Consider the following 144,179-nt stretch of genomic DNA (forward strand, 5'->3'; position numbering starts at 1 on the left):
TGTTTGAGGAGGCTGTGCTTCTGGAGGGTGGGACTTTATGACGTTTGTCCCCTGCTGGCACCAGACTTGCACCCAGCTCCACTCTTCAGATAGGGCAATGCTTGTTATCAAATTAGGTGATTCTAACAGGAGTTTTAAGGGTGCATCGTGTAGTTGGCAGGATCGTGTTTCTTTGCAACACGATGATGCATTTCAACTTGAATTGCATCATTGTATTTCAGTGTTTGGCAAACAGTGCAACCAAGTGTGTCAAATGTTCTTTGAGAAAGATAACTGTTCTTTAAGAGGCCATGTAAATCTGGCTACGTGGGTGTGTCAGTGTTGAGCTGTGAATGTACAATTCTAGGAAATCTTCCTGCACACTTCATAGATTATGCAATTTTATTACAGAAATAATAAGTCCGAGAGGAGAATAGACTTTATTCAGAATGTTAATTAAATTGATGAGGTACAGTTAAATAATGAGGGCAATCGAGATGGAAAAAATGAACACAGCGTATGACCAATTCCTGAGAGTTCATTAAAAACTGTGGAAACAATGAATCATAGAATGATACAGCACTTGGCCACATGCACTTGGCCACATGCAGGTCTATTTGCATTTTGTAGTTTGGAGCTATAGATAGCGATGGTAGAGGCTCCAAGTTTTTCCCATCACATGGCTGACCAGGTATCTCTCCGCTCTTACTGCCTGTTCTCAGCGGGTGTTGGGAGGTTTTGCAGGTTGATGCTCAACATGTTTGATTATGTTATGAATCTACTTTCCTTAGAGGTACCAGAAGGTGAGGACAAAGAGGATGCACCTGCGGAGGTCTCAGCATCACGGGACATCTAGGTCCCGGACAACCAGAAGACAGTCACCAAGGTCTTCTCAGTCAGTGAGGCATCGCACACAGCGACCTGGTCCACCTCAGTCAGTGCAGCATCGCTCACAGCGGCCTGATCCACCTCAGTCAGTGCAGCATCGCTCACAGCGGCCTGGTCCATCTCAGTCAGTGCAGCATCGCACACAGCAGCCTGGTCCACCTCAGTCAGTGCAGCATCGCTCACAGCGGCCTGGTCCATCTCAGTCAGTACAGCATCGCACACAGCGGCCTAGTCAATCTCAGTCAGTGCAGCATCGCACACAGCGGCCTGGTCCACCTCAGTCAGTACAGCATCGCACACAGTGGCCTGGTCCACCTCAGTCAGTACAGCATCGCACACAGCGGCCTAGTCAATCTCAGTCAGTACAACATCGCACACAGCGGCCTGGTCCACCCCAGTCAGTGAGACATCGCTTACAGCGGCCTGGTCCACCTCAGTCAGTGAGACATCGCTCACAGTGGCTTGGTCCCCCTCAGTCAGTACAGCATCGCACACAGCGGCCTAGTCAATCTCAGTCAGTGCAGCATCGCACACAGCGGCCTAGTCAATCTCAGTCAGTGCAGCATCGCACACAGCGGCCTAGTCAATCTCAGTCAGTACAACATCGCACACAGCGGCCTGGTCCACCCCAGTCAGTGAGACATCGCTTACAGCGGCCTGGTCCACCTCAGTCAGTGAGACATCGCTCACAGTGGCTTGGTCCACCTCAGTCAGTACAGCATCGCACACAGCGGCCTAGTCCACCTCAGTCAGTACAGCATCGCACACAGCGGCCTGGTCCACCTCAGTCAGTACAGCATCGCACACAACGGCCTAGTCAATCTCAGTCAGTGCAGCATCGCTCACAGCGGCCTGGTCCACCTCAGTCAGTACAGCATCGCACACAGCGGCCTGGTCCACCTCAGTCAGTACAGCATCGCACACAGCGGCCTAGTCCACCTCAGTCAGTACAGCATCGCACACAGCGGCCTGGTTCACCTCAGTCAGTGAGGCATCGAACAGAGTGGCCTGGTCCACCTCAGTCAGTGCAGCATCGCACACAGCGGCCTGCGCCACCTCAGTCAGTGAGGCATCGAACAGAGCGGCCTGGTCCACCTCAGTCAGTGCAGCATCGCACACAGCGGCCTGGTCCACCTCAGTCAGTGAGGCATCGAACATAGCGGCCTGGTCCATCTCAGTCAGTGCAGCATCGCACACAGCAGCCTGGTCCACCTCAGTCAGTGAGGCATCGAACAGAGCGGCCTGGTCCATCTCAGTCAGTGAGACATCGCACACAGCGGCCTGGTCCATCTCAGTCAGTGCAGCATCGCTCACAGCGGCCTGGTCCACCTCAGTCAGTGAGACATCGCACACAGCGGCCTGGTCCATCTCAGTCAGTGAGACATCGCACACAGCGGCCTGGTCCATCTCAGTCAGTGCAGCATCGCTCACAGCGGCCTGGTCCACCTCAGTCAGTGAGACATCGCACACAGCGGCCTGGTCCATCTCAGTCAGTGAGACATCGCACACAGCTGCACTGATCCAGACAATTGGAGAGTATTCCATCACATTCCTGACTTGTCGATGGTTGGCACGCTTTGGGAAGTCAGGAGATGAGATACTCACTGCAGAATTCCAAGTATCTCATCTGCTTTTGTAGCCACAGTATTTATATAACTGGTCTTGTTCAGATTCTTGTCAATGGTAATGAAAATGGAATGAAATGAAAATCGCTTATTGTCACTAGTAGGCTTCAAGTGAAGTTACTGTGAAAAGCCCCTAGTCGCCACATTCCGGCACCTGTTCGGGGAGGCTGGTAATCCCCAGGATGTTGATATTGGGAGATTCAGTGATGGTAATGCCATTGAATGCCAAGGGACAATGGTTAGATTCTCTCTTGCTGGATATGGCCAATGCCTGGCACTTGTGTGGTGCATATGTTAGTCCCCTTTATCAACCCAAACCTCAATATTGTCCAGGTCTTGAGGCACACGTACATGGACCACTTCAGTATTTGAGGAGTCGTGAATAGAGCTGAACATTCTACAATCATCAGTGACCATCCCCTCTCTGAACTCATGATGGGAGGACGGTAATTGGTAAAGCAGCTGAAGATGATTGGGCCGAGGATACTGCCTTGAGGAACTCCTGCGGCAATGTGCCAGGACTGAGATGATTGACCTCCAACAACCATAACATTCGCCCTTTGTGCCAGGTACGACTCCAACCAGTGGAGAGTTTTCTCCCGATTCCCATTGACTCCAGTTTTGAGAGGGTTCCTTGATGCTGCCCTCAGTCAAATGCTGCCTTGATGTCAAGGGCAGTCACTCTCATCTCATCCCTTGAGGGTGCTTTAACCACAGTCTGCTCTTGCTCTCAACATGCCTGGATATTCCCTTGATCAGCCTTGGTCTCCCCTTGGTCACCCTCAACTTTCCCTCAATCACCCTCAATTTTACCTTGATCACCCGTGATCTTCCCTCGGTCACCCTCTACCTTCCCACGATACGTCTCAGCCCCCTCTCGCTTTTGCCCGTAAACCTTACAAGTACTAACATGCCAGCTCCAATTCACAGCTAATCAAGTGAGTACAAATACAGCCCAGGGACATCGTAGCTACCTGACAAATTAATTATCTGACTCATATTCCATGCAAGACTCGTGTTGACTTGATTTCAGCGATGAGTGAAAATGATGAGCATCATGGTGCTGATTGCCATTATTGTTACACAGCCTGTATTATGTCATATCCATTTCATTTCAAGATGTAATGATGCACGATCACAGTCGTCGTCAGGAACATTAAACGTATATATTAACAAAACTAGACAGAGACCAGCAGCCCCCAGGCTGCCTAAGAACAGTTCACCGGCTGCCCCATTCTCTACATATCTTCTACATGTCTTCCCAATGCCTTCTTCCCATAGAGGACTCCATCCCCTTGGGTAATTACTCACTCTTGGTCCCGATTGGTCCCGCAAGCCAGGTGTCCCTCTTCTGCTGTGTTGCCCTTAAAGTTACAATCACTGTAACCCTCCCCTTTTAACTCCATTTTACAATCTTCAATAAATTGGGCAGCACGGTAGCATTGTGGTTAGCACAGTTGCTTCACAGCTCCAGGGTCCCAGGTTCGATTCCTGGCTTGGGTCACTGTCTGTGCGGAATCTGCACGTTCTCCCCATGTCTGCGTGGGTTTCCTCCGGGTGCTCCGGTTTCCACCCACAGTCAAAAGATGCGCGGGTTAGGTGGATTGGCCATGCTAAATTGCCCTTAGTGTCCAAAAAGGTTAAGCGGAGTTACTGGGATAGGGTGGAAGTGTGGGCTTGGGTAGGGTGCTCTTTCCAAGGGTCGGTGCAGACCCGATTGGCCGAAAGGCCTCCTTCTGCACTGTAAATTCTATGATATCAATGATGATAAGTTACTCAGTCCTAAATTCTAATGAAACAAGTTGGACAATAATAAATCAAGTCTTTGAGTTGTTTTTTGTTTCTTGTAGAGCCTAATTCAGTTGTCTGATATGTTTAAACATTACCAGGAACTGCAATAACGGGTACCTCTTCTGTCTCCATGGAAGCAAGTAGTAATGTTTATAGCAGGTTGATACTCGGGTACAAAAACAGAAAATGCTGAAAAATTTCAGTGGGTCTAACAGCATCTGTGTGGAGAGAGAACAGAGTTAATGTTTCGAGTTTGGGTAACTCTTCGTCAGACTTGGTACCCTAGCTCTGTTATCATAGATCATATCATAGAATTTACAGTGCTGAAGGAGGCCATTCGGCCCATCGGGTCTGCACCGGCTCTTGGAAAGAGCACCCTACCCAAACCCACACCTCCACCCTATCCCCATTACCCAGTTACCCCACCAAACATTAAGGGCAATTTTGGACACTAAGGACAATTTAGCACGGCCAATCCACCTAACCTGCACATCTTTGGACTGTGGGAGGAAACCGGAGCACCCGGAGGAAACCCACGCACACATGGGGAGAACGTGCAGACTCCGCACAGACAGTGACCCAAGCCGGGAATCGAACCTGGGACCCTGGAGCTGTGAAGCAATTGTGCTAACCACAATGCTACCGTGTGTAGCGCACAATGACTTACGAGAGACGAATAGAGATGAAGTCGATGAAGCTTTATTAAGCGTGACTTGTTCCCCGCAGTTCAGCAACAGACTGGAGCTGCGGGGAGAACTCCTGGTTCTTATACTCCGCCTTCAGGGCGGAGCTAGAGATCAACAGCCAACCAGGACCCGGGATCTGTCAGCCAATGGCATCACGGCTTCACAGTCCCACATGACCCCTAATGCATACTACCACATTCACCCCTTGTTAAAAATGAACCCGGCGGGGTGGTGCTTCGCATGGTGGTAGGGGTTTACAAGGCTGGTCCTGGGAGGAAAATTTTTTTTTGCATGTCATTACAGTGCCCTACACTGGGTTATGTACAGGGTTTGTGAACTATTTACAATATTCGTAAGAAGAAAAAAAAACATTCTCGTTAAAGTCCACAACATTCTTGTGTTACACCGATGCCACGAGTCGAGCGGGCGGTCTGGTCTTCCTTGTCGATCGCCTCAGCCCCGGTGGTGGTGCAGGTGCTTGTTCCAGCGTTGTCGTCTCCGGGAGCTTTACGGTGTCTGCTTCTGCTTCACTCCTGGTCGGACATGGGAGGAGGACCGATCCTCCCGGGAAGGGGGCGGTCGCGGGGTGCGCCGGTGGCAGGGAGGGGGTGATTGGTGTCAGGGGGGTGTGCGTGTTGCCGGCGGGCGCCAGGTCTCGCAGGGAGACCGTGTCCTGTCGGCCGTCGGGGTACGCCACGTAGGCGTACTGCGGGTTCGCGTGGAGGAGGTGAACCCTCTCGACCAACGGGTCCGACTTGTGCGCCCGCACATGTTTCCGGAGCAAGATGGGTCCTGGGGCCGCCAGCCAGGTCGGCAGCGACGTTCCAGAGGAGGACTTCCTGGGGAAGACAAGGGGGCGCTCATGAGGCGTTTGATTAGTGGTAGTACACAGCAGCGACCGGATGTAGTGGAGAGCGTCCGGGAGGACCTCCTGCCACCCTGAAACTGGGAGATCCCTGGACCGTAGGGCCAGTAGGACGGTCTTCCAGACCGTGCCGTTCTCCCTCTCTACTTACCCGTTTCCCCGGGGGTTGTAGCTGGTCGTCCTGCTCGAGGCTATACCCTTGCTGAGCAGGAACTGGCGCAGCTCGTCACTCATGAAGGAGGACCCCCTGTCGCTATGGATATATGCGGGGCAACCGAACAGTGTGAATATGGTGTTAAGGGCTTTAATAACTGTGGCCGCTGTCATGTCGGGGCAGGGGATGGCGAAAGGGAAACGAGAGTATTCGTCCACCACGTTCAGGAAGTATGTGTTGCGGTCGGTGGAGGGGAGGGGCTCTTTGAAATCCAGACTGAGGCGTTCAAAGGGACGGGAAGCCTTGATCAGGTGCGCTCTATCCGGCCTGAAAAAGTGCGGTTTGCACTCTGCGCAGATGTGGCAGTTCCTGGTGACTGTACGGACCTCCTCCACGGAGTAGGGGAGGTTGCGGGACTTTATAAAATGGTAGAACCGAGTGACCCCCGGGTGGCAGAGGTCCTCGTGGAGGGTTTGGAGACGGTTTATTTGTGCGTTGGCACATGTGCCGCGGGATAGGGCATCGGACGGCTCGTTCAGCTTACCGGGACGGTACAAGATCTCGTAGTTGAAGGTGGAGAGCTCGATCCTCCACCTTAAGATCTTGTCATTTTTAATTTTGCCCCGCTGTGCGTTATCGAACATGAAAGCTACCGACCGTTGGTCAGTGAGGAGAGTGAATCTCCTGCCGGCCAGGTAATGCCTCCAATGTCGCACAGCTTCCACTATGGCTTGGGCTTCCTTTTCCACTGAGGAGTGGCGGATTTCTGAGGCGTGGAGGGTTCGGGAGAAAAAGGCCACGGGTCTGCCCGCTTGGTTAAGGGTGGCCGCTAGAGCTACATCGGAGGCGTCGCTCTCGACCTGGAAGGGGAGGGACTCGTCGACGGCGCACATCGTGTCCTTTGCGATATCCACTTTGATGCGGCTGAAGGCCTGGCGAGCCTCTGTCGACAGGGGGAAGGTAGTGGTCTGTATTAGGGGGCGGGCCTTGTCTGCGTACTGGGGGACCCACTGGGCGTAATATGAAAAGAACCCCAGGCAGCGTTTCAGGGCTTTGGAGCAGTGGGGGACGGGAAATTCCATGAGGGGGCGCATGCGTTCGGGGTCGGGGCCTATTATCCCATTGCGCACTACATATCCCAAGATGGCTAGCCGATTTGTGCCAAACACGCACTTGTCCTCGTTGTATGTAAGGTTCAAGGCTTTAGCGGTCTGGAGGAATTTTTGGAGGTTGGTGTCGTGGTCCTGCTGATCATGGCCGCAGATGGTTACGTTGTCGAGATACGGGAACGTGGCCTGCAACCCGTGTTGATCAACCATTCGGTCCATCTCCCGTTGGAAGACCGAGACCCCGTTTGTGACGTCAAATGGGACCCTTAGGAAGTGGTATAGTCGCCCGTCTGCCTCGAAGGCTGTGTACTTGCGGTCACTTGGGCGGATGGGGAGCTGGTGGTAGGCGGACTTGAGGTCCACGGTGGAGAAGACCTTATATTGGGCAATCCAATTGACCATGTCGGATATGCGGGGGAGAGGGTACGCATCTAGCTGTGTGTACCTGTTGATGGTCTGGCTATAGTCTATGACCATCCTTTGCTTCTCCCCTGTCTTTACTACTATCACCTGTGCTCTCCAGGGACTATTGCTGGCCTGGATTATGCCTTCCTTCAGCAACCGCTAGACTTCGGACCGAATAAATGTCCGGTCCTGGGCGCTGTACCGTCTGCTCCTAGTGGCGACGGGTTTGCAATCCGGGGTGAGGTTTGCAAACAAGGATGGGGGTTCAACTTTGAGGGTTGCGAGGCTGCAGATAGTGAGTGGGGATATTGGGCCGCCGAATTGGAATGTTAGGCTCTGCAGGTTGCACTGGAAGTCTAATCCCAGTAATGTGGGCGCGCAGAGTTGGGGAAGGACGTAGAGCCTGTAGTTTTTAAACTCCCTCCCTTGCACCGTTAGGGTCACTGTGCAGAACCCTTTGATCTGTACAGAGTGGGATTCTGCAGCTAGGGAAATCTTTTGCGTACTGGGACGGATGGTCAAAAAACAGCGTCTTACCGTGTCGGGGTGGATGAAGCTTTCTGTGCTCCTGGAGTCGATCAGGCATGGTGTCTCGTGTCCGTTGATCAGCACCGTTGTTGTCGTCGTCTGGAGCGTCCGGGGCCGTGCTTGGTCCAGCGTCACCGAGGCCAGACGTGGTCGCAGTGTCTCAGCGTCTTCTTCGAACCCCGTGGAGCCGTCGATGCTGGGGTCCATTGTTGTCGTCCAAGATGGCGGCGGGGGTGAACAAAATGGCCACCCCCATGCATCGCACAAGGCTGGGGGGTCCCAAGATGGCGGCGGGGGTGGACAAAATGGCCACCCCCATGCATCGCACATGGCTGGGGGGTCACAAGATGGCGGCGCCCATCCTCCCCTCGTGGTGGCTGGGACCCAAAATGGCAGCGCCTGCGGGTCGCACATGGGGCGCTGGGGGGGTTGGGGAGCGTTTGGGATGCGCTGGACTCTTTCTTCTCCGGGGACAGCGGCGACCCCCCGGGACCGGCACACAGCCGCGAAATGGCCCTTTTTGCCGCAGCTCTTGCAAATCGCTGCGCGGGCCGGGCAGCGCTGCCGGGGGTGTTTCGCCTGGCCGCAGAAATAGCAGCGGGCCCCCCCAGGATGATCTGGCGCTTTAATCGCGCAAGCCTGTGAGGGGGGGGTTTGTCGCGACGGGGTCCACGGAGCCCAAGAGGCTGCCGCGCGGTCGGGGCCGTACGCGTGGGCGTTTTGCGCGGCCACATCTAGGGAAGCTGCAAGGGCCCGTGCCTCTGAGAGTCCTAGCGACTCTTTTTCTAACAGTCTTTGGCGGATTTGGGGAGAGTTCATACCTGCCACAAATGCATCGCAAATTAACATGTCCGTGTGTTCAGCCGTGTTTACCAGCGGGCAGCTGCAGGCCCGTCCCAAAATTAGCAGCACGGCGTAGAGTTCGTCTAGCGATTCTCCGGGACTTTGCCGTCTCGTTGCGAGTTGGTAGCGTGCGTAGACCTGGTTCACTGGGCGAACGTAGACGCTCTTTAGTGCTGCGAACGCCGTCGGGAAATCCTCTGCGTCTTCTATGAGAGGGAAAATTTCCAGGCTTACCCTCGAATGCAGGACCTGCAGTTTCTGGTCTTCTGTGATCCGGCCGGGGGCCGTTCGGAGGCAGCCTTCGAAACAAGTCTGCCAGTGTTTAAAAATTGCTGCTGAGTTCACTGCGTGGGGGCTGATCCTCAGGCATTCCGGGACGATCCTGAGCTCCATAGTCCTTTAAGCACGCTTAATAAATTGTAGCGCACAATGACTTACGAGAGGCGAATAGAGATGAAGTCGATGAGGCTTTATTAAGCGTGACTTGTTCCCCGCAGTTCAGCAACAGACTGGAGCTGCGGGGAGAACTCCTGGTTCTTATACTCCGCCTTCAGGGCGGAGATCAACAGCCAACCAGGACCCGGGATCTGTCAGCCAATGGCATCACGGCTTCACAGTCCCACATGACCCCTAATGCATACTACCACACCGTGCTACCGTTCACTCTCCACAGATGCTGTCAGGCCCGCTTAGATTTTCCAGCATTTTCCATTTTTGTTTCACATTCCAGCAGCCACAGTCATTTGCTTTCATCCAGATACTCAGGTACTCCAGTGCATACTGGTTTAAAAATATTTCTTGATGACAACACTGACTGCTGGAAAGTCTCTTTGCTCCTACTGTGATCCACAAGCTTACGAACGATCCATCCCTCCATTTCTACTGGGTATGACAGGAATCCGGTCTCAGAGACCACTTTAGAGTGGTTTCACAGGTCGGCGCAAGATCGAGGGCCGAAGGGCCTGTACTGTGCTGTAATGTTCTATGTTTTATATTCTATAATTCCCGGAATCTAACTTGATCCACTACCGATATTTCATTTTATGACACCAATTCATATTATAATAATCTTTATTATTAGTGTCACAAGTCGGCTTACATTAACACTGCAATGAAGTTACTGTGACAATCCCCTAGTCGCCACACTACTGTTTGGGTTCACAGAGGGAGAATTCGGAATGTCCAATTCACCTAACAAGCATGGGCGGGATTCTCCGTTAGCCGATGCTGAAATCGAGAAATGTGATTTGGCGAAGAGTATCTTCCGATGCCAAAATTGTAGCAGGCGCCGATTGACGCAAAATTGCAATTCTCCGTCACCTCGAAAATGGCGTCGATGCTTTTCACTCCGCGCATACAGTAGGCACTGTTTACATATCATTAGCAGGCCCGACCCGGTACTCTCCAGGGCCTCCGCGATTCTCCGCCTCCAATGGGCAGAGTTCCCGATGGCGTGGTTCACTTGCGCTTTTAAAAATCGTGTAGCCGGTGTAGCGGCTGCTGAGGGAGAGAGAGAGGGTATGGAAAATGTCCAACATCGCCATAGTTTGCTGACAGTTGTGCCGTTGGCTTGGGGGTCTTCTGCTAGGGCCAGGGGGAATAATGTTTGGTGGCCAGGAGGTGGGCGATGGGGTCAGGATGGACGGGCACAGAACACCATTGCCGCAGTTGGCAAGGCAGCTATGCAGCTGCGCACACCGCTATCTGCTTGCTTTGAACCTGGTGCTACGGGTGTCCCCCCAGGGCACCCCCCGGGTGCCCCCTGGCCTCAGATGACCTATCAGCTGTATGGGCGTGCTCCAGCACAACCAGTGCCACCTTGTTGGTTGAAATAAGTGTGTGTGTGGAGAGTGTAATGTGTATGTGTGACTGCAGCTTGCTCTGCTGAGCAACTTACATTATAATACATGCAGGCACATGTCACCACAATACAACACAGTCTTATGTCTTGACAGTTCTTTCATAATTTCAGTCTGTCTGTGTGAAGGAATGATCGTAGTACTCAGTTTCTCATACTTAGGTCATGCATTTCAATTCAGCATCTTTTTCATCGACCATTTTATCATATTGGGTCTTGTGCTTTTAATTAGTGTGACCATTTCAGCAAACTTGGGCAGGATTCTCCCATCTGAAGGCAGAGTGTTGATGCCGTCGTAAAAAACTGAAGAGTTTAACGACGGCGTCACCGGACCGCTAAGTGTAGCGATCCTCTGCCCTACAGGAGGCCAGCACAGCACTGGAGCCACCCACGCTACTCCAGCTGCCGACACCGGCGTCAAATGGGCGCCGTGGGTCAGCGCATGCATGCTGCGACCGGCGCGAATGCATGCATGCGCGGTAGCTTCCTTCTCCGCTCTGCCCCGACGCAACATGGCGTAGGGCTACAGAGGCCGGCACGGAGCAAAAGAGCGGCCCCCACCACGCGAGGCCAGCCCGCGATCGCTAGGCCACGATCGCGGGCCAGGCCACGGTGGAGGCCCCCTCCCCCCGGGGTCGGACCCCCCCCCCCAACAGGCCGCCCCCGACAGGATGGACGCCGAGGTCCCGTCGGGTAAGACCAGATGTGAACGTCGCTGGCGGGACTCGGGCTTTTTACGGCGGCCACTCGGCCAATCCTGGGCAGAGAATCGCTGGGCGCGGCTCCCGACCGGTGCCCCGCTGATGCCAATGACCTCCTTCGAGCTCTTATTCTCCTGATTCAATTCTTCACTGGATTTGCTCTTATTTACTAGTTGCTTTTTCATGGAGTTCAGCTTATTCTCCATAATCTCATTACCTTCTCTTCCTTCTTAATTTCATTCTGTAATTGTTTTCCAAGTTTACTGCCAGTCATTTCATCTTGTAGTTTTAATATCTTCCAAAGAGCTTTTTTTTTGCTGATTCCTCGTCATGATCAATAGTTCACAAAGTGAATCTTCATTTGCACTTGTCATAACTTCAGCTAAACCCTTTTTGGCTTCTGTATTGGCCAGGTCTGTCTCTACTGAAGTATTGTCTTGTTTCCATTCTGCAATTCTCTCGTTGCTCTTCACTTGGTCTTTTGTTGCCCTCCTTCTGAGGTCTATTGTCATTGCCCTTCCTTTTGGGGTATTTCAGTGTCCTCCTTCTAGGGTCTTTCTGTGCCCTCCTTCAGGGGGCTTTCACTGCCCGCTTTCCAGGGTCTTTTGTTGCCTCTTCCTTGAGGTCTTCAATGCTTAGGAAGTTTTTGGGGAGTTGCCCTATATTTGGGGTCTTTTCAAATTTTCCTGTCCATTACCCTCTGCTTCTTCTTGTGGTTGCTGCATTAAATGTATTGTCGCTTTAAACGCATTGCCACTTTAAATGTATGATGCGATCATCAATTCACTGAGAGACACGTTGAGAAGTAAACCGTGGTTTTAATCAGCTTACAACTGAGCCTGCCTGTGACCGGTACAACAATGAATGCGGCCCTGCAGGTCAGCTGCCTTTATACTTCCTGTAAGGGGTGGAGCCATGGGCGAGCCCGTACATGCCCCGACATATCCCCCTGTGGGTGAAGCCGTACAACGGCCCATAGGTGGAGCCCACAGGGTTAAACACATAACGTAACACGATACAGCAGTAACATGATGTCACAGTGCACTGGTGAATTAACAGTAGTTCCATTCACCACAATGTATTGCCGCTTTAAATGTATAACCGCGCTCAGAACACCTTTTTATTTTAAAAACGGTTAGCAGCTGCTGCTTCTCTGTGCTTTTCCCGCGTTTTGACATTTTGGCGGGAATCCTGGCTCTTCCTTTTTGAATGTTACTTAACTTTTAAAACTTCTCTTCTACAGATAGAAATTCCAGCGAACACCCCTCCCCCGTTTGAAGACTAAAGTTTCCCTCTGCTTTTAGATGTGCACGTTTTTGTCGATTTCATCAGACACCTGTTTTCAAAACTGTTTTATTTCCCTTTTGAACAGATGGAGATGTTCTTTAAAAACTTTGGAAGATGGCTGCCTGCAGTCTATCAGGACAGGGACCACTACCTGGACCCAGGGTATCTCAGCCCCTTCACTTTCCTGCGCTTCTGGGGCAGGTCCTGCCTTGGAGCATTTACCCCCTCTTCACCCAAAACATGGCTCTGTGTTCTCTTTGCTTTCTCTGGTCAAAAAAGCTCTGCAGTCTTTTGTTTTTTAAGTTCCATTTTTCCTTCAACACAAAATCACAGCTCTGGCTTCTGAGGGTCACGCTCTCTTCATTTTCATCCTCTGCACGTTTCTAAACTCTTGACTGTACCGACCAATCCAGGCTCGCTCCGCATCCATCCCTCAGGGTCCGGCAACATCTCACGGTGCTGGGGACCGGGTTCGATCCTGGCCCTGGGTCACTGTCCGTGTGGAGTTTGCACGATAATAATTATCTTTATTAGTGTCGTAAGAAGTCTGACAACACCAGATTAACCACTGTTGTATTGTATATACCGCATGCAAAGGATATTATGGTAAGGCCCCTGTACTACAGATACGGGGGTAGATCCCTGCCTGCTGGCTCCGCCCAGTAGGCGGAGTATATATGTGTGTGCTCACCGAGCTGCAGCCATTTCGGCAGCAGCTGCGGGAGGCTACACATCTCTGCGTAATAAAGTCTCAATTACACTCTACTCTCGTCTCGTCATAATTGATAGTGCATCAATTTATTACGCAGCGATTTTACAACGATGGATCTCCGCATCAAGCCTGATCGCCTGCAGCTGCACCCTCAAGGAGACAATGCCAAGTCGGCCTTCGCACATTGGCTAGCGTGCTTTGAAGCATACATCGGATCTGCGACAGAACCACCCTCAGAGGCATCCTTTACATGCGGCTGAGCTCCGATATCTTTCCCCTCATCCGGGACGCGCCAACCTACACTGAGGCCATGAAGGAGAACTACACTCAGCAGACTAACAAAATCTACGCCAGCATGTTCGTTACAGGCATAGAGTCGGCCTACATCCGCCAGCACCTCTTAGAAGGGGCTACCCTCGACCTCGACACAGTCTCCATCAGGCACCTGGCACCAGCTGGGTTCCCCCCCCCTGCCCTGGTGCCACCCTCCCTCCCCCCCAGTGCACCCGACCACAGGCCCCGCTCCAGGACGATCCGCCCTCCCCTTGGTCCTACCCGGGGATGAAGATGAGGTCGACACGCCCCAGGAGTCACCGACGGCAAAATTGCCACCAGAACTGCGGCGCTCGCAGCGACGGATCAAGGCGCCCGATCGTCTGAATTTGTAAACTTTTCCTTTAAATGTTAAACACCTGAATATAAATAGTTCTCCGCCTAGACAGTGACCCAAACAGGGAATCGAACCTGGATCCTTGGCGCGGTGAAGCAAGAGTACTAACCACTGTGCGACTGTGCCGCTAAGCAATCTTCCCGTTCAGCGTGGGTCTCACCCCCACAACTCAAAGATGTGCAGAGTAGGTGAATCAACCACGCTAAATTGCCCCTCAATTGGAAATAATTTTTTAAAAAACACGTCACTGGGTCCACTCATCCAAAGACAAGCACTCGGGTGAGAATCGATTTCCTTCAGACTTCGATCAAAACTCATATATGTTGGGCCAGGCAGTATTCTCATAATCCATTTAATCCTCGTCGCCAGTGTAATGATGCACACTCACAGACTTCATCAGAAACATGAAGGATATTTATTAACAAGTAACAACTGTATAGAGACCTGCAGTCCCCCCCCCCCCCCCCCCCCCGGCCCATCTGCCCTCAGCCCCTCCATGGCTTCTGCCACAGCGACGACTCCACCCCCTGGGGTGATTGCCCACTCTCAGTCCTAATTGGTCCCTCAAGCCAGGTGACACTCTTCTGCTGTGTTGCCCTTAAAGAGACAATCACCACACCAGCGTCTTTACATGTGAACATTAATCTCTGAAGCTTCTTGAAGATTTCTCGGAGGATCTGATTGCTTCTCGGGGCACACTGTCACACAATTGAATACCAGGCACCATGCAAATACTGGCAATTTGTTGGGACCTATGAGGGAGATGTTTGATGAGTCATAGTTTACAGCTGAGCCCAGCAGGCACTGATGGCAGGGACAGTTCATGAGAGTTTGCAACATGAGGCGCCCGAGATCCATTCAGCTAAACACAGATGCTAAACTCCAACAGCAATCAATGAAAGGGAGAACCATTGATTGGGGGGACGACGGCTGGTGGGGGTGGGGGGGGGGGGGGGGAACAGCTGGGGGCGGGGGTGGGGGGGGGCGGATGTGGAATGTAGCAACAATGCTGTGATGTGCCACGTAGACAGTGCGCAATAGCAGAGAAAATAGTGGAGTCCAGTTCAACCATTTGGAGATTGGTTACATTATTGATTCTGGAATGTATGCCATAGAGAAATTAGCCTCCTCTGCGCAACTTCAGTTATAGCTATTGAATTAGCAGGCCACGACAACAGCCATACAGGGATTGGATGCTTGCATGCTGACCAATTTACTCAGAATGACTCATACATTAGTTCTGGCCTTACAAGCCTTTACTGAGCTGCATCAGGCTGTTCCCCACAGCGAGGTCGGAATGATGGACTGCTTATCTAAGAGAGGGTGTTAGGACACCCTGGGCTAGTCAGCAGTCAATTCCGACCTCACTTGACCCAGAGTTGCAACACAATTGATAAATAATTTTTATAAAATACCCGAAGTCTCTGGTCTCTGGCTGCCCTATAATTACAGGGACCAGGGGCGTCATTCTCCGACCCCCCGCCGGGTCGGAGAATGGCCGTTGGCCGCCGCGAATCCCGCCCCCGCCCCCGCCGAAGTCTCCGGTACCGGAGATTGGGCGGGGGCGGGAATCGGGCCGCACCGGTTGGCGGGACCCCCCGTTCAATTCTCCGGCCCGGATGGGCCCAAGTTCCGCCCAGGAATTGCCTGTCCCACCGATGTAAATCAAACCTGGTATTTACCGGCGGGACCAGGCGCGTGGGCGGGCTCTGGGGTCCTGGGGGAGGGCACGGGGCGATCTGACCCCGGGGTGTGCCCCCACGGTGGCCTGGCCCGCGATCGGGGCCCACCGATCCACGGGCGGGCCTGTGCCGTGGGGGCACTCTTTCCCTTCCGCCTCCGCTACGGCCTCCACCATGGCGGAGGCGGAAGAGACTCTCCCCACTGCGCATGCGCCGGGAAACTGACAGCGGCCGCTGACGCTCCCGCGCATGCGCCGCATTTCCGCGCCAGCTGGCGGGGCAACAAACGCCATTTCCGCCAGCTGGCGGGGCGGAAATCCCTCCGGCGTCGGCCTAGCCCCTCAATGTTGGGGCTAGGCCGCCAAAGATCCGGAGCATTCCGCACCTTTGGGCCGGCGCGATGCCCGTCTGATTGGCGCCGTCTTTGGCGCCAGTCGGCGGACATCCCGCCGTTGGGGAAGAATTTCGCCCCTGGTCTGTTAATTTAAACACCATTATTTTTTATTACTAACAATAACTATAATTAGCTATGCAGCAAATACAACTGGTTAACTGTTGTCTAATTCCTAACATACCTTCTTTAACTCCCCCCCCACCCTCTACATACACACAAGAAAGACAAACACAGAGGGGAAAGAGAGGTGTAAAATAATGATGAAGTTAAAAGGATAAAAGTCTTTGTTTCAGATGGACATCTTCCAGTACAGCTTTCTTCAATCTAGACCAGGCATTGTCAAACTCGGGGGCGCGACCCGCGGGTGGGTCGCGGGCGGGTGTCGGGAGGGTCGCGGAGCCGTCCGTCGCGGCACCCCCGATTGCGCAAATCTGCACGCAACAGCCGCAGCAGCCGGCTGTCAAGAACGCCGGCTGCAAGCGGCCTCAAAAATGTCTGCGAACATGTAAAAAAACTATGCGCATGCACGCTGATGATCGGTGCGCATGCGCAGTGCGGCCACTTTTTTTTAAACGGTCGCAGCTTTTTGTTTTACAAGTTCGGGGGGGGGGGGTTTATTCAGTTATTTTATTCATTTAATTTTTTTTTTCATTTATTTTACTAATTTTTCTTTTTTTTACAAGTTCGGGTGGAATTTATTTGATAAAATTTTACAGGAAAAAAATGCAGAACTTTGGACAATTGGACTCTACATACTTTCCGACACCGGAAGTCTTCACCTTCATCCAGGTACCATTGGAGGAGCGTGTATGAGGGCCAAAGGGACCCAAAACCATTTCCTTCATTTTTGTCAGCAGCAAACAAGGTAAGAGAAAATGGTGGGTCGCGCAGGTCGGTCGGCGCGGGTCCCAAAGGTTGTCCGGTTGGTAAAAATGGGTCCCTGGAAAAAAAGTTTGAAGAACACTGATCTAGACTTTCAGTTGAAGGTTTTTGTTTTCAGTCTGTTATAACCTGCCTGCTTACCACTGGCTGGGGACTAATGGCAATCCCACAATCCTTAGGAAGTATGAGCTTCCCCAATGAGGGGGGGCGGAGAAATCATAAGCAGAGTCCCTGCATAAATAGAGCTGGCCAGTATGGAACCAGCTAGAGAGGAGTGAGCAGCAAGGGAGTTGCCGCCGCGCCGCCGCTGCCACCGCTGCTGTTGCATATATATATGTTATTGTAAATAAATGTTATTTCTTTCTATCCTTCAACTCGTGCTGGATTCTTCGTGGCACTCACAAAACTGGCGACGAGGGTTAAAGTGGATAGCTATCTACGCTGCTGAAGCCACCTCCCTGGATCCTTGTTGGATACAGGTTGGAAGTTGTTTTTTTGTTACACCATGCGTCTGTATGGACGTTTGGATGCTTTTGATGCTGCGCTGGAAAGTACGCACAACACATGTGTTACTAATTTCGGGCAAACAACGTCACCGAAAACGAGCGGCAAGTGGTCATTTTGCTCACCGCCTGCGGCCCGCATATGTTTGGGGTGCTTAGGAGCCTTACGTACCCAGCTGCGCCGGACACCAAGGCATTTGATGAACTTGTGAACTTAGTGGGGCAGCATTTTAACCCAACCTCGTCCACGTTCGTCCAGCGTTATCGGTTTAATACCGCTGAGAGGACCCCAGGAGACTCCCTTGCAGAGTTTCTATACAGGCTACGCAGGATTGCAGAGAACTGTGACTATGGTGAGACCTTGTCAGAAATGTTACGCGATCGTTTGGTTTGCGGTATTAACAATGCGGCCACCCAGAGAAAGTTGTTAGCTGAGCCAACATTGACTTTTCAACAGGCCATTCAAATAGTATTGTCCCGAGAGAGCGCAGAACGGGGAGTACGGGAGCTACAAGGAATGGAAGTGCACGCCTTGGGGTAAAACCCCTTCCGTCCAAAAGCGTCTCCCCGCACCCCTGCGGTACCTTGGACAGGGTGGCGTCCGGACCGACGCCAGTGGCTGCCGGGCGTTCCTCCCCGAAGGGAGCCTTCTCCAGAACCAATGGATGTGGAGCCATGTCAGTGTTGGACTTGAGGGCGCGACCCTGTCGCGGACGCCGGTCCTGGGGGCGCCAGAGGTGCCGTCGTTCCGACAGAAACTGGGACCTGCCTAGGAGCCGTACCTTCCATTTGGTTGAACCTGCGGCGACTACTCCCGAGGACGTGGAGACGGAGGACGACTGCCTGCAGCTGCATTGTGTGGCAGCTCCCCGTGTGGCCCCCATTTGGGTGACAGTATGGGTCAATGGTCAACTGCTTGAGATGGAGTTGGACACTGGCGCAGCGGTCTCCGTGATCACCCAGAGGACATTCAACCGCATCAAGCAGGGTATACAGACCCTTACATTAACCGACACACAGGCCAGGCTGGCCACCTACACTGGGGAACCATTGGACATTGCAGGAACTACGATGACCCCTGTTGTTTATGGAGGCCAGGAGGGGCGTTTCCCACGGGCCCAGCCTGTTGGGTCGGGACTGGTTGCGCCATTTGCGGCTGCAATGGCAGCACATCCTCCAAACAGGTTCTGGAGGGTTGACAGAGGTGCTAGGACGATACCCAGATGTATTCCAGCCCCATTTGGGGAAAATAAAAGGAGCCTTGGCCCATATCCAAGTTGAACCAGGAGCCATGCCGCGCTATTTCCGGGCGCGCCCGGTGCCTTGCGCCTTGCTCGAGAAGCTAGAAGGGGAGCTCACTCATTTGGAGTTCTTGGGTATCATCAGGCCCGTCCGTTTCGCTGACTGGGCAGCACCAATTGTAATGAAGCCAGATGCCACAGTTCGCTTGTGCGGCGACTATAAACTTACAGTGAATACGGCTTCCCGGCTCGACCGATATCCAATGCCTCGCATAGAGGATCTCTACGCAAAGCTTGCAGGCGAACTCTCGTTCACAAAATTAGATATGAGTCACGCCGACCTACAGTTGGAGCTGGGCCCAGCCTCTCGGCCATACGTAACTATTAATACACACCGAGGCCTGTACGAATATACACGGTTGCCCTTTGGGGTATCCTCTGCCTGCGCTATTTTTCAACGCGTCATGGAGGGCATCTTGAGAGGTTTACCGCTTGTCGCTGTCTACTTGGACGATGTTTTGATTACAAGGACGTCGGAACATGAACATTTGGAAAATTTGGAGGCTGTCCTTAGACGCTTTTCAGAGGCTGGAGTCCATTTACGTCGTACAAAGCGCGTCTTTCAAGCGAAGGAAGTAGTATCGGGTGGACTGCAAAGGTTTGCACCCCGTCGCAGAGAAGGTGCCTGGAATTCAACAGGCCCCCGCCCCGACTGACACTTCGCATCTTCATTATTTTCTCGGCCCCGTAAACTATTACGGGAAGTTCCTCCCCAATCTGGCAACTACGCTGGCCCCGTTGCACCTTCTGCTAAAGAAGAATCACACCTGGGTTTGAGGTCAGCCACAAGAAACCGCTTTCCGGCGGGTAAAACAACAATTGTCGTCGTCTGGGTTACTAACCCACTATGATCCTGGAAAACCTTTGCTTATCACGTGTGATGCATCCCCCTATGGTATTGGGGCCGTCCTGTCCCACAAGATGGAGAACGGGGCCGAGCGGCCGATAGCTTTCGCCTCCCGCACATTGACTACAGCGGAAAAAAAGTACGCGCAGATCGAGAAGGAGGGCCTGGCAGTGGTCTTTGCGGTGAAACGCTTCCACCAGTACGTGTATGGCCGCCACTTCACTATCGGACTGACCATAAGCCTCTGCTGGGACTTTTCCGAGAGGATAAGCCAATACCGCCCATTGCTTCCGCACGGATCCAGCGCTGGGCTTTGTTGCTCGCTACCTACGGGTCTTCTCTGGAGCACAAACCAGGAACCCAGATAGCAAATGCCGACGCACTGAGCCGATTGCCTTTATCGACCGGCCCCATGTCGACCCCCACGACCGGTGAGGTGGTTGCAACCCTAAATTTTATGGATTCCTTGCCTGTCACGGCATCACAGATCAGTGAGTGGACCCAGATAGAGCCAGTCCTGTCAAAGTTTCGGCACCCAGTCCTGTATGGTGGGCAGCATAGACAGCTCCAAAGCGAGTTGCGGGCATTTTCCTCCAAGCTGTCAGAATTTAGCGTGGAAGACGGTATCCTGTTGTGGGGGACGTGTGTGATTGTCCTGGGAAAAGGCCAGGAGCTGATACTAACAGACTTGCACAATGGGCATCCAGGCGTGACCAAAATGAAAATGTTGGCCCTGAGTTATGTCTGGTGGCCAGGCCTCGATACCGACATTGAGAAGGTGGCCCAAAACTGCTCCATTTGCCAGGAGCATCAGAAGCTTCCACCGGCCATGCCCCTACATCACTGGAAATGGCCAGAGCGGCCTTGGGCACGCTTGCATGCGGATTTCACCGGCCCTTTTCAAGGATCCATGTTCCTGCCATTAATCGATGCCCAGTCTAAATGGTTCGAAGTGCATAAGATGATAGGCACAATGTCCTGCGCAACAATCGAGAAGATGCTTTTGTCTTTCAGTACGCATGGCCTCCCCGAGATGCCGGTCACGGACAATGGCACTACGTTCACAAGTGAGGACTTTGCGAGGTTTATGAAGATGAACGGCATACGCCATATCCGCACCGCTCCATACCACCCAGCTTCCAATCGGTTGGCGGAGCGCGTAGTGCTGACATTCAAACGGGGCTTAAAGAAGCAGTCTTCCGGATCAATGGACACGAGACTGGCTCGCTTTTTGTTTTCATACAGGACCACTCCACATGCGGTGACAGGGGTAGCTCCCGTGGAACTCCTAATGGGCCGGAGACTTCGCACCCGCCTTAGCATGGTTTCCCCGGACATTGCCGCAAAGGTATGCCACACTCAAGAACGGCAGGGACATGGTTTTTCTTGGCATTGGCCGATTCGGCAGTTTGCGCCTGGTGTCCCAGTATTCGTTCAAAATTTTGCTGGTGGTGCCCAGTGGGTCGCTGGTATTATCTTTTGCCGAACGGGCCCTATCTCTTACCAGGTGCAAGCCCAGGTTCATCTCCAGCGCAAGCATGTAGACCATGCTTCGTCCAGAAGACCATCTCTTCCAAAGATTCCCCGCCCCCCAGAGCTCATTTCTACAGCCACAGAGACCAGACACAGTGGGGAGTATTCCTCACAATCTTCCTCTGGTGCCACACTCAAAGCCTGCGCTGGTCGTTGCAGAACCGCGTGGAGATAGAGACATCGAGATGCCGGAGGCAGCAGACTCCGACTCCGAGATGGAGACACAGGACGCCTCAGAGGGGGAGTCCTCGGGCCCATGGGCCGTGGATGTACAACTGTTACGCCGTTCATCGAGGAAGTGCCGTTCTCCGTCTCGTTACACACCACCCGATCCAAATGGTGTCCGGCCTGCGGCAAAACGAGTCTGACACCCTCCTTCGTCAGGGTCTTCGGTGGATTCCTTGGACTTTGGGGGGGAGGGATGTTATAACCTGCCTGCTTACCACTGGCTGGGGACTGATGGCAATCCCACAATCCTTAGGAAGTATGAGCTTCCCCAATGAGAGGGGCAGAGAAATCATTAGCAGATTCTCTGCATAAATAGAGTTGGCCAGTTTGGAACCAGTTAGAGGGGAGTGAGCAGCAAGGGAGTTGCTGCTGCTGCTGCTGTTGTGTGTGTATATATATATATATGTATGTTATTGAAAATAAATGTGATTTATTTCTATCCTTCAACTCGTGCTGGATTCTTCGTGGCCCTCACAAAACAGTCTGTAATGGTTTTCACTGTAGATTCACTCAGATATCAAAAACCTCTCTGCAGGTTTGCAAAAACAGCAGATAGGTGGTATTTCTGGAGAGAGAGAGACACACTCACAGCAGCTCCTCTCAGCATTCAGGACCTGACTGTTACTTCCTCGATCCTCTGAAAACCATCCCACTCAGGTAGGACCTAATCACTGGTATCGGCAGCCAGAATACAGCCTTTGGCCAATTCATTGACCACCAGCTAGCCAATCGAACTAAATCCCTCCGACCTCACGGATGCCAGAAATTTTGAGTTCCTCACTTCCTCTGCTCAGCGTAAAGGTATATGTCCATTAAATATCCATGGATCGAAGTGATGACGACAAAGTAAAAGAAATGAGAAATAAGGGAATCAGCAGGAAGGGCCCGTACAAGGATAATAGCGGAACAGCGCATGGGAGTGAGTTCACTCAAATTGATCCCAAGATGTAATTTTTCATTGCCAAAAACTAAGATTTGGCTCTGGTAGGATATTAAAAACCAGAAATCTGAAACATGACCCTCACCCACTGACTTCTAGTTTTAACAAATGCAAGACAAGGGACCAGCAACCAATCTGCACACAGAAGATTGGTTTGCCATTTAAATATCTTAATAAAGTTGAGTATCTTCATTTTAGCTGGAGGTCTCATGGCACAGTGGCAGCATCCCTAGCTCTAGACCAGAGGCCCTGGGTTCGAGTCCAGTGCCAGGACATGCTTGTCACAGAAGGAGCGTTCATAAGGCGGCCAATGGGCTGATCGTCAGCATAGGAACCCATCCTCCACATCCCCCACTATTCCCCAAAGGGAAAAATTGTGTGGGTGTGAAGATACGCTCAAAAACAATTTAGTTATGGTTGGCCAGGTTTCCCACGTCTTGTGAAATCCAGCCGGGGAAGAAGGCTTAAAGGGTTGCACACTATGTGAACCAGGAATAGGAAGAGTATTTCCTCTTGCCCGAACAAGCTAGTATACATTCCCACCACACCCACTTACCTGCAATCTATCTGGTCCATCGTATTCTGTTGAACATCCTGGTTACCATCTACTCCACACCCCTTCCAGCTGCGTTCTACTTCCCTCCTGTCACCCCTGACTATTAACTCAAACCCCAGCTACGATCTTCCTGTCTGCAATCAAATTCCTGCTGCCAGGCAATCAGGTCTCCATTCTCCAGCGTCTTGATCGACTGGACTCCTTGCTCATGATCAGATGATCCACCCAACCATCACCGAGATCTCCCAGCCACCGCACGGCGTTCCTGCTCTCAGCTCGGCTGCTGGCCCTTGTGCTTTCCCTCTTGCCCAGCATCCAGCCAGCCTGTCAATCAGGCTGCATTCCCATTGCCTCAGCTGTCTGATAACACCTCACCGTTTCACTTGCGAAAACATGAACTGATGGGAACAACTGGCTGATGTGTGGTTGGGACGGTACAGTGCTGGATTTAATTCTGGAGATTGAAGCAGGACAAGTGGTTGATGAGTTGGTGGGAGAGCATTTGGTGATCACAAAATTGTACATTTAAAAAAAATATAATCTTTATTGTCACAAGTAGGCTTACATTAACAATGCAATGAAGTTACTGTGAAAAGCCCCGAGACACCACATTCCGGCGCCTGTTCGGATACACTGAGCGAGAATTCAGAATGTCCAAATTACCTAACAGCACGTCTTTTGGGAGGGAACCGCAGCACCCGGAGGAAACCTGAGCAAACACGGGGAGGACATGCAGACTCCGCGCAGACAGTGACCGAGCCAGAATCGAACCTGTGACCCTGGAGCTAGGAAGCCACAGTGCTAACCACTATGCTATTGGGCTGCCCTAGGCACTTTGTTAGGAACAAAGAAATAGATAAGATGTAAAAAAAGGTTTGGGATTGGGGGAGAGCAGAATTTAGTAAAATAAGGCAGGATCTGGCCAAGGTAGACTGGAAAGAATTACTTGTGGGGAAATGTGGTGGTAAAATGTGTTGTGGTGGTTGGTAAAAGTAGGGAAAATCCCAAGATACCCTACAAGTATATCAAGGGGAAGAGGATAACCACGGAAAGAGTAGGACCCATTAGGGGCCAAGGGGGAAATCTTTGGGTGGAGCCAGAGAAAATTGGTGGGTGTTGAATGAATACTTCACTCACGAGAATGAGGAGGTAGATATGGAACTCAGGGAGAGAGACTGTGAGGTTCTTGAACAAATTGTAATGGGGAGTGACAAGGTATTGGAGGTGTTGGCAGGTTTAAAAGTGGACAAATTTCCAGGTCTGATTGAATTAAGTCCCAGGATGCTGTGGGAGGTGAGGGAGGAGATGGCAGGAGTTCTGACCCAAATTTTTAATTCCTCTCTGGCTAGGGGGGAGGTGTCAGAGAACAACTAATGTGGTCCCACTATTAGAGAGATAAGTGAAGGAACTACAGACCAGTGAGTCTCATGTCAGTGGTAGGGAAACTATTGGAGAAAATTCTGAAAGAGAGAATCTATCTCCACTTGGAGAGGCAAGGATCAACCAGGAATAGTGGGGGGGATTCTCTGATTCTCTGATCCTGAGGCTAAGTGTTGACACCGTTGAAAGCACCGTCGCGTTTCCCGACGGCATCAACATGGCCTCAGGAGCGGCAATTCTGACCCCTACAGGGGGCCAGCATGGCACTGGAGCAACCCACGCCACTCCAGCTGCCGATCCCGGCATCAGATAGACGCCGCGGGTCCGCGCATGCGCAGTGTCTCCCTTCTCCGCGCTGGCCCGACGCAACATGGCGTAGGACTACAGGGGCCGGTGCGGAACAAAGGAGGCCCCCAGCCTGAGAGGCCGGCCTGCCGATCGGTGGCCCCCCGACCCAGTGTCGGCCTCCCCCTCCCCCCCCACTGGCCGCCCCCGGATCCTTCCACGGCCAGGTCCCGCCGGGTAAGACCAGGTTAGAACGGCACTGGTGGGACTCGGGTTTTTTGGTACGGCCGCTCGGCCCATCCCAGGCAGAGAATCGCCGAGGGGGGGGGGCCGTAGAGCGGCCCCCGACCGGCACCGTGCCGACCACGCCGGCGCCAATGGCACCGATTCTCCGCTCTCAGGAGAATCGTGTCCCGGTGTCGGGCCAGCGTGGCGCGATCCACGCCGGTCATGGCGATTCTCCAGCCCGGCCCTGGGGTGGGAGAATCCCGCCCCCTCTCCCTGGCTTTGTCAGAGGGAGTTCATGTCCAAAAAATTTGATTGACATTTTTGAGCATGTGACCCGGTGTGTAGATGAGGGTAGTGCAGGTGATGTAGTTTACATGGAGTTCAGCAAAGCCTTTGACAAGATCCCACATGGAGATTTATCAAGAAAACAAATGCACATGGGATACAGGGTAACTTGATAAGGTGGATTCAAAATTGGCTTAGCTGTATGAGACGAAGGGTGATGACAGACTGGAAGCTTGTGTCCAGTGGTGTACTACAGGGATCTTTCTGGGTCCCCTATTGTTTGTCATTTATAGAAACGACATAGATGACTATGTAGGGGGTAGGATCAATAAGTTTGCTGATGACACAAAAATTGGCCGGGTGGTTAACAGTGAAGTTGAGGATCTTGAGTTACAGGAAGATACAGATGTGATGGTCAAATGGGCGGATAAGTGGCATATAGAATTTAACCCTGAAAAGTATGAGGTGATACACGTTGGAAGGAGTAATTTAACGAGGAAGTATTCGATGAATGGCCTGACACTGGGAAGTTCCGAGGAACAAAGGGACCTTGGCGTGTTTGTCTATTGATCTCTGAAGGCAGAAGGGCAGGTTAATGGGTTGGGGGAAAAAGGCATATGGGACACCTCCCTTTATCAATCGAGGCACAGATGACAAAAGCAAGGAAGTCATGTTGGAGTTGTACAGAAGTTTGGTGAGGCCACAGCTGGAGTACTGTGTGAAATTCTGGTCGCCACACTATAGGAAGGATGTGATTGCACTGGAGGGGGTGCAGAGGCGATTCACCAGGATGATGCCTGGGATGGAATATTGAAGTTATGAAAAGAGGTTGGATAGGCTTGGGTTGTTTTCGCTGGAGCAGAGAAGACTGAGGGGCAACCTGATTGAGGTCTACAAAATTATGAGGAGCATGGACAGGGTGGATAGGGAGCAGCTGTTTCCTTTAGTTGAAGGGTCAATTACGAGGGCACACAAGTTCAAGGTGAGGGGCAGGAGGTTTAGAGGGGATTTGAAAAAAAGCTTTTTTACCCAGAGGGTGGTGAGGGTCTGGAATGCACGGCCTGGGAGGGTGGTCGAGGTGGTGCCTCACATCCTTTAAAAAGTACCTGGATGAGCACCTGGCACATCATAACATTCAAGACTATGGCCAAGTGCTGGAAAATAGGATTATAACATAGAACATACAGTGCAGAAGGAGGCCATTCAGCCCATCGAGTCTGCACCAACCCACCTAAGCCCTCACTTCCACCCTATCCCCGTAACCCAATAACCCCTCCTAACCGTTTTGGTCATTAAGGGCAATTTATCAATGGCCAATCCACCTAACCTGCACGTCTTTGGACTGTGGGAGGAAACCGGAGCACCGGGAGGGAAACCCACGCAGACACTGGGAGAACGTGCAGACTCCGCACAGACATTGACCCACCCGGGAATCGAACCTGGGATCCTGGCGCTGTGAAGCCACAGTGCTATCCACTTGTGCTACCGTGCTGCCCACAGTAGCATTATGTAGACAGGTCAGGTGTCTTTCAAGCATTGGTGCAGACTCAATGGGCTGAAGGGCCTCTTCTGCACTGTTTTATTCTGTGATACTGAAGGGAGGTGCCTGTCACAGATGTTGTCTATCAAATGAGAGGGTAAACTAAGGCCCTAATTGTTCGCCCAGGTTGAGTAAAAAGGTCCCATGGCACTATTTCAAAGGAGAACAGAGAGATCTTCCCATTATCTGAGCTAATCAAGATCCTCAACCTAAAGAAACAAATTGTTCGGTCATTATGGCATTGCTATGGGATCTTGCTGTGTGCAAATTGGCTGCCAAGTTTGTTGACATTCCAACACTCGAAATGACAAAGCTTCAAAAAATACTGAATGGGTTGTAAAGCATCTTTGCCATACTGATGTTGTAAAAGGTTCAAGGTGAGTACAACTTCACCCTGTCTCCTTTCTAGGAATGTTGTAATGGGGAGAGAGAGTCAAAGGAGGCTGGAATTCTGAAGAGGAAAAATAATTGGCTATCAGTAGGAAAATGTTGGGAAAAACAATTCAAACAGAATAGAGCAAACCAAGTGAGTAACTAAATGATTGACTAGTCCCAGAAGTCTGTATCACAAACTGTGCTCGACTATGGACCAACGTCTCGCAAAGTGAGAATTTATTTGATGAATGTGCTTGTGAACTCAACCACAATGACCATTGGCTGGCTAGTTTAAAATGTTAATTTAGAAATGTTACTTTCTTATGAGCAAAGGTTAATCTTTTGTTTTATGCAAAACATTTTATGGCTTGATTACAGTACAAACAGTAGGGAAAACCCTTGATACACAAATATGATCAGAGTCCAGTTCTTTAGCATTGTGGGAGGTACGTCACTATTATTATTATTCTCATTCGCGATTGGCTCACCTTGATTCACCATGATTTAAAATGTGATCCTTTTTGTGAATTGTAAGGAAGTTGTTAAATCTTTGTCTATTTCGTGTTTCTCTTTTCAATCCCTGCAACATGTCAGTTTTGTTTTAAACTGCAGATCGTGGTCAATTTGGTCAAACTGAAAACACCCCGGTCAAATGTACCGGCTGGACCTTCCCTTTATGCTCTGTGGCACAGTTTGTGATGTCCGTTTGATGGACTTGGCAAGTAGCCAAACAGTGCACCTGAAATTTGAGACATTTGAGACATTTCCTATTCTGGCTTGCGATTGGTTTAGCCATTCAGAACCTTCTGGAGGAAAGGCAGGTCATTTGAAGTGTTCCATTTTGTCCTCAGTCCTGTGAAAGATCCAGGCTTTAAGCAGCAGTAAAACACTCTTTCTCAACTCTCTCTGCCTGGTGATTTAAGAGGCTTCCAGCTAGGCCTGTGGAAGTCACCCTTGTTTAAAAGACGGCAGACAGCAGCCTGACCTGTGAAAGGAACTATTGGTTTCAAAGGCTGCGAACAGTTTCTCCCACTAGGTCTGTGACAGTTTAATCCTCTGTCTGAATCGCTGGGGAAAGCCCAACCTGAGAACTCTCTTCTCAAAAAAGCCAGAATCTCTGCACAGAGACCAGACAAGCAGTTGAAAGGCAGAGTGAATGTAGAATCTGTTGTAAAAAAAGGAGCATTCTACAGCCTGCAGGTTCTGGTTGAAGACACCATTCTAAGATCACTGGCTACAAAGACCATGACCCCAGCAGCAAAGAACCATCTCATACCTCTTAATCCCTGTTCTTTTTGAACCTTCCCCCCCCCCCACTCCATCGTGTGTCTGTCCTGTGCGTGTCTGGGTGGTAGGTGGGTCGGGGTTTTGGGAATAGATTAGCAGACCATTGTTCCATCCTTACCATTATATATTCATTTTTTTCCTTGTTATAGATAGACAGTTTAAAAAAATGTTTTACTTATATATCTGGTGCCAGTAACTCATTGGAGCAGTCAAGTGTTACAAATCTCAGGAAAATACACAAATGATTGGTTAATTCACTTGTGTTGGGTCTCCGGGGTCTGTGAAACTGGAATCTGACCGCGCACTCGCCCAGGGTGTCATAACAGAATGGACAGAGACAACAAATGTGATAGCATGTCACATGGGTGATAGCATGTCATGTGATTTGTGGATGGACTGCCAATTCTCCCGTGAGTTATCAGGCCTCCCAAATCCTCATCCAACTTTCCCAAAATTCCATGGACCAATTCCTCCAATCGTGTTTCTGTGAAATCTTGGCACTGAAATATCCCTCAACAAAGTTACAAATGGCGTCCCATGTCAATGTGACAAAGGAAACTACCCCTCCTCAACCTTCCTGATCTAGCAAAGCCTTAGACATGGTTTAACCGCTCCATCCTCCTCCAGCTTTTTCCTGCCATCATCCAGCTTTCACTTGGTTCCATTCTTCTATTCAGTGATAGCCAGAGAATCACCCACAATGGCTTCCCATTTTGCTCCTGCACAGTTACCTTTGGTGTTCCCTAAGGATCTATTCATGGACTCCACCTTTATTTATCTACATGCTGCTCCCCTCCCAGTGACATCATCCAAAAGTGCAGCATAATTTTCCACACAAAAGCTAATGACACCCAGCTATACCCCTCGACCCCTCCACTATCTTCAAATTGTCAGTCTGCTTGTCTGATATTCAGTAGCAGATTAGTGGAAATTTTCTCAACCCAGCCTGAGCCATTGTGGGCTCTGGCTCAGCTTTCCTTTGAATCAAAGGTTGTAGGAACAAGTTCCACTCCAGTACAAAAATCAGGGCTGATTTTCCAATGCCGTACTGAATGAGTGCTGTATTGCCACTCCCATGAGACATTAAAGTAAGGCCCTGTTTACCCTCCCAGATAGGCGTAAAATATGATGTGGCGCTAGTTTTGTTGTCTCTAGGATTGACAATTACAACAGATGCCTAGCTGGCTAACCATGTTAGAACTTCTGTATAATTGGGCTCATCCAAAACTCGGCTGCCCAATGTCCTAACTTACGTCAAATTGAATTTACCTTTCACCTCGGCAGTACATTAGCGCTTAGTTAAGCAAAATCTCAAGTAAGTTAAGTAAATTCTCATCCTTATTGTTACAATCCCAGTTGATGTTATGACTGGGCAGGAAGATCTCAGAATGGAACCCTGGATCAAAAGACTTATTTTAATAAGACATGGAAGAACAGAATTACAAAACCGCTAATTAGTTTTAACAAATAGAAAAAAACATTCATTAAACATGAAAAGTTGGATTATTATACAATACTGGTTTATGTCCCTTATCTTAACAAATACTGACAGATTTAAAGATTAACATGGATTACAAAATGCATCTAAAACTACAATGGTCTCATTAACACATAAAGTCCCTTTTAAGCACACAAGATGACTATGGTCAAATACACAAACACCGCCCTGAGGAGGCGGTAGAATAGTGGTATTGTCACTGGACAAGTAATCCAGATACCCAGGGTAATGCTCTGGGGTCCCAAGTTCGAGTCCCCCATGACAGATGGTGAAATTAAATTCAATAAAAAAAATCTGCAATTAAAAAAATGTCTAATGATGACCATGAAACCATTGCCGATTGTTGTAAAAACCTATCTATCCTTCAGGGAAGGAAATCTGGCGTCCTTACCTGGTCTGGCCTACTTGTGATTACAGATCCCTCTTAACTGTCCCCACTGAAATGGCCAAGAATACAACTCAGTTCAAGGGCAATTAGGGATGGGTAACAAATACCGGCCCAGCCAGCGACACGCAGAACGAATTTTAAAAATATATATCCTCATACTGATACTATTTTGGTTTATATTCTCACACTGATACAGTGCTGATTTCTATTCAAACACTTATGCAGCACTGGTGAATATTCACACACTGATACGGTATTGGTGTATATCCTCACACTGATACGGTGCTGGTGCATATCCCCATACTGATACAGTACTGGTGTAGAACCCACACTGATACAGTACTGGTGTATAACCCACACAGCTACGATGCTGATGTATAACCCACATTGATACAGTACTGGTGTATAACCCACACAGCTCCGGTGCTGGTGTATAACCCACATTGATACAGTACTGGTGTATAACCCACACTGATACAGCACTGTTGTATATTCTCCCACTGATACAGTGAGCCTGGTTTAGCTCAATGGGCTAATATGCTCACACTGATACAGTACTGGTGTATATTCTCACACTGATACAGTACTGGTGTATATCTTTACACTGATATAGTACTGGTGTATATTCTCACACTGATACAGTACTGGTGTATTTCCTCACATTGATACAGTACTGGTGTATATTCTCACACTGATACAGTACTGGTGTATTTCCTCACATTGATAAAGTATTGGTGTATATTCTCACACTGATACAGTACTGGTGTATTTTTTCACACTGATACAGTACTGGTGTATTAACTCACATTGATACAGTACTGGTGTATATCCTCACATTGATACAGTACTGGTGTATAACCCACACTGATACAGTACTGGTGTATAACCCACACTGATACAGTACTGGTGTATAACCCACACTGATATAGTACTGGTGTATAACCCACATTGATACAGCACTGGTGTATAACCCACACTGATACAGTACTGGTGTATAACCCACACTGATACAGTACTGGTGTATAACACACACTGATACAGTACTGGTGTATAACACACACTGATACAGTACTGGTGTATATCCTCACATTGATACAGTACTGGTGTATAACCCACACTGATACAGTACTGGTGTATAACCCACATTGATACAGCACTGGTGTATAACCCACACTGATACAGTACTGGTGTATAACCCACACTGATACAGTACTGGTGTATAACACACACTGATACAGTACTGGTGTATAACACACACTGATACAGTACTGGTGTATATCCTCACACTGATGCGGTGCTGGTGTATATCCTCACATTGATACGGTGCTGGTGTATATCCTCACACTGATACAGTACTGGTGTATATCCTCACATTGATACAGTACTGGTGTATAACCCACACTGATACAGTACTGGTGTATAACCCACATTGATACAGCACTGGTGTATAACCCACGCTGATACAGTACTGGTGTATAACCCACACTGATACAGTACTGGTGTATAACACACACTGATACAGTACTGGTGTATAACACACACTGATACAGTACTGGTGTATATCCTCACACTGATGCGGTGCTGGTGTATATCCTCACATTGATACGGTGCTGGTGTATATCCTCACATTGATACAGTACTGGTGTATATCCTCACATTGATACAGTACTGGTGTATAACCCAAACTGATACAGTACTGGTGTATAACCCACACTGATACAGCACTGGTGTATAACCCACACTGATACAGTACTGGTGTATAACACACACTGATACAGTACTGGTGTATAACACACACTGATACAGTACTGGTGTATATCCTCACACTGATGCGGTGCTGGTGTATATCCTCACATTGATACGGTGCTGGTGTATATCCTCACACTGATACAGTACTGGTGTATATACTCACATTGATACAGTACTGGTGTATGTCCTCACATTGATACAGTATTGGTGTATATGCTCACACTGATACAGTACTGGTGTATATCCTCACACTGATACAGTACTGGTGTATATCCTCACACTGATACAGTACTGGCATTTACCCTCACACTGATACAGTACTGGTGTATATCCTCACATTGATACGGTACTGGCGTATATGCTCAGATTGATACGGTGCTGGTGTATATCCTCACATTGATACAATACTGGTGTATATCCTCACACTGATACGGTGCTGGTGTATATCCTCACACTGATACAGTACTGATGTATATCCTCACATTGATACAGGACTGGTGTATGTCCTCACATTGATACAGTATTGGTGTATATCCTCACACTGATACAGTACTGGTGTATAACCCACACTGATACAGTACTGGTGTATAATCCTCACATTGATACAGTACTGGTGTATATCCTCACATTGTTACAGTACTGGCGTATATGCTCACATTGATACGGTGCTGGTGTATATCCTCACACTGATACGGTGCTGGTGTATATGCTCACACTGATACAGTATTCGTGTATATGCACACACTGATACAGTGCTGGTGTATTTCGTCACATTGATGCTGTACTGGTGTATATCCTCACATTGATACAGTACTGGTGTATTTCCTCACATTGATACAGTACTGGTGTATAACCCACACTGATACAGTACTGGTGTATAACCCACACTGATACAGTACTGGTGTATTTCCTCACATTGATGCTGTATTGGTGTATATCCTCACATTGATACAGTACTGGTGTATTTCCTCACATTGATACAGTACTGGTGTATAACCCACACTGATACAGTACTGGTGTATAACCCACACTGATACAGCACTGTTGTATATTCTCCCACTGATACAATGAGCCTGGTTTAGCTCAGTGGGCTAATATGCTCACACTGATACAGTACTGGTGTATATCCTCACTCTGATACAGTACTGGTGTATATCCTCACACTGATACAGTACTGGTGTATAACCCACACTGATACAGCACTGTTGTATATTCTCCCACTGATACAATGAGCCTGGTTTAGCTCAGTGGGCTAATATGCTCACACTGATACAGGACTGGTGTATATCCTCACTCTGATACGGTGCTGGTGTATATCCTCACACTGATACAGTACTGGTGTATATCCTCACACTGATACAGTACTGGTGCATATGCTCACACTGATACAGTGCTGGTGTATATCCTCACACAGATACGGTGCTGGTGTATGTCCTCACACTGATACAGTTCTGGTGTATATCGTCACACTGATGCAGTACTGGTGTATATGCTCACACTGATACAGTACTGGTGTATATCCTCACACTGATACAGTACTGGTGTATATCCTCACCCTGATACAGTACTGGTGTATATCCTCACACTGATACAGTACTGGTGTATATGCTCACACTGATACGGTGCTGGCGTACGTCCTCACATTGATACGGTGCTGGTGTATATCCTCACACTGGTACGGTGCTGGTGTATATGCTAACATTGATACGGTGCTGGTGTACATCCACACACTGATACAGTACTGGTGCATATGCTCACACTGATACAGTGTTGGTGTATATCCTCACACAGATACGGTGCTGGTGTATATCCTCACACTGATACAGTACTGGTGTATATCCTCACACTGATACAGTACTGGTGTATATGCTCACACTGATACAGTACTGGTGTATATCCTCACACTGATACAGTACTGGTGTATATCCTCACCCTGATACAGTACTGGTGTATATCCTCACACTGATACAGTACTGGTGTATATCCTCACGCTGATACAGTGCTGGTGTATATGCTCACACTGATACAGTACTGGTGTATATCCTCACCCTGATACAGTACTGGTGTATATCCTCACACTGATACAGTGCTGGTGTATATCCTCACACTGATACGGTGCTGGTGTATATGCTCACACTGATACGGTGCTGGCGTACGTCCTCACATTGATACGGTGCTGGTGTGTATCCTCACACTGGTACGGTGCTGGTGTATATGCTAACATTGATACGGTGCTGGTGTACATCCTCACACTGATACAGTACTCGTGTATATGCACACACTGATACAGTGCTGGTTTATTTCCTCACATTGATACAGTACTGGTGTATTATCTCACACTGATACGGTGCTGGTCTATATGCTCACACAGATACAATACTGGTGTATATCCTCACACTGATACAGTAATGGTGTATATTCTCACATTGATACGGTACAGGTGTATATCCTCACATTGATACAGTGCTGGCGTATATCCTCAAACTGATACAGTGCTGGTGTATATCCTCACATTGATACAGTACTGGTGTCGATCCTCACACTGATACTGTACTGGTGTATATCTTCACATTGATACAGTGCTGGTGTATTTACTCACATTCATACAGTACTCGTGTATATCCCCACATTGATACAGTGCTGGTGTATATCCTCACATTGATACAGTACTGGTGTACATGCTCACACTGATACAGTACTGGTGTATATCCTCACATTGATAGGGTGCTGGTGCATATGCTCACACGGATACAGTGCTGGTGTATATCCTCACATTGATACAGTGCTGGTGTATATGCTCACATTGATACAGTACTGGTGTATTCCCTCACGTTGATACGGTACTGGTGTATATTCTTACATTGATACAGTACGGGTGTATATCCTCACATTGATACAGCAGTGGTGTATATCCTCACACTGATACAGTGCTGGTGTATATCCTCACACTGATACAGTACTGGTGTCGATCCTCACACTGATACAGTACTGGTGTACATCTTCACACTGATACTGTACTGGTGTATATCCTCACACTGATACATTACTGGTGTGTATCCTCACACTGATACAGTACTGGTGTATATCCTCACACTGATACAGTGCTGGTGTATATGCTCACACTGATACAGTTTGGGTGTATATCCTCACACTGATACAGTACAGGTGTATATCCTCACACTGATACAGTACAGGTGTATATCCTCACACTGATACAGTACTGGTGTCGATCCTCAGACTGATACAGTACTAGTGTATATTCTCACATTGATACGGTACTGGTGTATATTCTCACATTGATACAGTAGTGGTGTATATCTTCACACTGATACAGTGCTGGTGTATATCCTCACACTGATACAGTGCTGGTGTATATCCTCACACTGATACAGTACTGGTGTATATCCTCACACTGATACAGTGCTGGTGTATATCCTCACACTGATACAGTGCTGGTGTATATCCTCACACTGATACAGTGCTGGTGTATATCCTCACACTGATACAGTACTGGTGTAAATCCTCACATTGATACAGTGCTGGTGTATATCCTCACACTGATACAATACAGGTGTATATCCTCACACTGATACAATGCTGGTGTATATCCTCACACTGATACAGTACAGGTGTATATCCTCACACTGATACAGTACAGGTGTATATCCTCACACTGATACAGTACAGGTGTATATCCTCACACTGATACAATGCTGGTGTATATCCTCACACTGATACAATGCTGATGTATATCCTCACACTGATACAGTGCTGGTGTATATCCTCACACTGATACAGTACTGGTGTATATCCTCACACTGATACAGTGCTGGTGTATATCCTCACACTGATACAGTACTGGTGTATATCCTCACACTGATACAGTACTGGTGTATATCCTCACACTGATACAGTACTGGTGTATATGCTCACACTGATACAGCACTGGTGTATATCCTCACATTGATACAGTTTGGGTGTATATGCTCACACTGATACAGTATTGGTGTATATCCTCACACTGATACAGTACTGGTGTATGTCCTCACACTGATACAGTACTAGTGTATATTCTCACATTGATACGGTACTGGTGTATATTCTCACATTGATACAGTAGTGGTGCATATCCTCACACTGATACAGTGCTGGTGTATATCCTCACACTGATACAGTGCTGGTGTATATCCTCACACTGATACAGTACTGGTGTATATCCTCACACTGATACAGTGCTGGTGTATATCCTCACACTGATACAGTACTGGTGTATATCCTCACACTGATACAGTACTGGTGTATATCCTCACACTGATACAGTACTGGTGTATATGCTCACACTGATACAGCACTGGTGTATATCCTCACATTGATACAGTTTGGGTGTATATGCTCACACTGATACAGTATTGGTGTATATCCTCACACTGATACAGTACTGGTGTATGTCCTCACACTGATACAGTACTAGTGTATATTCTCACATTGATACGGTACTGGTGTATATTCTCACATTGATACAGTAGTGGTGCATATCCTCACACTGATACAGTGCTGGTGTATATCCTCACACTGATACAGTGCTGGTGTATATCCTCACACTGATACAGTACTGGTGTATATCCTCACACTGATACAGTGCTGGTGTATATCCTCACACTGATACAGTGCTGGTGTATATCCTCACACTGATACAGTGCTGGTGTATATCCTCACACTGATACAGTACAGGTGTATATCCTCACATTGATACAGTGCTTGTGTATATCCTCACACTGATACAGTACAGGTGTATATCCTCACACTGATACAATGCTGGTGTATATCCTCACACTGATACAGTACAGGTGTATATCCTCACACTGATACAGTACAGGTGCATATCCTCACACTGATACAGTACAGGTGTATATCCTCACACTGATACAATGCTGGTGTATATCCTCACACCGATACAATGCTGGTGTAATTCCTCATACTGATACAGTGCTGGTGTATATCCTCACACTGATACAGTACTGGCGTATATCCTCACACTGATACAGTGCTGGTGTATATCCTCACACTGATACAGTACTGGTGTATATCCTCACACTGATACAGTACTGGTGTATATCCTCACACTGATACAGTACTGGTGTATATGCTCACACTGATACAGCACTGGTGTATATCCTCACATTGATACAGTTTGGGTGTATATGCTCACACTGATACAGTACTGGTGTATATCCTCACACTGATACAGTACTGGTGTATATCCTCACACTGATACAGTACTGGTGTATATGCTCACACTGATACAGCACTGGTGTATATCCTCACATTGATACAGTTTGGGTGTATATGCTCACACTGATACAGTACTGGTGCATATCCTCACATTGATGCAGTGCTCGTGTACATCCTCACATTGATACAGTACTGGTGTATATCCTCACACTGATACAATGCTGGTGTATATCCTCACACTGATACAGTACTGGTGGATATCCTCACACTGATACAGTACTGGTGTATATCCTCACACTGATACAGTACTGGTGTATATGCTCACACTGATACAGCACTGGTGTATATCCTCACATTGATACAGTTTGGGTGTATATGCTCACACTGATACAGTACTGGTGCATATCCTCACATTGATGCAGTGCTCGTGTACATCCTCACATTGATACAGTACTGGTCTATATACTTGCACAGATACAGTACCTCTGTTCATTCTCACACTGAGGCAATACAATAAGCTCATATAAATTGTATGCCCTCATCATCTAATTAGTCCGCCCTCAAACTGTTGCAATGAAATATGTTCTTCCTGTGTTATTTCCAAGTTACCTATCCTGAAGACCTGCTTGTTCTTTAGATGAATAATTACTGACATGCTACAGAAGTTTTGAATATTAGTACACTATTGAATGAAATGAGTTCTAATGTCTCCTTACCTCATCATCATAGAGTCACAGAATTGCTACAGCACAGAAGAGGCCAATCGGCCCATCTTGTCCGTGCTGGCTCTCTGAATGAGTAATGTAACGAGTGCCATTCCGCCACTTTCTCCCCATATCCTTGCACATTCTTCCTTTTCATATAACAATCTATTTCCATCCTGAATTTCCTGATTGACCCTGCCTCATTCACACTCCCAGGCAGTGTACTCCAGAGCTTAATCATTCGTTGCCTGAATAATTTCCCCCTCATGCCTCCATTGCTTGTTTTGCTAATTGCTCTTAAATCTGTTCCCTCTGTTTCTCAATCCTCCCACCAGTGGAATCACTTTCTCCCGATCTCCTCTGACCACCGACTAGTCATGATTTTGACCTCCTTTATCAGCTCTCCTCTCAGCCTTCTTTTCTCCATGACAGACAGTCCCAGCTTGTCCAATCTACTCATGTAACTGACGTTTCTCATCCCTGAAACCATTCTCATGAATCTTTACTGCATTCTTTCTAATTTCACATCATTCCTATGTGATGGCACCCAGAACTGAACATAATACTCCAATTGAGGCTGAACCAGTGAACCAGTGTATTGTACAAGTGTAACATAACTTCCTTGCACTTGTCCTCTATGCCCCTATTTAAAAAGCCTCACAGACTGTGTCTTTTATGTCCTGCCAATGACAATGACTTAGGTACATATACACCCAGTTCCCTCTACTCCTGAATCCCCTTTAGATTTCTTTATATTGTCTCTCTGTGTTCTTCCTACCAAAATGAATCAATTCAAACTTCTCTGAATTGAATTTCATCTGCTGCTTTGTCCACCCATCCACCAATTTGTCTCTGTCCTTTTAAAATTCTGCACTACCATCCTCAGCGTTCACAATGCTTCCAGGTTTTGTATTATTGGCACATTTTGGTATTGTGCCCTGTACACCAAGGTCTAATTATTAATATATATCAAGAAAAGCAAGTATCCTAACATCTACTCTGCTACAAACATCCGTAAAGCCTGAAAAAAACATTAATTAACCAATATTCTGTGTTTACTGTCACTCAGCCAACTTTGTATCCATGTTGCTAATGTCCCTTTTATTCCATGAGCTATAACTTGGCACACAATTCTGTTGTGCAGCACCATATAGGAACATAGGAACAAAGGTAATGGGAGCAAGAGTGAGCCACTCGGCCCCTCAAGCCTGCTCTGCTGTTCAACTAGATCATGACTGACCTCCTACCTCAATGCCATTTCCTGCACAATCCCCATATCCATTGATGCCTTTAATATCTGAAAATCTGACTATCTCTGTCTTGAACATAATGAGCCTCCACAATCTTCTGAGGTAAAGAATTCCAAAGAGTCACCACCCTCTGAGTGAAGAAATTCCTCCCCATCTCAGTCCTAAATGGCCTGCCCATTATTCTAAGAATGTGTCCCCTAGTTCTTGAGCCCCCGACTAGGGGAAACATCCGGTCAAGTCCTGCAAGAGTTTTGTGTGTTTGAATTAGATTACCTCTCATTCTCCTAAACTATAGGGAATACAGACCCAATCTCCTCAATCTTTCCTCATAGGACAGTCCCTCTATCGTAAGCATATTTTTCCTTAGATAAAGCAACCAAAACTGTAAACAGGTATAGTCTAACCAAGGCTCTAAGCAGTAAGACCTCTTTACTCCTGTACTGAAATCCTCTTGAAAGAAAGGCCAACGTACAATCTGCCTTCCTAATTGCTTGCTGCACATACATGTTAGCTTTCAGTCAGTCACAAACAGCACCTGGATCCTTTTCCATGCAAAACACAGCAACACCATTACCTTCATCAACCCTCTCTGTTACCTGCTCAAAAAACGCCAACAAGTTAGTTAAACACGGTTTTCCATTAGCAAATCCATGCTGGCTTTCCTTAATTAACCCGCATTTTCGCACGCGACAATCAATTTTGTTCCGAATTATTGTTTCTAGAAACATCCCCACCACCAAGGTTAACTACTGGCCTGTAGTTACTGGGTTTATCTTTACAACCTCTTTTGTGTAAGTGTGTAACTCCTCCAATTTTCCAGTACTCTAGTAGCATCCCTGCATCCAAGGAAGACTGGGAAATTATGGCCAGTGCCCCGACAATTCGCACTCTCATTTCTCTCAGTATCCTTGGATACTTCTCATCTGGTCCTGGTTCCTTATCAACTTTGAGTACAAACAGCCTATCTAATAGCTCTTCCTATCAATGGTAAATCCTTCAGGTGACTGAATTACCTCCTCTTTCACCATGGCCTAGGCAGCATCATCTTCCTTGGTAAAGACAGATGCAAAGTATTCATTTAATAGCTCAGCCATGTCCCCTGCCTCCATGCGTAAATCCCCTTTTTGATTCCAAATCAAACCCACTCCTTTTACCATCCTTTTACCGTTTATATGCCTATAGAAGACATTGCCCAAAATTTTCTGGCAATTGCCACTGGCAGGATCTTCCAGTCCCGCTGACAGCAACCCCCTGCCGTGGGTTCCCCGGCGGCAAAGAGTGCGAATGATGAGAAAACCCAATGACAGCTGTTATGGGCGAGGCGTTTTCAGAACCCCAAAATGTATCATGGAGTTCAACCAACCTCCCCCTTTAATGCATTTGTTGCTTTTCCGAGCACGCGGCTTTTTCCCTCGGTGTGGGATTACAATTATGGACACGTGGGTTTTTAAACACAAAACACTGTTTACTCCATGAACTCAACTTAACGTCTTAAATAAACATTGGATCTCTTAACACCCCTTACTTCAAAGATAACTCAGAAAATATTGCAACAGTAAATAATTCCTTAAAATGTTCCTTCAAAATTCCAAGAGACTCAACACCTTTAAACAGTATCACATCAGGTTAAAGGATATATATATTTTCTGTAGAATGGCAGAGATATATTAGCTTGGTCGATTTCAGCCCCAGCACCTTGTTTTCTTTCCTGCAGCTCTCTGGAAACACACAGACACAAACACTGCTTTTAAACTGAAACTAAATCTAAACTGCAAAACTCAACTGCAAAATGGCTGACCTGACCTCAGCCTCACCCACTCTCTGACATCACTGTTTTCTTAACGGTACATTGCTTAAACATCAATGTCTTAAAAGTACTCTCACATGACACAGCAGCAGTTCCTGCCTCTAGCCATTGGTGCGTCGCTTCCGCCAGCACAAAACATCATGTTGGGGAAGTGGGGGAAGGTGGTGAAGGGGGGAATTCTCACTTTTAGGATTCCCTTTCATGTTAGCTGCCAGTCTCTTTACATACTCCATCTTTGCTCCTCATATTTGTGTGCTCCCTTTCCCTCTGAACATTCTATATTCAACCTTGGTTGTATTATCCGTCTGACATGTGTCAAAAGTTTTTTTCCTATCATCCTTTGTTTTGAATACTAGAATATTTACGTTCTTCCAATTCTCAGGTACAACTCCTATCTTTATGACACTGTTAGAAATTGCCCTGTATTAACCATTGCCCATTTTCTCTTCAGTGAAAAACACCTTGCTGAATCTCCCCTGGTCCAGATTCCCTACCGACATGCTTTATACTTCATAATTAAGCATACTTTAATAACCTTTAACTGTGATGGACTCTTTAAAATAAATGCTCCTTATTGTTCTTTTCAAAAAATGCACCGGTGACCATTTGCTATTTTGGAGTATTTGCATAATTTAGAACAGACTTATTTGCCAGCCCAAAGAACAATGATGTATTCTGTTGAATGTAATTCCTGTTTGGCAAGATACACTCTTAACTTGACCTCAGTCAACTGCTCGGCAAAGAAAGAATGAGAAACCTGGCAGAGTAGACAAATGAATCGCATTCAAAAAAAGGTGACTTTGTGTAAAAAGAAAACATCAGTGGGTGGATGAGATAAGAGGTTCTGAAACTATTTGATGGGTTCTGGGAGATTGGAAGAAACACGTATCAGATTCACTGTAATATATCAATGATTGGTGTGCCTGTGGCTACAACGTCGTTGATTTTGTAAGAGTGGAAAAATGGGTCCTATACTTGCAAAGGCTGGAAATGATGGAAATCCTTGACTTCAACCCAGGAATGGGAGTGGAGGGGAGGGGAGGGGAGGAACTCACAGTGAAAGGTGCTTCTGTCCGAGCTTCAACCTCATTTAAATTCTGGAGGGGAGCAAAGACGGGACTTCTGTTTGCGGGAACTTGCTGTGTACTAATTTGCTGCTGTCATTGGCCGCTTTACAACAACAACTCATTAGTGTGAAGCACTTTGGGAAATGCCGGTTTCTGAGGCCCATAAAATGTAGGTTTATTTGCAGGAATGTATGCATTCTGTTAATTCAGTGCACTTCTTCTTCAACAAAGCACAGGTCACCTCAGCGGTCTGGCAACATATTCACATGTACAAGAGATGTATCGGCTCATAGTTAGCTCGTGCCTGCTTTAAAGTTGTGTTATAGTCGCCACACAGTAAAGATGTTCCAAAACAGAAACAGCTTTCCATTGTGCAGCAGCCGCATTTCCAGTGCTACAGACGGTGTTAGGGTCCAAGGGCAGCACAGTAGCACAGTGGTTGGCACTGTTGCTTCACAGCCCCAGAGTCTGAGGTTCGATTCCCGGCTTGGGTCACTGTCTGTGCGGAGTCTACACGTTCTCCCCGTGTCTCCGTGGGTTTCCTCCGGGTGCTCCGGTTTCCTCCCACAAGTCCCGAACGATGCGCTGTTTGGTAATTTGGACATTCTGAATTCTCCCTCCGTGTACCTGAACAGGTCGCGGAATGTGGTGACTGGGGCTTTTCACAGTAACTTCATTGCAGTGATAATGTAAGCCTACTTGTGACAAGATTATTATTATTATAAGTGGCATCTCTGCTTTGCACATACACTGAGCGCTGAAAGGCTGGGGTCAGGACTTGGAAGGGCAAAGTATCTGAGGGGAAAAATGAAAAGAGCATGACACCAGGAGCGAGGAATCTAGAAGGGACAAAGGGAAAAGAAGAAAACATCGGGAATAGAAAAATGGTAGTAGTAATGATGGGCTCGGATCCAGAGCAGCAACCAAATACACATGCATGGACACAGGAAAAACACGGCATGGTTACAGGATATGATTACAACATATATATTCTGGTAGCAAAAGGGCAATATGAACATGGAAGTTATATCACGATCGCCCCATAGATGTGCAAAGCTTAGTGAGCAGCCCAATACACCCAACAAACCAAATGGACAGACAAGTGGAAAATGAAGAACGGAGTTCATTTCATAGAATCATAGAATTTACAGTGCTGAAGGAGGCCATTTGGCCCATAAAGCCTGCACCGGCCTTTGGAAAGAATTCCCTACTTAAGCCAATACCTCCACCCCCATCCCCGTAGCCCAGTAACCCCACCTATCCGTTTTTGTGGACAGTAAGGGCAATTTAGCATGACCAATCCACCTAACCTGCACATCTTTGGACTGTGGGAGGAAACCAGAGCACCAGGAGGAACGAGGAGAACGAGCAGACTCCACAAGACAGTGACCCAAGCCGGGTATCGAACCTGGGACCCTGCAGCTGTGAAGCAACAGTGCTAACCACTGTGCTACCCTGCCGCCCTATTACCCTCTGGGTAAGGCTGCTGAATTTTTTATTAGATTTATTAGTGACTGTCTTTAATTTATGGCTTGCTTCTGTCAAGCATGTTATAAGAATATAAGGAATGCTGTTTTGTTGTTTCCCACATTATTGAGTACTCCCGAAATTTGTTATGACTCCTTCGGGCCCTGAAAACTGTATTTAAATGTTTGTGCATCCATACACATATGAGAGTATATCTGTGTGTATCTATGTACAGACGTACATGTTTGTACATGTTTGTATATGTTTGTATGTTGATGATTGTGTGTAATGGTGAGTATGTTTGTTCGCCTCTAGGTAGCGTCACACCTTCCAAGAGGCCAGCTCCTACCTTCTTGTTCCCCGTTGAATGACAGTAACACCGGTGATAATTATGGAAGAAAATAAAGAATACAATGGCTTATTGGAAACAGCGAGAAGGTTTCATATCCTTTCAGTTGCCTCTTTTAGTTAATTAAACAGAAAGGGCATCAAAGTCACTCAGTTGCGAGTGAGGCTGTTAGTGCTAGGCAATAAAAACTAAATTTGAACCCTTGGAGTGATGAGATGGCAAACACAGGTGATTTGGCCAACTGCTCTCTGCCCACTTTTATGCTCCACATGAGCCTTCCCCACACCGCACTTCATCTCACCTTTCATATCCTCCAATTCCTTTCTCCCTCATGTGTTTATCCAGCTTTCCCTTAAACACATCAATACTATTTGTCTCAACTACTCCTTGTGGTAGCAAGTTCCACATTCAAATAATAATCATAATAATAATTATCTTTATTAGTGTCACAAGTAGGCTTATATTAACACTGCAATGAAGTTACTGTGAAAATCCGCTAAGTGCCACATTGCGGCGCCTGTTCAGTTACACAGAAGGAGAATTCAGGATGTCCAATTCACCTAACAGCACACCTTTAGGGACTTGTGGGAGGAAATCGGAGCGCCCAGAGGAAACCCACGCAGACACAGGGAGAATGGGCAGACTCCACACAGACAGTAACCCAAACCGGGAATCAAACCTGGGACCCAGGTGTTGTGAAGCAATAGTGCTAACCACTGTGCTAGCTTGCCGCCCTATTACTTTCTGGATAAGGTTGCTAATTTTTTTATTGGATTTATAAGTGACTGTCGTTCACTTTTGACTTCTAGTTTTGTAGTATATGGGTCTGGCATTCAAAGGGTTAACACGGGACTGAGTCGGACCGCCCACACAGTGATATAAGAGAATGCATGACCTGCACCTCGGGGTCAGTCTAGTGCTGGTGTTGGACAGAGTCGTGTGTACAAACAAGCACGGAGATAGCTCCTAGTTTGAATCTTTTACTGTATACATGTATATAGTCCTTGGAGTTAATACATACAGTTAACCTAAAAAGGCCTACCGAACAGTTTCCAACACCCTACAATAGTTTTGGGCCCCCTCAACCTCTCTACGTCCAACCACTCAAGCCTTTTCACAGTTTTAAAGGTCCCATCCCACAGCCTCCTCTTTTCTTTAAAAACCTGGGGAGTGATTCTCTGTCGGCTGACGGCAGTATCGGGAAACGCGATTGGGCGGAGAATCGGTTTTGACACCGAAATCGGCAGTTTCACGGCAAATCTCAATTCTCCAGTGCCTCGACAGTGGCGTCAATGTGTTCCACTCCACACGTACAATAAACGCTGTTGCCATAGCCTTAGCGGGCCTGATCCGGTATTCTCCGGGGCCTCCGCGATGCTCCGCCTCCACCGGGACACATTCCTGACGGGCGCGGTTCACTTGTGCTTTTAGAAATCGTGAAACAGGCTGCTGAGGGGGAGGGGGGGTACAGAAAGTGTCCAACATCGCTATAGTTTGCTGACAGTCGTACCGCTGGCGGGGGGCTTCTACCAGGGCTGGGGGGAGTAGCGGAGTGTGGCCAGGAGGTGGGCTGTGGGGTCGGGGTGGATTGGCTCAGAACACCATTGCCGCAGCCTGCAAGCCAGCCATGCAGCTGCGCACGGTGCTGACCGTCCACTGTGAACTGAGGGCCACAGGTCAAATCGGTGCCCCCTCAGACCAACCTCCTAGCCCTATGGCCACAGCCAACCCATCAGGAGGATTGCCGCACTCCAGTACAACGAATGCCATCTTGTTGGCTGAGATGAGGGTGTGTGAGGAGTGAAATGCGTATGTGCGGCTGCAGCTTGACAGCCTCCTGAGTATCATTCACGGACCCAGCAAATCTGGCATTGGTTCTCATTGGAATCGATTGTGTTCCACGTGGCGCTGGTGCTAACCCCTCAACAGTAGCAGAATCGGTCCAGGTGTGGTGCCAGCTTTGCTGTCATGGTAGTCCATGAATCTTGCACGGGCATCAACACTTTGTCTCAGGAACAGAAAATCCTGCCGCTGGTTCTAGTACCATTCTCGTCAATCTTAACACATCCAATGCCTTGACAATATGTTGAGGCAATTGAAAAGCAAACAGACAGAATGCAGTGATATTTACCAGGAATTTACAAGCTTGTGGAGACTGTGTCAGACCTTTGTGATGCAGGAATTAGAGCTCATTTGGACTAATGAGGTGATCTTACTATAAATAACAAATGCAGGCACTGGAGAGAGAGAAAGAACATGGCAACACAATGGCCCCAAACATCAACAGACAATACAAGATTGGAAAGTTTTAAACCCACCAAACAGAGAGTGAAAAGTTAAGGCATGATTTAACTGAGGTACACAAACTACTAAATGGCACAGACCAATAAACGCAGAATATTACTTCAAATCAAGTCAGATACACATTTTTCATGATTTAAATCCACTCTGCCATTGGCAAGTGCGTGTCCTTGGATGAAAGAAAGAAGGAATGAGGTTCGATCCCTTTTCTGAACAGAAACTAACCAGGGCATATAAACCTGTCTGGTAGATGTGTATCTCCATGACTCAATTCCCAACTATTACAATTTGGCAGCAGTTCTTTTTTAATTCTGGCTACGTGATCCATGGTGATTGGGTGCTGACGCCTGATGTTGTCAGCAAGCTGCTAATTGTAGAAACTGCCAATCTTATTGCGCTGATTCATAACTTACTGCAAGTTAAGTTAGCAAACCAGTTTTTTTGTTTGTCTTTGCCCCAATGCTCCCTTAATTCACTAACTTGTCTGATATCACTACAATAATTTCAAATGCAGATAGGGGTAGGCAGTGGCAATACCATAGTGGTATTATAGAACATAGAACATTACAGCACAGTACAGGCCCTTCGGCCCTCGATGTTGCGCCGACCTGTGAAACCACTCTAAAGCCCATCTACACTATTCCCTTATCGTCCATATGTCTATCCAATGACCATTTGAATGCCCTTAGTGTTGGCGAGTCCACTACTGTTGCAGGCAGGGCATTCCACGCCCTTACTACTCTCGGAGTACAAAGAACAAAGAACAAAGAAATGTACAGCACAGGAACAGGCCCTTCGGCCCTCCAAGCCCGTGCCGACCATGCTGCCCGACTAAACTACAATCTTCTACACTTCCTGGGTCCGTATCCCTCTATTCCCATCCTATTCATGTATTTGTCAAGATGCCCCTTAAATGTCACTATCGTCCCTGCTTCCACCACCTCCTCCGGTAGCGAGTTCCAGGCACCCACTACCCTCTGCGTAAAAAACTTGCCTCGTACATCTACTCTAAACCTTGCCCCTCTCACCTTAAACCTATGCCCCCTAGTAATTGACCCCTCTACCCTGGGGAAAAGCCTCTGACTATCCACTCTGTCTATGCCCCTCATAATTTTGTATACCTCTATCAGGTCTTCCCTCAACCTCCTTTGTTCCAGTGAGAACAAACCGAGTTTATTCAACCTCTCCTCATAGCTAATGCCCTCCATACCAGGCAACATTCTGGTAAATCTCTTCTGCACCCTCTCTAAAGCCTCCACATCCTTCTGGTAGTGTGGCGACCAGAATTGAACACTATACTCCAAGTGTGGCCTAACTAAGGTTCTATACAGCTGCAACATGACTTGCCAATTCTTATACTCAATGCCCGGCCAATGAAGGCAAGCATGCCGTATGCCTTCTTGACTACCTTCTCCACCTGTGTTGCCCCTTTCAATGACCTGTGGACCTGTACTCCTAGATCTCTTTGACTTTCAATACTCTTGAGGGTTCTACCATTCACTGTATATTCCCTACCTGCATTAGACCTTCCAAAATGCATTACCTCACATTTGTCCGGATTAAACTCCATCTGCCATCTCTCCGCCCAAGTCTCCAAACAATCTAAATCCTGCTGTATCCTCCGACAGTCCTCATCGCTATCCGCAATTCCACCAACCTTTGTGTCGTCTGCAAACTTACTAATCAGACCAGTTACATTTTCCTCCAAATCATTTATATATACTACAAAGAGCAAAGGTCCCAGCACTGATCCCTGTGGAACACCACTGGTCACAGCCCTCCAATGAGAAAAGCATCCTTCCATTGCTACTCTCTGCCTTCTATGGCCTAGCCAGTTCTGTATCCACCTTGCCAGCTCACCCCTGATCCCGTGTGACTTCACCTTTTGTACTAGTCTACCATGAGGGACCTTGTCAAAGGCCTTACTGAAGTCCATATAGACAACATCCACTGCCCTACCTGCATCAACCATCTTAGTGACCTCCTCGAAAAACTCTATCAAGTTAGTGAGACACGACCTCCCCTTCACAAAACTGTGCTGCCTCTCACTAATACGTCCATTTGTTTCCAAATGGGAGTAGATCCTGTCTCGAAGTATACTCTCCAGTAATTTCCCTACCACTGAAGTAAGGCTCACCGGCCTGTAGTTCTCGGGATTATCCTTGCTACCCTTCTTAAACAGAGGAACAACATTGGCTATTCTCCAGTAAAGAACCTACCTCTGACATCTGTCCTATATCTATCTCCCCTCAATTTAAAGCTATGTCCCCTCGTGCTAGGCATCACCATCCGAGGAAAAAGGCTCTCACTGTCCACCCTATCCAATCCTCTGATAATCTTGTATGCCTCAATTAAGTCACCTCTTAACCTTCTTCTCTCTAACGAAAACAGCCTCAAGTCTCTCAGCCTTTCCTCATAAGATCTTCCCTCCATATCAGGCAACATTCTGGTAAATCTCCTCTGCACCTTTTCCAATGCTTCCACATCCTTCCTATAATGCGGCGACCAGAATTGCACGTAATACTCCAAATGCGGCCGCACCAGAGTTTTGTACAGCTGCAACATGACCTCATGGCTCCGAAACTCAATCCCTCTACCAATAAAAGCTAACACACCGTACGCCTTCTTAACAACCCTCTCAACCTGGGTGGCAACTACCGAGATGTCACTGAACTAGTTATCCAGAGACCCTGGGTAATGCTCTGGGGGCCTGGGTTTGAATCCCACACTGAGAGATGGTGAAATTTGAGTTCAATAAAAAACAATCTGGAATTCGAAGTCTAAAAGTGACCATCAAACTATTGTTGATTATCATAAAACACCATCTGGTTCACCAATGTCCTTCAGGGAAGGAACTCTGCTGACCTTACCTTATCTGGCCTACATGTGACTCCAGACGCACAGCAATGTGGTTGACTTTTAATTGCCCTCAGGGATGGGCAATAAATGCCGGCACCCCATGAACGAATAAAAACAAAGTGCCAATTACATGGTACAGGATATAGTTTTGAAAAGATTAGTTTGTCAGTTGGGACTCAGTCGATGGAAGTCTGCGGAACAAGGATCTTCAAGTCCTGCTTCAGGACCTCTGCACAGTATTCCAGGCTGACACCCCAGTGCAGCACTGAGAGGGTACCGCGCTGTCAGAGGTGCTGCCTTTTGGATGAAAACCCTGTCTGCCCCCTGAAGTGTACGAATGAGATTCCATGTGTCACTATTTTAAAGAGGAGGAGGGGAGTTATTCCTGGTGTTCACCATTATTTGGGCAGCACGGTAGCACAGTGGCTAGCACTGTTGCTTCACAGCTCCAGGGTCCCAGGTTCGATTCCTGGCTTGGGTCACTGTCTGTGTGGAGTCTGCACATTCTCCCCCTGTCTGCGTGGGTTTTCTCCGGGTGCTCCGGTTTCCTCCCACAAGTCCCAAAAGACGTGTTTGTCAGGTGAATTGGACTTTCTGAATTCTCCTTCTGTATACTGTGAAGGATTTAGGTTATTGCGGACCTGATAATACTTTATTAATAACCTTTATTAATAACCCACCAAAAGAGGGAAACCTGTTTTCCTGCCAAGACTCAGAATAGATCTCACGAAGGGAGAATGCTTTTCTGGGTCTCAGGCAGTTAAACAGGATCTCAGTTACTTTTTATGGGAAAAGTTCAGATGCGTCACTCATAACTAAATCTTTACCTCTATCATCGTGGGTCCTAGCCATTTAAGGCTTCCTAAATGAGTGTCTAGGAGTTTAGACTTTGAGATTAATTTTTACACAGTATAATTTTAATCAAAGTATTTTTATTGTAAAAAATACTCCCAATAGATACATACAGAATTGCAGAGTTAAAAATATAAATGGATTAACAGTCTTTAGTTATCTGTTAATAATATAAAATCGTTAACAGTCCTATGTTATCAGCTAACACACTAACTTCTCTCAATAGAATGAGATATCTGAAACATGGAAAATCCTAAAGTATCTCCTATCAATTTCTTAATACATTTCTAAGAAGTTAAACAAAATCACACTTACAACACCTGAGGTTTTGTCTGACGAGACAAGCTTTTAAGAACAGAACTGACTCTCACCCTGAAGGGGGGTCAGAAGAAATGTGTTGTAACTTTCTACTAAGGTGCCTTCTCTTTATATACATAAAATTCCCTTATCGGTCAAGGACGGCTTCTGTCATCCTGTCACTTATTGTTGGTTAATTACCTAGAGCCAAATGGCGAATTGGATGTTTTATCATTAATACATCTTTTAATGATCAAAGTGTCTGTGTAAATGTCAGGTGTCTTAAGATATATTGGCCAAGGGGACTCGTATAGAGGCCTGTCTTTTTTCAGTGTTGTCATGTTCTTTAGATACCAAAACAGACACTTTTTGTGAGGGTGTTATTCTAAGTGTCAAGAGTTAGGAAAAGAGTTGTGTATCTATTTATCTGGAGAATTCCCTGTCCTTATGTTTTGAATACTTATAGGTGCAGGGAGTGATCCATAAAGAATTTATGGTCTGTCAAAGAAAAGCCTTTATTATCTTGTATTTGTTTGTATTAACGAGCCTTTGAAGCCAGCTCTGAGTTTCTCCCATCAGGTGGTAACCTCTACTTGACCTATAGCTGAAGTGGTTTTATTCCACATTGAATTAAAATGCTGTTTGTATTAATGCCTTATTTTAAACCGAATTCTGCGGCGAACGTGATATTCATCACAGTACCCAAACAGATCCCGGAATGTGGCGACTAGGGGATTTTCACAGTAATTTCATTGCAGTGTAAGCCTACATGTGACAATAAAGATCATTATTATTTTTTAAAGTCGCAAAATCAGATTGGCTGGTCACCATCACATTGCTGCTTGAGGTGGTTAGCAATGTGCAGATTAGCTTCCATGTCACTCACAGTGACTGTACTTCAACAATGCTTCATTACCTGTTAGGTTAGATACCTGCAAATCATGAAAAATGGGAGAGAAATGCAAACCTTTCTCTTTGAAAAAAATTGGCTTTCCTTCCTCGAGAGCGGTGACTCACACATTGTTCCAAAGTGGCACAGCCCAGGAACACCAATCCAGTGCTGATTCTTCATATCTGAATTTAAACAAGTGTCAATGTGATTCAGTCAACAAGACTCTCATCGTTCAGTAACTGATGTATTGGGTACTCTGACACACAGATGAACCAACACGGTTGGAATGGTACAACGCAGTTTTATTTCATTGAACTATAAACATAGTAAACTCTGGTATTCAGCACATGGTGAACCTCTGAGTGGCTGACATTGAGGTCTGTGCCCTGAGCTCTCTCCTGCTCGAGTGCCCAGGAAGTGTTGTGTTCCCTGCTTTGTACTGTGTATGCTCTTGTCCGTGATTGGCTGTCGTGTTGTGTGTGTTGATTGGTCCGTTGATCTGTCCATCATTATGTGTGTATGTATGTGCTGTGATGTTCACCTGAATATCATGACAGTAACCCAGATTGTGAATTCACATGTTCAACACTGATAAAGCTGTTAAAAAGGTTCTCGCGGGGACTTCTGGTGACGATGTGCTGAGCAGTAGCACGTCAGGTAGCTCTACTCTTGTGGATCCGTAAAATAGCCACTTTTTAGTGAAAACTCACCAGAAAACTCGGTAATTCATTCCCCAAACCTTAGTAAGACGGGGGAAGAAAGAAAGTGGAAAAATGGCTGGAAAAAGGCAGTCCAGGGGACGAACAGAGACCAGGGGCGACATTCTCCGGAAACGGTGCGATGTCCGCCGACTGGCGCCCAAAACGGCGCAAATCAGACGGGCATCGCGCCGCCCCAAAGGTGCGGAATGCTCCGCATCTTTGGGGGCCGAGCCCCAACCTTGAGGGGCTAGGTCAGCGCCGGTAGAATTCCCGCCCCGCCAACCGGCGGGAAAAGCCTTTGGTGCCACGCCAGCTGGCGCGGAAATGACATCTCCGGGCGGCGCATGCGTGGGAGCGTTAGCGGCCGCTGACGGCATTCCCGCGCATGCGCATTGGAGGGAGTCTCTTCTGCCTCTGCCATGGTGGAGACCGTGGCGGAGGCGGAAGGGAAAGAGTGCCCCCACGGCACAGGCCCGCCCGCGGATCGGTGGGCCCCGATCGTGGGCCAGGCCACCGTGGGGGCACCCCCCATGGCCAGATCGCCCCGCGCACCCCACAGGACCCCGGAGCCCACCCACGCCGCCTTGTCCCGCCGGTAAGGTAGGTGGTTTAATCTACGCCGGCGGGACAGGCATTTTAGCGGCGGGACTTCGGCCCATCCGCGTCGGAGAATCGAGCGGGGGGGCCCGCCAACCGGCGCGCCGTGATTCCCGCCCCCGCCGAATATCCGGTGCCGGAGACTTCGGCAACTGGCGGGGGCGGGATTCATGCCAGCCCCCGGCGATTCTTCGTCCCGGCGGGGGGTCGGAGAATCTCGCCCCAGGAGTGGAAGGCGTCAGGAACTGAGACAGTCGGACAAGCCACCAGCGCACGAAGCGGTGGAGCGCAGGTTTCGCCGGAGCGAGAAGGGCAGAGTAGCCATGTAACAAACCCCTCCTGCACTGAGGGGTGGGGAGAGATGGAAGGCATCATTCCCGGAGGCACTGAGGGAGCACCAGCTGGAGATAAAAGCGGACATTCAGGCCGCAGTGAAAGATGCGGTGGCTGCAGCTCTGGCACAAATACATCTCACCCTGAGCAGAGCGGAAAAGAGACTGGTAGCTGTAGCACCGTCAATATGACGCGAGGCAGGTTGAGGTAATGTCAATTGAAGGCTTTATTAAGCAGAACTTTATCCCCAGCAGCGTGATTACAGAATGCAGCTGCTGAGGGAAATGGAGGGAAAAACTGGGTTCTTATACCGGCATTTCTGGGTGGAGTCCAGTAGGTGGCAGATCCTATCAGGACCTGGCATCCCTCCACCAATAGCCTGTCGACACGTGGTGTACCGTATTACCCCTAATACATACCACCACGGTAGCCCAAGAGCCAACCATCAAGACTTGGAGAAAGCCGCAACCAACCAGAGTGATCAGATCGTGGCACTGGAGAAAGAGATGGTGAGGCTGGTCGCGAAGCAGGGCACCTGAGGCGTAAAGTCGAGGAACAGGAGAACCGCTCAAGGAGGCAAAACCTGCGGATCATGGGCCTAATGGAGGGAATCGAGGGCAGGGACCCCACGAACTACGTGACCCAGATACTGGGCAACCTGGTGGGAAGGGTGACTTTCCCCAATCCACCAGAAATAGACAGTGCACATCGGTCGCTGCGTCCGAAACCCAAAGCCGGGGAACAACAGAAGAAGTATCTATTTCTCCCGCCACCCACCCCCCCGAATCACATCCGGAGCAACAAGCAGCAAGCCACTACCTGAGAGACCGCATCGCGCGGGAGAATGTGGCCTCATTCGAAAGACCGAGAGCAGCGGAAAAGGGAAGACGGAGTGGCAAGCGAGAGGAGTGCAGGGTAAGATGGGGAAAGAACGGGCAGGAACTACAGGGAGCGGGCGAGGGAAAAACAAGATAGTAACATCCAGCAGGTGGTCACTACACAAGCGGGAAAGCAATGCCGGGAGCATGTAGCAGATAAAAGCCGCGGCACATACCTGACAGGGTGGGGGAGACAAGCAACGGCGACTGGGGAACAAAGGAGAAGAGCTGGGGGAAAGGGGACAGAGGGGGGAGAGCACGGGAAGGGGGGAGGGGGGAAAGGAGGTGCTGGGGAGGGAGGGAGACATATGGAAAGAGAGAAAAACGAGCAGAACGAAAGCGGCAATATGGCTACAAAGGACTGCAACCAGGTGCCCGGAGCAAGAAAGTACTGCAAGCAACCACCTAGTAGGGTCTCTGGGTGAAAGGAAATCCCAGAGTACAGGAGCCTACCTACGTGGTAGACGCACAGTTGGCGGCCATGTTGACTGCTCCGTGGACAAAGTGAAACCCTGGAGCGTAGGGACCCCACTGCATGGGAAGACCAGTGACAGCGGCCATCTTGGATGGCCCCCCAACAAAGGGAAACCCCAGAGTGCAGGGCCGCGTCTGTCATAATATACACACAGGTATATGATGGTGCACAGACAGGCAGTGATTGACGCACAGGATGACCAGTGAACACACAGAACACAGCAGCCAATCACCAGACAGGATACGACCAGTATAAAGCCAGAGGGCACTAGTTTTCCCGCTCTCTTGTGATCCAGCCTCTGAGACAGTCAGAGCCCGTGAGCAGCAACTAGAACATACACCATGTGGGAGTCAGATAGTCTGGTCAGGTTAGCCTCAGGTCTCCAGTCAAGTCAGCATAGTGTCAACCCACAGTTAAAGTATGTATGATAGTTAAGAGTTTAATAAAATCGAGTTGCATTTCTTCAAGTGTTGGAAGCCTGTCTCTCTCACTGCTGCAGCAAACGCAGTCCTCGCAGGCCCGGCAAACCCAACACATCATGGTACCAGTGAGTCATGCTCGAGTTTGACGGACCTACCTTGAGATAGTCTGCCTTTGACCAGCGATCAGCCATCCGGTAACATGGACAGCGTCCGCCCTCCCCCGCAGCTCCGCATCGCCGGCAACCTCGGTGTTAACTGGAAGATTTTCAAGCAGAAGTTCCAGCTGTATCTTGACGCCACCGACCTCGAAACCGCATCGGATGCCAGATCGCTCTCGTCCTCTCTACAGCCGGGGACCACGCTATCCACATCTTCAACTCCCTCACCTTTGCTGAAGGTGAGGACAAGACTAAGTTTAAAACAGTCCTGCTGAAGTTCGACAGCCACTGTGACATTGAAGTCAACGAGAGCTTTGAATGCTATGTGTTCCAACAGAGGCTGCACGGTAAGGATGAACCTTTCCAGTCCTTCTCAACCCATCTCCGTATCCACGCGCAATCCTGCAACTACGGCTCCACTTCCGACTCCATGATCCGCGACCAGATCGTTTTCGGAGTCCACTCCGATCCCCTTCGCCAGCAGCTCCTTAAAGTTAAGCAGCTCACCCTTACCATCGCCATCGAAACCTGTGTCCTCCACGAGCATGCCAACAACCGGTACTCCTATATCAAGGCGGCAGAGATGGCGCGGCAAGGCCCCCATGATGCGGAGCGGGTGCAGGCCGTAAAACAGCTCCAGGGGCAGAGTCTGGATGAGGGCTGCCATTTTGCGCGCTTTTCCCGGGCTCCTGCGCATGCGCGCCACGACCAAGGGGACAGCGAGGCCGATGACCGAACTGCGCAGGTGCGCACATCATTCGACCGCACCGTGCATGCGCAGTGGCGCACGGAGCGTCCTGACGTGGGCGCCATGACGTGCAACAACTGTGGCTCCGCCCATTTAAAGCGGCAATGTCCCGCAAAATCTCGACAATGTCTCCAGTGTGGCAAGCTTCGCCACTACGCAGCCCTGTGCAGATCTGCTCAACTGCCCAATACACAGCGGTCCCAGTCGCAGTGCAGGAACGTCCGGTCAGTACAGCAACCCATTGCAGACTCCAACTCTGACATGGTACCAGATTCCGACACCGAGGGCCTCACATCCCCATTCCGGGTGGGCATCATCACCAAGCATACGATGCCTTCAGCGAAGAAGGTGAAACAACTCCCAATGATGAGCATTGATCCGGACGACGAGTGGTGTGCCATCCTTACGGTCAACAAGGCTCGCATACGCTTCAGGCTGGACACCGGCGCTTCAGCGAACCTCATTTCAAAGTCTGACCTTGACACCATCCGCGTCAAGCCAAGCATTCTTCAACCAGCCTGCCAGCTCCTCGACTACAATGGCAATGCCATTGCTGCCAGTGGCTCATGCCAGCTTGCGGTATCCCATCGTTTTTCAGAAGGAACCCTGCGTTTTGAAATTGTAGGAACCAACAGAGCTTCCTTGCTCGGTGCTCGGGCCTGCAAAATTCTGAATCTTGTGCAGCGGGTTCACACCATGTCGTCCGCAGAGGCAATGGCCCCGCCAGATGTCAACTTCCAAGCCCAATTAGATGATATCATAGCACAATACCACAGCGTCTTCGAAGGTATGGGTACACTACCTTACCGATACAAGATATTGCTGAAGCCGAATGCCACACCCGTGGTTCATGCACCGCGTCGGGTGCCGGCACCCCTTAAGGACCGCCTCAAGCAGCAGCTGCAAGACCTCCAGGACCAGGGCGTCATTTCTAAGGTCACTGAACCCACGGACTGGGTTAGTTCCATGGTCTGTGTCAAAAAACCGTCAGGGGAACTTCGCATTTGCATCGACCTCAAAGATTTGAACCGTAACATCATGAGGGAACACTACCCTATACCTAAACGAGAAGAGTTCACCAGCGAAATGGCTCACGCCAAGCTTTTCACGAAGCTGGATGCCACCAAGGGGTTTTGGCAAATACAGCTCGACGCGTCCAGTCGAAAGTTGTGTACATTTAACACCCCATTCGGTCGCTACTGTTACAACCGGATGCCCTTTGGCATCATCTCCGCCTCGGAAATGTTCCACCGAATAATGGAGCAAATGACGAAGGGCATCGAGGGGGTGCGAGTGTACGTCGATGACATTATTATCTGGTCCACAACTCCTCAGGAGCTCATCGATCGCCTCACGCGAGTGTTCCACAGGATCCATGAGCATGGCCTCCGACTCAATAGAGCCAAATGCTCGTTCGGTCAACCAGAACTCGTCGCCCGCCACAGAGACAGAATTATAGACTGAATGTTGCATTACCTTGTGATCCGTTTACACATCTGTACAGATTGTTTTTTCTTAATTTGTTATCTGCCCTCTATCTGCACTAGACACCTTCCCATGTGAATATGTTAACGTACTTTGTATATAGTCAGGCTATACTCACACACACTCACTATTCATTGACCTACACACATTTTTAATAAGTTAAAAAAAAAGGGGGGAGATGTCATAATATACACACAGGTATATGATGGTGCACAGACAGGCAGTGATTGACATGCAGGATGACCAATGAACACACAGAACACAGCAGCCAATCACCAGGCAGGACATGACCACTATAAAGCCAGAGGACACAATGTTTTCCCGCTCTCTGGGGATCCAGCCTCTGAGACAGTCAGAGCCCATGAGCAGCAACTAGAACATGCACCATGTGGTAGTCAGATAGTCTGGTCAGGTTAGCCTCAGGTCTCCAGTCAAGTCAGCATAGTGTCAACCCACAGTTAAAGTATGTATGATAGTTAAGAGTATAATAAAATCGAGTTGCATTTCTTCAAGTGTTGGAAGCCTGTCTCTTTCACTGCTGCAGTAAACGCAGTCCTCGCAGACCCGGCATACCCAACACATCAGTGTCCACCAGTATGGTTAATCCCACAACAGCAGGGGGGACAAAAAACTCCCACCAGGATAGCTACCTGGAACATCAGGGGACTTAACAGCCCAGTGAAAAGATCCAGAGTCTTCACCCACCTAAGAAACATGAAAACCGACATAGTCTTCCTCCAAGAGACACACCTGAGAGAGCAGGACGGACTGTGGGTAAGAAAGGGCTGGATGGGACAGACCTACCATTCCTGCCACGGGTTGAGGGCCAGAGGGGTGGCAATACTAATCAATAATAGGACAATGTTTGATGAAGATGGTTATTGACCCAGGGGGACGCTACGCCATTGTCAACGGTGCCCTTGGCGGGGCTCCGCTAGTACTAGTTAACGTGTACGCTCCCAACTGGGACGACGGGAAATACATTAAAAAGACCATGGCGGAAATCCCCGACATAGCGACACACCGACTGATCATGGTGGAAGGCTTTAACTGTGTACAGGACCCACGGACAGACAGGTTGAACCCCAAAACAGGGAAGACCTTGAACATGGCGAAAGAACTCAGTCGTTTTATGGAGCAGATGGGGGCGGTGGACCCATGGAGGTTCACCCGCCCAGGGGAGAAAGAGTTCTCCTTCTTCTCCCTAGTTCACAATGTATACTCGAGGAGTGACTTCTTTGTGGTGGGAAAATCGGTGCTTCCAGGGCTGGTCAAAGCGGAATACTCCACAATCGTAATCTCCGACCATGCTCCACATTACATGGATGTGAGATTGGAGTCTGGCAGTGCCCAACGCCCCACATGGAGGTTGGACACTGCACTGCTGGTCGACAAGGTCTTCAGCAAGAGAGTTTCACAGGCCATAGCTTGAATATACAAAAAACAATCAAAACGGGGAGGTCTCACCCTCCACGTTCTGGGAGGCGCTAAAGGCCGTGATTAGATGGGAAATTATCGCCTTTAAAGCACAAAGAGACAGGGAGGAAAGGATGGCTAGGCAGTAGTTGGTTGATTCCATACTGGAGGTAGACCGTAAATACTCTGAGGCCCCGACTGTAGAGCACCTGACGGAGAGGGAAATGCTACAAATTGACTGTGACCTGCCCTCCACGAGGAAAGCGGTACGCCAACTCCGCCAGGCACGGGGACCCATGGAGACAAACCCAGCTGCCTGCTGGCACACCATCTGAGAAAACAGGCAGCCACTAGAGAGATCACGCAAATTAGACAGAGCAGAGACACATTAGAAACAGACCCAGACAAGGGCAACAAAACCTCTGAGGACTTTTACAGAGGACTGAACACCTCAGAGCTCCCACCAGGAGACTTGGGGATGAAACGGTTCCTTGATGGACTGGACATGTCAGTCGTAGGGGAAGACAAGAAATGGGGCCTGGAAGCACTGGTAGAACTGGGAGAGATCATGGAGAGTATTAGCTCCATGCAGGCGGGAAAGGCGCCGGGACCAGACGGGTTCCCGGCGGACTTCTACAAACAATTTGCGACAGCACTGGCCCGCACCTGCGGGAGATGTTCACAGGCTTGCTGGCTAGGGGCACACTGCCACCCACGCTAGCCCAGGCCTCAATCTCGCTGATACCTAAGAAAGACAAAGACCCAACGGAGTGCGGGTCGTACAGACCCATCTCACTACTAAACATAGACGCCAAAATGGTGGCCAAGATCATAGCTAAAAGGCTGGAGAACTGCGAACCAGAGGTGGTCGCAGAGGATCAAACGGGCTTTGTCAAAGGTAGACAGCTAACATCAAACATCAGGCGCCTGCTGAATGTGATACTGACCCCTTCCGGGGAGAGAACACCTGAGGTGATCAACTCCCTGGATGCAGAAAAGGCCTTCGACAGACTATCGACAGATAGAGGTACTAGAGAGATTTGGGCTCGGAATAGGATTCACCTCTTGGGTGAAGCTCCTGTACAACGCTTCCATGGCGAGCATTCGGATGAACAACACCAGCTCCCAGTACTTCCAACTGCACAGGGGTACCAGGCAGGGATGCCCGTTGTCCCCACTGCTGTTCGCCCTAGCGATCGAACCACTAGCGATCGCATTCAGAACAGCAAAGAAATGGAGGGGGATCCAAAGGGGAGGCAGAAAGCACAGAGTCTAGGTCTATGCGGTGGCCTGTTCCTCTACATCCCGGACCCACAAAGCAGCATAGAGGGTGTGGTGGTATGTATTAGGGGTCATGTGGGACTGTGAAGCCTTGATGCTATTGGCTGACAGATTCCGGGTCCTGGGTTGCTGCCGACTCCTGGCTCCGCCCTGAAGGCGGAGTATAAGAACCCGAGCTTCTCCCCGCCGCTTCATTCTGTTGCTGAGCTGCTGGGGACAAGTCTCGCTTAATAAAGCCTGAATCGACTTCATCACTTTTCGTCTCTCTCGTAAGTCATTGTGCGCTACAGAGGGAATGATCGCACTCCTGAAAGAGTTTGGTGCTTTCTCGGGCTACAAACTCAACTTGAGCAAAAGCGAGATGTTCCCGGTGAACGCACAAGGGGGAGGGGCAGCACTGGTGGGACTGCCTTTTAAACAAGCCCAACACAAATTCCGCAACCTGGGGATCCAAATCGCTCATCCCTAGACGGGGGGTCACAATGGAACCTGACCAGTCTGACAGAGGAAGTAAAGAAGGACCTGCAGAGATGGGACACACTCCCACTCTCCCTCGCAGGGAGAGTGCAGACAATCAAAATGAACGTGCTGACAAGGTACCTCTTCCTACTTAGATCCATCGCGATCTATATCCCCAAGGCCTTTTTCAATTCATTGGACAAATTAATCATGGCGTTTGTATGGGGGGAGGGGAGAATGCTAGGATCCCAAAGGAGATCTGACAGAAAACAAGGCCCGGGGGTGGGGCGAGCCCTCCCAAACATACCGTACTACCACTGGGCAGAGACAGCAGAAAGAGTGATGGGATGGAGAAAGGAGGCAGAAGCCGAGTGGGTGCTCGCGGAGGAGGTCTCCTGCCGGGGGACCTCGCTCCGGAACCTCACCACAGCGGCATTCCGATCCCCACCAAAAAACACTCCAGCAGCCCAGTGGTTGTAGCCACTCCAGACCTGGAACCAACTACGGCAACAATTCGACCAGACCAAAATGTCCGACAAGCCCCCATCTGCTACAACCATAGGTTAACCCCAGCGCTCACTGACACCACCTTTAAAAGGTGGAGACAGGACGGGGGGGTCAATGACAGTCAGGGACCTATACACTGACAGTAGGATCACAACACTGGACGAACTGACGGAGAGATTCCAGCTAGCAAAAGGCAACAAATACAGGTACCTGCAGCTTAATCCTTCCTACGGACGGAGACAAGGATGTACCCGCGACCACCGCAACGGACGCTACTAGAAGAACTACTGGACGCAGGCATTCTAGGCAGAGGGAACTGTAGTGACATGTACGAACGACTGATAGAGAGGGCCCACACTGTACTGGACGCAACGAGGAGGAAATGGGAGGAAGACTTGGGGTTCGAAATAGGGTGGGGACTCTGGAGCGAAGCACTACATAGGGTCAACTCCACCTCCACGTATGCAAGACTCAACCTAACGCAACTAAACATGGTACATAGGGTCCACTTAATAAGAACCCGAATGAGTAGGTTCTTCCTGTGGAGGACAGATGTGAATGGTGCCAAGGAGGCCCGGCCAGCCATGCGCACATGTTCTGGTCTTGCACCAGTCCTGTTGGGTTCTGGACAGCCTTCTTGGAGGCAATGTCCAAAGTGATGGGGATGAGGGTGGAGCCATGCCCGAAAGTGGCGGTCTTCGGCGTATCAGACCAGCCAGATCTATTCACGGGGAGGAGGACTGATGCCCTTGCCTTTGTCTCCCTCATTGCCTGCCGTTGAATCCAACATGAGTTGTTATTCCTTACTGACTGACCCGTCCGTCCCACTGACCACATGTTCATCCTGGGTGGCACCCTTTCCAGCCTCCCAGGAGAACACCTCAGAGGAGAGCTCCGAGGAAGTCAGGGTCAAGTCGTCACAGCTGTCATCCCCACCCTCCACCAGCACAGATACACGCACCTCAGTGGTCAGGCTTCTGTGGCACAATCTGGTAAGCATCACACAGCTGCTGATGCACATTAGGTGGAGGCAGGAACCCCCAGGCAAGACAGTAGTTGGAGGTCTGATAGATCCTAGGACCCAGCTGGGTCCCAGCCTGATGCTGAGTCTGTGGAAGAAGAATACCTGGAGCCGATGGAGACATTAGGGTGCGGTCATGCCACTCAGAGGGAGATCTCAGTGACACTCCAGCAGGTCCATAGCCGATTGGAGGAGTCCCAGAGGCAACGGGGACAAGAGATGGCGTGGGCAATGCATGGCACCTTGGACAACACTGCTAGGGTGCAACCTCATTGGAGAGCTTGGTGAACGACGTTGGCACCATTAGTGACGGCGTCCAAGGCGTCGCGCAGTCAGTGAGGCCACAGCTGACGGTCTCAACAGAATGTCCGCCTCACTGGGGGATGTCATCCAGCTTGATGAGGTTCTGCGGGACATGTCCTGCTCTCAGATGGGAATGGCCGAGGCGCTGTGGAGCTTGTCCCAGTCACAGGTGGACATGGCTGAGGCACTTCAAAGCATGTCCCGATCACTGAGGAGCATCGCTGAGCGCATCAACACAATGGTGCAGACCATGGGGAGTCGCCAGGGCTGGCAGAGTCAGTTGATGCAGGGGCAGCCAGGGATTGACCCAGCTGCCCCTCCATCTTAAGGTGAACCCTATGGTCCTATGGGCACCAACCGATAGGAGGGGGCACTGGGTACCAACCCGGACCAATCACATGGCGTGGCGAAGGTAGTCACCTGCTCCCCCGGATACCACCCTCTGATGAGGCCGCTTCTCGAAATCAGCACACGGGACAGGGCGGCGTGGATGTTCCACTGACACGTGAGCCGGGTCCCTCCGGTCTCAGGGCATTCAGAGGACGCCCGCCAGTGTCATTAAAGGCCACAGGACATGGTAAGCAGCTGGCTGTCTCCACCTCAGATGTGCATCCTGGGGACACACCTAGACATAGCAGTAGAGCTAGGAAGGCAAAGCACATCGAGGATCACTGAGGGCACCAGGGCAGTGGAAGTGGGTGGTGGGGGTAGACGAGGGGTGACGGGGTGGCAGCCGGAGGGGTCAGCATCACCAAGAGAGTGGGGAATTGTTATACACAAAAAACACCCTCGTGCACGACCAATATGACACTCCTGTCACTATCTTCTGAAATTCGGGCTGACCTCAGAATCCTTGGCCCCTCTCTCCAGGCATCCCCCATCCCCCTCCCCATGGCACTCACCCACCCTCCAGCCGTGCACATATCCCCAAAGCTGTATCCCATCCCCTGAGATGTTGGCGGCTGTGTGTGTGGTGTTGCCTCCTGCAGTGTCCAGGCACAGTATCCATGCATCAAGGTGTGATTGGGACGCTAGGCAATGACTCGCACATGCTACATGGCCCTCCCACCACGGGAATCCACTTGTGTTATGTGAAGTGTTCACTTAACCATGATTGCCAATTCCCTATTAGCAAAAGCCTTCAGCCACATGGCCAGAGGCCTCGGCAGATGATGGGGGTTAGGGTGGTCGGTCGGGCAGACAGACAGGGGCAAGGGTTGCCCCCGGAACTGGTACACATGATCCAGGGGTTGGCATGGTGGTGCCGCATGCAGTTGCCCCCCCCCCCCCCCCCCCCCCCAGCGCCCACCCTAACCCTCCCATGGTGGCCCACCCATGCGGAGGGCCTCCACACCCAGCCGAGGGCCCCTCCACCTTCCCCCTGAGCACTTGGGTGGCAAGCCCAGCGCTCCCAGGCTCTTTACCTGTGAGCAAAGATAGCTACTCACCACCTCAGCTCCTCACAGAAGCCCTTGTGTCAGGTTCACGTTTTTCAAAAGGAGTCCTAATCGGCACCAGCACTTTCTGGGGAGGCTGCTGATTGACGGGAGGCCATTGGATATTGGGTGGCTCTCGTTGGTTGTACGGAAATAGGGCTTAAGTGGTGATAATTGGCTTCTCGCCACACTATGGCGAGATCCCGATTTTGCCTGCCGAACTGGCCGGTTGCATCGTAAGCTGTTTGGTGCCTGGAGCTGTTTTTGTTTCCGGCCTCTCCCACTGTTCTCCGGCCTTGTTTCGCTTGAGGGGTGGGCAGGGTGAAGTGGGCATTGACGTTGGCGAAGCTGGTGGGACGGCAGTGGGGCCTTGACTGCCTGTGAAGCCAGGCTTGCCGGCATGTTTAGTTCCCGCCCTTCTCAGTGCCGGTGTAAAACCCGCTCCCCTCCAAAATTTTCCAAGTGTGGGTGGGTTGCGATCTGGACATGCCAAAGCACCCAACGGGAATTGCACCTCATTTTCTGGAGAATGCACTTAAAAATCTTTGGGAGATATCTGCCCATTAATTTTGTTTCTCACCGCAGATGTTGCCATATCCTGCTGAATATTTCTATTTTTGTTTTATAATAAATTTAAGATCACTGTTCCATTATTGCTGGGTATCCTGTTTCACTGAAATGCTCAGAAGTCCCCCAAAGCAGCATGGTTTTTCAGGATGTCCTATTTTAACCCTCTACGTGCCATAGAACAATAACCCACTGTGGATGAAAACTCAGTTTTCTTTCTCAGTTCACACAGCTTGAACATTATGGCCAAATGTTTCGGCCACACCCTCTCCGGAGACCGGAAATTCCCACCAAAGGTCAACGGACCTTTCAGTGCTCCATCAAATTTTCCGTCCCACCCGGGACGATTTCTGTGATGGGCAGAACCGGAAAATGTGAGTCTGTCCCCTTGCGCAAGTTGTCAAAGGTGTGCCTGCGACCAAAATAATACGCTCAGGAGAAAGGAGAGGAGAAATTTCACGAGAGGAAGAATGGGTTTGAAAGTTACAGAGAAAGATACAGTGATTGCTAATTCACTATTTGGCATCACACCGGTTCCAGTTCAGTGGCACCAGGAGTACATCATTGTGGAAATCAGCCAGTTAGCACTGAATAACAAGATTGTAATCTGAAATTGCCATTTTAGAATTAATGATTAACCACATTCATGGGCAGAGAGCGATTTTGCAGCATTTTATCTTGAAAGCCGTCTCAATTCATTTTCAGCTCTGTCAAAAGGATAATAGGTTATGGAAGGTTCATCGTGATACAAAATGGGCTTAAACTATCAAACGAATGCTCCATGATTTGTAATTTGAGCTCTCTCATTGATTGTGTTTACAGTCACTCAAAGTTATTACTTTTCTACCCAAAGAACCAAAGCTTGTAAAGAATGCAGTGAACAGTAGAGCACACCCGAGTGTTAAATATCCAACTTTTACCATAAAACGGCTGCTGAATATTAAATAGGATCACATTACATCATCTGCCATATAAATGAACATTAATGGCTTTACGTCTCTGCTGTTGTAGGGGTTAAGGATGGTGGTGTTGTGGTAATGTTACTAGACTGGTAATGAAAAGTCTAGCCTCATGCTCAGGGGGCATGGGTTCAAATCCTGCCACTGCAGCTGGTGGCCTTTGAATTCATTAATAAATCTGGAATTTGATGATCATAACAATAAAAACCCACCTGGTTTATGGAGGAAAGGAAATCTTACCATCCTTACCTTAAAAAAAGAATAGTTTTAAAAAAGTGTTTGTTAGTTACATCTTGAAACTCTTCACCATGGTAACGGCAGTTCAACAAGCTAAGACAGCTGCCTGACCAAAACGGCTCAAAGACCCTTTTAGTTTCATGTTATACCATCAATTCACTGCGAGACAGTGAAAACGAGTGAACATAAGGCTTTATTATCCAGGAACTCGCTTGCCAGGGTCTGCAGTACAAATGAGTGCCACCCACAGGTGGCCGGTCTATATATCGCCCCGGGGAGGGCGGAGCCAGAGGCGGAGCCCACCAGGGTTCCAGTTCAGTACCTGGAAATAGACCGTATTATCATTTCCGGGTCATAGGTCACAGCACTATACAGACAGTTCATACTTAGGTGAATACATTCACCACATTCACCCCCTGTTAAAAAAATCAAGCCCAGCGGGGGTGACGTGGGGTCATCAAATATTCAATCTGTCTGGAGGCCGGATCATTCTTTTAGACCTCCTCAGCTCTGGTGATGCGACGGGCATGGTTGTTGCAGATGGTGACTCCGGGGGCGTGTTGTCTGGAGCTTCAGTCCGGCGTGTCGGAGACGGTTGAGGGGTCGGGGTAGGCTGGGGGGGTGGAGGGTGGCGGCAGTGCAGGCGCGGGACAATACAGTAGACCCAGGGGGCCGTAAGGGGCGCCGGGGGTGGTGGGGGGGGGCCGTAAGGGGCGCCGGGGGTGGCGGGGGGGGGCGCGTTGGCAGGGGAACCAGCTGCCGCCAGGTCCCGTAGGGAGACCGTATCTTGTCGTCCGTCCTGCTGCGCGACGTAGGCGTACTGGGGGTTGGCGTGCAGCAGCTGGACCCTCTCGACCAGGGGGTCGGTCTTATGGCTCCTCGTATGCTTCCGGAGGACAGGTCCCGGAGTTGTCAGCCAGGATGGAAGCGAGACCCCGGAGATGGACTTCCTGGGGAAGACAAACAAACGGTCATGAGGGGTCTCGTTCGTGGCTGTGCAGAGGAGCGATCTAATGGAGTGGAGGGCGACCTCCTGCCAGCGGGGGATCGTGAGACTTCTATACCGGACGGCAAGAAGGACGGCCTTCCGTACCGTCGCGTTCTCCCTCTCCACCTGCCCGTTTCCCTGCGGGTTATAGCTCGTAGTCCTGCTCGAGGCGATGCAGGTACTGATGCAGCTCATCGCTCATAAACGATGTGCCCCTGTCGCTGTGGACGTACGCAGGGAAACCGAACAGTGTGATGGTGCCTTTATCACAGTGGCTGAGGTCATGTTGGGGCAGGAGACAGCGAAGGGGAAGTGGGAGTACTCATCAACGACGGTTAGGAAGTATATATTATGGTTGGTGAAGGGGAGGGGCCCTTTGAAGTCAATACTGAGGCGCTCAAAGAGACGGGAGGCCTTTACCAGGTGGACCTTGTCTGGCCGGTAGAAGTGCGTTTGCACTCCGCGCATACTTGGCAGTCCCTGGTCATGGCCTTGACCTCCTCGGTGGAGTACAGCAGATTGCGGGCCTTAATAAAGTGGGTAAGCCGGGTGACAGAGGTCACCGTGGATAGCCCGAAGTCGGTCATCTTGCGCTCTGGCGCATTTGCCGCAGGACAGGGCATCTGGGGGGTCATTGAGCTTCCCAGGACGATACTTGATATCGTAATTGTAGGTGGCGAGTTCGATCCTCCACCTCAAGATTTTGTCATTTTTAATTTTGCCCCGTTGTGCGTTGTCAAACATAAAGGCGACCGACCGCTGGTCGGTGACGAGGATGAACCTCCTACCGGCTAGGTAGTGCCTCCAGTGCCGCACGGCTTCCACTACGGCTTGAGCTTCCTTCTCGACCGAGGAGTATCGGATTTCGGAAGCATGGATGGTTCTAGAGAAGAATGCTACTGGCCTGCCCGCCTGGTTGAGTGTGGCGGCCAGGGCGACGTCTGACGCATCGCTCTCTACCTGGAAGGGGACAGACCCGTCCACCGCGTGAATTGCGGCCTTCGTGATATCGGCCTTGATGCGGCTGAAGACCAAGCGGGCCTCAGCCGTCAGGGGGAATATAGTGGTTTTAATAAGTGGGCAGGCTTTGTCCGCATAGTTGGGGACCCACTGGGCATAGTAGCAGAATAGCACCAGGCATCGTTTGAGGGCCTTGAGGCTGTGGGAGGAGGAAGTTCGGCGAGGGGGCGTATACGGTTGGGCTCGGGCCCTAGGTCTCCGTTCTCCATGACGTAGCCGAGGATGGCTAGTCGGGTAGTGTGGAAAACGCACTTCTCTTTGTTATACATGAGGTTGAGGGATTGGGCGGCCTGGAGGAACCTCTGAAGGTTGGCGTCATGGTCCTGCTGATCGTGGCCACAGATGGTAACATTGTCCAAGTATAGGTATGTAGCCCGCAAACCGTACTGGTCCATCATTCGGTCCATCGTTCTCTGAAAGACCGAGACCCCGTTAGTGACGCCGAAAGGGACCCTGAGGAAGTGGAAGAGACGGCTGGCTCTTCAAAGGCAGTGTAGTGGCGCTCTCCCAGGCGGATCGGGAGGTGGCGGTAGGCCGACTTCAGATTGACCGTTGAGAACACCCGGTACTGTGCGATCAGGCTGACCATCACCGCAATGCGGGGGAGGGGGTACGCATCTAGTTGCGTGAACCGGTTAATAGTCTGGCTGTAGTCTACAACCATCCGATTCTTTTCCCCGGTCCGGACGACCACCACTTGTGCTCTCCAGGGGCTGTTGCTGGCCTCGATGATCCCTTCACTCAACAGTCGCTGGATCTCCAACTTGATAAAAATCATGTCTTGGGATGCGGGGTAGATGTGAAGGTAGCAGCGCCTTACCGTGTCAGGGTGAACGAAGCTCTCCATGCTCCCGGAGTCGAAAAGACAGGGGGTCTCATGCCTGTTGACCCGGACAACCATCATGGAACTTTTCAGGTGCTTTGGCTGCGACTGGTCGAGGGTGACTGCGCCAAGCTGCGAGTAGTCTGCGTGGTCGGCGGTATCGGGGTCACAAAATGGCGGCCCCCACGAGTCGCACGTGTCGGGCTGGGTCAAAGATGGTGACCAAGATGGCCGCCCCTATCGGTCGCACGTGTTGGTTGGTGTCGGAGCCGGCGGCCAAGCTGGCGGTCCCCATGAGTCACACGAGGCTGATGACACGTCTGAAGGGGGCGTTCCCAGCAGGCACGCCGCCACATTGCGGGGTCTTCGGGCCTGTGAGTCCATGGGTTGGGCCTGGTGAGTTTTCGACTTCTGCGCTTTAGGTCGGCCCACGCAGACTCTGGTGGAGTGTCCCTTTTTTGCCACAGTCGCTGCACGTCGCTGGGCAACACCGGGCTGGGCAACACCGCCGGGGGTGTTGACCCAGGCCGCAGAAGTAGCACTGCGGTTCCCCGGTCTGGACGGGCAGCCGTGCAGCACAGGCCTGTGACATAGTTGGGTTCGGTAGGGGCCGCGACGATGCCGTCCATGAGGGGTTCGCCGGGTCCGCGGGGAAGGCGCTGAGGCTCTGGTAGGCCACCTCTGACGAGGTGGCTAATTTTACCGTGTCCTGCAGGTCAGTGGTCCCGTTTTCCAGCAGGCGCTGCCTGATGTAATTAGACCGGACCTCAGCCACATAGGTATCCCGGATCTGCAGCTTCATGTGCTCCTCTGCCGTCACGTCCCGATAGTTGCAGTTCCTTGCGAGTAGGGTCAGGTTTTCTAGGTACTCGTCCAGCGATTCCCCGGTGCGTTGACGGTGAGTAGTGAGGAGGTGTCGCGCGAACACCTCATTTACGGGCTTTACGAAATGCACCTGGAGTGTCGCGACCGTCGCCTCGTTCGTGGCAGCTTTCTCTATCATTACGGAGATTCGATGGCTCACCTGGCGTGGAGGAGGCGCAGCTTGAGGGTTTCGGAGGGAGGCGTTGCGGAGGAGTCGAGGTAGGCCTCGAAACAGCAAAGCCAGTGTGAGAAGACCTCCTTAGTCTCTGTTGCTTGTGCATCGAGTTCAAGTTTATTTGGCTTTAGAATGGCTTCCATGGTGATGTCGCTGGATAATAAATTGTTATACCGTCAATTCACTGTGAGACCGTGAGAACGAGTGAACATAAGGCTTTCGAACATAGAACAGTACAGCATTATCCAGGAATTTGTCTGCTGTACAAATGAGTGCCACCCACAGGTGGCCGGTCTGTATATCGCCCCGGCGAGGGCGGAGCCAGAGGCAGAGCCCACCGGGGTTCCAGTACAGTACCTGGAAGTAGAGCGTATTATCATTTCCGTCACAGCACTATACAGACAGTTCATACTTAGGTGAATACATTCACCTCACTTCATTTTCGGCTGAAATCTGTACCAGTCAGTCCAGTGTAAGTATTATTGAACTGACCAATATAGTCAGTCTGTTTGACATGCTACAATCAGTGCCTTTATAATTGATGTCAATGGTGATGCAAACTGTTTTTTTTTTTAAAAGTATTTTATTGAGGCATTTATGATTTTAACAATTTGAAACATCAAATTTCAACAAAAACAGAAACACAACAATATAACCAACAAATCTTCCGAGAAAAACCCCAGCCAACGTGGCTTACACAAAGCTCACCTTCCCCAACCACCCTCCTTCGGTTCTCCTGCCCTTACTTGTATCTCCCATGCCTCCCCTTCCCTCCCCCCCCAACTTCCTCCCCCCCCCCCCACCCCTGCTGACAACTTAATTTTTCTCGAATAAGTCAATGAGCAGCTGCCACCTCCGAGCAAACCCCTTCAACGAACCCCTCAAGGCAAATTAAATTTTCTCGAGTCTGAGAAACCCAGCCATGTCGCTGACCCATACCCTCAACTTCGGGGGCTCTGAGTCCCTCCATCCTAGTAGGATCAATCTCCGGGCCACCAGGGAGGCAAAGGCCAGGACATCGGCCTCTCTCACCCCCTGGGATCCCGGGTCTTCCGACACGCCAAAGGTCGCCACCTCTGGACCCGGCACCATCCTCACTTTTAAGACCTCTGACATGACATCAGCTAACCCCTGCCAGAAACCCCTCAGCCTCGGGCATGGCCAAAACATATGAACATGGTTCGCAGGACCCCTTCGCACAGCGCCCACACCTATCCTCCCCCTCCTCAAAGAACCTGCTTATCCGGGCCACAGTCATGTGTGCCTTGTGGACTACCTTAACTTGTATCAGGCTGAGCCTGGCGCACGACGAGGATGCATCAACTCTCCTCAGGGCCTCCTCCCATAATCCGGCCTCCAACTCCACACCCAGCTCTTCTTCCCACCTTCTCTTCACCTCCCCTGTCGGGTTTCCCTCCCACTCCATCAGTTCCTTATAGATCTCTGAGACATTCCCCTCTCCTACTCCTGTTCTCAACACCACCTTACCCTGTAGTCCCCGGTGTGGCAGGTGCGGGAAGGTCGGAATCTGCCTCCGCACAAAATCCCTCACTTGTAAATACCGGAACCCATTCCCACCTGGCAACTCAAACTCCTCCTCCAGCTCCTCCAAGCTCGGGAAACCCTCATCAAAAAACAGATCTCCAAATCTCTCGATCCCCGCTCCCCCCACCCCCCCACGCACCCGCTCCAGCAGCAACTTCTTAACCCGCGGGGTTTTACCGGCCCACACAAATCCCGAGATTACTGCATTCACTTTTTTTTAAAACGCCTTGGGGATAAAAATTGGAAGGCTCTGGAAAACAAACAAAAACCTCGGGAGGACAGTCATTTTAACTGTCTGTACCCGCCCTGCCAATGACAATGGGAGTGCGTCCCACCTCCGAAAGTCCCCCCTCATCTGATCTAAATTCAGTTTATGCAGCTGCTCCTATTCCCACGCCACCTGGATACCCATCTCTCTCAATCTCTTCTACTCGCCTTAATCGCAAAGACCTCACTCTTACCCATATTCAATTTGTACCCGGAAAACCGTCCGAATTCCTCTAATGTCCCCACAATCCCTCCAAGCCCCCCAGCGAGTCCGATATGTACAAAAGTAGATTGTCCGCATAAAGCAAGACCCTGTGCTCCACTCCCCCTTACTATCCCCTGCCAGACCCTCGACATTCTTAATGCCATTGCCAAAGGCTCTATAGCCAAGGCAAACAACAGTGGGGAAAGTGGGCACCCTTGCCTCATCCCCCAGTGTAATCTGAAATTGTCTGATCTCACCCGGTTCGTCCACACACTCGCCACCGGTGCCTGGTATAGCAACCAGACCCAGTCCACAAAGCCCTGCCAAATCCAAAGCGCCCCAGGGCCTGCCATAAGTATTCCCATCCACCTGATCAAAGGCCTTCTCTGTGTCCATGGCCACCACCACCTCAACCGCGCACTCCTCTGGAGACGTCATAATCATATTAAGTGACCTCCTAACGCCAGTTGTCAAATGCCGCCCCTTAACGAACCCCGTCTGGTCCTCCCCTATTACCCCTGGGATGCAGTCTTCGATCCTCGTGGCCAGGATCTTCACCAGCACCTTGGCATTTACATTTAACAGGGAGATCGGCCTGTATGACCCAGTTTTCATGGGTCCTTATCTCAGTTTAAAATGAGGGAGATCGACGCCTGTGACAATATCGGGGGGGAGCACTCCCAACTCCTTTGCCTCATTGAAGGGCCCTTACCAACAGCGGTCCCAACACCCCTGAGAACTTCTTGTAAAATTCCACTGGTCCCGGGGCCTTACCTGATTGCATTGCCTCCAGCCCCTCTACTACTTCTATCAACCCAATTGGGGCCCCCTGGTCCTCCACAAGTTCTTCATCAACCTTCGGGAACTCCAACCCTCCCAGAAACTGCCTCATCCCCCCTTCCCCAGCTGGGAGTTCCGACTCATACAATTTACTGTAAAGGTCCCTAAACACCCATTCACCCCCGCCGGGTCCAGGACCATATTCCCACCTGTGTCCTTCTCTTTCCCAATCTCTCTCGCCGCCTCTTGCTTCTTCAACTGGTGCACTAAATCCTGCTTGCTTTCTCCCCATAGCGTCCCTCTCACCCTTCTCAACTGCCTTACCCATAGATAACAGCCCAAATTCCATTTGCAACCTCTGCCGTTCGTTTAGCAGCCCTTTCTCCAGGACCTCTGCATATCTCCTGTCCACCTGCAGGATTTCATCCACTAGCCTTTCTATCTCCACGTGCTCCGCTTCCCCCCTGTGTGCCCAAATCGACATAAACCCTCCCCTGACCACTGCCTTCAGTACCTCCCAGACCGTACCTGCCGAAACCTCCCACATATCATTAATTTCGACATATCCCCGGATGGCTTCCTCACCTGCTCGAACACCTCTTCCTCCGCTAACAGACCCACATCCAGCCTCCATTGCGGGCGGTTGGCCTCCCCTTTGTTCACTCGTAGATCCATCCAATGCGGGGCATGGTCTGACCCCCCCCCCCCCACAAGGAGGTTGACCCAGGAGCCTCTTTACTAAAGTGCCCAGCTGGGTTAAGTGTCTCTGGGATGGTGGAGAGTGTTGGAGCCATCTGTGTCATCCCCGAATTCAAGCTCCGGGGTGTCCTGGGTCTCGCGTCGAGGGTTGCCATCCGTGCTGTTGTCGACATCCCTGCTCAGCACACGGGAGGGCTCTATCTGGGGACGGGGGACACTGGATGGGCCCACCCCATCACCAGCAGGTCCTGCAAGACACAAGACAAGACGCACGATTGGACGCATGTGGGAGTGAGGGTGGGGGTGAGGGAGAGGGGAGGGTGGAGTGGGGGTGGTGTTGGGGGGGTGGGGAGTTGACACATGTGGCATGTGGAACCGCAACTCAGCAGGGTCTCACTTCCTCGCCCGCAACTGATCTCCACCCCGGTGACTTCCCTTTCCTCTAGGCTGCTGACCACGTCCAAAGCCCACTGCTCAGCCATGGTCAGGGGCCATAGGCCCGGCAGCCCCCCTCCAGTTTTCTCCTTCCCCTGGCGGTTATGGGCAGTCTTCTCCTGGGCAATGGGCAAAACAGAAAACGACAGTGTTAGACAGTCCAATGCATGCAGCCCAGGGCGTGGCTAGCTGGTGGCCTCAGTGGCCTGGGCACCTGGCCATGGGTGCCGATATATGGTGCAGAACGCCCTCGGGTGGGAACGGGGGGGAGTCAAAGATAGTTTTGCTGTCTTTGAAGTCCACGAATCCTGCCCCGGCTTAGTCTCAGGAACGAAGAATCCAGCCACTTAGCTTTGAACATTGAAAAGATTGAAAAATCCAATCACTGGATTGATTAGAACATAGAATATACAGTGCAGAAGGAGGCCATTCGGCCCATTGAGTCTGCACCGACCCACTTAAGCCCTCACTTCCACCCTATCCCCGTAACCCAATAACCCCATCTAACCGTTTTGGACACTAAGGGCAATTTAGCATGGCCAATCCACCTAACCTGCACGTCTGGACTGTGGGAGGAAACCTGAGCACCCGGAGGAAACCCACGCAGACACGGGGAGAACGCGCTGACTCCTTACAGACAGTCACCCAGCGGGGAATCGAACCTGGGACCCTGACGCTGTGTAGCCACTATGCTAGCCACGTGTGCCAGGACTTGGTAAATGAAAATACAGTTTGCCAGAAATGTATGTAACAATATAGCATTGCAGTGTTTAAGCAAATAGTTAGGTTCCCTGGGTCTGCTCACCTGGAGTTTGGCAAATGCTCTCCACATAATTGGAAATCTGATCTGGGAGCGATGTCTCAAATGTCCTCATGAATCGTACCAGGATCTGATGAAGAAATGGGTTGTTCAAGTGTTCCAATTCCACATCTTCCTTTAAATCAAATTTTGAGAAATGATTGAAAGGCCCTGCAGTCAGAGTGAGTTTTTACACACCCTTAAATAAAGCTCCTTTAATTAGCTCATAGGATGAAGCATTAGGACAACTTTAGGGTAGGGTGTTACCAGCTGTCATGTTATATTCACCCCCAACACCACCTCATTTTAACATTTGGTCCATGTATTTGTCTCATTTGGATCTACAGTTTAAAACTCTTTGTGTTAATTTTCTATTCAGCCCATGTTAAAGCCTCACACGCCCAGACCTATGAGTGGTTCCATTATGTTATTGTTCCAGACACGGGAGGGAGGCATATCTGAATTCCTTTACTTTCTTGCTATCTGTCCATAAGCAGAGATGTTTTACTTTTTCAAATAGGCTGTGATGTGTATTCCCAAACCCTTAGGTTGTGATGTCATTTTTTTTAAAGCAAACTTTATTTAAGATTATAATAATAATAATCTTTATTAGTGTCACAAGCAGGCTGACATTAACACTGCAATGAAGTTACTGTGAAAATCCCCTAGTTGCCACATTCCGGCAGCTGTTCGGGTACACCGAGGGAGAATTCAGAAGGCCCAAATGACCTAACAAACGTCTTTTGGGACTTGTGGGAGGAAACCTGAGCACCCGGAGGAAACCCACGCATACACAGGGAGAACGTGCAGACTCCGCACAGATAGTGACCCAAGCCGGGAATCGAACCTGGGACCCTGGCGCTGTGAAGCAACAGTGCTAACCACTGTGCTACCATGTCACCCAGATCTGAAATATAGCTTATTCACATATTCAATCCTGGGGTATGGTCGCAACTTCATGCACAAATAAGAAGAGGGGAAACTATGAATAACTTTAAAGAAAAACTACCACAGATGTGGTCATGTGATTGCCAGAGTCCAGGAAGTCAGAGGCAGTGAGGCTTCCTTCACACAGGGTATACAGTTCAATTAGCTGAAGCAGGATTTTGAAGAATTCCTTTAAAGTTAATAGTGACACAGTGAGATGAGGTTGGTACAGAGAGACTTGGTATACTTGGCAGGCAAGAATCTTACAGAGAAACAGAGTTTGAAAAGACTTAGACTTGATACAGACTGTTCATTAGCTTGGAGTTCTGCTTTGATGTTTTCACGCAATAGTTTAAACAGCAGACTGAGTTACAAGTCTCAAAATGTAATTTTAAATCTTGCCATAGGTCTGAAATGTAGGTCATGTGATGTGGCCTATTAATGAGTCAGCTGCAGGCTAACACCAGTTTCTGTGCCTCTGGTCAAAAGCTATTGCTTAGCATCGCTGAAAGAATGTGAAGTTTAGTCCTTCTGCAGGAATAATGAGTTTCAATGTTTCTCCCTTTTTATATTTCAGGCTGGTGAGATAATCTGCTGGTCCTTGGTTTCACTGATTGTAATGTGTGCTCACATTGTGTGGTGTGAGATTCAACAAGGATAAGTGTTGACATTTGGTCCTGTAACTGCGGTTGGAAATTTTCAGACATTGTAGCCAACTTGTGAATCATGTGGCCTGTAGCAGCCACCTTTGAATAAGAAAAATGGTAAGGCTTGATTCAAATAGTTTATGACCTCTTCCATGTCTTGGGGAAGTTGGGCATTTAATATTAAGGTAACTGTTGATGGAGATTAAGGGACCCGGCAGTGTAATCAGGTCAAGTGTAGGTCTGTTGAATCCTATCCTACCTTGCCACCCAGAAAAAGCTAGAAATGGACATTCTTTGGAAGTGCGCCTCTTTCAGAGGCAGAGCAACATGGAGGAAAGAATCTCAGTGGTTGGCACTCATGGACTGCTCAGTAACTGCTACAAGGATTATCGAAGCACAGCTAATCCCTGAAACTTTCGCTTTAGTTAAATGAAACCTACTTTTTGATGATTGCCACAATTTATCCCCCCTAATTATTTAATCCAGTACCCATCCTAGAACACAATAATACATCAGGCCTCCTTGTTCCTATGTAGCCAAGCCAATAATCATTATTTGATTGAATAAATAAGTCTGAAATAAATGTTTGGTGCCTTAAATCATTCTCACTTTCATAAACGGAGGATATAATTTTGGTGCACATTCCCCTTTCAGTTAACAAAAAATTAAGTGAACAGGGGTCACCCCATGCCTTCCTTACACGCTGAATCCATTAGGTGTCTAAACATGGTTTTCTTTGCGGGTGCGTCTCAGGTATAACCCAAGGCTGAACATCTTTCGAGGCAGTTGGCTGTTCCTCTGGTAGACTGAGGTAGCCCTTGCTTCCTGGCAACTTAGTCATGGGGAATAAGTCACTGCCGGCTGCATCTCTTGAGCTTGTGCCTGGGCAACAGCCAGGTTCTGGCACTTTGTCTCGAAGCATGACCTTTCTCTTTGTCATTTTTGTCATAATTGGTTATTAAATTGAGGTTTATGCCCCCCTCTTAATAACAGTGGTGTGAAGGTTTATTTGTAGTTTCATATTTGTAAAGGGTGAATAATATTGCTTAAGGAAGGGAGGTTGGTCAGTATGTATGTTGTCTGATCGCTTTAGGTCAGCACTTACAGCAGCTCAGGGACAAGGGAGTTGGCGCTCAGTGTTCCACATGACTGAAGAGAGACCTTTTAAAGTTTTTCCCCCCCTAGAGACAATACTTTCTCTCTTGATCCCCTGCTGGATTTCCCTGGGGAGAGCCTGGAAATCCCTTCCCACTGAAGTTGCTTGATCTTCTTTCAGTGCCTCTTCATCCTCCCTCCCTTCTTTCAGAGTCTCTGCCAGATCGTCCAGTGGAAGACATTCTGGAAAAGTGATACAAAAACCATCTGGTTTTCCACCGGGCAGTCAACTCACTGACCCGTGCGTTTTTCTCCCCCAGCCTCCTGTCACAGCCTTCAGCTTCACTCGAGTTGCATTCTATTCTCTAAGCAATTCCAAAGGAGTTCCTGCTTTCCATGGAATTTTCAATCGATATTTAAATGAAATTCTTGCAGATCAGCACTGCAGAGCACTGATGAGCACAAGTCCTGCCTCATTGACAAAACTCTGACTCAGATTGTCAGGTAAAGCTCTGGAACCATTTTTCCAACTAGATTTCAACCTGAAGGTCCATTGTGGTCAGGTTTCATCTTGAGGTTGAGGATGTAACAGAAATAAAAACAATGTGACTAATCACGCAAATATCTTTTGGCACAATCTAGGTGAGCATATCAGTTAATACTTAAATTGCTAGCGGGTTTGAGCTCTAATAAGATATTAATTCACCTTGTGCTTTACGATTGACTTGTTTTGTAACAACCAATGTTGCTTGTCTCAGATCTGTCGGTTATCTTTGTTTCTGAAGCTGCCTGGGTGTGATTCTGGGTATGATTTTGGGTGGCTAAGGTGGGACAATGTGAGCTGAGGGTAACATTCTGGTGTGGGGAGAGGGAAATTATTCCTGAGGTAATCTGATAATATTTTGCATTATGCTAATATAATCCGGCCGTTGTGATTCTCTGTTCCCATCATCAGCGTACCCCTGCCCACGGGTTTCCCAGTGGCGTGGTATGGCTTCTATGGGAAATACCATTGTCAAGCAACGGGAAGAGAGAATCCTGCTGCCAGCGAACGGTGCAACGCCGATAAGCACTCGGCTAGGGGACCAGGGAATCCCGGCCCATTAGTCAGAATCTAACGAACAAATAAGACCGTAAAATTCAATATGATACAATACGGTTAAATGGGTGTGAAGCACTTGGAAAGAGTTGGCATTTTATAAAACCAATCTGCATGTCCTTTTTTCTGAGTTGTTTACAATAGATGAGATTTCACCAGCTTTGAATGCATGTTGGAAAAATTAAGCCAGGTCGGAGGGAGTTGCACGCAGGCAAGCAGAAAAACGCATGTACAGCTGAGGGCCAAATTCCATGGTGTGGCACATAAATTCCTGCTGCAACTTTTGGAGTATCCAGGTCGAACAACTTGGAAAAAGGCCAGGACCCAAATCTGGCAGGTCCCAATCTTAGAATCATAGAATCATAGAACTTACAGTGCAGAAGGAGGCCATTCAACCCATCGAGTCTGTACCAGCTCTTGGAAAGAGCCACCCATTTAAGCCCACACTTCTAACCCAGTAATCCCAACTCACCTTTTTGGACTCTAAGAGCAATTTATCATGGCCAATCCACCCAACCTGCACATCTTTGGACTGTGGGAGGAAACCGGAGCACCCGGGGGAAACCCACGCAGACACGGGGGGAACATGCAGACTCCACACAGACAGTGACCCAGTGGGGAATCGAACCTGGGACCCTGGACCTTGGAGCTGTGAAGCAACTGTGCTGCCGTGCTGCCCTGATTGGCAACTCCTGTTCGATCTTGTAAGGGGTGAGGATTCTGCTTTCCTCATACAAGAACATGAAATGTGTATTTATCTAGCGCTTTTAACACAGTAAAACACGTATGGGTACTTACCTGCAGAGTTATCAAACCATATGTGGCACCAAGCCACATATTGAGATATTAGGGCAGTTGACTGACACAGTGATGGAAGTGGTACATTTTAAATGTATATTAAAGGAGGGGAGAGAGATGGAAAGATGAATGGCTGACGCTGTATTTTACCCCTCTTCACCTGCTGATGTTTTCATCAGTGGGGGAAAGTAAAAAATGTCAAATGGCCAGCCCACTGTATTCCTGTCTACCCTCATAATACAAGCGGGTGGGTAAGGTGCCCAATAACCCAACCACTGCCAGCCTTAAGTGACCAATTATTCCTCATTAAGACCCTCTATCCAACTCCAGCGCCATAAAACGCTGAGCAGCGCCAGGTGGACAAGAGTGGGCAGTCAGTGTTTTTAATTACAACTTTGCTGAAAAGGTGGCAAGAAAAGCGGCACATCATTTGGGGGTGCCCTGTGTACATTGGGGGAGGAGGGGGGGGGGAACTATTTGCTCCTCCTAGCCTAGCTTCCAAAATCCACCCAACCACCCCAACCCCCTCACACCCAATCCTAGTCTCCCAATCCTTCCCCTTTCCCCGCTTTATAACATGTAAAATCAAGCCCCTGATGTTTAAGAGATAGGTTGTTGAAGGTAAGATCACCAATTCTGGGTGGCACGGTGGCCTCGCAGCACTAGAGACCTGGGTTTGATTCCCACCTTGGGCGACTGTCTGTGTGAAGTCTGCATGTTCTCCCCGCGTCTGCGAGCGTTTCCTCTGGGTGCTTTGGTTTCCTCCCATACTCCAAAGATAGGCAGGTTAGGTGGATTGGCCATGATCAATTGCTCCTTAATGTCCAACGGTCAGGTGGGGTTACGGGGATGAGGCGAGGTATAGGCCTAGGTAGGGTGTTCTTTCAGAGGGGCGGTACAGACTCGATGAGTCGAATGGCCTTCTTCTACACTGTCCCATGATACTGGGGCACCAATATTGGGGTAATAATGCACAAAAGACTATAATTTCATAAGTGAAGATACCTAGGAGGATTGTGGCCCTGGAGAAGATTATAGAGATAGGAAGCGATGAATGAGGCTGTGGAAGGATTTGAAAACAAGGATGTGAACTTTAAAAGTGAGATATTGGTATGAAATATAGGTCAGCAAACAGGGGTGATGGGTGAACAAGGACTGGTGTGATTTAGGATCTTCTTTGTGATCACTGGCTAACGAGTATGATTGTCCACCTCAGAAACTCTGTTACTGGTCCTGGGTTCTGTGGGTCCTTGCATGGCTGATGAGCCCGATCCCGGAGTCGCATCTTCAACTATGCTGCATCGATGTCAGCCTTAGAGGAAAGGTGGCTACCCAGGTATGGGAAATGTTCCACGTTTGGTCTGGTTTCTCCATTGATCTTGGATAAGGCAGGCTGGGAAAGGACGTGAGTTTTCTTGAGGGTGAGGATGAGACCGGTACTTCGGTATGTTTCCACGAAGGTGTCAAGCATGGCTTGGAGACTCTCTTCTGAAAGATCATCTGCATACTCATGTACCACGAGCGATATCAGTGCCGATTTCTTCCTGGATTTCAACGAGTTAAAGGTTGAAAAGTTTTCCGTCCATCCTGTAGACGATGTCCACTCAACTGGGAAGTTTGCTCTTAACAAGGTGAAGGATGGTGGTAATGAAGATGGAGAAAAGGGCTACATGATGACACATCCCTGCTTGACTCCAGTCTTAACCTCAAAGGTTTCTGTCTTATTTCCGTTGGTGAGGTCCGTCGCCAACATTTTGTCATGAGGGAGTACGGAGAATTTTGATGAATTTCTCTGGACAGTCAGCCTTTGACAGAGTCTGCCAGAGCATTTCCCGATTGAGTTTTGACAAAGGGTCATCCAGACTTGAACGGTTAGCTCCCTTCTCACGGTAGATGCTGTGAGACCGGCTGAGATTGTCCAGTATTTTCTGTTTTTTGTTATGACTGAGTCAAAAGTCTTGGTCAGATCGGTGTAGGCCATGCAGAGTGGTTGATGTTGCTTCTGGCATTTTTATTGAAGTTGCTGAGCAGTGAGAATTATGTCCACTGTTCCACAGTTTGGTCACACACCACACAGGCTTTCAGTGACTGGGAGAAGATAGCTGGTGAGGATTCAAGTGATGATCTTCCCGATGATGGCAAGTAGAGAGGTTCCTCAGGAGTTCCCACAGTCTGCTTAGTCTCCTTTCTTGAAGATGGTGGAGATAACGGCATCTCTGAGGTTGGCAGGCATTTCTTCTCTGTCCCAGATTTTCAGCAACAGCTGATGGAGATAACGGGTGATCTCTTCTCCTCCAAGTCTAAAAATCTCCGCTGGGATCCTGTCCACTACTGTGGCTTTTCGATTTTTCATGTGTGTAATGGTGACTTTGACCACACTTGGTGGGAGTCAAAAATCATTTTTGATACGGAGTTGGGGATTTCTTCAAACACCTCCTCACCTATAGGAGTTCTTTGAAGTATTCTCTTCATTGAAGGCCGATGTTTTCTCTGTCTCCCAGGAGGTTTCCATTCTTACTCTGCAGTGGTTTGAGTTCTAGGGTATTGGTTCCATATATTGCTCTGGTGGCACTGAAGAAGCCCCGAGTTTCATGCTTGTCAGTGAGGAGTTGCAGCTCCTTAGCTTTCTCAGTCCATAATGGTTCCTGATTTCCCTAGTTCTTCTTTGTGCCTCCGCCTTGGCTAATTGATGAGCTCTGCTCTTTGCCTTGCTGGTTATGTCGTTTGTCAGACGCGGAGAGCTTTTCTCTTCTTGCCGATGGGGTCTCGGATGATGGGGTTGTTCTCGTTGAACCAGTCTTGGTGTTTCTAGGTCTCGTAGCCAAGGGTTTCTGCACAGTTTGAGATGATGGCTGTCTTCAGCTCTTTCCAGTCTTCCTCCAATTCATTAGAATGGATACTCTGGAGATTTTGGAGTAATCATTGTTGTAACTTCACTAACATGCTTGGCTTTTAAAAAAAAATTTAGAGTACCCACTTTGTTTTTCAAATTGAGGGGAAATTTAACATGGCCAATTTACCTTCCAGGCACATTTTTCGGTAGTGAGAGGTAGTGACCAATGCAGACACAGGGAGAAGGTGTAAACTCCACACGGACAGTGACCTGGGGCCGGGATTGAACCCGGTCCTCGGCACCATGAGGCCGCAATGCTAACCACTGCTCCACTGTGCCACCCCTACATGCTTGGCTCTTGAAGCTGCTCAATGTTGATCTTTTTTCTAAGCTGTTTCTTCACCGCTGCTTCTGGTGGAGTTTGATGAACATGGAGCAGGGGGTGAGCCGGTGTTCTGTTCAGCAGTCACCTGCACCGGTCATCGCTTTGGTGATGATGGTATTCTTTTGGTCTCCGGGTCAGACGATGACTAAGTCGATCATGTGCCATTGCTTTGATCGTGGATATCTCCAGGAAGTCTTGAACTTGTCTTTTTGGCGGAACAGTATGTTAGTGATGGCAAGTTGGTGTTCTCCTGCATTTGTTGAGCAGGAGAACTCCGTTGGATTTGCAATTCCCAAGTCGTTCCTCTGCTGAAGAAGGTGTAAGCAACGCAATCTTCTGTCAGCTTCCCTTTGCCACTCTTCAGGCCTCTTGCAGGGCAGTGACGTCAGGGTTGAAGTGCCTGGGTTCACGGGCAACAAGGGCAGTTCTCCGTTCCGGTCGATTGTTTTGCTCATTATCCATAAGGGTTCGTCCATTCCAAGTTCCAAAATTCAGTTTAACTTTGATTTTCTGATTGCAGTGTTATGGGCCAGTGTTTAGAAAACTCTAAAGTATATCATGGAGTTTACCTGACCGATAACCTTTAATAGATTTTGGTTATTAAGAGCACAGGGGCGTACTTTCCAGGTATTTCGCAACAGAGACTGATGTGTTGGGTGTTCTGGATCACATACAGGTCATTAACTGTTTAAACATATTCATACTGTGGGTAAATATGATACTAGTTTTAACTAAAGACCTTTGCCTTGTCCTAACCAGTCGATGCACTCAGCACATGGTGAATGTCTGTGTTGCAGGCTGTGAGCTCTGTCCCCCCAGCTAGCTGCTACTCGAATGAGCGGGAACTCTGATGCCCCCTGTCTTTATAGTGCACGTGCTCTCACTGGTGATTGGCTGCGGTGTTGTGTGTGTTGATTGGTCCCACTGTGTGTCCATCAGTGTGTGTCTGCACCATGATATACTGGTGTATATTATGACAGACACCTTGGGTGGGATTCTCCACAATCGGCGCGATGTCCGCGAACGGCGGCAAAAACGGCGCGAATCAGTCCGGCATCGCGCCGCCCCAAAGGTGCGGAATTCTCCGCATCTTGAGGGGCCGAGCTCTCACCTTGAGGGGCTAGGCCCGCGAAGGACTGATTTCCGCCCCGCCAGCTGGCGGGAAAGGCCTTTGGTGCCCCGCCAGCTGGCACGGAAATGACTTTGCCATGCGGCGCATGCGCGGGAGTGACAGCGGCCTTGGAGGGGGTCTCTTCCGCCTCCGCCATAGTGGAGACCATGGCCAAGGCGGAAGGAAAAGAGTGCCCCCATGGCACAGGCCCGCCCGCGGATCGGTGGACCCCGACCGTGGGCCAGGCCACCGTGGGGGCACCCCCCGGGGCCAGATCGCCCCACGCCCCCCCCAGGACCCCGGAGCCCGCCCGCGCTGCCTTGTCCCGCCGGTAAGATAGGTGGTTTGATTCTCGCCGGCGGGACATGCATTCCAGCAGCGGGACTTCGGCCCATCGCGGGCGGGAGAATCGCCGGGGGGGGCCCGACAACCGGCGCGGCGCGATTCCCACCCCCGCCGAATATCCGGTGCCGGAGAATTCAGCAACTGGTGGAGGCAGGATCCACGCCAGCCCCCGGCGATTCTCCGACCCGGCGGGGGGGTCGGAAAATCCCGCCCCTTAAGTATTTTTAAACAAAACAATGTTTATTCTATGAATTCAGTTAACATTTTATAAACACACGGTAAACATTTTATCAACTACCAACACAAATACCCCCCACAGATATAGTACTCTATGTTTAAACCTTAATAACTTTCCTAACAACATCCATAAGCCAAACACCCTTTTTAACAAAGCAGTAGGTATAAATTCTTTACACAAGACAGTTATCATTTTTAAATTATCAAGTGATCTGGACACCTTCTAACATACAGAGAGAGAGACAAAATTAACCTTCCTTGCCTTAATTCAGCTTTCAACTGCCTAAAACAAAAGCAAAACACAAAACCACAAACAGCTCCCAGCTCAAAACCAAAGTAAAAGCCAGAGACACAACCCAGCTCCACCCACACAATGACATCACTGCAACTATTTGATAAACATCCATTTCTTAAAGGTACACTCCCTTGACAGCAGGTCGATGAGCTGCTAGATAGGGTTTTCGAGCCAGGTTGGGGAGGGGACAGACTATTTTTAGGGCACCATTTCCAGCCATGTGGGGTCCTCAGGAGAGCTGCTCATTCGTGAAGAAAGCGGTCAAATGCTCTCCTGTTCCTATTCCTAGAGCAAGACCATGGAATCAAACTCCACCGCCTATGTGCCGGTCCGAAGCTAGGGACTTCCAAATCTCACGGTCCTGTCCCCATCACCTCCTGCCGATCACTGCAAGGCTTGTCTGTGTGTGTGTGTGGGTGGGGGGGGGGTTGCTGGTTTCCCCTAGGTAGTTGCCTGGTGCAGGGCATCTTTTAACGTGGGAATGCCATTGCACATCAGCAGACACACTGTCCTTGACAGAGGGTAGGTCCAGTTCTAGTAGCGAGGCAGCCGCGGCCTTCATCCGCCATCGCAGCTGTTGAAAGCATACGAATATCTTCCGCCTGATTTGCCGTTGAGGACTTGTTTTGGATTGTGCTTTGTCTGGTTCCTCCCCTCTGACTTTACCAACATGGTGACTCTGCCAGGAGCTTAAGACTCTCTCTCTCGGGATCAACCTCTCCCGCACAGCAAGGTGGCAATCCAAGGAAGGGGTTTTAGGATATGGGTAGCAGGGGATGAAATGAGAATGCTGGGTAGTAATCCAAAGTGTACAAAGATAACTGCAATTGGACTTGAACGACTATTCATTTATTAATGAAACATTGTGAACAAGCAAGAGCTTTTGATATGAATTGATCAGCGGGATTCTCCTTCGGACGGATCCTCCAGTCCGCCGGCAGCACACCCACACCCACGGGATCCCCGACAGTGTGAGGTGGCCACGATGGGAAACCCCATTGGCTGGCTGCGGGAAGGGAGAATCCTGCTGCAGACAGGGGCGCACCGTGCAGAAAAACGCGGTTGATAGACCGGAGAATCCCGCCCGATATGTTTGTAGTTGGTAGTTTGGGTACAAAGAAAAATAGGCCAAATTCAGTAATTCAGAACATGTAATAAATTCCAAACCTGATGCCACAGCGAAAGATTTGCAATGCAGTGTTAATTATAAATCCACACACACATAATTCTTTCCAGCCCAGGCACCACCAACCAAGTATCCTCCCTTTATGCTGTAAGTTTCCATGAACTTGAGTCAGTATTGCTGCTCCGGTACTTTTTTTTCTTTATTCATTGGATGTGGGTGTCGCTGGCTGGGCCAGCATTTATTGCCCATCCCTAATTGCCCTTGAACTGAATAACTTGCTAGAGCGCATTTAAGAGTCAACCACAAGTCACATGTAGGACAGACCAGGTAAGGATAACAAATCTCCTCCCTAAAGGACATTAGTGAACCAGAAGCAACAATCAACAATAGTTTCATTCAGCTTTTAATTCCAGATTTTTATTGAATTCATCTTCTGCCTTGGTGTGATTTGAACCCAAGATCGTGGCCCTGGGTCTCTGGATTAAGGTAAAGGGATTTTCACAATAACTTCATTGCAGTGTTAACGTAAGCCTACTTGTGACACTAATAAAGATTATTATTATTATAAAGTCGCCATAGTCCCAGAAGACCATAGGCTGCTTTTGCCTTTGACAGGGGGAGCTAATTGGTGATGATTTAACCTGACAATCGCCATACCTCAAGGCGAAGGGCAAAGTTGAGGGCCTTCATGTATAACCTCAGCCCCTCCAGGAATTGAACCTGCGCTGTTGGCCTTAATCTGCATCATGAACCAGCTGTCTAGCCAAGTGAGCTAAACTGGCCCCCATCTAGAACCGGTCCAGTGGCATTGTCACCAGGCACTGTCTGTACAATGCCTGTACACCAGGCATTGTCAAACTTGGGAGTGCGACCCGCAGGTGGGTGTCGGGAGGGTCGCAGAGCCGTCCGTCGTGGCGCTCCTGATCGCGCAAATCTGCGTGCAACAGCCGCAGCAGCCGGCTGTTAATAATGCCGGCTGCAAGTGGCCTTCAAAATGGCCACGAACATATAAAAGAAATGCGGCCGCATTGCACACGCGTGCCAGATCATCAGGCACGCATGCGCAGTGCGGTCGCTTTTTTAAAAAACGGTCGCAGCTATTTGTTTTACAAGTTCGGGGGGGGGTTTTATTCATTTCATTCATTTATTTTATTCATTTCATTTTTATTCTTTTCATTTATTTTATTCATTTTATATATTTTTTTTTACAAGTTCGGGGGGATTTTATTTGATAACATTTTACAGGAAAAAAATGCAGAACTTTGGACAGATGGAGACTCCAAACTTTACAACACCGGAAGGCTTCACCTTCATCCAACAGGTTCCATTGGAGGAGCGTGTACGAGGGCAAAGGGACCCAAAACCATTTCCTCCATTTTTGTCAGCAGCAAACAAGGTAAGAGAAAATGGTGGGTCGCGCAGGTCGGCCGGCGTCGGTCGTGAAGGTCGGCTGGCGTGGGTCGTGAAGGTCGGCCGGCGTGGGTCGTGAAGGTCGGCTGGCGTGGGTCCCGAAGATTGGCCGGTTGGTAAAAATGGGTTCCCCAGAAAAAAAGTTTGAAGAACACTGCTCTACACCATCGCCTCCCCCACGACTATTATTGTAGAGACTTGGTCCTGACCAATTGACTTACCTGCATTGTACATGTGACAGAAACTGTCAGCCATACTTAAAAAGAAAACCTCTGCCAATCACCTTCTGCATCAAATCAGCTCACACCACAAATAATCCCAGAAGCCTGAAACCGTCTGCCAGACGAAGCAATTTCTCACACCGAACCCAGGTCTATGGTTGGAAATCTCATCCCCCGCACCTCGCACCCGGTAGGAACGCCCTAAACTATTTCACTGAAATGACTCATCCAGGCAGACAGATTCTTTCTTTAGCCCAGGGCTTCTCAAACCCCTCAGTGGGGTCGCAGGATGAGCAATTGAGGTCCCAGGCCCGGAGTCGCCAAAGGCAGCTGTGGATCAGAGACGCAGATTTGACAGTCCTGGGATTTGCTGTGAAGCCACTTTAATGTGCAAGTTTTGTTTGGTGGTAGGCATGGCCTAATGAAGTGACCAATGAAACCTGATCTCGGCCACCAACAGAGCTTGAAGAATGCTAGGTGTTTTATTGTTATGCCTGTACTCATGCAGCCTGATCTCCCACCGCAGCCCTCCCCCTTTTCACCCTGGGGTTGCACCAAGACTGAAGCATCAAAATGGAGTCACAGTGGTAAAAAACTTTCATATTGTACTCATCAGGTATTCCAAACCCACAACCACTGTCATCTAGAAGGACAAGAGCAGCAGATACTTGGGAATCCCACCACCCCTCCAAGTCACTCATCACCCCGACTTAGGAAATATATCACAGTTCCTTCACAGTCGCTGGGGCAAAATCCTGGAAATCCCTCCCTAACAGCATAGTGGGTGTACCCACACCTGAACGATGAAGCGGTTTAAGAAGGCAATTAATCACCACCTCCTGCAGGGAAACTAGGGATGGGCAATAAATGCTGGCCACAGCGATGCCCACATCCCGTAAATGAATGAAAAAAAGAGTAGTTTTGCAAGTATACCAATAATCAAAGGGCACAGGAATTTATGATGCATGAGTCTGAGTGTGTTGATGGTAGGCAAGTGGACTCTGATTGGCTGTGACTTTGCCATGGAGCAACGCACTAGGAAACGGTTACTTCCAAAATTCAATGAAGTGAACTCTGATTGGTTGAAGCGTTGTCATGGGAAAGGCATCAAGGGACAGTTGTCCTCCAAACATTAGTTTATTGAAAAAGACACAATGCCTGGGCATGTTCTCTCTGTTTTCAGAGCACTGGTCTCTGTGTATGAATATATGTAGCTCCCTGGAAGTATAAGTGAGCGACATTGCAAGTCCGATTCTTTCTTCACTTAATAATCTTCCAAAGTAAAAAAAAAGTTCTCTGAGCAGTTAAGGGCCGCCAATCAAATTCAGATCAAGGTTTAACATTTGAATATAAATTTGAATTTGTAGGCGTTTCATCTAGACTTTGTATGGTAGGTAAAGCAGGCAATAGCGGGTCGAATTTTACCTGAACCTGGGTGGCAGAAGCAGAGACGGTGGGGGAGAGGCGGGGGTGGCACCATAATGCCAGGGGACCACTTCAGAAAGGCAATCTGAAGCAATTCCCCATTGAGAAAACTACCCAGTAGCAGGTATGGGTGTTCACCCTTCAAACTTGTATTTTCCTCACCCCACTGCCACCAGAACTCCCAGTATTCATTATTCCAGCTCCCATAACATCAATTAACAGATTGGCTTGGCAAGGGGAAGATGAAAATAGTTGCTGACAAGTGCTGGTGATGTCCCCCCAGGACCTCTGAGTCGCTTCATTTCCCTCCATCCTATCCTGGGCACCTAGGGGCTGTTTAGCACAGGGCTAAATTGCTGGCTTTGAAAGCAGACCAAGCCAGGCCAGCAGGACGGTTCAATTCCCGTAACAGCCTCCCCGAACAGGCGCCGGAATGTGGCGACTAGGGGCTTTTCACAGTAATTTCATTTGAAGCCTACTTGTGACAATAAGCGATTTTCATTTCACCTGCCAAAGGCCTCAATCTCAGCTGAGGGGCGAGATTCTCCACTCCCACGCCGGTTGGGAGAATCGCCTGGGCCGCCAAAATTTCCAGGGACGCCGGTCCGACGCCCTCCCACGATTCTCCCAAGCGGCGGGAACGGCCCGGTCGAGTTCCGTGGGCCGCAGGCCGGAGAATTGCCGGAGACACCCAAAATGGAGATTCTCCGGCACCCCCGCTATTCTCAGGCCTGGATGGGCCGAGCGGCCAGGCCAAAACGTCGGGTTCCCCCCGGCGCCGTCCACACCTGGTCGCTGCCGTCGGGAACAGCGCACGAACGCTGGGGGGGGGCGGCCTGCGGGGGGGGCGAGGGGGGGTCCTGCACCGGGGGGGTACCTCAAATGTGGGGTGACCCTGAGGACCTCCTTCCTTCCGCGGCCCCGCAAGATCCGTCCGCCATCTTCTTGCGGGGCGGATTTAGAGAGGACCCAGTCATGCGGCGCCGGCCGCCTCATCTATGCGGCGCCGCCTTTACGCGGGCGACAAGGCCTGGCGCGTGTAGATGACGCAGCCCCGATCCTAGCCCATTGTCAGGGCCTGAATCGGTCGGGATCGAGGCCGTTTCACGCCGTCGTGAACCTCGACGATGTTCACGCCGGCGCGGCCACCTTCATCGCGGGAGTGGAGAATCCCGCCCAAAGTCTTCAGTGGTTCCTCTGGTTGGAGCTCTGTTGAATTATTCCCTGAATGCCAGGGTTTAGAGGGTAACATGCAAGTACTGTGCAAAACATTGAAAGTGGCAAACTTGCAAGATGCACTGGTGCCCTCTGGGGAGAGTGCTCTGAAGTGTCAGGAAAGTATCCCCATATCCACCACAAGCAACACATGCTTTGCCATGAAATTGGAGTTAAATGCTGCTTTCTAATTGGTCATAGACTTCGCACTTTAGTTTGTTTAGGACTTCTTTTTCCCCCAAAAGGCCGACAGGTATTTAAAATCGACTTTGAAAATAAATAAAGTACTTGAGCTTCTTTGATCAGAGACTACTCCCACCCTTGCGCCTTGGAGCTTTGAGTTAGCTGATGGGTGGTCTTTGAAGGACCACTTCCTTTGAGGAAGCTCCTGCAGCAGCACTTCCAAGGAGTCATTGTTAAATGACAATAGTCTTCTCTTCAAAACGCACCTCGTGGTAAGCCCCTCCCAGATACTTTACTCCACTACAGTAATATACAAAAGAAGTAGGGAATCTCTTTATGAGGTCAATTCTTTGCATGGACTGCCCATGCCAGGGTAGTCAGCTAAGATTTAGTGAAGCATCACATCAGTCACAAATCTCATTACTAAAAGGGACTTTCTGTGCTGTATTTATCACAATGATGTTCACATTTTCACAAATACTTCTAAAATCACCATGTCAAATTCTCCCCATTGTTATTAAGAATTTAGCCAGTGCTCCCAGTCCAGTTTCTATCCATTTTTCTATTTCCTTGTCCACAATGACCTTTTTTTCTTTAGTATGTATTATGTTGACAGATTGAATCTAGTTGCTATGGAATGATAATCCATCCTTCTAAATTTATCAAAATCTGACCATGCCGCATATGCATTTAACAAGTTGGACGCAATCGGACCGCCTCATCACACCCAACTGGGTGAAGCGACCAGTCTGGCACTTTGGCAGTGCCACCTGGCCACCCTGACAGCTGGGTGACTGGGTGGAACGTCCAGGCTGACAGTACCAAGGTGCCTGAGTGCCAGGTTGTCCATGTCAGGTGTTGAGCCCAGAGATACCCTGCCCTTAAAAGGTGGGGTGAAGGGGTCTCAAGGACTCCCAAGAGATAAGTTGGAGCATTGGGAGGTCTGGATGCCGCAATGGGGTGTCAGAGGGGGTCGGGAGATCGATGCAGTATTTAAAGGTGGTGTTCGGATCTCTTCCCACCATCCCCCCCCCCCCCAGTGTTCGGTGTCTCCAGCCCCACTTGGCCAACTGGGACTCTGAGGACTCGCCCCTTAAAGGGGCATGCTACCACAGTCAGGGTATTAGTCAGACGATAGACATGATAGCAGAGATGTTCTTTGTTTTCAGTTTTGCCATGTTGACATGCATTTTCAAGGTCTTAGGTACATATCTGTAGGTGAGTTTTTTGTTTTATAGTTCCTTCCATCTGAAGAAAAATTACTGATTTATATCTTTAAATGGATAACTAGCATTCCAGTACGCTGCAATGAAGTTACTGTGAAAAGTCCCGAGTCACCACACTCAGGCGCCTGTTCGGGTACACAGAGGGAGAATTCAGAATGTTCCAATTCATCTACCAGCCTGTCTTTCGAGACATGTGGAAACCGGAGCGTCCGGAGGAAACTCACGCAGACACGGGGAGAACGTGCAGACTCCGCACAGACAGTGACCCAAGCCGGGAATCGAACCTGGGATCCTGACGTTGTGAAGCAACAACTGTGCTACTGCGGGCCGCCCCCTCAGCCCAAGCCTGGATATTGTCCAGGTCTTGCTGTATTTAGAAATGGACTGCTTCAGTATCTGAGGAGTTGCAAATGGTGCTGAACATTGTGCAACATCAGCGAACATCCCCACTTCTGACCGTATGATGGAAGGCAGGTCTTTGATGAAGCAGCTGAAGATGGTTGGGCCTTGGACACTACCCTGAGGAACTCCTGTAGTGACGTCCTGGAGCTGAGATGATTGACCTCCAACCACTACAACCATCTTCCTTTATGCCAGGTATGACTCCAACCAGCGGAGGGCTTTCCCAATGATTGCCATTGACTCCAGGTTTGCTTGGGCTCCTTGATGCCACACTTGGTCAAAGGCTGCTTTGATATCAAGGGCAATCACACTCACCTCACCTCTGGGGTTCAGCTCCTTTTTTTGAGCCAAGACTGGAATCAGATCAGGAGTTGAGTGACCCTGGCGAACCCAAACTGAACGGCAGTGAGCATGACATTGCTTAGTAAGTGCCGCTTGATAGTACTGTTCATGACTCCTTCCATCAGTTTACTGATGATCGAGAGTAGACTGATGGGGTGGAAATCGGCCAGATTGGTTTTGTCCTGTTTCTTGTGCACGGGACATACGTATGCAATTTTCCACATTGATGGGTAGATTCTAGTGTTGTAGCTGTACTGGAACAGCTTGGCTAGGGGCACAATAAGTTCTGGAGCACAAGCCTTCAGTACTATTACTGGGATATTGTCAGGGCCCATAGTCTTTGCAGTTTGCAGTACCTTCAGCCATTTATTGATATCACTTGGACTGAATCAACATCTATGATGCTCAGGACTTCCAAAGGAGTCCGAGATTAATCATCCACTTGGCACTTCTGGCTGAAGATTGTTGCAAATTTTTCAGCCTTATCTTCTGCGCTGATGCACTGAGTCCCTTCATCATTGAGGTTGATGACATTTGTGGAGCCTCCTCCTACAGTGGGTTGTTTAACTGTCCACCACCATTCATGACTGGATGTGCAGGACTGCAGAACTTAGGGGCAAATTTCGTGCCTGACTTGGTGACACGACAAGGTGTTCAGCGGAATCTCACAGAGCCTCGTGATCTGGATCTCGCCCTCACTGGGCGAGATGCAGATTAGCATATTTAAGAGACCTATTAGGCTCATTTGAATATATGTGCACCGTATTCTCTCGGTGCCCGGGACCTAATGGTCGTGCCTGGGATACCTCACCAGGGTGCAGTTTGGCACTGATCCACGCAAACATGGACCAGGAGTAACGGCATCTGGGGGTGGGGGTCTCCCAGGCCATTAGAGACCCCCGGGTGGTTGGACTATGGGCAGAGTGGTACCATGGCGCTCCTGCTGGCACCTGGACACTGTGGCACTGCCAGCCTGGCACCTTGGCACTGCCACATGGGCCCGAAACAGGACTCCATTTTTGTCCTGTTGAATTGCGCCCTAGATCTGGTTCATTGGTTGCGGAATTGCTCAGCTCTGACTATTACTTTTATTTTTTCACATAATTCAGTGACAATAACTACCCAGGAATCTGTTACGAACTAACCACAGATCCATTCGCAAAGATGTTTCTCAGACTGATGAGAAGTTATTCAAAAATATGAGTGTCTGTATTGTGTAGTGGAATGTTGTCCTAATTTCAATGTTAATTCCAGTACTTGGCATGCCAGGTTTTGACGAGCTGAGAGCTGCCAGTGTCAATACACGAGATGCTGCACATTAATCTTCAACAGCCTTTCTTTATCCCTCCTGAAACACACTTAATCAAAATTACAGTGAAATTGATCTACGAATAGTGATAGGAAAGAAAGACTTGGACCAGGATTTTACCACCCCTCCTGCCCGGTGGGATAAGTAAATGGAGCACCACATCTGCTGGGGTGGGAGGGGGAGGGGGAAGGAGACATGCTATGGCCGAGCTGTGTAATCCTGGCCCTGCATCGACTTAGCGCCATTTGTGTCTTCAGGACACCAGGACGTCGCAAAGCCTTTTACAACCAATGAAGTATTTATAAAAGTGTAGTCTCCATTATAATGTGGGGAACCAATTTGGGCACAGACAGGGCATCATAAATAACAGTGAGACAGCGGTCAGTTTATTAATAATAATAGCTTATTGTCGCAAGTAGGCTTCAATTAAGTTACTGTGAAAAGCCCCTAGTCGCCACATTCCGGCGCCTGTTCGGGGAGGCTTGTACGGGAATTGAACCCGCGCTGCTGGCCTTGTTCTGCATTACAAGCCAGCTGTTTAGCCCACTGTGCTAAACCAGCCCCATTATTAGTGGCATTGGTTGAGGAATGAGTACTTGCCAGGACACCCCTGCCACTTTGCCAAAATAGAAGAATGTGATCTATTGCATTCACCTGAGAGGGCAGATGAAGTCTCATTCTATCCAAATGATATCACCTTTAACACTAACATTCCCTTAAAACTGCACTGGAATATGTTAGTCTGTGCTCAAGGAATGGGTCTCGAATCCACGACCTCTTGGCTCAGAGGTCTACCAACTGAACCAAAGCTGGCATGTAGTGATAATAATAATAATCACTTATTGTCACAAGTAGGCTTCAATAAGGTTACTGTGAAAAGCCCCTAGTCGCCACATTCCGGCGCCTGTTCAGGGACGCCGTTATGGGAACTGAACCCGCGCTGCTGGCCTTGTTCTGCATTACAAGCCAGCTGTTTAGCCCAGATGAAGTTGTCAGCAAATAGTGTTCAGCCCAACTTAAACAGGCGTCTACTGATGCTGCCCATACTAGTGTATGTGAGAACAGTTTCCCGATCGTTACTGCGGGAGGGAGCCTTGATCACTGGCCACAAACATAAAAATCAATTTGGATAATTGTCTGAAGGAGGAATGGCCTGGTGACTGAGCAAATGTAAATCGCTTCCTGAGAGCAGGGAGGGAATTGGCGAGAAGGAAAGATCATCGAAAGTGGGCAGAGACCTGCATTTACAATTTTTGTAAATTTGCAAACATATACTAGTCTTGAAAATGCCTGTTCATAACCAACAGCCAGTATTTATAGAGTTAAAACCATGACAGCGTGCAATATCTGATGGCGCCCACATAAATGTTGTATTACAACACTCGGCTAACAGCTCAGGTGACAGTGGAACAAACATTCACTGTACAAAATAAACTCCTGACATGTCCCACACTGGCTTCGACCGGAGCTTCCACAGCCAGTATCGCACACGATTAGAATCTAATCCACCTGCCTACCAGAGCCTTTTTCTTCTGCTAGGACAGAAGGAGCCATTGTAGTTTCACTAGAATTAGGTTACCACAGACAAAACCCCTTATCTCCTGGAAGTGAATTGAAGGGGGCCCTTCATAAACAAGACTCTATCCACCATTGGTGTTAGGTTATTACAGAGTGGTTCACACCCAGCAGTACACAGCACTGAGCCCGTCTATTCTTGGCTGACAATTCAATAGACTGACAAACCACATCCTAAAAAGGATAATGACAAACTTCCGAGCTTTTATTTGGGGGCCGTCAACATTTCCGGCCTTTCCAAAACATCTTTGCCCTCACTCCGAGGGTTTTATTTTGTTATTAGCTACTAAGTCTTGTCAGTGTGGTAGATTGCCCCTCTCCTTAATCCTTTCTCGTGGGAAGATACAGAGTTAAATGATTGATCTGTACTTTTATACAGATCTGTAAAAACTGCCTTTTTTTCCTCCTTTTCTCTGTCGTGTTGAATAAGAGATTCTTCCTCCCATCATCCACAATTTCACTGGCAAGGGTAGCAATCCCAGACATTCATGTTCAAGAATAGGTACCTCAAAATAAATGAGAGGTTTGGAAACGTGGAAGAGTAGAGGGAGTTTAGTGCGATATGGTCAGAACTATTCATTGTTGGCGCTGAGCACTAAAAGATGTAATAGAAAAGGTTAAAGCTGGAGAAAATAAATAAAAATAACAGCAGCTAAATGATCCAGTGTTAGGGTAACGGATGAAAATTGTGACAAAATGGTAATAGTAAACATGCTGATAGCACTCGTATCTCCTCGGTTACTGATCTGGATCATTAGGAGAGGTGGCGCCGCAGTGGTATTGTCACTGGACTACTAAAGCACCATCCCAGGGGTCATGCTCTGGGGACCCAGCTTCGAATCCCACCACGGCAGACAGTGAAATTCAAACTCAAAAAAATAAATCTGGAATTAAAAGTCTCACGATGACCATGAAACCATTGTCGATTGTTCTTCAAATCCACCTGGCCGGGGTGAAGGTTTGACTTGGGATTGTTGGCAGATGGAGGTTTTTGTGATAAGGTGCAGTTGGCGATTAGGGATTATGTGGAGTTCAATCAGAATGGGGAGGTGTCAGCGGCCATTTTTTGAGAAGTACCGAAGGCAATGGTCCAGGGGGGAAATTATTTCATTTAAGGCTCATGCAGATAGGGAAAGGAGGGAGGAACATGACCGTCTCGTGAGCGAGGTAGTGGAGGTGGACAGGGTATATTCGAGGGTGCCCATCGTGGAGGGATTGGCGAGGAGGAAAAAGTTACAGGGGCAGTTTGACAGGCCTACAACGGGAAGGGCGGTAGGGTAACTGCGTAGGACAAGAGGTGCAATATGAATATGGGGAGAAGGTGCGAGAAGGCAAGCCTCATGCTGGCGCATCAGCTGTGGAAGCAGGCTGCGTCCAGGGAAATATTGAAGATACGGACTGCGGCTGGGGATGTGGTGTCAGTCCCAGGGAAGATAAACAAAGCGTTTAGGGAGTACTACCAGGGACTTTACGAGGTGGACCTGGGGGGAGAGGAGGGGGACATGGGGCGGTTTCTGGACGAACTGGAATTTCCCAAGGTGGATGAAGCAAAGAGACAGGGGTTAGAGGAGCCCCTGGGGCTGAGGGAGGTGCTGGATAGTATCAGGGGTATGAAGTCGGGTACCTGCCGGATGGGTACCCGGCAGAATTTTATAAGGAATTTGCGACGGACCTGGCGCCACATCTGTTGGGGGCATTTAATGAAGCAATGGAGAAGGGCGAGTTGCCGAAGACGATGACGCAGGCCGTAATCACACTAATCCCCAAAAAGGGGAAGGATCCGGTGGAATGTGGATCGTATAGGCCCATATCACTATTGAACATGGATGTGAAAGTATTGGCTAAGTTGTTGGTGGGGAGGATGGAGGAGTGTGTCCCCAGGGTGGTGGCAGAAGATCAAATAGGCTTCGTGAAGGGCAGGAGAGTAATATAAGATGGCTGTTGAATGTGGTCATGAATCCGTCGGGGGCTCTGGTACCGGAGGTGGTGGTGTCCATGGGCGCGGAGAAGGCATTTGATTGAGTGGAGTGGCGGTACTTGTTCGAGGTTTTGTGAAGGGATGGGTTTGGGCCGAGATTTGTGGCATGGGTGTGGTTGCTGTGTGTGGCATCAAGGGCGAGGGTGAGGATGAATGATATGAGCTCACGAAGCTTTGACTTACACAGGAGTATGAGGCAGGGGTGCCCGCTATCGCCGTTGCTGTTTGCGCTGGCCATAGAGCCGTTGACAATGGCTCTTAGGGGGTTGCGAAGTGGCGGGGGATTATAAGGGAACAGAGGGTGTCACTCTATGCCGATGACCTCTTGCTGTATGTTTCGGATCCGTTGGAGAGTATGGGAAGGATTATGAGCCTGTTGGGAGGTTTGGAGGGTTCTCGGGGCGCAAACTGAATGTAGGGAAAAGTGAGGTATTCACCGTGAATGAGCTGGGACAGCGAGCTAATTTAGGGGGGATGCCATTTACGGTAGCGAGGGATAGATTTAGGTATTTGAGGATTCAGGTAGCAAGGGAATGGACGGGGCTCCAAAAGTGGAACTTAACAAAGCTGGTGGAGGAGGCCAGGGAGGATCTTAAAGGTGGGGTACACTGCACTTAACATTGGCGGGGAGGGTCCAAGTGCCGAGATTCTTGTTTATGTTTCAGACTCTCCCGATCTTTATACCAAAGGCCTTCTTTCAGAAAGTGAACACGATCATTTCGGACTTTGTATGGGCGGGGAAGATGCCGAGGGTGGGGAGGACCCTGCTACAGAGGCAGAGGCAGCAGGAGGGGTTGGCGTTGCAGAACTTGCTTCATTATTATTGGGCAGCAAATGTGGACAATGTGCGGCAGTGATGGGAAGGAGAAGGGGTAGAGTGGGTTAGGAGGGAGGAAGAATCTTTTAAGGGGTCTAGTTTGAGGGCTATGGTGTCGGCAGCTTTGCCAATGGCTCCGAGTAGGTATTCAGGGAGCCCAGTGGTGCAGTCCACAGTGAAGCTGAGGAGGCATTTTAGAGTGGGATTAAAGGAAAAGGGGCTGTATGTAAATAAGATTGGCTACAAGATGGAAAGCATAATGAATAATTTTTTAGATGGCACAGAGATGTACCGTGGTGTTCCCCAGAAATCGATATTAAGATGCCTGCTCATTTACTAAATTACTAAATGAGCTGGACTTTGATGTACAGGGAATTTCAAAATCTGCAGATAGCACAAAACATAAAAGTGGAAATAATGAAAAGGATAGACTTTGGGAAGCACTCCACTAAAATAGAGGATCGTGCCTCTGGTTATCCAGCTGTGGGCTCAGGATAACACTGCTACAGCAACTATAGCAGTGACAAAGTGGTCGGCCATTGCCAATGATTTTCATGGTGTTACCACCCCACTCGGCTGGAGTTCTGATAATTCAAATGGGGAGGCAGTAGTGTAATGCTATTGTCACTGGACTAGTAACCTAGAGACGAAGGTGAATGCTCCAGTGGACCCGGGTTCAAATCCTGGTGAAATTTGAATTGAATAAAAATCAGGAATTAAATGGCTGACAATGGCCATAGTTGTAAAAACCCATCTGTTTCAGAGCTGGTTCAGCTCAGAGTGCTGGACAGCTGGTTTGTAATGCAGAACAAGGCCAGTAGCACAGGTTCAATTCCCGTATCAGCTTACCCGAACAGGCGCCGAAATGTGGCGACTTAGGGGCTTTTCACATTAACTTCATATTTATGACAATAAAAGATTATTATTATATGTCCTTTCAGCAAGGAATCTGCCTCCTTGCCTGATCCCTAACACAACACTCAGTCACTCTATCGATATTTGCTGCCCAGCCAGCAATGCCCCTGTCCAAGGAACCAAAACAGGGGGGGGGGGGAAGAGCTCTGCTTCTCCACAAAACACCTTTATTTCTTCAATCCAACTTCACACACAAATCTCCACCAACAAATAGTGCCACCTGTAACCCTTTTATATATCAGTGAAGTCTATTGTATAATTTACATCAAATTAGTATTTAATTGGAAGGTATGTTAACCCATTCCTAACAAACGAGAATGGACCATGTTGGGTAACTGTTGCCAAGGAAATGAAGGGGAACCTACCTTTAAAGAGCACCTTTCATGACCAGGGGGCATCCAAAGTTACTGTACAGGCAATTCAATTCTTTTTAAGTTTAGTCACTGTTCATGAAGTAGGAAATGCAGAAATCCAGTTGCGTACAGCAAACCTCCACAAAGGGCAAATTGATAATGACCAGATTATCTAATTTCTTGATGCTGATAGAGAGGTTAAATATGGTGATGGTGGGGTAGGTGGAAAAGAATGCATTGAATAGGGGGAGTGTTGTAACAGGAATTGGGAGGAGGGACAAAATTGGGAGAATAAGGCTAAAGATTATGGATTTAGCACCAAGGTGTCACTGCAGATGTTCATGCTTGAAAGGCCCAGTGGATCACTCCTCACAAGCTGTACTGTGAAAAGCCAGACAACCAACATTAAATTTAAATCTGGATCCCAGCTAGAAGATTGGTGTCACTATTATACTCAACTGTTCCCTCATCACCTTCACAAGGGAGGAACACAGGGACTCCTAGCCAGCTGCAGCATAACCCACTCCATCCAGCATGGGTAGGATGGGGTTTAAAACTTGACCTAGATGTAGACATAGAATTTACAGTGCAGAAGGAGGCCATTTGCCCATTGAGTCTGCACCGACCCTTGGAAAGACCGCCCCACTTAAGCCCATACTTCCACCCTATCCCCGTAACCCAGTAACTCCTCCTAGCCTTTTTGGACACTAAGGGCAATTTAGCATGGCCAATCCACCTAACCTGCACATCTTTGGACTGTGGAAGGAAACCAGAGCACCCGGAGGAAACCCAACTAGACACAGGGAGAACATGCAGACTCTGCACAGACAGTGACCCAAGCCAGGAATCGAACCTGGGACCCTGGAGCTGCAAAGCCACAGTGCTAACCACTGTGCTATCGTGCCACTCACGGTACAAGTACTTGATACAAGTTGGATTAAAGCATATATCTGTGCTGGTTGCAATCAATGCTATTGTGATAAAGTGGCACAAATTGGTTGGTTCTTTTCCCTTTCGCCAAAATAATCTAAATAGTTTATCAAACATTTTTCTTTAATAAAAGCAATGTCCCCCTTTCAGTTCTTCTCATAAACAAAATCAATCATTGCCAGATACAGTGTCCTGTATTCTGAATTTAGATTTCTGGTTGCATCACTTAGAATAAAATAGCTCAAAGGGACAAGTCGGATGATGCTGATGACCACACCGATTTCCACTGAATGGATCCAATCCAATACTTTACGAGTGTCATCAAATTTACCCATTACATCCCAGACATATAAACCCTTTCATACCCTGAAAGGAATGTTCCATTGTTCACTAAAAACTCACTTGCTACTTAATTATTAGACCTTTAATATACTTCTGATTCCAGAACATTCATCAGATGTTTGCGAGCCTAGTGATTTTGTTATTACCAACAAAACGTGGTGCAGCGGAAGCCTTTCAGTGTCCATGGAAACCACAGTGTGGAACAAAACTGCCGCAAAATCCTATTCATCAGGTATTATATGAAGGCACTGGCTTGTCATGCTGCCTGGGAGCTGCCTACTTAGGCTGTCTTTTTCTCAGGAAAATTGCTCAATGAAGCCGAATGCTAATCTTAATCTTCAGAACAAGAAAATGTTGAGAGCAGCTATTTGGCAGCAATACAGTGAAGCAGCTTTCCGAGTAACAGAGCTACAGGGAAGGGCTTTGTTAAAGTGAGAGATATGCAAAACAACACCATACCTCAGCCCCAAGTGCTTGAAGGGCTTAATGTATCGTCTTCCAGGCTCTGCTAGACTATCTATTTATTTGTAAGTAAACACCTTTGCATGTGAATAAGGGCCGTGATTTTCCGGTCCCGTCATGAAGGCACACAACGGCTGCGGTGTGGGGGGGGCGGGGTGCAATGGCCTAACCAAAAGTTCATTGGCCTTTGGCATGACTGGAAGATCCCGGCAGCGGACACGGGGCCAGAAAATCCCAGCCAAGCATTCCTAAAATAACGGGTTTTGAAATGGTGGAAGCCTGCTGGCCAAGAGGGTCAGGATGCGATATGACATTGATAAACCCTCTCTCACCTTGAAAGACAAATAGGGTGGGATTTTCCAGGCCCATTCACCATGGGTGCAAATCCTGTTCTGGCTGCTAAACCTTGTGAGCCTCCCCGCCACCCCCACCCCCCCCCCCCCCCATCCCCCACCGCCAGTGATAGAATTACCAATCATTCGCATGAATTTAAATATGCCTCAATGGCAGAACACCATATCTTTCGGGATGTCAAATGTTTCCACATGTTATCACACCAGCAAGAATCACTATTGCTCTCCAGCAGTCAAGATTACCAACACGGGAGCGCAGAGGCCAGTGTAGCCCCCTGGTGGTCAGTGACGTGGTGCACCCTGGCACTGCCAAGTTGACATTGCCAGGTTAGAATGGGAAGGTTGACACTGCGAGGGAGCAAGGCCGGGGGGGTGGGGCCAGGGAGCAGGTCCATGGGAGGAGCCTCCAGGAAACCCCATTAGGAAAGGGTTCCAACTAAGCCCCGATGGCAGCGATGGTGGTGGGTGGCACTGAGCCGATTCCAGTAATGGTCGTCGAACAAAGAACAAAGAAATGTACAGCACAGGAACAGGCCCTTCGGCCCTCCAAGCCCGTGCCGACCATGCTGTCCGACTAAACTACAATCTTCTACACTTCCTGGGTCCGAATCCCTCTATTCCCATCCTATTCATGTATTTGTCAAGATGCCCCTTAAATGTCACTATCGTCCCTGCTTCCACCACCTCCTCCGGTAGCGAGTTCCAGGCACCCACTACCCTCTGCGTAAAAAACTTGCCTCGTACATCTACTCTAAACCTTGCCCCTCTCACCTTAAACCTATGCCCCCTAGTAATTGACCCCTCTACCCTGGGGAAAAGCCTCTGACTATCCACTCTGTCTATGCCCCTCATAATTTTGTAGACCTCTATCAGGTCTCCCCTCAACCTCCTTCATTCCAGTGAGAACAAACCGAGTTTATTCAACCGCTCCTCATAGCTAATGCCCTCCATACCAGGCAACATTCTGGTAAATCTCTTCTGCACCCTCTCTAATGCCTCCACATCCAAGAAGCCTTTACCTCGGCATTGAGATCGGGCATCCTTTAAAAAGGGCGCCCCGATCTTTGTGAAGCCAGGCTTATATGAGGCGCCACCCCACCAGAGTGATGGCGCAAAACACATCCACCTGCTTTGTTTTGACCAAATGTCAGAAGATCTGGTGAGAAAACCTGGCTGTTTCTCTGGGGAGAAACACACCAATTTTCAGTCAGAACCTGACTGCCAATTTTGGGTAAAATCCTGCCCAGAAGCAGATGCATGGGGATCATCATTAGCTGCAGATGCCGCTCCAAGACACACACTGTGCAGTCTTGGGCCTATATGGCCATTCTTTCATAGTGCTGGGTCAAAATCCTGGAACTCCCGGCTCATCACAGTGTGGGAGAACCTTCAGTACATGGACAATATTGGTTTAAGAAAACTACCACTACCTTCTCAGGGGCAACTAGGAGTGGGTAATGAATGCAGGCCATATAAATTACACCCACAACCTGAGGATGAATAAAAACAATCATGGGAACTGTAGTTCGAAATATCGAGCCTAGCTAGGCTGGCACCTTCAGAACGTTGCTGCACGTTCAGATTCTGAACTCGTTAAGATATCTGTTTGAATCATTTGGTATTTATCTGAGCCCATACAGTGGGGTCAATTTTAATGCCCCTTCAGAAATCAGGCAGCAAGGATGTGATAACCCTCATGAGGAATCACTCATTGGTCTCCCTGTGGGGCTCATTGAGTACGCGTCCCCATGGTAACAGGCTGAAGCCCGTGCAGTTGGGACTCGATATCGAGCCTTTTAAATACTGTCCCAGACCAAATCTCCCCAATTCCACTCCACATCCAACCAATGGTAAGTAAACTGGCAAGATGAGGAAGTATTTGCTGTAAAAGACACCAGAGCTGGGTGCCACACAATGGTGTATCTCAGAGAAGTTCATTGTTGCCTAGGCAGCAGATGTAATGTTCTTTGGGATGTGGTAAGGTCAAGAAAGGAAGTCTTTCTTTCCTCTTTTCTGTCAGATGCCCCAATTCTAAATGGGGTAATTGCTTTTCTCTATTATGCAACTGATCTCACCCCATGGATATCAGATGGGCTAGAGCCAGAGCACAAAGCAGAGGCAACATTTGCCATACCTCTGGTGGCAGGGCAGAGCACCGGGAATGCTTAGGCTGTGATCTTCACTGCGATAGCCTTGGCTCTTTTCTAGCACTGCTTTCACTTGTGTTGGCGAGAAGATAAATATTTCGACACAAGACTGAAACAAAGTATGCTAAGCAAATTCCTTCCACTTCTGGCTAGTTCCGCTGGACTAGTTCCATGGAATTACTGTAACAGTCAAAAAACACAATCTAATTTGGGCGTAAACCAACAGTTCAAATAAATACCAGCAAAGATCCTTAGATCAACATGTAAGCAGTCTTCAACTTAAACCTGACTTTATTGTTTCTCGAGGGACTATGCTCAATCAACACAACATGACTTATTTCACATTTCACATGGCAATCATGCCTTCATCTCATTCATGACCAATTCAAACTAGCTGGTGATTAATTTTAATTTACAATTGTCTCTTCCGAATGTTTGAAGAAATTAAAATGAAGGAATTCTGAAGTAAATTAAGTTGGAAAAGGCTTTAACTTGTCCAAACCTCAGCCCACTTTGTACGTCCAGAATTAGGTAAGAAAGAACGGATTGATAAATTGCCATTTTCCTGGTAAACTCGCTTGTTCCATAAAAAATGTAGAATTTACCTAATATGAACTCCACTCTATTTCATTTTCCAAGCAAGTATTTCAGATGCTCAAACGTGTATGAACCAAACTCCAGAATATTCATCTATCCCTAATATACTCAACCTTTACTTGCTGTCTGCAAACACTTTTCCCACCCTCCCCATTCTCACCATCTACCAGCCTTGGAAGGATAGAAACCATTATGTGGGGTTCTCTATTCTATTCCTATCCCTGTCACCATCTCAACCAAATATCAATCCAGCTCCTTCCCCAAGGACTCAGCTGTCACGACATCAACTCTTTTTTATAAACTGAAGTCTGAACTGCAGAGAGAACGGAGGTGGGGTGGGGGGACAATTCCTCAACTCTCCATTGCAGCTTCTGAAGGCAAACTCATTGGGCGGGATTCTTCATCGGCTAGTGCCGAAACGCGTTGGGCAGAGAACAGGGGCGAAATTCTCCCCCAACGGCGGGATGCCCGCCGACTGGCGCCAAAGCTGGCGCAAATCAGACGGGCATCGCGCCGGCAAAAAGGTGCGGAAGTCTCCGCATCTTTGGCGGCCTAGCCCCAACATTGAGGGGCTAGGCCGACGCCGGAGGGATTTCCGCCCCGCCAGCTGGCGGAAATGGCGTTTGTTGCCCCGCCAGCTGGCGCGGAAATGCGGCGCATGCGCGGGAGCGTCAGCGGCCGCTGTCAGTTTCCCCGCGCATGCGCGCGAGCGTCAGCGGCCGCCGAAAGTTTCCCGCGCATGCGCAGTGGGGAGAGTCTCTTCCGCCTCCGCCATGGTGGAGGCCGTAGCGGAGGCGGAAGGGAAAGAGTGCCCCCACGGCACAGGCCCGCCCGCGGATCGGTGGGCCCCGATCGCGGGCCAGGCCACTGTGGGGGCACCCCCCGGGGTCAGATCGCCCCGCGCCCCCCCCCAGGACCCCGGAGCCCGCCCACGCTGCCTGGTCCCGCCGGTAAATACCAGGTTTGATTTACGTCGGCGGGACAGGCAGTTTCTGGGCGGGACTTCGGCCCATCCGGGCCGGAGAATCCAGCGGGGGGTCCCGCCAACCGGCGCGGCTGGATTCCCGCCCCCGCCCAATCTCCGGGAGCGGAGACTTCGGCGGGGGCGGGGGCGGGATTCACGGCGGCCAACGGCCATTCTCCGACCCGGCGGGGGGTCGGAGAATGACGCCCCAGGTTCCGACGCCAAAATCGCGTTGGGCACCGATCGCAATTCTCCGTCACCTCGACAGCGGCATCAATGCATTCTAGAGCACACGAACAGTGAACACCTTTGCATATCATTAGCGGGCCTGACCCGGTATTCTCTGGGGCCTCCGCGATTCTTCGCCTCCGATGGGCCGATTTCCTAATGGCGCTGTTCGCTTTTGCTTTTAAAAATCGTGAAACCAGCATCGTGGCTGATGATGGATGGAGAGAGGAGGTAGGACACGGAGAGGCTCGACTGTGGGCTGCCGGGCTGGACACGAGTTGGTTGGGGTGGGGGGGCCCTGCCAAAGCCAGGGGAGGGGAGGTGATGGGAGCCACGGTGACCCCCCATGGGACTGGGGTGGTGTCCAGGCATGGACCGCCATTACCGTGGCCTGCTAGGCAGCCATCTTGCTGCACACCCAACTGACTACCCACTTTGACCCTTGGTTCTGCAGAGTGACACTGGCCATTTGGGTGCCTCCACCCTCCTACCTCTACACCCAACCCTCTGCCATACCTCCCCGAACCTGGCCGTCACCCGCCAGCAGCCCACCCAAGGTATCGCCCACTGTAGCCCATATGGGGTGCTGCCGACGGCCGCAGAGCATACTGCTTGCAAGGACAGTTCCATCCGACGGTACCCCTGGCATCAGGGACAGGCGCCAGGGCCAGAGGCCCCCACGGTGCCAGGCAATGACGGGGAAAGGGGTGCAGAGATGGGGGAGACAGGCAGGGGTGGAGCCTGCATTGCCAACCAGTGCCACCATGTAGCCCGTTGGACCTGATTGGGCACGGGGGTACGCACCAGGGCCTTACACCCTACAGACAATGGATATTGGAATTCAACCCGAAATGGTGGCCTTCCTGCTAGTCGTCGCAGCCCTGGGGAATGTGGCTGTACAAGCTGGAGATGCTCAAGGAGGATGAAGCTGCATCAGTGGAGCGGGCAGCAGCGGAGCGTGCCACAGAGGAACAGGAGGCAGCCGCCCAGGATGGAGAGCCAGCTGCCCAACAGGCCGAGGAGGAGGAGGTGCAAAGGAGGAGCCGCTTGAGGCCTCGCATGTACAGGCAGCGCCTATCATTCAAGGACCTGTCTGACAGGACATGCGGTCGAAGACTCCAGCTGAACAGGGAGACCGTGCATATCTGCCAAATCATGGTGCACCTGGCACCGCACGGTTATGGGGAGGACATCTGTTCCTGGTGGACCTCAAGGTGACGGTCGCCCTGAACCTTTACGCCACGGGTTTCTTCCAGGCCCCAATCTCGGTGGACAGGTGCCTCCGTGCTGTCCCTATATGCCCAGACAACTCAATACATCAATTTCAATCTGGACCTAGCCCACCAGGATGCCTGAGCAGCAGGGATCGCCGCCATCGCTCTGATGCCCCGGATACAGGGAGTGATCAACGGGATGCATGTCCCCCTATGAGCACCTGCAGATGACATCCGCTCTACATAAACCGAAAGGGGTTCCACTCAATGAGTGTGCAGCTGATATGTGAACATCAGCTATGCATCATGCACATCTGTGCCCGACACCCGGGCAGTGTGCATGACACCTTTATCCTGGCACACTCGGCGAGTCCTGACATGTTCGAGACTCATCCCCCCCCTCTGGTCCCTGACGCTGTGAAACAACAGTGCTAACCACTACTACCATGCTGCCCTATCCGGAAAGGTGATGGCACCTATCCGGAGGCCACAGAGACCCGCTGCAATGACGACCATCCAGCAACCGGCAGCATGATTGAGCAGTGCTTTGGCCTCCTGGGACTGCGGTTCAGGTGCCTGGCCAGGGCATGGGCACCGCATCCCACCCCCAAACCCTTACGCCACCCCCCCGCCTGCAACCCCACCTGTAATACATACCTGCCGCACTATGGGGTGCGGGCCATGGATTGGCAGTAACAGCGGGTCTGGTTCACGGGATGGAGGATGATGACAACCCGCTCTGCGATGAGCTCTGGGTGCTCCATAATATTTGACAACGTCTGACTCCTGCCCACTGGAGCACTACATCTTAGTGGTTCCCCAGACAGTACAGCAGGAGTGGAGGCAGCCTGCTCTGACTCCTGCCCCGTGCCTGGATCCCTGTTGATGGTTGTCTTCTGGGGTGGCCGGGCCTGGATGGGCCCGGCTGCTGCTCGGGTGTCTCAGATGTCGTGGTGCCACTCTGTTCTGCCCGTTGCCCAGCAGATGCCCCAGGGATGGGGGGGAGGAGTCCGGGGTGCTGCAGTGATCTGGCACCACCCCTGCGGGAGCACCGACATTAGCCCCATCACCTCCTCCTCCCTCGGGGTGCCCGATGGCCCCTGGGCTACCCCATGGGGCGGGGGTGCGAGTGGAGATTTCCCCTGAGGCTCCCCCGCCACATGGCGCTGCCAGTTCTGGAGGCCCACTCTGATCGCAACCAGGATCCACACGCTTGGGGCCATGGAGCACAGGGAATGGACCATCTCCGTCTGGGACTGCATCACATCACCTACTGACTGTGCCACCACCGATTTGTTATGTTCCAGGTGTAACATAAGCGGCTTCCTTGTGGTGCACTTGACAAAGGAAGGTTCAGGCGTAGAGATAACTTCAACACGTTTATTAAACTATTTATACTTCTATTAATCGGGTTCGACACTACTGCTAATCCTACTATAGCTACTCAGATTGACTAACCAGTTGCTGCAATCCACGTGGTGGGTGTAATATTGACCCTGTGTCTCTACTCACTGACTGTCGCCACTGGAAAGAACCAGATCATGTGTGTGGTGTCCTTTATATATGGGTTGGTGTAATGCCCCCCTGTGGTCATGTCACCTCCGTGTGTATCGTGAATGTCCATTGGTCATGTCCTATCTAACTGATCTATTGGTTGAGTGTGTGTGTGTGTGTGATGTCACTGGTGCTCCCTCTAGTGTCTAGCTAGCCTACATATATTTACATTGATGCACATCACCACATCCCCCTTTTTTATATGTTACATATTTTCTGTACACTTTAAGAAAATTGAACCAAAAGCAGGTAGATAGGTTAAGGTATATGCAAGTCATGGGAACAGTGATTGAACAATAAGTCCAAATCATTTGTGTGAGTCCAAAAACCATCAATCATCATGGTCAAATGTCTCTCTTGGTTATGAACGCCATCAATGTCCATGCGCCACAGGAACCAAGAAGTGGTCAAATCACTTCGCTGTCTGATCTGGAGTCCCTTTCTTTTTCAATGTTTGTGATGGTGCTGTCGGATGGCATCTTGTAGCTGATAAGGTGTTGACGTTGAAGAGGTACCATCAACAGTATCATTCGAGGTCATGGATGTGCCATATGGTGAAGTTGGATAAGACTGTACATACTGGTTCTGGCCACATGCTGTGCAGGAAGGGTGATCCTGCTGAGAACCGTTGAAGCTTGTCGAATTGGAAACAGAATTGCTGCTCGCATAAATACCTGGTGATGGTGTGAAACTAGAACCTTGCATCTGATAGGAATATGCCGTCTGGCCAGACTGGGGTGCAGCAAATCCTGGGCTGTAACTAAGGCATCCAGTCTGCAGTGCAGATTGCGCTTGCGGTAGTCCTCCTTCGGTCTTGATTCCATTAGTGGCCAATCCGTAGTGCTGGCCTGTTTGAGAATATGCTGCATAGACTGCTGGCTGCTGCATGCCTGAATACTGGGTTTGTCCAGCATGAGCTGTCATTGGCTGCACTGCTGGTGTGGAAAAAATGTGTGGATATAGCTGTGGTGAACATTGGTGTATTCCTCTTGGACTGTAGCCGCTGCTTGTTATTACTGACCCAGTGTAATTGTTAAGTGATCCATCTCCTGTCGTTGTGGCATCTGCTGTCACCCTGAGCATGCCATCACTGAGGTTGCGGCACTCCCTGTCTGGAGTAAAGTCCGGCTTACGTGAATCAGAGTCGGCGTTGGTTGCTCCCCATCTGGAGTCTGGTCTGTTTTAACTGAGTCAGTGTTGGTTTGTTGATGCTCCCCGTCCGGGGTCTTATCAGGTTCACTGGAGTCAGCTGAGATTTCTTGAAGCTGCACGTCTGGAGTCGGAACATGCAGGAATGCATTGGCTTGTGGAGAGGTTCGAGCGAATGAGGGTGGAAGTATCATGGTGTCACCGGAGTCACCAGTGGTCTCACAGTAATCGTCGAGTGCCTCTGTACACACTAGCTGAGGTCTGTCACTTTGCACATCTTGCATGGGAAGTGGGATGCTGTCGTCACTCATCTCACATACCGTGGGTAGAGCCTCAGTAGCTGCTTGTTGTTCACTTGGGTTGGGTAAATTGTCAGAATCTTCATCTGGTGGCGCAAACAATGTGGGTGGACTGTCATTGTCTTGCTGTTGTCCTTCATTTGGGCTTGGACTGTCATCGTCGCTTTGTTCTTCACTGTAGCATGATAGACCGTCATGGTTGTTCTGCTGTGCATTGGAGCGTGGTAGACTGTCATAGTCTTCTTGCTGTTTACTTGAGCATGGCAGACTTGCATCGTCTGCCGCTAGTTGGTCAGAGGAGGTTGCTAGACCCTCATGGTCTTGTTCTTGCAAGGACTGCGCTCTGGAGTCTTGCGTTGCTTCTATCGTGGAGTCTGTCCACGAGCTCGCTGTGGTGGCTTGTGACACTGGAGTCACGTCTTGTGTGTGCAAGGACTGCGCTCTGGAGTCTTGCATTTCTGCAATTGTTGAGTCTGTCCACGAGCTCGCTGTGGAGGCTTGTGACACTGGAGTCACTTCTTGTTCATGCAAGGACTGCGGTGTGGAGTCATGCGTGTCTTCTTTTGTAGAGTCGGGAGCCCTTCGCAGTGCGTGGACCACTCTCTGTGTGGCAGCAGGCCGCTCTCTGTGGGCTTGTACCGCTCTCTGTCTCTTGGTGTCAGGCCGCAGCATAATCCTGCACTCACGAGTCGGGATGTCATATCTGCTGGGCTGAAGATCCTCAAATCCGAAGAACGAATCCGCGTCTACATCGGATTCAATACGGGGGTCGCCAGTGTGCAACACGTCTAGTTGCGGTTCGGATTTGGTATTGGGGAAGCCTCCCAAGGTGAAAGGTTCGTCTGTGTCGTTGTCTTCTAGGACCATATCATCACTGTTTGCGTCGGAGCTGGCATTGGGCTCGCGAGATCCAGAGAAAATGTAAAGGTCGGTATCGAAGTATTCAAGGTCGGAATCATCGGTTTGGGTGTAGGTAACTGTTTGTTGCAGGGTTCTTCGGAGGTTAATTTCATTTCCTGGTTCAATTTGAGTCATTGTGCTGTCATTCCAGGTGAAGGAAGGTTGTTTTACGGCTTTAAAAGATTTTTTCTTTGATTTGGGACGTTTTCCCTTTAAATGGGCGTGGTCTGGGACCTCTGACGTCATGACGCGCATGACATAGCGCGTAGCAAGCGATTGCACATGCGTAGATCGCTGTTCCTTTACTTTGGGCCTTGTTCTCATTTGCGCATGTGCGGCTTCACGCGCATGCGCAAATGGACCTTCCCGTTCTGTGCGCTTCTCTCGCAACTGCGCAAGTGCAGTCCCTTTAGAAAGATGGCCACCGATCAAAACTGTTCTCTGCTCTGGGATCTCTGCCTCGTGGTGAGTACTGGCGCTTCTCTTACCTTTTCTTGCTGGTTGGAGTGTTTTTTCCTCACAGTATTTGCCGGATTTGTCCAGGACTGCCTGGAAGTCGCTCCTGTTTTGCCCCTTGGAGAACTTGAATTTTTAAAAGATTTCTTCTGCTCTGGCACCGGCGATGGTGAGCAGAAGGTCTTTCCTTTCAGCATCGGCCATGTCTTCTAGTTCGGCTGCTACCAGGAAGATTTCAAACATTTGCCGGAATACCCGCCAGTTTTCGCGGAGATCGCCGTGGCACTGGAGCTGCTGCGGAACCCGGACCTCGAACACCTTGCCTGGGTATTGTTGCTGGTTGTCACTGTGCGCTGAGGTATGGCTATGGGGATTGAAACAGTTCACTCCTGGTATCATGATTTGTTATGTTATAGGTGTAACATAAGTGGCTTCCTTGTGGTGCACTTGACAAAGGAAGGTTCAGACGTGGAGATAACTTCAACACGTTTATTAAACTATTTACACTTCTATTACTCGGGTTCGACACTACTGCTAATCCTAGTATAGCTACCTAGACTGAGTAACCAGTTGCTGCAATCCACGTGGTGGGTGTAATATTGAATCAACCCTGTGTCTCTACTCACTGACTGTCTCCACTGGAAAGAGCCAGATCATGTGTGTGGTGTCCTTTATATATGGGTTGGTGTAATGCCCCCCTGTGGTCGTGTCACCTCTGTGTGTATCGTGAATGTCCATTGGTCATGTCCTATCTAACTGATCTATTGGTTGAGTGTGTGTGTGTGTGTGTGTGTGTGTGTGTGATGTCACTGGTGCTCCCTCTAGTCCACATCAGCCAGTGACTATGCAATCTCCCTCTGGGACTGGGCCACCTCCCTCTGTATCTGCGCCACATTAGCCAGTGCTCGGGCAATCCACCGACATTCCAAGCCATGGGCTGCCTTGACTGGGCCACGCTCAGGAACGCCGCTGCGATTTCCAGGTTGCTCTGGCACATGACTGCCTGTCCTGGGCCTTGGCCAGCGCCTTCATAAAATGCCCCAGACCTCGGACATGCTGATCCGCAGCCAAAACCGTCACCCCAATGCCTCAACTGCGGACACCACCCATGCCGTGTTGGCCTGGGTGGCACACACCTCCTGCTGCTGCACACGGTCGGACTCCTCCAACTGCAGGCACTGGATGCTCGCCAACAACACCTCATTTAATCTTTGGCTTTGCGACTGCATCTCCGAAATCGATGGGACTGTCCGGTCCAAAGCCCAAAATCAGTGTGGACGAAAGCTAGTCCCTAGGGTCGGCCTGCCCTCCGACCGTCCGCCCCCTCAGGTGTTCCTACCTCCACCTGCTGTACCAGATCAGCTGTATGGTGCACATCAGATAGTGTCCCAGGAGCCTCTTCCCTCAAGTGCCTAACTGAGGTGAGTGTCTCTGGGATGGTGGAGGATGTTGGTAACAGCAGTGACGGGAACTCTGTGCCACCCTGAGACATGAGCTCTGGGGTTTCCTGCATCTCGTGTGTAGGGCAGGCGTCTGAGCTGCTTTCAGCTCCAGTTCTCGGGTGACAGGGGGGCTCTGGCTGTGGCCTAGGCTGGAGATGTCTCCAGCTGCAGCTCGGCATCCATAAAGCGTGGGGCCGCCACGTCTTGCGTCATCTTGTTGACTGGGATGGTGTGTGTGGGAAGTGCAGTGTGTCTATGCGGCTGCAGCTTGTCAACCTCCAGAGTGTCAATCGCAAAACCGGCGAATCAAGCACCATTTCTCATTGGAATCGATTGTATTCCATGTGGTGCCGGTGCTAGCCCCATAACAGTAGCAGAATCGGTCCAGGTGCAGCACCGGTTCTGCTGTCGAGGAACTCCACGAATTATGCACTGGCGTCAACGGTAGCACAGTGGTTAGCACTGTTGCTTCACAGCTCCAGGGTCCCGGGTTCGATTCCTGGCTTGGGTCACTGTCTGTGCGGAGTCTGCACGTTCTCCCCGTGTCTGCGCGGGTTTTCTCCGGTTTGCTCCCACAAGTCCCGAAAGACGTGCTACGAGGTGAATTGGATATTCTGAATTCACCCTCTGTGTACCCGAACACCAAAATCGGTGCCGAACCCTCACCGATCCTGCGACCGGTAAGGAGTTAGCAGCCGCACTGAGTATAACTCCCGCTCCCATAATATAAGCAGCTGGAGAATGGCCTGGTCCGCGTCCGTGCATCCGCATGGCGACGACCTGCAGCGGTTGCGCCGTAAAACATGGCGCCATCCGTGCGCAGATCCGACCTGTCAAATAGTGCTCCCCTGGCCACCCCCTGCCAGTCCCCCAGCCCTCACAGAATCCACCCCAGCCAGCAGCATAACTCCCGGCCGATTGTGTCAGTGCTGGACTCAGTCCGCAGTCTCCACGCCGGATCACCCACCGCTGAGACTCCACGCCACCCCCCGCGTGGTCAGGAACTTGGTCCAGCGGGGCCAGAGCACTGGGCGAAGGCCTTCAGGTGACGCGCCAAGGCCATTCCAATGGCGTGCAGTGTGTGGAGCGCAATGCGATGATGCCATTTTGGAGGGGGCGGAGGATAGCAAATGAATTCCATCCATTTCCTTTAATACATGTCGGGCTGGATTGTCGTTTGCGTTCGATGATTGGCTGGAGAATCACCGTTTCCGACCTAATCGGGGGCGGCAGCGCCGTTTCGCGATGCTCTGCCCCCTCCAAAGCAGCGTACTCGGAGTATTTTTTCATAGAATTTACAGTGCAGAAGGAGGCCATTCAGCCCATCGAGTCTGCACCAGCTCTTGGAAAAAGTACCCTACCCAAGCCCACATCTCCACCCTATCCCCGTATCCCAGTCACCCCACCTAACACCAAGGGCAATTTGGACACTAAGGGCAATTTAGCATGGCCAATCCACCTAACCTGCACATCTTTGGACTGTGGGAGGAAACCGGAGCACCCGGAGGAAACCCACGCAGACCAGGGGAGAACGTGCAGACTCCGCGCAGACAGTGACCCAAGCCGGGAATCGAACCTGGGACCCTGGAGCTGTGAAGCAACAGTGCTAACCACTGATTGATGAAACAGCGGTAGATGGCTGGGCCTAGGATGCTATCATGAGGAACTCCTCCAGTGATGACCTGGAACTGAGATGATTGATCTCCAGCAACCACAATCATTGGGTGGCGACGGTCTGAAATGCGCCGCCGGGGAGGGTGGTCGAGGCGGGTTGCCTCACATCCTTTAAAAAAATACCTGGATGAGCTTTTGGCACATTATAACATTCAAGTCTATGGGCAATGGGATTAGGTAGGCAGGTCAGGTGTTTCACATGCGTCGGTGCAGACTCGATGGGCTGAAGGGCCTCTTCTGTGCTGTATAATTCTGATTCTATGATATGAGTGCCCAGTTCTGTGTTGTTGGACCTGATTAAAATCTATTCCAATTGGCACGGTGGCAGTGCCACTGAAGACAATCACTAGTCCTAAATTAGATGTCTTGGCAACAGTTTCACTATTTCTGGAAACATTGAGCAAATAATCAGTAACAACATGAATATATTTTCCTTGTACATCTTTGCCAATAAAATCCTGTTTCTCGGGCAAGTTTTCTCTTCCCTGTTCTCATTTTCTAACTAAATTGACTAGGTACCTTTTGGGAACTGCTCCTGTTCTCTCATCGTATACCTCTGCCAAAAGTGCATTGGAAGCTTGGCTTAGACATGTGGAACATGAACAACTCCCAAGAATTCCTAAATCTTATATTTATTTTATTTATCACTAGGATTGCCAACTATGGTTCGACACAATTTAAAAAGGTTGGATTAAATTATGCCCAATCACTCGACACCTGTGAATGTTATTGTATTCACGTAATTAATTTTTGAGCTCAGTGCTCTAACCGTGGCCACTCTATCCCTGCACCTCTACCATTTCATTTTTTTCCTTTCGCAAATGCCCACTAACTAGCCAGGCCCATTTCAGGTCACCCTTCAGCTCTCAGTGGTCACAGGGTGGATTATGTTAACACACCAGAGACTGCTATGATGTGGGAGTCAGTAACATTGGAAAGTAGGGGCTCTCCTGGCAGGAAACTTAAAGAGCACAGTTCTGCTCGAGTGAGTCAAGTCTATTTCTGGGAGATTCACAACTAACTGGGAGGACTGGCGTTCCTATTTATCACCCGGCCATATAGTTTGGTGTCAGCACCTTTACAATATCACACGCAATTTTCTCTCTATCATAGAACATAAAACATGTTTGAATAATGTGAGAGAGAATCTCTGTGGGCCTCCACGAATTACAGATACCTTGGGCGGGATTCTCTGACCCCCCTGCCGGGTCGGAGAATCCCCAGGGGGCGGCGTGAATCCCACCCCGCCGCTCCAACACCGGCTGCCGTATTACATAGAATTTACAGTGCAGAAGGAGGCCATTCGGCCCATCGAGTCTGCACCGGCTCTTGGAAAGAGCATCCTACCCAAGGTCCACACCTCCACCCTATCCCCACCTAATCTCCATAACCCAGTAACCCCACCCAACACTAAGGGCAATTTTGGACACTAAGGGCAATTTATCAGGGCCAATCCACCTAACCCGCACATCTTTGGATTGTGGGAGGAAACCGGAGCACCCGGAGGAAACCCACGCACACACGGGGAGAATGTGCAGACTCCGCACAGACAGTGAGCCAAGCCGGGAATCGAACCTGGGACCCTGGAGCTGTGAAGCAATTGTGCTATCCACAATGCTACCGTGCTGCCCGTATTCTCCAGCACCGGTTTTCGGGCGGGGTTTATGCCACTCCGGTAGGGGCCGTTGGCAGCAGCCCCCCCCGGCAATTCTCGAGGCCCTGATGGGCCGGGCTTCCGTCTGTTTTCGGCCAGTCCTGCCGGTGTGAAATGGACATGGTCCTGTCACAATATCCACTCATGCATATAATGAGATGCAGACAGGCAGTGATTGACATATAGGATGACCAGTAAGCATACAACACAGCACAGCCAATCACCAGACAGGACACTACCACTATAAAGCCAGAGGGCACTAGGTTTCCCGCTCTCTTGGGACCCAACTACTGAGACAGTCAGAGTCCACGAGCTAGCACAGTGCAAACACCATGCGGTAGCTAGTACGTCTGGTCAGGCTACTGCAAGGTCACTAGTCAGATCAGTATAGTGTCGACCCACAGCTGAATATGTACAGCAGTTCTTATAGTTGAATAAAACAGTGTTGGATCTTCTCCTGTGTTAGACGTCTGTTTCTAACTTCCCTGCATCGAGTGCAGTCCACATCGAACCTACCTGCCTAACACATCATGGTACCAGAGTGATATTGATCTTGACGGACCTACCTCGAGTGAATCAGCATCGACCAGCAAGCAGCCATCCAGCAAAATGGAAAACATCCAGCCTCCTCCGCAACTCCGCATCTCCGACAACCTCGGCGCCAACTGGAAAATCTTCAAGCAAAAGTTCCTCTTGTACATCGAGGCCTCCGACCTCGAGGCAGCATCAGATGCCAGGAAGATCACGCTATTTCTCTCCACTGCGGTGGACCACGCCATCCATATCTACAATTCGCTTACGTTCGCCGACGGCGAAGACAAAACAAAATCCAAACTGTCCTGCTGAAGTTCGACAGCCACTGCGACATTGAGGTGAATGAGAGCTTTGAACGGTACATCTTCCAGGAGAGGCTTCAGGGTAAGGATGAACCTTTTCAGTCCTTCTTGCCCCATCTCCGCATTCTAGCGCAGCCATGTAACTGTGACTCGACGGCTGATTCCATGATCCGGGATCAGATCTTTTTCGGGGTCCACTCCGACTCCCTGCGGCAGCAGCTCCTTAAAATCAAACAGTTGACCCTCTCTGTCGCTATCGAGATTGCGTTGTCCATGAGTATGAAAAGAACGGTTACTCCCACATCAGGGCGGCAGAAACTGCAAAGCTGGCCTCCCACGAGGCAGAAAGGCTGCAGGCCATTGCACAGATGCAGGGCCTGAGCATCGAGGAGAGTGGCCATTTCACGCGCTTTTCTCGGATCCCTGCGCATGCGCGCCACGACCGAGTGGACGACGAGACCAAAAACCCGACTGTGTGGGTGCAGACGTCGGCCGACCGCACTGCGCATGCGCGAAGGCGCACGGATCATGCTGACGTCAGCGTCATGACGTGTCCGAATTGTGGCTCCGCCCACTTAAAGCGGCAATGTCCGGCAAGAGGACGCCGATGTCTCCAGTGTGACAAGTTTAGCCACTACGCAGCCCTCTGCAGATCCGCTCCACCGCTCAGCCGCCAGCGATCTCAGCTGCGGCGCAGAAATATCTGCTCAATACAACAAGGCATGCAAGATTCTGATCCCGACAGCCCAACGGACCCTGATGCTGACTGCCTCAAGTCTCCACATCGGGTGGGCATCATAACCACACATGAGCTGGCATCTACCACACCTGCGCAACGCCTCCTGATCCTCAGTGTGGATCCCGACGACGAGTGGTGTGCTGCCCTCACAGTTAACAAGGCTCGCATCCGATTTAAACTGGACACCGGCGCGTCTGCGAACCTCATCTCTCAATCCAACCTCGACACCATCCGGGCCCGACGAAGCATTCTTCCACTGGCCTGCCAGCTCCTTCACTACAATGGCAATGCCATAGCTGCCAGTGGCACGTGTCAACTAGGGATATCCAACAAGGCGATCAAGGTAACGTTACAATTTGAAATCGTCAGGCCTGACAGGGCGTCCCTGCTCGGTGCTCGCGCCTGCAAGCTCCTGAACCTGGTTCAGCGGGTCCACACCATGTCATCGTCACCGGCGATGGCCTCGCCCGATGGAAATTTGCAAGCCGACATAAATGACATTATCACGCAGTACCACAGTGTATTCGATGGAATGGGCACGCTCCCGTACCGATACAAAATACTGCTCAAGCCGAACGCCACCCCTGTAATCCATGCACCACGCTGGATGCCGACGCCCCTCAAGGACCGTCTGAAAAAGCAACTATAGGAACTCCAAGATGAGGGCATCATCTCGAAGGTGATGGAGCCAACAGACTGGGTCAGCTCCATGGTCTACGTAAAGAAGCCATCAGGGGAGCTCCGCATTTGCATTGATCCCAAGGATCTAAACCGCAACATCATGCGGGAGCACTATCCGATCCAGAAGCGTGAAGAGTTAACCAGTGAGATGGCTCATGCCAGATCCTTCACTAAGCTGGATGCCTCCCGGGGTTTTTGGCAAATACAGCTGGATGAGTCCAGTCGCAAGCTGTGCATGTTCAACACACCGTTCGGCCACTACTGCTACAACCACATGCCTTTCGGTATCCTATCTGCCTCCGAAGTGTTTCATCGCATCATGGAGCAGATGATGGAGGGCATCGAGGGGGTACGAGTCTCTGTGGACGACGTGATCATCTGCTCCACAATGCCCCAGGAACACATTGCACGCCTCAAGCAGGTCTTCCAGCGAATTCATGAACATGGTCTCCAGCTCAACAGGGCCAAGTGCCCATTTGGTCAATCTGATATAAAGTTTCTAGGCGACCACATCTCGCAGCAGGGTGTGCGGCCAGACGCCGGCAAGGTCATGGCGATCAACGCCATGAAGAAGGAGGTCCTCTGCTTCCTCGGGATGGTCACCTTTCTCGGGAAATTCATTCCCAATATGGCATCCCACACCACGGCCCTCCGCCATTTCACCAAGAAGTCAACGGAATTGCAATGGCTGCCCACACATGAAGCGGAATGGCGTGAGCTGAACGCAAAACTCACCACAGCCCCAGTTCCAGCGTTCTTCGACCCAACCAAGGAAACCAAGATATCAACTGATGCAAGCCAGGATGGCATTGGGGCGGTGCTCCTCCAGCGTGATGACTCCTCGTCCTGGGCTCCAGTGGCATATGCCTCCAGGGCCATAACGCCCACTGAGCAACGGTACGCTCAGATTGAAAAGGAGTGTCTGGGTCTCCTGACAGCAATAGTCAAGTTCCATGATTATGTTTACGGCCTGTGGAAATTCACGGTGGAAACGGACCACAGGCCTCTAGTCCACATAATCCAGAAGAATTTAAATGACATGACACCTCGATTACAGCAAATTCTTCTTCGACCCCGCCGCTATGACTTCGAACTTGTCTACACGCCAGGCAAAGAGCTGATCATTGCAGATGCCCTATCCCGGTCCATCAGCACACCGTGTGAACAAGATGACTTTATCTGACACACAGAAGCGCAAGTGCAATCGTGTGCCACCAACTTCCCAGCCTCTGACGAACGGTGGTCCAAATTCATGAGGCAACGGCCAAGGATCCTTTACTGCAGCGTGTGATGCAGCACCTTACCCATGGCTGGCAGAAGGGACAATGTCCCCAACTCTTTAATGTTAAAGACGAGCTGACGGTTGTGGAGGGAATCCTTCTGAAACTCGACAGGATCGTTATTCCTCAAAGCATGCAGGCTATGGTGCTGGGTCAACTCCATGAGGGTCACCTTGGAGTCGAGAAACGCTGACGCAGAGCTCGGGAGGCGGTTTACTGCCGGGCATTAACCAGGATATTGCCAACACGGTCCTCAACTGCCCCACCTGTCAGAAGTTTCAACCGGCTCAACCCAAGGAAACACTGCAACAGCACGAGATTGTGACCCCTCCGTGGTCCAAAGTAGGTGCAGACCTTTTTCATGCCATGGGGCGTGACTACGTACTCCTGGTCGACTACTTCTCCAGTTACCCAGAAGTGGTGAAACTGTCCGACCTCACATCGAAGGCGGTCATCAAAGCCTGCAAAGAAACGTTTGCCAGGCACGGGATACCGCTCACGGTAATGAGCGACAACAGTCCATGCTTTTACAGCCAAGAATGGTCTGATTTTGCACAGTCCTACAACTTCCGGCACGTTACCTCCAGTTCCCACTACCCGCAATCAAACGGGAAGGCCGAGAAAGGGGTCCATATTGTCAAGCGGTTGCTGTGCAAAACTGCAGATTCAGGCTCCGACTTCAACCTGGCAATGCTGGCATACAGGGCAACCCCACTGTCCACTGGGTTATCTCCAGCGTAGATGCTCATGAATCGCACTCTGAGGACCACAGTTCCAGCCATCCATGTTCCAGGCCTTGACCACGTCACGGTACTACAAAAAGTGCAGCAATGCCAGGCCCAACAGAAGGCCACATATGATGCTCATGCCATGGATTTACCTGAGCTGGCTCCAGCCGATCATGTTCGCGTCCAGTTGCCTGAGGGCGGTTGGTCAGCCACAGCTGTTGTTGTCAAACAAGTTGCCCCGAGGTCTTTCATGGTTCGCATGGCTGATGGTTCCCTGCTACGGCGCAACAGACGGGCATTGCGAAGAGTTCCACGCCCACCACCTGACCGCAGTGCTCCGCCGGCTATCATGCTTCCTCCGGACGTACCCTGCCACGAGGCCACCGATCTGCCAGCGATCCTGCCGGCCCACGCGACCACCGCAATGGCAGCGATCCCACCTCTTACGTGCAGGCGGCTCCTGATCCACCTCTGCGGCGACCGACAAAAATTCGTCGCCCGCCACAAAGACTGAATCTGTAGACTTAACTTTTTTAAATTTTGTGACTGAATCCATCGACTTAACTCTTGTAAATATTGCTTAGTTTCCATGTATCTGCACTATCGACACCTTCCCATGTATATACGTTTGTCCAATCACCGTTTGTATATAGGCATATCCATACCTCAGGATTTATTTAACTAAAAGAAAAACGGGGAGATGTCATAATATCCACGCATGTATATAATGAGATGCAGACAGGCAGTGATTGACACATAGGATGACCAGTAAGCATACAACACAGCACAGCCAATCACCAGACAGGACACTACCACTATAAAGCCAGAGGGCACTAGGTTTCCCGCTCTCTCGGGACCCAGCTACTGAGACAGTCAGAGTCCACGAGCTAGCAAGCACAAACACCATGCGGTAGCTAGTAAGTCTGGTAAGGCTACTACAAGGTCACTAGTCAGATCAGTATAGTGTCGACCCACAGTTGAATATGTACAGCAGTTCATCTAGTTGAATAAAACAGTGTTGGATTTTCTCCTGTGTTAGGCGCCTGTTTCTAACTTCCCTGCATCGAGTGCAGTCCACATTGAACCAACCTGCTTAACACATCAGGTCCCACACGGCGGGACCTGGCTGGGAGGCCGTCTAGTGGAGTTCTCGGGAGGGGACGCGTGGAGATCTGGCCCCGGGGAGGGGGGGAGGGATGCCACGGTGGCCTGGACTGCGATTGGGGCCCACCGATCTGCGGGCAGGCCTGTGCCGTGGGGGCACTCCTTCCTTCCGCGCCGGCCTCTGTAGGGCTCCGTGGTTCTGCGCATACGCGGGACCACGGCGGCCCTTCGGCGCTGGTTGGCACGGCACCAACCCATCGGCGCCAGCCTAGCCCCCGGAAGTGCGGAGGATTCCGCAAATTCAGGGTGGCCCGACGCTGGAGTGGTTTGCGCCGTTCTTGGCGTTGGGCCATCGCGCAGATTGCGGGAGAATCCCGCCCCTTAAATTCTCTTTGATCTGGAGTATTACATTCAATTTTGGACATTGCACTTCAGGAAAGATATCAAGGCCTTGGAGAGGGTCCAGAAGAGATTTACTAAAATGGTAGATTTGAATCTTCCTGTTGCCAAGGCCCTTTCTATTCAATCAGCTCCTGTACGGCTAATACCATGAACCTTAACCTTATTTAATAGTCTCACAAAGATAACTTCATCCAATGCCTTCTGAAAATCAAATAAAATTGTTGACTTGCTCGACACAACACAGATCCTGTAAGAATGTGAGAAAATTGGTCCAATGTTTGTCAACAAATGCTTTCCACTTTTATCATTGGTGACAAAGTACAGTGAAGAGAAAATTTAAGCGTTGAGGTATGGCAAAGTTTATACAGTGAGAAGTACGCACAATACGGTTAAATCTTATCTGTTTTGCTCACTACTGTGAATTGGTTAAAGCAGGTATTTTGAGGGTATAAATGACAGTCCCATCGCAGTAATTGGTGGAGTCCACTAAACCTCATGGTGACTGGCACAGTGGTTAGCATTGCTGCCTCACGGCACCGAGGTCCCAAATTCGATACCGGCTCTGGGTCACTGTCGGTGTGGACTTTGCACATTCTCCCCGTGTTTGTGTGGGTTTCGCCCCCACAATCCAAAGATGTGCAGGCTAGGTGGATTGGCCACACTAAATTGCCCCTTAATTAGAAAAAATGATTTGTGTACACTAAATTTAGAAAAAAAAAAAAAAAAAAAAAACTTCATGGTAACAATGTGCAGCACATTGCTTTTTGTTCAGCTCTGTGGTGCAAATGTAACTTACCAGCTATCATCCCTGTGGTGATCTCTGTAGGTGCATGTACACAAGGGGTTAATGGGTAGATAGCAGCACCACATGATCACCAGAGGGCTGGACCAACAGGGATATAAAGGGCAACCACACGGGGTCTCTGTCTCTCTTTCGGGTGTGCTGTGAACAGGGAAACATCAGAATCACATAGATAGTTAGTGGAGATACATTTAGTTACAATTGTTAAATCTTGTTATCCAATTCCTAGTTCCCATGTTAAGGTAAAGAACTCACGCATTAATAGTTATAGTTACTCAATAAACCTTTGTTGGTACTGGACGAGTTTGAGTCTTCTTCAACAAGATTCAGAGGACCTCACCATCAGCCAAGGATTGAGTAACACGTGTTATCGACCACGCAGGTAACACCACATGGTACCACGGAGTGTGTTGGCCTTAACAACAAAAATAGAAATTAGCTAGCTTAGGTTCAACAGCCAAGAGAAAACAAAAAAAAGAAAAAAACTCAGATAAGATATTTGGCCAAGGAAGGCATCGCTACACTCTGATCTCTCGGGCACAACCCGGTAAGATGGAATCACTTCCAGAACACCTCAGAACCTCTGGTAATCTCTCGTATAATTGGAAGATTTTCCTGCAACAATTTAATTTGTTTCTGGAAATTTAGGACATTACCGCTGCGCCAAATAAAAAAAATTTGCATACCTCTTAGCTGCGGCAGGGAAACCGGCCATGGAGATATATAACTTATTTACCTATGCCGAAGGGGAGGACAAGAATAACTGGGACACAATTATAAAAAAATTCGATACCCACTGCAAATCGGAGGTGAATGAAACATTTGAACGCTTCAAGTTCACCAGGCATATACCAGGAAAGATCAGGAGAATCATTCAGCAGTTTTCTCACTGACTTAAAGCTGCTGGCCCAATCCTGTAATTATGAGACCCTCTGTGACTCCCTCATCAGAGACCAGATTGTCAGTGGCATTTCTGATGAGGGACTCAGAAAATCTCTCCTTAAGCAAAAAATCTTGATCTTGAAATGGCTACACAACTATGTTCTGCTCATGAAATCACTGAAGCACAAGATCAACAGTTTACTTACCGGGACCAAGGCCTCCAGCACAAGGTTGGAGCAGTCAAAATGGTGGCCCATGCTTCTCGAAGGCGCTTCTCCACCGGCAATCCTGCGCGCGCGAATCTGCAAGTGGCCCACACACATGCGCAGTTCGCACGGAGACTGGAACCGGCTGAGAATGCTACTGCGCATGCGCGAACATGCCAGGACGGCGTCATGACGGGTCATAACTGCGGACACGCCCACTTAAAAGGGCAATGCCCAGCTTATGGCAAACAGTGCCTGAGGTGTGGAAAATACAACCACTATGCCTTCAAATGTCAACCTGTGCTACAGATGACTTCCACGGGACAACAACTAAGACCCTGCGATGTTTGGAATGTGGCATCTATGGACCGCCAACCAATATTCAGTGATTACCTGTCCGAAAATGACGATCTTGCCTACGATGACTCCTACCGTGTGGCCACGGTCACAGTCGCGGGGGAACCTTACATCACCACGCCTCATCCAAAATGCCCGAAAGTGAACAAAGAGGGGTTTAAAGTCTCAAAACAAAAAATTATTTTCCCCAGCGACAGAATGAAGCTTGAGCCTCCATTTACAGTTAAAGATCACTGCCGCAGCACCCTGAAACATACTGTTTGCAACACCCAAAGAGAAGAGCACAATGGCAAATTCATAGCAAAAGATTTGTTCATTGACGATGATTACTCAGGGGATGAGTTCCTCATTGGACAAATAGAGCACCTTGACACATCCTTGACAAGAAGCGATGATTTGCCCGCTGACGAATGCCACCCAGCCATGGATCAGTTCTCCGGATCTGATGGTCATTGCAGCAGCAACATGGGTGCCAAGCCCCACACGAATCTCATGGTGGGAGAATCCAGTACCATGATGACATGGCAGCTCGTCGACAAAAATGGATGACAACCACATGTCATATATCCTAGCAGAAGGTGACGCCACGCAGAGAGCACAGATTGACTCCACTGAGGGAGTGATACCGGCCTCCATAGCGAGCTCGTTGACAGGCTCCAGAATGGCCACAAGCGACGACTCCGGAGCGACAGCCGTGAATGAGGAAGACTATGACGGTCTATCTGCCTTGCATGAGCAGCCAGCAGCAGATATTAAATGTCTACCCACTGTTGATCAAAGCAGTGAACAAAACCACAACAACAACAAAAGATCTCGTGATCTTGTGTCTGCGCCGCAGCAATCACCCAACCCAGCTTGCAAAAAAGATGACATACGGGGTCAACACTGCAAGCACAAAAGAAAGTTCGCTACTAACGTCAACTTACTTCGACCATTCCAATGTCTCATGATGTCCTCACGGACACACATGAACACTGACGGTCACAATGACATGGCGACATCAACACTGCCACCTCAACGACAGGCAAAAGGATCAACCCTTTTGATCAAACGCATACAGTCTGGACTCACAAAGTTTTTCGTTCGAATTGGACTTTTTAAACGTTGATTGACTTTGTACAGTCATTAATACCATCCCATTCTGTACACAGCATTACTTGTTTTATCTGTTCGCAGTTGACTTCATTCATTATGTTTGTTTAGTTTTCGTTACACCATACAGAAAACCTGGAGCACATTAAAAAGGGGGAGATGTGGTGATCTCTGTAGGTGCATGCACACAAGGGGTTAATGGGTAGATAGCAGCACCACATGATCACCAGAGGACTGGACCAACAGGGATATAAAGGGCAGCTACACAGGGTCTCTCTCTCTCTCGGGTGTGCTGTGAACAGGGAAACATCAGAATCACACAGAGAGTTAGTGGAGTTACATTTAGTTACAATTGTTAAATCTTGTTATCCAATTCCTAGTTCCCATGTTACGGTAAAGAACTCGCGCATTAATAGTTATAGTTACTCAATAAACCTTTGCTGGTACTGGACGAGTTCGAGTTTTCTTCAACAAGATTCAGAGGACCTCACCATCAGCCAAGGATTGAGTAACACGTGTTATCGACCACGCAGGTAACACTACAAGCCCAAGCCTGGATAATGTCCAGCTCTTGCTGCATTTTGAAATGGACTGCTTCATTATCTGAGGAGTCGTGAATGATACTGAACATTGTGCAACCATGAATTAATATCCTTACTTCTGACCTTATCATGGAAAGAAGGTCATTGATGAAGTAGGTGAAGACGGCTGGATATAGGACACACCCCAACACACCCCAGAGGAACGCATGCAGTGATGTCCTGGCACTGTGATTATTGACTTCCAACCACCACAACCATCTTCCTTTATGCCAAATATGACTCCAGCCGGCAGACGGTCTTTCCCCGATTCCCATTGGTTCCAGTTTTTCTCGGGCTCCTTGATGCCATACTCAATCAAATTCTGCCTTGATGTCAAGGGCAGTTGCTCTCACCTCACCTCTGGCATTCAGCTCTTTTGTCCATGTTTGAACAAAGGCTGTAATGAGGTCTGGAACTAAGTGACCCTGGTGGACGCAAACTGAGCATCAGGTGAGTAAGTGCTTTGATAGCTCTGTTGATAGCATCTTCTATCACTTTACTGATGATCAAGAGTAGACCGATAGCATTAATTGGCTGAGTTGGATTTGTCCTGCTTTTTCTAGACAGGACATACCTGGGCAACTTCCCCCATTGCCAGGTAGATGCCATTGCTGTACTGGAACAGATTGTCCAAGGACGCAGTTAGTTCTAGAGCACAACACTTCAATACTATTGCTGGAATGTTGTCAGGATCCATAGTCTGGAACATAGAACATGGAACATGGAACATAGAACATGGAACATGGAACAAAGAACAGTACAGCACAGAACAGGCCCTTTGGCCCTCGATGTTGTGCCGAGCTTTGTCAGAAACCAAGTCTACACGGTATCCAATGCCTTCAACCACACATGAGCTCACTTGGAGTGAATATAATTGGCTGAAGCCTGGCATCTGTGATGCTGGCACCTGCAGCGGAGGCCTGGATTGATTATCCATCCATACTTCTGGCTGGAGATTACTGAAAAAGCAAGAAGTCCTGTGTTGTCGCTTCACCAGGTTGACATCTCATTTTTAGATATGCCTGGTGTTGCTCCTGACATGCCCTCCTGTACTCTTCTTTGAACCAGGATTGAACCCTTGTTTGATGGGTTTGGTAGAGTGGGGGATATGCTGGGCCATGAGCTTACAGATTGTGATTGTATGCAATTCTGCTACTGCTGATGGTCCACAGCAATTCATGGATGCCCAGTTTTGGGTTGCTAGATCTGGTTGAAATCTAATTCCAATGAGCATGGTGATAGTGCCACAAAATGCAATCATTCGTCATTCTTGGCAACAACTTCACAATGACTGGAAACATTCAGCGAGTAATCAGCAGCCACATGAATATATTTTTGTTGTACATCTCTGCCAATAAAAACCTGTTTCTCAGGAATGCAAGTTTTCTCCTTCCTGTTCTCATTTTCTAAGTTTTCTTTAATAAATTTAGAGTACCCAATTATTTTTTTTCCAATTAAGGGGCAATTTAGCGTGGCCAATCCACCTAACCTGCACAGCTTTGGGTTGTGGGGGCGAAACCTACGCAGACACTGGGAGAATGTGCAAACTCCACATGGACAGTGACCCAGTGCCATAGTCCCAGTGCTAACCACTGCGTCACCGTGCTGTCCTGTCATTTTCTAACTTAACTAGGTATTTCTTGGGAACTGCTCCTGTGCCCCCATATTATATCTTTGCCAAAAGTGCATTGGAAGCCTGGCTTAGACATGTAAATATTCTGTTAATAATAATCTTTATTGTCACAAGTAGGCATACATTAACACTGCAATGAAGTTATTGTGAAAAGCCCCTAGTCGCCACACTCCGGCACCTGTTCGGGTACACAGAAGGCGAATTCAGAATGCCCAAGTTACCTAACAGCACGTCTTTTGCAACTTGTGGGAGGAAACCGGAGCACCCGGAGGAAACCCACGCAGACACAGGGAGACTCCGCACAGACAGTGAAACAAGCTGGGAATCGAACTTGGGACCCTGGAGCTGTAAAGCAACAATGCTAACCACTGTGCTACCATGCCGCACAGTTGCTGAAGTTTAGACAGTGGAACTAGGAACAACTCCCAAGAAATTCGCAAACTTTATTTTCATTCCATTTATCACTCGGATTGTCAACTGTGGTTAGTCTTATTTTCAAAAGGTTAGATCAAATAACGTCTGATCACTTGACACCTGTGAATATTATTGTATTTACTTGATAACATTTTTGTGTGTGTATGCTCACGGTTTCACATCATAGACTAAACATGACACACAAATCCTCAAGTCTCCATTTGCACCATCCTCCCTCACCACCAGTGACCATAATCTTTTACTTTTAACCCAGGGGGGTTCCATGTCCACCCCATTCCCCAGTCCCCCTATCTCCCCCCAGCCCATGTCTAATCCATTGACCCCCCCCTTTAGCCATGTCTTCAGTGTTAGATCCTTCATTCCCCGAATCCCATTTTAAAGTCTTCCACCTTAACCTAAACTTTCAGTTTCCTGACTCCCACTGGAGCCTCAATCCCTTGCCCCTGGCCATTGAACCGGAAGAGATTTAGAGGTTGGCCTCGGGGAACAGTAAGACCAGGTTGGTCCTTGGTGAGCCAGGCTGAGGGGGGGGGGGGGCGGGGGTGTTCGGATCGGGTCCAAGCCTTGGGGAAGGGGGGATGTCTGGTTGGGTCGGACCTCGCAGAGGGGGGGGGGGGTTGGGTCAAATTAGACATTGGGCGGAGGGTCTGGTCGGGCCTTGGTGGGGTGGGGGCTAGGTCTGGTTTGGCCTCGGGGGAGTGAGCTGCGCCAGGTCAGGTCTGGAATTTAATTTCATGCTGTGTGATTGTTTAAAGCTCAGTTCCAGCTAACTGTGGAAAATTACTTAGATGTCGGTGTCGGGAGGTGCGGGGCGATGTATCGGATCACGTTGAGTCGGTAGGAGGGGCAAGCGGAGTGAGTGAGAGTTGGGCTTAGTGGGTGGGCGGTGGGAGTTTGTGTTGGGCCTGGCCGGGTGGTTTGCAGGGGGTAAGAGTTACTATGGGAGGGGGAGGAAACCCGTGAGTTGAGGAGTTCCTGTCAGAGGGGTGTAGTCTCATCGGGGGTGGGATAGCCCACTAGGGGGTTGGGTGAATGGAATTTGCTGGGGTATGTGAGATTCCTCTGGGAATACGGGGGGGGGGGGTTGAGGATTCTCATGGGGGTTCAGTGTTGGTCTATGCAATAGTTACCCAGACATTGAGGCGGAGGTCAGCATCGGGCGAGCAAGTGAGCCACCGCTGAATTGTAGTTCCCCATGGCATGAGTGGCACTACGCCACCCACACACCACCCCTTCACCACCACCCCACATCACCCCAGACTACCCCCTCTCCACCCCACGCCACCACCCAATACACGGTCCAATCTTGCGTCATGTCTTGTGTATTGCAGGATCACCTGGTGACGAGGTGGGCCTTTCTAGTGTTCCCCGCTTCCAATCCCAAGTGGATATCAGTGACGAAGAGACAACGGACAGTGACGAGAGCTCCCAAGCCACAGCCCGAAATACCCTGGAGCATCAGTTCGTGGATGACGCTGACTTCCTGTCACAGCTGTCTCCAACACCCTCCACCATCCCAGAGACATCTCTGTTGATCGCATAAGCGAAGAGACGCCTGGGGCACTATCTGGTGACCACCACACACTTATTCCGAACATGTTGTGCTAACTGTGGAGGTCCTGGGACAGAAACAAACAGAGGCATTTAGACTTAGAACTGCACAAGCTGTTAAACATGGATTCATATTTTCTCTTCCCAGAGATTACTTCTGCTGGTAGAGGTGGGCGAAATTCTCCGTAATCGGCGCGATGTCCGCCGACCGGCGCCAAAAACGGCACAAATCAGTCCGGCATCGCGCCGCCCCAAAGGTGCGGAATCCTCCGCCCCTTGAGCGGCCGAGCCCTAACCTTGGGGGGCTAGGCCCACGCCGGACTGATTTCCGCCCCGCCAGCTGGCGGGAAAGGCCTTTGGTGCCCCGCCAGCTGGCACGGAAATGACATTGCCGGACGGCGCATGCACGGGAGCGTCAGCGGCCGCTCACGGCATCCTCGCGCATGCGCAATGGAGGGATCCTCTTCTGCCTCCGCCATGGTGGAGACTGTGGCGAAGGCGGAAGGAAAAGAGTGCCCCCACGGCACAGGCCCGCCGGCGGATCGGTGGGCCCTGATCGCGGGCCAGGCCACCGTGGGGGCCCCCCACGGGGCCAGATCGCCCCGCGCGCGCCCCAGGACCCCGGAGCCCGCCCGCGCCGCCTTGTCCCGCCGGTATGAGAGGTGGTTTAATCCACGCCGGTGGGACAAGCATTCCAGCAGCGGGACTTCGGCCCATCCGGGCCGGAGAATCGCCGGGGGGGGGGGCCCGCCAACCCGGCACGATTCCCGCCCCCGCCGAATATCCGGTGCCAGAGAATTCGGCAACCGGCGGGGGCGGGATTCACGCCAGCCCCCGGCGATTCTCCGACCCGGCGGGGGGTCGGAGAATCTCGCCCTATGTGTGTATGGTAGCTCCATGTGGACAAATGCACAATACAATTTTCAATACATCATACATAACCTGTCGAGAAATTATTTGTCGTTTCCTGACCTATTTGAAGCGAGAAATTGCTCACAGATTAAATTCCTTACATAATCCAGTGAGGTCTTTGGATGCAGGAGGTAATGGGCGGGATTCTCCATTGGCCGATACCCAAATCGGGGCGTGCGATCGGCCGGAGAATAGCTCCCGACGGCCAAACCGCGGCAGGTGCCGGTTTGATGCCGAATCGCGATGCTCTGTCTCCACGACAAAGGCGTCAGCACGCCGCACGTAGTTGAAACAACGTTTGCATCTCATTAGTGGGCCCGCCCATGATTCGCCGCCTCTGATGGGCCGAGTTCCCTACAGCGCATTCCACGTGTGCATCTCACAAATCGTGAAGCTGGCGTGGTGGCTGCCGAGAGTGGGCCGGCGTACGGACAATGTTGAACACCGCCATGCGTTGCCGACAGTCGCGCCGCCCTGGTGCCCTCTGGTCCCAGCTGACCCATCAGCTGTATGGGTGCTCCAGCACAACCTGTCCCATCTTTTCAGCCCTGATCAGTGTGTGTGTGGGGGGAATGTATTATTTAAGTGTGGCTGTAGCTTGTCAGCCCAGCGAGTGTACATCACGGACCCAGCGATTCCTGCACTGATTTCCATGGGTTTCGATGGTAATGAGGCGCCGGTGCTAGCCCCTCAGCGGTCGCAGGATCGGTGCCGGTGTGACGCCAATTTTTCTGACGTGAAAGTCCATGGATTCTCCGTTGGCGTCAACACTTTGACTCAGAAACAAAGAATCCGGCCCCATGTCACTGCCTCTAAGCCAGAAGTTCTGGGTTTCAATCCTGCCCCAGGACTTGATGCCTCGGGGAGGACGGCAACCGCGCATGTGCGGGTTGGCGCCGACCAATCCGCGCATGCGTGGGTGACGTCATTTATGCGGCGCCGGCCGCGTCATTTACGCGGCGCCGTTTTTACGCGGTGCCAAGGCCCGGAGTGCGTAAATGATGCGACGCCGCTCCTAGCCCCCATGGGGCGGGAGAATGGGGGGCTGGGAGCAGCCTCCGACACCGGAGTGAAACACTCCGGTTTTCACTCAGGCGTCGGGACTTAGTCTCCCAATGGGAGAATTGCGCCCAAGGTAAGAGCGGGAGAGATTATTGGCAGAGTTAATGGAAGGGGTAGATTCTGAATTGAGTAGCCAACTCCGCCCTGGTTTTCTGAATCCTCTCCCACGACCAGCATGCCTTAGAAAATTCTAGGAAGCATACCTGCAATTTTCCGATGTGTTGGGCAAGCTCCTCATGATGAGTCAACCATGAGCAAATTGGGTACACATAGCATTCTTCCATCTGAGTCTGTCATTAGCCATTCTAGTCTAAACTGTGCCAAATCCTATCTAATCTGTGGTTAGTAGATCACTGGATAGCTACAGTAATGAATTGTTTTTCACAGTCCTTGTACAACTTAGGCGATTTAAAAAAATTAGACATCCACTGTGTGAAGAAGAGAAGAAAAATATAGAAGATACTGGAATTCCGAAATAACAACTGCAAGTGCAGGAAATGCTCAGCAGGTCTGGCGCAATTTTGCTGAGAGAATTAAAGTTAAATGAAATGAAATGAAAATGAAAATGGCTTATTGTCACAAGTAGGCTTCAAATGAAGTTACTGTGAAACGCCCCTAGTCGCCACATTCCGGCGCCTGTTTGGGGAGGCTAGTATGGGAATTGAACCGTGCTGCTGGCCTGCCTTGTTCTGCTTTAAAAGCCAGCTATTTAGCCCAGTGTGCTAAACCAGCCCCTGGTTTAACAAGCTGGATTTGCCGCAGGCTTTGGGGCCTCGATGTTGGGTCTAAGTGAGGGTTCCAAGTACAGACTTGGCGGCAGTGCGCTCTGCTCAGCAATCTTCCAGAGGTGATTTCCAAAATGGCCATCTTCACGCTTCGCGTCTTATTAAGGGTGGTGGGCTGGCTGCCGGTGCAGCAGGCACAACCAGGGGGCTTCCATCTCTGAAGCCTCTGGGAGAGGTATGCATAGTTCTGAGGCTGGTTGGGGGCTGTGAGGATGCCTCGCAATGGAGGCTACCTCGGAGGCAGGGATCCAAATGAAGATTTCTGAGAGTGGAGGCTGGTTGACTCTGTGGGTTGGTAAGGTGTTGCTAATGTTTGGTTGGCTCTTAATTTGGCTCTGTTTAATCACGTTTGCTCAAGAGTCGCCAGGTATCTTTCGACACCGCCACAAGGTTCAGAACCGAATACTGATCAATGACTCGATACACCAGTTAGTAAGTTCAAAAGCAATTCTCATTTATTTACACACAGTCAAATCTACTCATGCATAGACTCTACAAACTAAACTACCACTATTACTAAAGCCTGTACTTAGCTTCGGGTGCCCACTCAGTTGCTCGATTCTGAGGCTGCTTGGTTGAGCTGTTTACAGGGTAGCAACTAGAAGCGTCTATCTCGTAGCGTGCGTTGACTTGGAACTTACTTGGTCTGCTGCAGCTGCTTGGCTGGTCTCTCTCTTCGGTGAGAGCTAAAGCCAAAGGAGGAAGATTCTCCCTTGGGGAATATATTTTATACTAAAAAGGGTTTTGTGTGCTTTTGGGCACACAACTAATTGGGTCTTTCCCAATCAATAGTATAGAGGGGTGGTTCCCTGATCGCTGGGTGTGTCCTGGTGACTGTTAGTCTGCTTTGTCTTAGCTTGTTCTGGCGCCGGGGAGTCTCCCTTAACATTGTGTATCTAAATGTTTTTCCCTTTTCCCTGGAGATGGCTCATTAGTATGTAGATTGCTTGGTTGTTTCTGTCCTGTCTGAGAGATTAAGGCTCTAATCAACAGAAACAGCTTGCACCTGCTTGTTTCTGAGCATTGTCCAATTTTCCCTAGATTCTTTGCAAGTGTCCATTTTGTAATCGCGACGTGGCCATCCCTGATGGCTACAAAGGAAACTGCTCCAGAGTCACAGTTTTGGCCATGGGTGCAGCATTTCCTGACCATATGGTGGGGGGAGAGGGGAGGGAAGCATGGAAAATCCAGCAGAGAGGATCCCTTGGTCCGATGTAAAAATGTTGGATAAGGCCACAACATGATTCCCTATCCAAACACATCCCCAGTATAAAGATGTTAGGAATAATTTAACGGAAACATTTCTTAGTTCATTTGAGGCGGGTTTTGCAGAGAGGCTCCCGCCGGCTCTGCCTGCGAGTTCCCCATCGCGATCAAACGAGACTTAGGGCGGGATTTACCGGCTGGTCACACCGGCAGGAAATTCCACGCCGTTGCACGGGTTTCCTGGCGGCAAGGGATGCAGTCAGCGGGAAATCTCATCGACAGTTAAGTGACTGGTAGATCCCGCTGGCAGGCTGCCTCCGACGATGAAAAACACGTGTCGGGATGGTCGGAAAATCCCGCTATTTGTCACTTTTTTGGGTCCTGGGGAGTATCTCACCGGTTTAGCCCACACTTAGAGTTTTCTCAGCACTGGGGAGCTGAACTCAGCGATCGGGCTGCCATTTTGAAAGGGTGCCGCGATCTCTAAGTGAGCTTGTGGGTCCCCCACACACACCACCCATGGGCAATGTCAAGCCCCACACATATGAGCATCACCCCACATCCCCCCCCCAAGTGAGGACACCCTGCCACCTTGGCATTGCCAGTGTGCCACCTGGGCAGTGCCAAGGTGCCCGATTTCCAGGGGGAGGGTTGCTAACCAGCGACACCCACGTCCCATAAATTATTTTTTTATAAATGCAGAGAAGAACACCTGTGGTTGTGCTGCACTGTGTTTTGGTGTTGTGCCAGCTATAACAGAAAAGCTGGTTGGGAGGACCAGTACTGAACGGTGCCTAGATGCGGCCTCGCAGGGGAGGCTGGGTGATCCTGGGTAAGTTCACCTAAGTAGGTTTAAAACTTCAATTAAAGTTTCAATTTTTTTTCACTTCTGAAACTAGTTTTCTTCTGATCCCATCCTGCTCGCCAGTTTACTATTGAAATCTGTTATGTATTGTACTTGCTGGATAAAAAGACCAGACTTGCTCAAGCATGTGGGTTGAGCACAATAATTGACAGCGGCTGTGAACTGTACAAAGGCTTGACCTACACTGAGGGAAAGCCTGTGAAGTAGCCAATGGCGTCACAGACTATCACATGACTAAACTCTTAAAGTATCCATGCAACAGCACAACAACAACCCACATATATAACAAGAGGAATAGGTGAACTGTCCACATAAAGGTTCCAACAGGTATGGGGGACAGCAGTGACAGTGCCTCGCCACAAGCAGGATGTCAGGGAGATGGAGCAGAAGCTGCAAGGAGGGCTAGTTCTTAGATAGGTAGAATTTACAGTGCAGACGGAGGCCATTCGGCCCATCGGGTCTACACCGGCTTTTGGAAAGAGCACCCTATTTAAGCCCATACCTCCACCCTGCAACCCCATCTAACCTAAGGGCAATTTATCATGGTGAATCAACCTAACCTGCACATCTTTGGACTGTGGGAGGAAACCGGAGCACCCGGAGGAAACCCACGCAGACACGGGGAGAACATGCAGACTCCGCACAGACAGTGACCCAAGTGGGAATCGAACAGGGGACCCTGGCGCTGTGAAGCTACAGTGCTAACCACTGTGCTACCATGCAGCCCATAAAGGGCTCGTTCGGGATCTGAACCCGGAACCTCTCTCAAATTTCGAGACCGAAACATCCAAAGCGAAAATCATTCCCCTAGACCAACGATCCCCCAGGTTCTGTGCCATCCCCCTGCAAAAATGGAGCAAGAGTCATCTTAATCCTTGACAGTGGCAGAAAGCTGTATGGCAGAAGAGCCAATGCATCCCGCATCTTACTGTACATCCCCATTCAGTGCTCCCTTGTACTCTATTCCCTTGAGGTCCTCATCTGTGTCCTTGCAGCAGAACATGTCCAGTGCATTGGCAAACAGATCACTCTTTTCAACCAGCTGCCCATTCATGCCTGTGCTGATTCAAATTCCAACCATTAGCAGTTTGCTCAACATGTCAAAAAGCAGGGTGGGGTGAGCTGGGAGTTGAGAAAGGGAATACACGGGGGTATAAAATAATCCTGAATGTTCTGGGCTGAACCAGATGCCATGGGCTCTGTCAGAGCTGGCACCATGTTGCGAAGAGCACCTTCTCCATGGGCTTCAGGAAGTGGAGATTTCTATTTCCCCGTCTGCTCTGCTCTCTGGTCTTCTATTGTGTATCACCAATCAACATTCTGGGGGTTACCATTGATAAGATACTGAACTGGACTAGACACATTAATACTGTGGCTACCAGGGCAGGTCAAAGGCTAGGAATCCAGTGGTGAAAAAATCACCTCCTGATCCCCCTCAAAGCCTATCCACCAGCTACAAGGCACAAGTCAGAGGTGTAATGCAATACTCTCCACTTGCTTGGATGAGTGCAGCTCCAACAACACTCAAGAAGCTCAACACCACCCAGGACAAAGCAGCCCTCTTGATTGCTCCCCTTCCACAAACATTCAAACCCTCCACCATCGATGAACAGTGGCAACCATGTGCAGCATTTACAAGATGCACTGCAGGAACTAGCCAAGGTTCCTTAGTCAGCACTTTCCAAACCCACAATCACGACAATCTCGAAGGACAAGAGCAGCAGATACATGGGAATCCTGCCACCTTGAGGTTCCCTCCAAGTCACTCACCATCCTGACTTGGAAATATAAGTTCACTGTCGCTAGGGCAAAATCCTGGAACTCCCTCCCTAAGAGCACAGTGGGTATAACTACACATCAGGACTGCAGCGGTTCAAGAAGGCAACTCACCACCATCTTCTGAAGGGCAACTAGGGATGAGCAGTAAATGTTGACCTAACCAGCGACCTAACCCACATCCCATAAATTATTTTTTTATAAATGCAGAGAAGAACATCTGTGGTTGTGCTGCACTGTGTTTTGGTGTTGTGCCAGCTATAACAGAAAAGCTGGTTGGGAGGCTGGTATTACTGGTACACAAGGACACATGAATTAGATGCAGGAGGAGGCCACCATTCCCTTCAAGCCTGCCCCACCATTCAATATGACCATGGCTAATCTACTCCAGCCTCTACTCCTTTCCTGTGCCATTTCCCCATATCCCTCCATTCCTTGAACGAGGAAATATTTATTAACCTCCACTTTAAATATATCTAATGATCCCGCCTCCACCACCCTCTGGGGCCGAGAATCCCAGGGTTTCAGCACCCTCTGCGAGAAGAAATCTGCTTTAAATAACCACCCTTTATCTTGAAGCTTTGTCCCCTTGTTCAAGACTCTTCCACTGGTGAAAACATCTCACCATCTATCCTGTCAAGCCCCCTCAGGATCTTGTATGTTTGGATAAGGTCACCCTTCACTCTTCTAAGCTCCAAGGAATACAGGCACAGACTATTTCATCTCTCTTGATAGGACAACTCTCTCATTCCAGGAATTAGCCTGGTGGATCTCCTTTGGACGGCCTCCAATGTTACTTTGTTCTTGTTTAGGAAAAGGGACCAAAACTGTACGCAGTATTCCAGGTGAGGCCTCACCAACACTCTGTACAATTGCAACAAAACCTCCCTATTGTTAACCTCCAAACCCTTTGCAATAAAAGCTAAAATGCCATTTGCGTCTTAGCTACTTGCTGGACCTGCCTGCTTTGTGATTCATGCACTAGAACACCTCAATCCCTCTGTACTTCTCTCACCTGCAGTCTCTCTCCATTTAGATAAAAATCTGCCTTTTGATTCCTCCTACCGAAGTGCATGACCTTACACTTCCCCACATTAAACTCCATTTGCCAGGTTTTCGCTAGTCACCCAATCTATCTATATCGTGTTGCAGAATCACAATATCCTCATCACAACATGCCCTTCCACCTATTTTTGCATCATTGGTAAATTTGGAAACCTTATATTCTGTTCCTTCCTCCTGGTCATTCATGTAAACAGTGAACAATTGCATCTTTCCACTCTGAAAAGGACCTGGGCGGGATTCGCTGACCCCCCACCGGGTCGGAGAATCGCCGGGGGCTGGCGTGAATCCCGCCCCCGCCGGTTGCCGAATTCTCCGGCACCGGATATTCGGCGGGGATGGGAATCGCGCCACGCCGGTTGGCAGGCCCCCCCCCGGCGATTCTCCGGCCCGCGATGGGCTGAAGTCCCGCTGCTGGAATGCCTGTCCCGCCGGCGAGAATCAAACCACCTCTCTTACCAGCGGGACAAGGTGGCACGGGCGGGCTCCGGGGTCCTGGGGGGGGGCGCGGGGCGATCTGGCCCTGGGGGGTGCCCCCACAGTGGCCTGGCCCGCGATTGGGGCCCACCGATCCATGGGCGGGCCTGTGCTGTGGGGGCACTCTTTTCCTTCCGCCTTCGCCATGGTCTCCACTATGGCGGAGGCGGAAGAGACCCCCTCCACTGCGCATGCGCGGGGATGCCGTGAGCGACCGCTGACGCTCCCGCGCATGCGCCGCACGGCAAAGTCAGTTTTGCGCTAGCTGGCGGGGCGGAAATCAGTCCGGCGCGGGCCTAGCCCCTCAAGGTTAGGGCTTGGCCCCTCAAGATGCGGAGGATTCCGCACCTTTGGGGCGGCGCGATGCCGGACTGATTTGCGCCGTTTTTGGCGCCGGTCGGCGGACATCGCGCCGATTGCGGAGAATCCCGCCCCAGGTGTGAGGCGGAGTATCTGGAGGTGAGGCAAGAATCCTGAGTGTCTGGAAGTGATGCTGGTGAGCAATGGGGATGTGTCGCTTTGATCAGTGTGAGAGGCTGGCATTCTGTTGGGTAAGAGATGACATCTGACGATTACATTCACTGACCTTGACATCACGGTTGAGATTATTAGGTTTCTTGCGATACTGCTGCCAGATCTTTGTATCCAGTCACTGGGAATTGATCCTTCAGGCCGCCTTCTCCTACTTCCTTCTTGAAAGGAGTTCTTGAGGGTCTTCTGACCATTCTCCCCCCTCCCCCACCACCATGGAAAGGTGGCACCCACCAACACCACTAAGGCCTACAGAACTACAAGAATAGCCCCTGTGTCCTCTCTCCCATGGTGTTCCATTACTCTTCTTCAGAATCGCAACAATAGTTTGCAGCAGCCTTTTGTAATTCAATGTCTTCTCCCTTCAAGAGGGACAGACTGCCTTTAAGTGCAGATGGTTGGCTCCACCATGTTCTATTAAAACACACTGTTTGCTCCTTATTGGGCCCAAAGCCAAGGACCAGCACTGGAGGTTTCTCACACAGTGCTACAATGATTTAAATTAGGTACAGCATCAAATTTGTACGTACTGTCTTCCTTCACCAGAGCCTACACAGGAAAATCATGACGCATGACATCATACCCGAAAATAGAGCTGAAACTAATTTTTAGCATATAAATATCTTAAGAGCTGTGTTTATTTTAGGTAGAAGCAGCTATGTTGACTTACTGGCAAATCCTTGTTGCAGTTTCTCCTTCATTAAGGAAAGGGCAAAGTTGAGATTCCACAGATTTTAATCTGGACACACAGGGTGTGAATTTAACCGAGTGCAAGTGAGCGGGTTTTGAATGAGTAAAAATCTTACCCCTACAGACACTGTCACAGATGTGAAAGCTTCTCACCGATATCTAATCCACTCTGGCTGAAGAGGCTGGAAATTAGGGAGCTGTGAGCAGCTCATTATACCAACACACCAGATATAAATGGTGGGGCCTGTAACCCTGTACACAACCGCTGTGCATCACACTGCAACACATGGTGTAGCTTACATTCCCCCAAGATGGGCCTAACATCCAACGGCAATGGCATATTGTTGCATATACAGAGCAAGAGGATCCCAAATGCATCCCTTGTCAAGCTAATTGGTCTCAGCCAGGCGGGGATTTACCTGGCCTCAATGCCCCTTCGTTACGAAGGAACGCAAACCTGCCAAGTTTGCATGACCTGGTCCCAATTCAGAGGACAATCAGTGCCCACAGGACAAAACCCCAGCAAGAAGTGACTTCCTTCAGAAGAGAAAGGGTGGAGGGAAGATCAATGAGGGGAAAAAGAGAAATAAGGCATTCATGAATCAAAGCCTGTGAATTTGGTTTCATGGCTGGAAGTTTAGAAGGGTGACACTTCTTCCTAAATGACCCATTATTGACCAAACTGTAGGGACAACAACAGTAACCTAATTTCAGTAAGGTGTCCCCAAGCACTCCATGGGAGCTTTATTAGACAAAACTTTACACTGAATCACATGAGGAGATATTAATTCAGATGACCAAAAGCTTGACTAAAGAGGTAGTTTTTAAGGAGTCTCTTAAAGGGGGAGAGGGACATAGAGAGCTGGAAAGGTTCGAGGTGGGAATTCCAGAACTCAGGCTTTAGGCACTCGAAGAGATGTGGCCAGCTATGGTGGAACAACTAAAACTGGGGATGTACAAAAGGCTACAAATCCGGAGGGTTACAGGAGGTGAGTACGGATATAGGGAGGGGAAAGGTCATGGATGGAATTCAAAACAAGGATGAGCATTTTAAAACTGAGATGTTGCTTAAACAGGAGCTAATGCAGGTCAACAAGCACAGGAGGGAATGGGTGAACGGGACTTGGTACAACTTGGTTTACGGCAGCAGAATTTTTGATGAACTTAAGTTTACAAAACTTATCCACATAATCGGGGTGGATGCCCTTTTCCGTAGTGCAACAGAGGAGCCCATTTCAGAATGGTGGGAGGTGCTAAGGAAAATCAGGTTAAACGGTCATTCTACTTGGGAAGCAGAGGAACAAGTCAGAAACAGTCATGTGTCCTGGGATTATAGAATCATAGAATTTACAGTGCAGAAGGAGGCCATTCAGCCCATTGAGTCCGCACCGGCCCTTGGAAAGAGGACCCTTCCCAAGCCCACACCTCCACCCTATCCCAGTAACTCAGTAACCCCACCCAAACCTTTTTGAACACTAAGGGCAATTTAGCATGGCCAATCCACCGAACCTGCACATCTTTGGACTGTGGGAGGAAACCGGAGCTCCCGGAGGACACCCACGCACACACGGGGAGAACGTGCAGACTCCGCACAGACAGTGACCCAAGCCGGGAATCGAACCTGGGACCCTGAAGCTGTGAAGCAACTGTGCTAACCACTGTGCTACCGTGCTGCCCAAAGGGATTTTTTTTGTTCCCAAATTTTCACCAATGTGCCTTGCAGTTATAGGTTCAACCTAGATTTCCCCCGCCCCAACACCTTTACTTATGAACGATTCCCAAAAGTCACACTTACTGACTCAGTTGGCATTGCAGAGCCCACGCCAGGTCCTCTATCTGAATACGCGCCTGCTCTCAGCAAACTCAACACGCTCAGAGCAGGCTGTTCATTGGTAAATACGGCATTATTAAAGCTGCTTTCCGCTGGAAGAACAGATGCAATTTGTATCACATTCTGCCCGTTAAAACCTTGATCTGTTTGGAGTGAGCTGGGGCAGCAGTCCCACAATGATGGTTAGCTGGTCAGTGATGGGACTGGAAGGTGGGGGTGGTGCGGGATGGTGAGGGCTGTCGAAAATAGTCCAGGAGTGTGTTGGTCACCTGAATCTCGCTGAATGAGGACAGGATTGGCCCTCACTGGCGATTCACTGCAGTAAAACAACCTGTCCATGTTCACCGCCCAGGCTGATGCGTGAAGAGCAGTCATGAGGGTGAGGTACACCGTGGTACCAGCACCTCTGCATAAAGTAGCGTCTTCAGGACAGGCAGGGCAGCAGAACTGGAGAAACCACCTCAGGCTTTTTTAGTATGAATTTTATTTGTCATAACACCCAATAACAAATTGAACAAAATAAAAGGGTAACAAGATCAGCAATTGAATGTCATTATACACCTTTACTGGCAATAATCTACAGAAAGCCCTTAATACAATTGATAAAATGCAGTCTTACTGTTCTAAATTAAAGCTCCTTAAGTGTTAGGGGACTGTTTGCATTATTAGTACAAAGCTATTTTACTGATGAGTTGTCAGGCTGGAATGCTGTTATTATATGGTGTCACTTACTCATTTTAATAAAATAGAAAAGTTCTCACTTACTGAGGTCTGCGTGACAACTAATAGTAACCCATGAAGTATTTATAAGCAATTGCCCTGCAACCCCCCCGCCCCCCAACGCTGTTTAATTAATGCTCAGATTGCAGTGACTAAAACAGTCAGGGCTTTGTGCTACTTCATGACCTGATTTTTGGGTTAACGCAATTGAGGTGGGTGGCAGAGAGAGTTCTAGAAATCTGAGCAATCGCCCAAACGCCTGGTGTTCACTCCGATCTTGTTTTCCTAATTCTGATGGATCAAGGATATTTCCCTAATCCTGATCATTTCAGGACCTATCCAACATAAATTTGTCCTCCACAGGGTAAATTGCGTAGATTTTACAGGGCAGAAACAAGGTCAGCTCGGTCCAGGTGAAAATGAGCTAAGAAGTGTTGCTAATAACCACAAGCTGCGAGTATGTTTCTTGTATTGACCAAATGACCACATGGCCAGTATGTTAGTTCAAAAGACAGTTTATTATTAAACACCAGACTTATCTCTATGTGCAATGATACACGCGGCTACGCATTAAACTACACCTATCAACTAAGATGACCTTTACTTAACTTCTGGATGACCGACTCTGTGCAGGTAGATAAGGCCTTTATCTGAATCCCCATGTGTGTCGGCTGGAAGTCGTCAGGTTCGTTTCGGCTGCGGCTCGACTCTCTCAGGTAGCGATCGCAGGTGTTGAACTTGTCTGGTCGTTATGCTGCAGTTGATGTGGGCACAGGCCGGTCCCAAAGGAGACCGATCCCTAGTTGTGCAGTGCCTCTTTTCCTTCTCCTTTTTCACACCCTTTTGGGCGGTGCTACCTCAGGATCCAATGGATCGATAGGGTCTCGATCACCCTAATCGATTCTGCCCAATTACGGGCGGGTACCTCGATGGCTGGGCAGGTCCTAGTTACCATTGTCCCAAGTACGTGGGCCTTTCCAAATAAGGGGAAGCGGCGCCAGTGAGTCTGCTACAGTTGCTATTCCTTGATTTGAGTCTATTGTCCTGGGGAAATTGGTGATTGACTTTAACGGTGCGAGTTTCAGTTCAGTCTGGTTTTCCTTTGCACAATACACAGGGGCTGTGTACTGTCACATTGTCCCAACTTGACCACACTTCCCATTATCCTTTGCGGGCGGCCATTTTAGATGGCCACAGAAGTAATTTTCTCAGCTCCACATGAGTACTGTGAAGCAGGTTGCCCCTGTTTTCCAACTTGCCCACTCTTAGGCTTGGCTTAGCAGCAGGCGCTGAGTGGAAGCTGCCTGTGTTTCACTTTCCGCCGAATGAGGAGGTGCACCGGGCTGCCATTTGCTGTTTGTTGCTCACTTGCAGTATGCATGGCAAGTCTGGCCATAAACATGGTTCAAGCCCTTGACACTGGCCTTGCTCAGGTGCCACAGGCACCTTATGCACCTTGTGCAGGTGCTGCACCTAGGCGAGTGCTCCTCCCAGTTGATGTGTTGGGTGTTCTGGATCACAAACAGGTCACCAACACTGGAAGTGGTGCAACTCTATTTTATTATAAGGTTAACTATATTAACATACTTGAACTGTGGGTAAATGCAATACCAGCTTTAACTGTTGACCCTTGCCTAGTCCGAACCAGGTGATGCACTCAGCACTGGTGAATGTCTGTGTTGCAGGCTGTGAGCTCTGTGCTCCGACTGCTACTAGAATGAGCGGGAACTCTCCTGTCCCCTGTCTTTATAGTGCGTGTGCTCTCACTGGTGATTGGCTGCGGTGTTGTGTATGCTGATTGGTCCCACTGCATGTCCATCAGTGTGTGTGTGTGTGTCTGCACCATAATATACTGGTGTATATTATGACACCAGTCACCCTGGGTGGAAACGGGTGAGCACCCTCTTTGGCTCAAGCTCTCATCTGGTAGCTTGCAGAAGTACCCACTCTTCACATGGATGGTGAGACTCAGATAACATAAATACGGTGGGGGCTTTGTATCTGAGTCCAACCTTATCCTCAGTCAAATAAATAGCCTTTATGGAAAGGGGTGATGTTGCCATCCGTATCCCAAGACACTGTGGCTAATGTTAATCAGACAGATTTGCTCTGGGTAGAAGACAACCAATTCAGCTCAAATAAAATCAAAGCTGGAGGTTTGACAGTCTGTATGGCTCAGTAGCATGAGGTAATAAATCATGAGGGTCAACTTAAAATCACTTTGAAGTGAGCATAGATAGCAATGATCACCCTTTGACCTACAAAAGATAACACCCTTCTCCAAGGTGTAAGTAATGTTGAACTGGGGGAAAAACTGTTAGTAAGTCAGTGTCTGTGCTTGTATGGATGTGAGCTATGTTGCAATGCTAAGACTCATAAAGATAGAACAAGTTGGCATGTTAAAAAAAAACCTGATAAGCCCCAATATTCTCATGAGAGAAAAAGTACTGGGCAATATAAAATGGGTGCAGTCATTCTGTAGTCATTCTCATGCCATATGGACTCATGGATTTATTCAAAATTAATATTTCACCTTTGTAGCACCGTCAATATGACGCGAGGCAGGTTGAGGTAATGTCAATTGAAGGCTTTGTTAAGCAGAACTTTATCCCCAGCAGCGTGGTTACAGAATGCAGCTGCTGAGGGAAATGGAGGGAAAAACTGGGTTCTTATACCGGCATTTCTGGGTGGAGTCCAGTAGGTGGCAGATCCTATCAGGACCTGGCATCCCTCCACCAATATCCTGTTGACACGTGGTGTACCGTATTACCCCTAATACATACCACCACAACCTTAAAACAACAAGGACAGGGGACACTTTATTTTTAAAACAAAATGAAGTTAAGAGGTCAGGTGGCCTTTTATTTCCTGTCACAATATATGGAACTACACAAGGTTGTGGAGCTAGTTTTCATGTCTGGACAATGCATTAAAATGTGAACAAACTTTCAGGCCACTTCTTTGAGAAATCATTAAAATGCAACAGATGTTTCCTGTGAATTCATGGCTGCCCTTACCAATATAATTACAGAACATGGTTCTCAAAAGTCGTGCGTACATTTCAGCTTCAGAGTTGAATTCTAAAGAATGGATGTGAAACAAACCCTATTCTACCATGATGATACGTGAATGGGTGAAATCTGGGCCCCATTGTGAGCTCATGGTCAAGTTGCCAGAGAGCATTTATGAACACAATGTAAAACAGAAAATATGGTCGCATAACAGAAACCAGCTTTCCTGTAAGGTACATTTAATGAGACAATTTTTTTGGAGCAGCAAAAGAAAGAGAGAAGGTTGCAGACCAGCAAAGGAAATGTATCCTGCATAAGATTCATCAAAAGACAGAGGCTGGGATTTTCCAATCCCAATGAAAAGTAGCGTGAACCACTCCGGCGTCAACGGTCCTCAATTGCCCGGTATGCTCCCCTTCCTAGGGGGCTAGGTTGGCGCCGGAGCGCAGCATGGCCGGTGGGAGTTCGGGCATGCTCTCTACGGCCGGCGCGGGTTCGCGCATTGTAGCCACCTAAATTGGCCAACTCCCGATTTAAAATGGCGAACGGCAAAGGCTGATGGGAAAGTCAGCCAACAAGACAGAAACCAGCAACTGCAGGTTTGCTGTGTATTTACCTCTGCAAAAGCCAGACAACACCCATACCAGCGGCCATCAGCATAACAAAGTAGCAGCCACCTGCATACTGATGAGCAATCCCCGGGAACAATAAGTAACATTTTGGACACACAAAGCAAAGCCAGACTCCTCGGCTCCAGCAGGAGCCAACACAAAGGAGGTGACCAAGCACCTCAAGACCGCCCATCGATCAGGGAACCGCTCCAGTATTGGAGAAAATCGAACCAAGCGATTGGGACAAAGTCCAATCACTTGGGACCAGGTACAGGGTCCGCCCCGAAAGGGAGGAAGCCCCTGGGGACGATAAGAGTTGAGCCCCAAGTTCAAATCGCTCTCTTCTTCCTGCCCGGGTCACCCAGCAACACGAACCAACATTGACCGTGACCGGTGCAGTGATCGTCGACTGACGTAAGTCTTAATTCAACGCTCGCTACGAAATAGGCGCTCCTAGCTACCAATCCGTACCAACTTCGAATCCCGCAGACTCAGAACCCGAACGAAAGGCCATTTGTTCCCCTGACCTGGTGGGCCAGTCCGAAGTTAAGTATAGGCCTGTTCGTTGTAGAAGTAGCTTAGACGTAGAATTTGTGCATGAGTAGCAATTACTGTGTATAATAAATGTGCTTTGATTTAAATCTTACTAATCGGTGTATTGGGTTATTGATCATTACTCGGACTTGAACCTCGTGGCGGTATCATAAAGGTACCTGGCGACTCGAGAGCAAAGGTAATAAAACAGAGCAATTGAACCAAGGAGAAAATCAGCAACAGAATGTGCGCTACGGCCGGCCTGATTCCGCGCATGCGCATGGATTCCTGTCTCCGCGCCGGCACCCGGGCAATATGGGGGAGCCCTACAGGGGTCCGGCATGGAGGAACATAGGCCCCCATGGAATCAGTCTGCCCGCCAATCGGTAGGCCCCGATTGCAGGCCAGTCCACCATGGAGGCCTCCCCCGTGGTCGGATCTCCCCTCCAGGACGGCCCCTGCAGTCACACCTTCCAGGTCCCGCCGTGTGGGATCTGAGTAACCCACGTCAGCGGAACCCG

This window comes from Scyliorhinus torazame, chromosome 17 (assembly GCF_047496885.1).
Source record: "Scyliorhinus torazame isolate Kashiwa2021f chromosome 17, sScyTor2.1, whole genome shotgun sequence".
Taxonomy (NCBI): Eukaryota; Metazoa; Chordata; class Chondrichthyes; order Carcharhiniformes; family Scyliorhinidae; genus Scyliorhinus; species Scyliorhinus torazame.